The 143,438-nt window shown below is 49.0% G+C and overlaps 3 protein-coding genes and 2 pseudogenes across 6 annotated transcripts; 4 read left to right on the top strand and 1 right to left on the bottom strand.

Annotated features, from left to right (window-relative positions):
- The first annotated feature begins 43,773 nt into the window (after nucleotides 1-43,773).
- Nucleotides 43,774-51,512, top strand: LOC140897070 (mast cell protease 1A-like). 3 transcript variants are annotated; one of them, XM_073309350.1, is made up of 6 exons: nucleotides 43,774-43,857; nucleotides 45,312-45,456; nucleotides 46,789-46,924; nucleotides 47,323-47,577; nucleotides 50,170-50,318; nucleotides 51,373-51,512. In XM_073309350.1, exons 1-5 carry the CDS (start codon nucleotides 43,785-43,787, stop codon nucleotides 50,314-50,316), a joined length of 756 nt encoding a protein of 251 aa, XP_073165451.1. In that variant the 5' UTR covers nucleotides 43,774-43,784; the 3' UTR covers nucleotides 50,317-50,318; nucleotides 51,373-51,512. The 3 variants fall into 3 exon arrangements, with proteins under 3 accessions (XP_073165451.1, XP_073165449.1, XP_073165450.1); XM_073309348.1 differs by having other exon boundaries at nucleotides 51,326-51,512; XM_073309349.1 differs by having other exon boundaries at nucleotides 50,170-51,512.
- An 8,909-nt stretch (nucleotides 51,513-60,421) lies between these two features.
- LOC140897069 (granzyme B-like) lies at nucleotides 60,422-64,909 on the bottom strand. 2 transcript variants are annotated; one of them, XM_073309346.1, is made up of 5 exons: nucleotides 64,840-64,909; nucleotides 62,952-63,099; nucleotides 62,007-62,193; nucleotides 61,553-61,828; nucleotides 60,422-61,199 (listed from the first exon to the last, which is right to left on the bottom strand). In XM_073309346.1, the coding sequence occupies exons 1-5, from the start codon at nucleotides 64,901-64,903 to the stop codon at nucleotides 60,996-60,998; spliced, it is 879 nt and encodes a 292-aa protein (XP_073165447.1). In that variant the 5' UTR covers nucleotides 64,904-64,909; the 3' UTR covers nucleotides 60,422-60,995. The 2 variants fall into 2 exon arrangements, with proteins under 2 accessions (XP_073165447.1, XP_073165448.1); XM_073309347.1 differs by having other exon boundaries at nucleotides 62,058-62,193.
- A 24,160-nt stretch (nucleotides 64,910-89,069) lies between these two features.
- LOC140896769 (duodenase-1-like) lies at nucleotides 89,070-107,802 on the top strand (annotated as a pseudogene).
- Nucleotides 107,803-111,763: 3,961 nt separating this feature from the next.
- Nucleotides 111,764-124,083, top strand: LOC140896768 (cathepsin G-like; annotated as a pseudogene).
- An 8,359-nt stretch (nucleotides 124,084-132,442) lies between these two features.
- Nucleotides 132,443-142,093, top strand: LOC140896634 (duodenase-1-like). The gene is made up of 5 exons (XM_073308557.1): nucleotides 132,443-132,645; nucleotides 133,611-133,755; nucleotides 135,898-136,033; nucleotides 136,318-136,572; nucleotides 140,729-142,093. Exons 1-5 carry the CDS (start codon nucleotides 132,453-132,455, stop codon nucleotides 140,873-140,875), a joined length of 876 nt encoding a protein of 291 aa, XP_073164658.1. The 5' UTR covers nucleotides 132,443-132,452; the 3' UTR covers nucleotides 140,876-142,093.
- Nucleotides 142,094-143,438: the final 1,345 nt, after the last annotated feature.

The raw sequence follows: 143,438 nt of genomic DNA, 5'->3' as shown, positions 1-143,438 counted from the left end.
TACCTTATAGCAAGCATGGGAACAGAATAAACCACTGGAAACAGCTGAAAAGAATCTGCAAAAAAGAGATGTGCCATCCTCTGCTATACATATTGGTAGTCGATGGCAGGCTTCAGGTAACTACCCTGTGCCTGAAGAATGGGGACAGAAATGGAAGAAGGTGGCCCTAGCAAAATTAAGAAATGAAACGGCGGCCGGTAGTGCAACCAGCACTATATGGCAAAAGGCAGGTTCAGGTAAAACAGAAACCTAGACTGGTCCCTGTCAGAGCAGGAGAAGTAAGTGCACAGGAGGGAGAAGTAGCAAACGATACTTTCATGGGATTGGTAATCCAATGAAGGGAAAACATGAAAGTTCACAGCTCACACTGGTACAGAGGAGCTGCAACGCGATTGCAGGGGAGTGGATAAAGAATTTCAAAGTGAAAAACTGGAAGTGAGCACACCTCGAAGTGATGCATTAACAGAAGGAGTTGCCCCCAAACAGTTAACTGCAGCAAAAAAAAGGGCACTCCTGCAATCCCTTTGGGCATGCACACAAAAGCAACATGCACTGGGGAAACTAATTCAGGTTTTACAAGAGCAGGTAATGTCTCCTCTCAGAGCCAGGGTAAAAACCAGGGGTGAGGGTTCCCAACTGCTTCAACCCACAGAGCCACACTCTTCACTCAGAGCTAAAAATATAACCTTCTTTCTCAAATATTTTTACATTCCAGTTAAGTTTTCCTTTATATCCTTTGTCAGTTTGCTAAACTTGCTGCTCCTGCCTGTACTTTAAGATATCCTGATACAGTTAAACTCTCTTGGCTCAGATCTCCCTATATTCCTCGGTTGTTCTTCTCCCGTGTTTTCCTTTGCCTCTCCTCACTTCTGCTCTTTCTCTTTGTTTTAAAAGTTAAAAGTTAATTGTTTTTTTACAGAAACCTCCAAAAGATAAAGCAACTGAAAACCAAACAAACAGAGAAAACAAGGCAAAAACTTTAATAAATCCAGTAAATTAATTATTTTAACTCTTCAGGAATGCAACAGCTGGAATTACTCCCAGGGGTCTGGAAGATATGGTTGCCGAGCAACAGAAACGCAGACTCTGCTTCTAATCCTAACCACTGGATTATTTGGAACATGGGTTTTCCTTTTTCCATATAGCAGAGTTTTAAAATAAAGTTAATATAAAGTAATGGAAACTGCCTTACTTTATTAAATTAATACAACAAAGTTGGCAAATCATTTAATATGATTTTTGTATCAATTTTTATTATCTTTTTAAAATAAAAAGAAGTAATAGTTTGCTTATTTAAATGTTTAACCCCTTTGTTTACCCGTAAGTTTTTTTTAAAATGCATTGATGTAATGCCTTCTTTTGTGTAGTTATAAATAGAATTCTGGCACTGTTTGTTTTTAATTGTTTGTCCTGTATGTCATGTATTCGCAAAAAGAAAAGGAGGACTTGTGGCACCTTAGAGACTAACCAATTTATTTGAGCATAAGCTTTCTGATGCTCAAATAAATTGGTTAGTCTCTAAGGTGCCACAAGTCCTCCTTTTCTTTTTGCGAATACAGACGAACACGGCTGCTACTCTGAAATATGTCCTGTATGTTGTCCTGCTTTGATTTTTATTTTGTTGCAACAGACACAGGTAACTAACCGCTTTCATGTTCTCTCCACAGGTATCGTTGCGGAGAGTGGACCAGATGATATGTCTGGGGCGAGAAAGCAGAAGGAGACTCCGCTGGTTGGAAGGCATGAGATGCTATGTCCTGAGGTTGGGAGTTCCACGACCACCACTCCCAAGAGGAGAAGGCGGGTGGTGGTGGTCGGGGACTCTCTCCTCCGGGGGACTGAGTCATCTATCTGCCGCCCTGACCGGGAAAACCGAGAAGTCTGCTGCTTGCCAGGGGCTAAGATTCGCGATGTGACGGAGAGACTGCCGAGACTCATCAAGCCCTCGGATCGCTACCCCTTCCTGCTTCTCCACGTGGGCACCAATGATACTGCCAAGAATGACCTTGAGCGGATCACTGCGGACTATGTGGCTCTAGGAAGAAGGATAAAGGAGTTGGAGGCGCAAGTGGTGTTCTCGTCCATCCTCCCTGTGGAAGGAAAAGGCCTAGGTAGGGAGCGTCGAATCGTGGAAGTCAACGAATGGCTACGCAGGTGGTGTCGGAGAGAAGGCTTTGGTTTCTTTGACCATGGGATGGTGTTCCATGAAGGAGGAGTGCTGGGCAGAGATGGGCTCCATCTTACGAAGAGAGGGAAGAGCATCTTTGCCAGCAGGCTGGCTAACCTAGTGAGGAGGGCTTTAAACTAGGTTCACCGGGGGAAGGAGACCAAAGCCCTGAGGTAAGTGGGAAAGCGGGATACCGGGAGGAAGCACAGGCAGGAATGTCTGTGAGGGGAGGGCTCCTGCCTCATACTGGGAATGAGGGGCGATCAACAGGTTATCTCAAGTGCTTATATACAAATGCACAAAGCCTTGGAAACAAGCAGGGAGAACTGGAGGTCCTGGTGATGTCAAGGAACTATGACGTGATCGGAATAACAGAGACTTGGTGGGATAACTCACATGACTGGAGTACTGTCATGGATGGTTATAAACTGTTCAGGAAGGACAGGCAGGGCAGAAAAGGTGGGGGAGTAGCACTGTATGTAAGGGAGCAGTATGACTGCTCAGAGCTCCAGTACGAAACTGCAGAAAAACCTGAGTGTCTCTGGATTAAGTTTAGAAGTGTGTGCAACAAGAGTGATGTAGTGGTGGGAGTCTGCTATAGATCACCGGACCAGGGGGATGAGGTAGATGAGGCTTTCTTCCGGCAGCTCACGGAAGCTACTAGATCGCATGCCCTGATTCTCATGGGTGACTTTAATTTTCCTGATATCTGCTGGGACAGCAATACAGCGGCGCATAGACAATCCAGGAAGTTTCTGGAAAGCGTAGGGGACAATTTCCTGGCGCAAGTGCTAGAGGAGCCAACTAGGGGGGGTGCTTTTCTTGACCTGCTGCTCACAAACCGGGTAGAATTAGTGGGGGAAGCAAAAGTGGATGGGAATATGGGAGGCAGTGACCATGAGTTGGTTGAGTTCAGGATCCTGACGCAGGGAAGAAAGGTAAGCAGCAGGATACGGACCCTGGACTTCAGGAAAGCAGACTTCGACTCCCTCAGGGAACGGATGGCCAGGATCCCCTGGGGGACTAACTTGAAGGGGAAAGGAGTCCAGGAGAGCTGGCTGTATTTCAAGGAATCCCTGTTGAGGTTACAGGGACAAACCATCCCGATGAGTCGAAAGAATAGTAAATATGGCAGGCGACCAGCTTGCCTTAATGGTGAAATCCTAGCGGATCTTAAACATAAAAAAGAAGCTTACAAGAAGTGGAAGGTTGGACATATGACCAGGGAAGAGTATAAAAATATTGCTCGGGCATGTAGGAATGTTATCAGGAGGGCCAAATCGCACCTGGAGCTGCAGCTAGCCAGAGATGTCAAGAGTAACAAGAAGGGTTTCTTCAGGTATGTTGGCAACAAGAAGAAAGCCAAGGAATGTGTGGGCCCCTTACTGAATGAGGGAGGCAACCTAGTGACAGAGGATGTGGAAAAAGCTAATGTACTCAATGCTTTTTTGCCTCTGTCTTCACTAACAAGGTCAGCTCCCAGACTGCTGCGCTGGGCATCACAACATGGGGAATAGATGGCCAGCCCTCTGTGGAGAAAGAGGTGGTTAGGGACTATTTAGAAAAGCTGGACGTGCACAAGTCCATGGGGCCGGACGAGTTGCATCCGAGAGTGCTGAAGGAATTGGCGGCTGTGATTGCAGAGCCATTGGCCATTATCTTTGAAAACTCGTGGCGAACCGGGGAAGTCCCGGATGACTGGAAAAAGGCTAATGTAGTGCCAATCTTTAAAAAAGGGAAGAAGGAGGATCCTGGGAACTACAGGCCAGTCAGCCTCACTTCAGTCCCTGGAAAAATCATGGAGCAGGTCCTCAAAGAATCAATCCTGAAGCACTTGCATGAGAGGAAAGTGATCAGGAACAGCCAGCATGGATTCACCAAGGGAAGGTCATGCCTGACTAATCTAATTGCCTTTTATGATGAGATTACTGGTTCTGTGGATGAAGGGAAAGCAGTGGATGTACTGTTTCTTGACTTTAGCAAAGCTTTTGACACGGTCTCCCACAGTATTCTTGTCAGCAAGTTAAGGAAGTATGGGCTGGATGAATGTACTACAAGGTGGGTAGAAAGCTGGCTAGATTGTCGGGCTCAACGGGTAGTGATCAATGGCTCCATATCTAGTTGGCAGCTGGTATCAAGTGGAGTACCCCAAGGGTCGGTCCTGGGGCCGGTTTTGTTCAATATCTTCATAAATGATCTGGAGGATGGTGTGGATTGCACTCTCAGCAAATTTGCAGATGATACTAAACTGAGAGGAGTGGTAGATACGCTGGAGGGGAGGGATAGGATACAGAAAGACCTAGACAAATTGGAGGATTGGGCCAAAAGAAATCTGATGAGGTTTAATAAGGATAAGTGCAGGGTCCTGCACTTAGGACGGAAGAACCCAATGCACAGCTACAGACTAGGGACCGAATGGCTAGGCAGCAGTTCTGCGGAAAAGGACCTAGGGGTGACAGTGGACGAGAAGCTGGATATGAGTCAGCAGTGTGCCCTTGTTGCCAAGAAGGCCAATGGCATTTTGGGATGTATAAGTAGGGGCATAGCGAGCAGATCGAGGGACGTGATCATTCCCCTCTATTCGACATTGGTGAGGCCTCATCTGGAGTACTGTGTCCAGTTTTGGGCCCCACACTTCAAGAAGGATGTGGATAAATTGGAGAGAGTCCAGTGAAGGGCAACAAAAATGATTAGGGGACTGGAACACATGAGTTATGAGGAGAGGCTGAGGGAGCTGGGCTTGTTTAGCCTGCAGAAGAGAAGAATGAGGGGGGATTTGATAGCTGCTTTCAACTACCTGAAAGGGGGTTCCAAAGAGGATGGCTCTAGACTGTTCTCAATGGTAGCAGATGACAGAACGAGGAGTAATGGTCTCAAGTTGCAGTGGGGGAGGTTTAGATTGGATATTAGGAAAAACTTTTTCACTAAGAGGGTGGTGAAACACTGGAATGCGTTACCTAGGGAGGTGGTAGAATCTCCTTCCTTAGAGGTTTTTAAGGTCAGGCTTGACAAAGCCCTGGCTGGGATGATTTAACTGGGAATTGGTCCTGCTTCGAGCAGGGGGTTGGACTAGATGACCTTCTGGGGTCCCTTCCAACCCTGATATTCTATGATTCTATGATTCTATGAAAAGTCAATTTTATGCCTTTTTAATATACGTAGTACTGCACTATTTTAATATTATGGTTGGTGTAACCATCATAATATTAATACCAATTTTGGGGGGAAGTTCAAACAAGTCTTAGTAAAAATATGTGAACATATGTTTCTGCCTCAATAAATAATGCAATTGCAAACAAAAAGAATTCTCTTTTACTAATTACCATTTTGGGTTTTTTAATTTTTTATTCAAAGAAAAAAATGTAAGGGGAAACCAACATTAAGGTAAAGGTAATATTAACAAAATGTCAGTGACTTGTTTGGATTTTTATTAACTTGTTTATACCTTTATTAAGTATTAGATATATAATTATAAGAATGTCATAGCAAAAATGTTTAAAGATCATTTAAGCATAAAGCGAACAAAACAATTTCAACAGGTTTCCACACCTTTCCAACAGGTTTCCACTTTTGCCTCCCAAACGCAACAAAGTGTCACAAAAATGTAGTCCCTCAAAGTGTTTGCACAGACTTGCATTTAAAGTTTACTTTGGTTTGAATTTACACACTTTTCTTTTATGTTATGTTAAAGGGAAGCAGTGGAATTGGTATCACAAGCAAATGGACTCTAAAAAGCTTGGTAAACCTTACATTACGAATGCCTTTTCTAAAACAGAGTGCTCAGCAGGGGAAAGCAATACACCTCCTTATAGGCAATGCTGCGAGTTCTTCACAGCGGTCACAGAAGTCACAGATTCTGTGACACTCCAGGACCTCCGTGGCTGCTGCAGTGGCCGGTGCAGTTGGACGGGGGCTGCCTGAGCAGCTCGGGCAGCCTATGGGCCAGCCGCACCAGCTGGCTGGGGCAGTCTCGGACCCGCCACCCCCGCACAGCAGCAGCACTTTGGGTGTGGGATGAGGTCAGGGCTGGGGGTTGGGGCATGGGAGGGGGTGAGGGTTCTGGGTGGCGCTTACCTTGGGGGGCTCCCTGGAAGCGATGACATGTCCCTCCCTCAGCTCCTAGCTCCGCCCGCCACCTCCGCCCACAGGCATCGCCCCTGCAGCTCCCATTTCCGCAGTTCCCTGCCAATCGGAGTTGTGGAGCTGGCGCTTGGGGGTGGAGGCAGCATGTAAACCTAGGACCTGAGGGAGGGACATGATTCTGGGGAGCCGGGTAGAGAGCCTGCCAGATCCACCAATCTCCTACCCAGCACCAGCGGGGGTCCCAGGCCATGTGCTGTCACCCACCCCAGCACCAGTGGGGGTCCCAGGTTGCTTCCCCTAAGCATCTACAGCACCCTTGGGCCACCCCCTTGAGCACCCATGGCCTCCCTCACCCCTCTCAGCACCCATGGCACCCCTGGGCCGCCCCCCTGAGCACTCATGGCGCCCCCCAGGCCGCCCTCCACGAGCACCCCGGGCTGCCTCCCGCCCCCGAGATAAAGTCGGGGTATATAGTTCAAGTCACAGACAGATCACGGGCCATGAATTTTTGTTTACTGCCCGTGACCTGTCCATGACTTTTACTAAAAATATCCATGATTAAAACATAGCCTTATTTATACGACATAGTCAGCATCTATTTTACCAATTAAGCACTATATTTAGTATAAAATATTAGTAATGCAGCTCAGGTAAAAGTGAACGTCTACACAACAATTGCTGAAGGAGAACTGGAGTTATGAAAGACTTGGTCCCCACTACATTGTAAACCCACTACGTTAGTCTGTGTATTAAATTTGGGTTACTGAACACAAGAAGAAATGTAAAACAAACAAACAACTTTATTATATTAACTAACTTAAGCTATTTCAGATTGCATCCCACAGACCACAGGCATCAGAAGATAGCCGTACACTGTGAAGAAACTCCCAAGAATCAAGAACAAAAAATGAAGTGCTTTATGAATAACAGACTGGTCAACCACACCTCAGTCTCCCATATATGGACAATTAAGCGGGCAGTCAGCTAGAAACCACTGTCAGTTCATTTGAATTTGGCTACTGTGTGAAAGCAACCATATCATTGCTGTATTCCTGGGTCACTGCTGTATTGTTTCTGTACAACGTATACAAAGTGCATAAGAAAAGTGTTTCACCAACTCACAGGTGAAAATCAACAAATGAATGGCAGCAAACAACATGAAGGCAAGGGAAAAAAAAAACAAATCAGTAAGGAAATTAAATTACACAGTAACTACCAATCAGGTAGACAAAATCCTTGTTAGTACCAGTCCCGATTTGGGATCAGTGACTCTGCATCCGAACTGAGGCACATGTTATTCAATAAACATCTTGTTCAGTGTCTGGGTACCCATATTAAATCCTGACACAGCAAGATTTGTTAAATTGGTTACTGTCCATTCCGTAGGTTATCTGGAAGACAGCAGCCATCAGAAACAACTGGATTTATGTCAACTACTGGTGTATCAGAGAGCAATGCAACCAATGGGACAGAGAAGCTCGCCGTTCCTGTTTCCTGCCCAGCAAATCCTACCACAGGGTAACAACCAGCAATAAGGGTAACCTATAATATGGATGGACAATACTGTGTAGTAACTAATTACAAAATATTTATATATAAAGGCCTCATTTATAATGTCACTACTCCTAATTTCTTCTACTTCTACACATAGCACTGTAATAATGCCTATCCTAGTATTGCAAAACACTCAGCTTACAAGGAATAATAATAATACGGGTGGTAACTGTAATTGTCCTAATAGGAATGTGTTGCTTTTCATGGCACCAAAGTAAAAGGGCCAGACCACACAACACTGGAAAAGGATTCCTATGCTTGGATATAAGGTGCTGTCATGTGTACATATACAGACTACACATATATACCCATATACACTGCAAATATGAATACCATATCCATATTACCCATATATATTAATTATCTGGGAGTGCCCCCAAGGCTCAGTCACAAAACTACATTCCTCAAAGTCCCAGGCCTAACATTCCCACCATAAGGGACTAGACGCAATTGGAAAATAAAATCTGGCTATCAGTCATAAGAGGAAATGTGCAGACCAAGGGACAGATGGGCATGAGTGTATGAATGGTAAAGTAAGGTAACCACATAACAGTGTTGTCAAGGTTCCTTCCCCACTCTGAACTCTAGGGTACAGATGTGGGGACCTGCATGAAAACCTCCTAAGCTTACTTTCACCAGCTTAGGTTAAAACTTCCCCAAGGTACAAATTAATTTTATCCTTTGTCCCTGGATCTCCACTGCCACCACCAAACTCTAACTGGGTTTACTGGGAAACGTAGTTTGGACACGTCTTTCCCCCCAAAATCCTCCCAACCCTTGCACCCCACTTCCTGGGGAAGGTTTGGTAAAAATCCTCACCAATTTGCATAGGTGACCACAGACCCAAACCCTTGGATCTGAGAACAATGAAAAAGCATTCAGTTTTCTTACAAGAAGACTTTTAATAGAAGTAAAGAAATCCCCTCTGTAAAATCAGGATGGTAGATACCTTACAGGGTAATTAGATTCAAAACATAGAGAATCCCTCTAGGCAAAACCTTAAGTTACAAAAAAGACACACAGACAGGAATAGTCATTCTATTCAGCACAGTTCCTTTCTCAGCCATTTAAAGAAATCATAATCTAACACATACCTAGCTAGATTACTTACTAAAAGTTCTAAGACTCCATTCCTGTTCTATCCCCGGCAAAAGTAGCATACAGACAGACACAGACCCTTTGTTTCTCTCCCTCCTCCCAGCTTTTGAAAGTATCTTGTCTCCTCATTGGTCATTTTGGTCAGGTGCCAGCGAGGTTATCCTAGCTTCTTAACCCTTTACAGGTGAGAGGATTTTTCCTCTGGCCAGGAGGGATTTTAAAGGGGTTTACCCTTCCCTTTATATTTATGACAAGTGTTTAGCCCAATTGGTCATCTTCAGTCCATGCATTATGCTATTCTGGGAAAATGGGTAAATATCTTCGCCATGAAAAGGTCAAGAAATTGGGGGGAATGTCGTGGGAAGAGAGCCTGAGACATAAGCCCTTTTATCAGAGGCCTGGTGTGAGGCCTGAGGCCTGAATTAAAGTAGTGGTCAAGCCTGGCTGACATAAATATACCTGTTATTATAGGTATAACAGAGACCTGGTGGAATAGTAGTCATGACTGGGCTACAGGTATTGAAGGGTCTGTGCTGTTTAGGAAAGACCGAAATAAAGGTAAAGGTGGTGGAGTAGCACTGTATATCAATGATGAGATAGAATGTAAAGAAATAAGAAGCGATGAAATGGATATGACTGAGTCTGTCTGGGCAACAATTAAATTGGGGAAGAAAACTATTAGAGCCTCCCCTGGGATAGTGCTTGGGGTGTGCTATAGACCGCCGGGATCTAATTTGGATATGGATAGAGCCCTTTTTAATGTTTTTAATAAAGTAAATACTAATGGAAACTGTGTGATCATGGGAGACTTTAACTTCCCAGATATAGACTGGAGGACGAGTGCTAGTAATAATAATAGGGCTCAGATTTTCCTAGATGCGATAGCTGATGGATTCCTTCAGCAAGTAGTTGCTGAACCGACTAGAGGGGATGCCATTTTAGATTTGGTCTTGGTGAGTAATGAGGACCTCATAGAGGAAATGGTTGTAGGGGATAATCTTGGCTCAAGTGATCATGAGCTAATTCAGTTCAAACTGAATGGAAGGATTAACAAAAATAAATCTGCAACTAGGGTTTTTGATTTCAAAAGGGCTGACTTTCAAAAATTAAGGAAATTAGTTAGGGAAGTGGATTGGACTGAAGAATTTATGGGTTTAAAGGTAGAGGAGGCCTGGGATTATTTTAAATTAAAGCTGCAGAAGCTATCGGAAGCCTGCATCCCAAGAAAGGGGAAAAAATTCATAGGCAGGAGTTGTAGACCAAGCTGGATGAGCAAGCATCTTAGAGAGGTAATTAAGAAAAAGCAGAAAGCATATAGGGAGTGGAGGAAGGGAGGGATCAGTAAGGAAAGCTACCTTATTGAGGTCAGAATATGTAGGGATAAAGTGAGACAGGCTAAAAGTCAAGTAGAGTTGGACCTTGCAAAGGGAATTAAAACCAATAGTAAAAGGTTCTATAGTCATATAAATAGGAAGAAAACAAAGAAAGAAGAAGTGGGACCGCTAAAAACTGAGGATGGAGTGGAGGTCAAGGATAATCTAGGCATGGCCCAATATCTAAACAAATACTTTGCCTCAGTCTTTAATAAGACTAAAGAGGATCTTAGGGATAATGGTAGCATGATAAATGGGAATGAGGATATGGAGGTAGACATCACCATATCTGAGGTAGAAGCGAAACTCAAACAGCTTAATGGGACTAAATCGGGGGGCCCAGATAATCTTCATCCAAGAATATTAAAAGAATTGGCACAAGAAATTGCAAGCCCATTAGCAAGAATTTTTAATGAATCTGTAAACTCAGGGGTTGTACCGTATGATTGGAGAATTGCTAACATAGTTCGTATTTTTAAGAAAGGGAAAAAAAGTGATCCAAGTAATTATAGGCCTGTTAGTTTGACATCTGTAGTATGCAAGGTCTTGGAAAAAATTTTGAAGGAGAAGGTAGTTAAGGACATTGAAGTCAATGGTAAATGGGACAAAATACAACATGGTTTTACAAAAGGTAGATCGTGCCAAACCAACCTGATCTCCTTCTTTGAGAGAGTAACAGATTTTTTAGATAAAGGAAACGCAGTGGATCTAATTTACTTAGATTTTAGTAAGGCGTTTGATACTGTGCCACATGGGGAATTATTAGTTAAATTGGATAAGATGGGCATCAATAGGAAAATTGAAAGGTGGATAGGGAATTGGTTAAAGGGGAGACTACAACGGGTCCTACTGAAAGGTGAACTGTCAAGTTGGAGGGAGATTACCAGTGGAGTTCCTCAAGGATCAGTTTTGGGACCAATCTTATTTAATCTTTTTATTACTGACCTGGGCACAAAAAGTGGGAGTGTGCTAATAAAGTTTGCAGATGATACAAAGCTGGGAGGTATTGCTAATTTAGAGAAGGACAGGGATACCCTACAGGAGGATCTGGATGACCTTGTAAACTGGAGTAATAGTAATAGGATGAAATTTAATAGTGAGAAGTGTAAGGTCATGCATTTAGGGATTAATAACAAGAATTTTAGTTATAAGCTAGGGACGCATCAACTAGAAGTAACGGAGGAGGAAAAGGACCTTGGAGTATTGGTTGATCATAGGATGACTATGAGCTGCCAATGTGATATGGCTGTGAAAAAAGCTAATGTCGTCTTGGGATGCATCAGGAGAGGTATTTCCAGTAGGGATAAGGAGGTTTTAGTACCGTTATATAAGGCACTGGTGAGACCTCACCTGGAATACTGTGTGCAGTTCTGGTCTCCCATGTTTAAGAAGGATGAATTCAAACTGGAACAGGTACAGAGAAGGGCTACTAGGATGATCCGAGGAATGGAAAACTTGTCTTATGAAAGGAGACTCAGGGAGCTTGGCTTGTTTAGCCTAACTAAAAGAAGGTTGAGGGGAGATATGATTGCTCTCTATAAATATATCAGAGGGATAAATACCAGAGAGGGAGAGGAATTATTTAAACTCAGTACCAATGTGGACACAAGAACAAATGGATATAAACTGGCCACTAGGAAATTTAGATTAGAAATTAGACGAAGGTTTCTAACCATCAGAGGAGTGAAGTTTTGGAATAGCCTTCCGAGGGAAGTAGTGGGGGCAAAAGATCTATCTTGCTTTAAGATTAAACTCGATAAGTTTATGGAGGAGATGGTATGATGGGATAACATGGTTTTGGTAATTAAATATTCATGGTAAATAGGCCCAATGGCCTGTGATGGGTTTTTAGATGGGGTAAGATCCAAGTTACTCGGGAAAGAATTTTCTGTAGTATCTGGCTGATGAATCTTGCCCATATGCTCAGGGTTTAGCTGATCGCCATATTTGGGGTCGGAAAGGAATTTTCCTCCAGGGCAGATTGGAAGGCCCTGGAGGTTTTTCGCCTTCCTCTGTAGCATGGGGCACGGGTCACTTGCTGGAGGATTCTCTGCTCCTTGAGGTCTTCAAACTACAATTTGAGGACTTCAATAGCACAGATATAGGTGTGAGGTCTTTTTTAGGAGTGGTGGGTGAAATTCTGTGGCCTGCATTGTGCAGGAGGTCAGACTAGATGATCATAATGGTCCCTTCTGGCCTAAATATCTATGAATCTATGAATAAAGCAAAGTTTGCAAAGTTAGCAGAAGTCAGGCTCTGCCTGTATGCAAGGTCATGGAATCTGGCGAGAACAGGGCTGACATTGCAGAAACGCACATTCCTGAGAAGTGCAGGGCACAGAGCACTCCCACAAACCCGTTCCAGAGAGCACCCTGATACCAAGTATGGTACAAACACACCCCGAAGATAATGAGAGCAAACTGACACTTCCAAGAGACAAGGTCAGGATGAGAGTGTGATGGATAGAGATGTTTTGATCAAACCAATAAGTACAAGGTAATGAATGGGCTGTAACAGACCACATCAGAGGGCAGTCACTAACCATGCCAGTCAGGCAATATGTAGCTTGTTTGTACTGATGTATAAAATGAAGTCCCAAAGGGAGCATGTCTGTTTGGCCTAGGGGTGAATGGAAAGTCCCATCGTTCACTAAGCTGGTCCATTGTAACAGGCATACATGTGTCAGTGTAGCTGTAACCTCCGAGCCAGGGCATTAGGACCTTGCTTCGTTGACAATGAACCTAACCAAGTTCCTTAGCTACTTACAAGTCTGTGGTTACTGGGCAGTTCGATTGAGGTCTGATATGTCAGCTGTCTGTGCAGAGCTGGGACAGCACACAGAACAGACACACACAGCCAAACATCTGACCACACATGCCACACATATTTCACCAGAACCGTATGATCAGCATATTATGAGCTTTCACGGCGTACTTTGTATGAAATTTATCATAGACCTGTAAAAGGGGTGAACATAGGGGTACAGACTGTCAAAGGCCCTTAGTTACCACCCACTGAGTCCCCATCCCTGAGACTCCTCCATTCACCCCAAAGACCCAGGGGATCCCGATCCCAGTCTTACTCACCAGCCGAAGACACGGGAGCAAGAGAAAGGCTATGGGGAGCAGGAGCAAGATCTGGGTCTGCATGTTTAATGTCAGGGCAGGGATGGTGTATCTGCTTGCGGGGGCGGGGGAAGAGAGGAAACTTCAGGGTCACCCACACAGTCATCCAAATGCAGGATGAGTACCTAGCAGCTGGTTGTCCTGAAAAGCTGGCTGGGTACTGCATGGCTGGGTCTGTGCACAGCTGGCTGGATGGTGCATCACTGGGTGGAGAAGATCTTGGTGGGGACGTGTCTAGCGGGATCCAGGGCTGCTGTAGGTGCTAGCACATGTTTGGGCAGCTGGGCATATCTGGAGGTCTTACTTGTTAGGGGGCTTATTCCTTCACCCCTTTACTTCCCTGGTCCTTCTCGCACGAACAGAGAGCAACAATACCCAAAGTCCGAAGGTGCAAACAATTCGATGTTTATTGGGGTGAACTTCCAGCGAACATGAATCCAGTTTCCTTCCTTAGTGTCCTCCTTCCCAGCTCTGACACCACAGAGCCTCACACCTGTGTCCCTGTTCCCATTCCTGCCCTTAGCCAAACATGATTCCAACTTCCTTACTCCCATTCCCTGTTCCCATTTCCCCCTTTAGCAAAACATGATTCCAATTTCCTTACCCCCATTCCCTGTTCCCATTCCCCCACACACACACACACCCACTCAGTTCCTGATTGACTGCAGACTATATAGTAAAACTTGAGTTCTGCTTAGCTATACCTTAACCAATCATTTTCCTGAAATTGAACTAACCAATCCTAACATATTGTAACATGATTATGTCACCAATTATATCCCACCACCTTAATTAGTTTACACCCAGCAAAATTAATTATACAGCAGACAGGAACAGACAGAGATTATACAGACAAACAATAGGGAATTGGGAACTATAATGACAAAACAATACAGAAGTGAGGATTTCACATCCCAGCTATTGCTAAGTGAGTTCTTGCCAGACAGGATGCTATCAAACTAAGTTTCCTTTTACATCTTCTAGGCACTTCCCTTTCTCTGGAGGTGACAGGCATTATCAGGACAGGTCCTGGGGCCGGTTTTGTTAAATATCTTCATAAATGATCTGAAGGATGCTGTGGATTGCACCCTCAGCAAGTTTGCAGATGACACTAAACTGGGAGGAGAGGTAGATACACTGGAGGGTAGGGATAGGATACAGAGGGACCTAGACAAATTGGAGGATTGGGCCAAAAGAAATCTGATGAGGTTCAACAAGGACAAGTGCAGAGTCCTGTACTTAGGATGGAAGAATCCCATGTCCCGCTACAGACTAGGGACCGAATGGCTCGGCAGCAGTTCTGCAGAAAAGGACCTAGGGGTTACAGTGGATGAGAAGCTGGATATGAGTCAACAGTGTGCCCTTGTTGCCAAGAAGGCCAACGGCATTTTGGGATGTATAAGTAGGGGCATTGCCAGCAGATCGAGGGACATGATCGTTCCCCTCTATTCGACACTGGTGAAGCCTCATCTGGAGTAGTGTGTCCAGTTTTGGGCCCCACACTACAAGAAGGATGTGGAAAAATTGGAAAGAGTCCAGCGGAGGGCAACAAAAATGATTAGGGGACTGGAACACATGACTTATGAGGAGCGGCTGAGGGAACTGGGGATGTTTAGTCTGCAGAAGAGAAGAATGAGGGGGGATTTGATAGCTGCTTTCAACTACCTGAAAGGGGGTTCCAAAGAGGATGGCTCTAGACTGTTCTCAGTGGTAGCAGATGACAGAACAAGGAGGAATGGTCTCAAGTTGCAGTGGGGGAGATTTAGGTTGGATATTAGGAAAATCTTTTTCAGTATGAGGGTGGTGAAACACTGGAATTCATTACCTAGGGAGGTGGTGGAATCTCCTTCCTTAGAAGTTTTTAAGGTCAGGCTTGACAAAGCCCTGGCGGGGATGATTTAATTGGGGATTGATCCTGCTTTGAGCAGGGGGTTGGACTAGATGACCTCCTGAGGTCCCTTCCAACCCTGATATTCTATGGTTCTATGATTCTATGATTCTATGACAGGATTGTATCCTAACAGCCCAATAGCACCTTCTTTCAATGTGACTAGTTTGGAATGTGAGGATGTGACCGTTCGCTTCCCAGCTTATGGCTGCCTTTGTTGCTTAGCCAAAGGCCTTAGCCTAAGAACAGGGCCTCAGACTGTCACAGTAAGAGAAGGACCTTACACTGGCAGACAGTGATTTTGATTCTTTCTTTTATATCTCTAACTAGCCAAGTGATAAGAATACACCTAAATTCTTAAAGTACAGGCCTTTGCAGACAGGCCTGAATATCTATATCCTAACATTACTCACCTCGCCACATCCTTACCCAGCAACCTACCAATGTCTCTGTGGTGGGGGCAATAGTTGACACTGACTGATCTCGGTGGTGGGGAACGTGGCCCTTTCATCTTTCTCACGGTGGCCCAGCCATGAGCAGGGTTTGGCTGGATAGACCAGCTGTTGGCCCCGATCACAGCGACAGTGGCGGGAGAGTTTCTTGATGACATGTCTACGTTACAATCTTACGTCAAACTAAGTTAGGTTGATTTACAGCCGCTGCAGTAATTACTGCACAGCTGAGGCCTAAACTACCTTCTTTCTGTCTGTGGTCTGTGTCCTCACCAGGAGTGTTCCCACTGATTGAAGAGGGGCAGTGTGAGGAACTGAAAGCTAGGAATGTCAGCTCCACACAGCTTCCCTCTGGGACCCTAGCTGCTCCCTCATCTTCTCGCATTCATTCCTGCTCCCAGCTGGCAGCAGGATGAAAGCCTTCTCATCTCTGGTGGGGAGATCCACTCCCGTAGTCTGGTCGGCTACCGTGCTCCCAGCGGGAAATGAAAGCAGCGGAGCCGGGAACCTCGGTGCAGCCAGGCTCCCTGCCGTAGCCAGAAGACCGGACCTTGTGGGGGAAGGGCAGCAGGGCTTCCAGTGGGGAGCAGGGAGCCCAGATAGCACAGCAAGCTGGGAGCCTAGGTGAAAGCCTGGCTTGGAGCGGAAACCTGGAAGCAACCCTGCTGGGATGAAGAGAGCTGGGAGCCAGGCTTTCTTGTCAATTTCATGGTTCTAGTGGGGCCATGAAATTGACAAGACAGGCAACAATCAATATAAGAAACCGGTATCTACACAGACACTCTGTCACCCTAACTACACTGAAATAAGTCCCGTGCCTCTGGTTGAGGTGGAGTTATGATGTTGGTGGGACAAGGCTGCAGTGTGTGCACTGACATAAGCAGCCCATCCGCAGCTTCCTTTCATTGACCTAACTGTAGTGCAGACCACGCAGACTCCCAGTGAGCCTGTGATCACCTGAAGAGGACGTGGCAGCCTCTGCAATACCCTACTGCTGGGAGCTATGTCTGTGCAGCACCAAAGGAAATGACATAGCAGAGCCAGGGATAGAACCCAGGAGTCCTGACCCCCAACCCCCTGTGACCCAGATTCTCCCTATTGATGGTTCATGAGTGGCTGGGGGATCATTCATGAGTCTCAGTTGGGTGTGTCCCTGCCTGTGGATGGCTGTGTAAGTGCAGGGCCTGCCAGAGGCTTGTAGCCTGACATCAGCATCACAGGTTGAGAGGCAGCCCAGGCTGGTGGGTTTGGAGGGCTCAGTGGTCCCACAGTCCAGGTTGCACGCCAGGGACCCCATCACATCCACCCAAATACAGGCAGGACTATGTGTCATCATCTAGAACCATTCCAGAGCCACTCTAAATCCACTGGAGATCATGCAGATATGGGAATACCCAATTACCTCTATTTAAATTCATTCTAGATTCAATACAGTTGATGCTAGTCTTTTCTAGACCTATACACATCCATATAAGTACATGTGCATCAATTCTAGATCCAACCAGATCCATAGACGTCTATTCTAGTTTCCTTTAGAGCCCATACATCCATTCTAGACCCATTTCCCCAACCCTGCCAGTTCTCAGCCCACATAACCTGGCTCCAAGTCCTTTTGAGATGTTGGCTGAGAGCACCCAGGAATGGCCCCTGGGGGAGGCAGGCTGCAGGAATGGCTGGACCAGTGATGCTCCTGGCTCTGTGTTTGTGAATCTCTGTAGGCAGACGGCACCTCCCCAACATATCAGGGACCCCTTGGACAGGGGATATGGCTGAGCCCCCTTTGTGGGGTGATAGACCCAATGAGGCAGCAGAAACAGAGGAGGCAACTGGCTCTAACAATGTACCTGGTGGTCAGAGGCACTCTGGGCATAATGTACGCTATCCATGAGGGCTGGTATCGGAGTGATCAGACCCACCCCTTGTCTATTTCCCATATGGGGAGGATCTGGGTGTGTTGTTTCACCTGGAGTCTGATACTGATCAAATGCTGTCTGTGCTGTGGTCCCCAGGGTGCAACCTGGACTGTGGGTCCGCTGAACTGCCTCTCACACTGTGATGCTGATGTTTAGCGGCAAACCTCTGGCAGGCACTGCACTTACACAGCCATCCACAGGCAGAGACACACCCAATGGAGTTAATGAATGATCCCCCAGCCACTCATGAACCATCAATAGGGAGGCTCCAGCCAATTCCACCCAGCTGCCAAGCCTGGCACCCCAGAATTGTACCATCTTACACTGGTCAGAAGCCTGACCAATGTAAGTTCATTGCCTAGTTCACCACTTCTTCATAGGAAAGTGGACATGCACCAGCTATTTTAACACGAGCTGAGATTTCCCAAGCACTTTAGAAAAACTCACTGGTAAGATTAAAACATTAAAATAAGTTTATTAACTACAGAAAGATAGTTTTTAAGTGATAATAAGTAGCAAGCATAGAGATCAAAGTTGGTTCCTTAAGAAATAAAAATAAATGTGCAGTCTAAGTTCTACTAATTAAACAGGATTTGACTCAAGCAATGTCTCACCCTGACAGACGGTACCAGAAGGTTACAGATCCTCAATACACAGACTGGGACTCTTTTCCAGCCTAGGACCACCCTTTCCCATTTCAAAGTCTTTGTTTTCCAGACATCTTTCCCAGTTTTGAGATAGGGTAGGGAGGGGAGAGAAGCCAAGTGATGATGTTACTTCCCCTCTTTTACACTTTCTTTCCAGCTTGCTGGATAGGTCTATGCTGCGATGTGGGTTGGTCAGCCCCCATGGCATATGTGCCTTCTCAGAGAGGCCTCTGTGATAGTGGATTGTGTGTTGATGAGCCATTAACGCCATCTGGCGAGGGATGGCTACCCCTTTGTTGTAACCAAAAGGTTGATCGTTCCCAACATCACAACATATTTCAGTAACTCATACAGCAGTACTTCATAACTTCACATACAATGATAGCACATACAATCCAACAGGATATTAATGTTCAACAGATCTAGACTTTCAAAATGATACCTCACCAGGAATGCTTTGTACAAAACATATCATAATTATACATTAGTGATGAATAGGTGAGTTCCAGGGTGCTACTTTGAGATAGAGAGTGTCACACCTCCCCCCTTAGTTTACTGCAAGAGTGTTAGTCACTGACTAATGCAGAGTCACTGGGCCCAAGGTCCTCTTTAGGTTTTGACCATACAAGTCCCAAGTGTTGTTAAACATTGTTGTGTTACCCACATGAGCTCTTGCAAAGTTCTGTGTACCTTTTAACACTTTTAACACAGGTCTAGTAAGCTAAAAGTTAACTAAAGTTAAATGCCGACAAGACCAGGGCCGGCACAGGCTGCGAGCTAAGGCCCTTGGTGAGCTGGGCCCAGTCACATCCCACAGGTGTGAATCCAGCCAATGCAGCATTCTCCATCCCAGCCCAAAGGACGTGGCCACCTCCTAAGAGCGGGGACTGAGTCCTGGAGAACTGGAGCTCCACAAAGGATCTAGGAGGGATTATAGTGAACAAGCAATGCCATGAGCTCCCCATGCAATGCCAGGGCAAAACCGGCCAGAGCTTGGACTGTAAAAAACAGGGACAAAGGAGCAGAGAGGGGATTTTGCCTCTCCATGCAGCATTGGTGAGACTGATACTGCCCCACAGCAGGGGACAGACAGGCTCAGGGGGGAGGGGGTGTGGAATGGACATGGGGGAAGCTCCGATCCAGCCCCACGGAAGGGGTCTGGATGGCTCAGGGGGTGCAGAATGGGATGTGGGGTATTTTCCTTTTGGGGCATCTCTGTGCTGCTGTCACTGTTCCAAGCACCAAGTTCTGACCTTCCCCAGCTCGCCTGTTTCCATGGGCTGTGGGTAACACTGATCGGTATCGGTGCTGGGTGAGAAAACACACCCCTGTCCCCCTGTGTGTGAGATAGAGGCCAGTGGCTCAGATCAACCTGATACTAGTGTCCCATCCCAGACATTGTGTACGTGACACCCAAATCATCTCTGACCCCCCCACCCAAACAGATTGTCAGATTGCCTCCCCTGCTCCTGCTGCCCACACTGAGTTTATCAACCCCCAAAGGGGCTCAGCCCCATCCCCTATCCATAGGGTCACTGTATATGTGACAGCCAAAGTCTCTCTGACCCCTCCACAAACAGATTGTCAGAGACAGATGACTCCCCTGCTCTTGCTGCCCCAATGAGTTTATCAACTTCCAAAGGAGCTCAGCCCCATCCCCTATTGGACCGTTAGATCGTTGCCCACCCCCGCCCCCCGGGACTCCTGCCCCCCGCATTCCTTGACGCCCCCCCCCCAGGACCCCTTCCGCATCCACCCCCCTCCCCTGTCCCCTAACTTTCCCCAGAACTGGGCAGGAGGGTCTTGTGGGCCACCGTAGTGGGTGCCCCCCCACCCCTAAGAGCCAGAGGGACCTGCCGGGGGGGGGAGGTGGGGAGTCCCGGAGGTGCTTACCTGGGGCAGCTCCCAGGAAGCATCCAGCAGGTCCCTCTGGCTCCTAGGGGTGGGGGAGTGTAGCTAGGGTGGGAGCAGGGGGAGCGGCCGCTCCCCCCACCGATCACATCGAAAGTGGCCCCTTAGGCACCAATTCCACGGGTGCTCTGGGGCTGGAGCCCCCACGGGGGAAATTTGGTGGGTGCAGAGCCCCCACCGGCAGCTCCCCGCCCTGCGCCCGGCCCCAGCCCCAGCTCACCTCCGCTCCGCTTCCTCCCCTGAACGCTCCGCCCCGCTCTGCTTCTCCGCGCCCCCGACCCCCCCGCCGGCTTCCCGCGAATCAGCTGTTTGGCAGGAAGCCGGGGAGGGCTGAGAAGCAGGGGGTGCTCAGGCCGAGGGTGACGGAGGTGAGCTGGGGCGGGGAGCGGTTCCCCTGCGCGCCCCCCCCCGGGTTACCTGCTGCGGCGCGGACGGCCCTCCTCGCACCCCCCTGCCCCAGCTCACCTCCTCTCTGCCTCCCTGGGCCTGAGCGGGAAGCCGCCGCCTGCTTCTCAGCCTGCCCCGGCTTCCCGCACGAACAGCTGATTCACGGGAAGCCTGGAGGCGTGGCGGGCGGAGAAGCAGGGGGGCGGCGTGTTCAGGGGAGGAGGCGGAGGCGGAGTGGAGGTGAGCTGGGGCCGGGGGGGCACGGAGAAGCGGGGGACAGTGCGTTCAGGGGAGGAGGTGGAGCGGAGGTGAGCTGGGGCCAGGGGTGGGGTGGGAAGCTGCCGGTGGGTGCTCTGCACCCACCAAATTTTCTCCTGGGGTACTCCAGTGCTGGAGCACCCATGGAGTTGGCGCCTAAGGCATCACTTTTGGCCAGTTAAATTTCGAAGCCCTTTTAGAACCGGTTCTCCCTCGCTGAACAACTGGTTCTAAAAGGGCTTCTAAATTGTACAACCGGTTCTAGCGAACCGGCGCGAACCAGCTCCAGCCCCCACTGCCTGTTTCCTATCTCCTAAAGATACTGACTCCGCGGGAATTCCCCTGTTGTGACAAGAGGTCAGCTATGGAGAGATCATTTTGTGAAAAATGTTCGCCCCTGTCCAGGTGATAAGGTGTTTTTGTCTTTCATCATTTTTCTGTGTGAATTCATTCAAGGACAGTTGTCTCATTTCACATACCTAATTATTATTGCGGCATTTAGTGCACTGGCTGAGGGAAGCCACATGCTGTGATGGGCATGTGTAGGACCCATGGGTCTTGAAATGTAAATTGTGGGAGGGGGTGTTGATCATTGTTAAGGAAAAGTTAGCACATGTGACTCCATTTTGGTTTGGGGCCCACCATTGTTTAAATGCCAGCACATCATACACCAGGAGGAGTGATCCTTAGATACTGAATCCCTGTGGAAATCCTCCTCCTTGTCTCCAGCCTGCCTTGACTCCCAGTATCTGGTTTTTGTCAGTCTCTAACTCCCTGTCTCTTGGCCTTGATGTGAGGCCTCCCATCCTGATAATAAAAGTTACTGATGCATGGCTTTAGGACCATGCTGTGTAATTAACATACTGGTATAGCACGAGGAATGCACCAAGCAGGGATAGGTGGTAGATAAGACAAGGGTTTGTTTATTGGCTAAGGTTTCCAATGCACAAGGGCAACATGCTTTGCTAAAAAGTATATAACCTTTGTATAATCTGTATTCGTGGTCCCCTCCTGGCTAGCAGGGGGGCACCACGCTCGAGCGTAATAAACTTAGTGTTTTTTGGGAACTCTGCAGTTGTGGACTTTGTTTCTGTGCCTCAGCCTAGATTTGAACTGTGCATGTCCTACCAGGTGTAATTTGCAGCACTGGTGTGCATGTCCTACCAGGTGTAATTCATAGCATTGGTGTGCGTGTCCTACCAGGTGTACTTCACAGCATTTGTGTGCGTGTCCTCTCAGGTGTAATTCGCAGCACTGGTGTGCATGTCCTATCAGGTATAATTCGCAACATTTGTGCGCGTGTCCTACCAGGTGTAATTCGTAACATCATCATAGTAGTGGCAATATATCTGCAAGTTTTGTATCTTTTGTTCTGGCAGGGGCTGATGCTACTTTGAGTTGGGGGGTCCTGGTCAGTGCGGATCTTGCTTCTTATGTTGAGCTTGGAGAGAAATATGTGCTCACTACTTAGGCTACAAAAACGTGTTCCATCTTGTCCTTAGCTGTCACACCCCGAGAATCTTTCCCAGATCTGATGAAGAGCTCTGTGTAGGCTCAAAAACTTGTCTCTCTCACCAACACAACCTAGTCCAATAAAAGATACCACCTCACAGACCTTATCTGCTTTTGATCAGATTATAATTTGGTTGATAAAGGTAACAGTGTTGATGTTATACACTTATAATTCTGGAAGGCATTTGGCTTGGTACTGCAGATGTTGATTAAAACATTAGAATGATATAAGATTGCCATGGCACACATGACATGGATTAAAAGCTGGCTAAATGATAGGTGTCAAAATGTATCTGTAAATGGGCAATCAACATCAGATAGGTGTGTTTCTTGTGAGCTCAGGGATCTGTTCTTGTCCTATGCAATTTACCATTTTTTATCAATAGCCTGGAAGAAAACATAAAATCATCACTGATAATGTTTGCAGATGACTCAAAAATGAGGGGAGTGATAAATAATGCAGAGGACAGGGCACCAACACAGAGTGATCTGGATTGTTTGATAACTGGGCGCAAGCAAACAATACACATTTTAACATACCCAAATGTCAATGTACACATCTAGGAACAAAGGCTGGGGCAATCAGACTGATACCGGCCCCACAGAAGGGGACAGACTGGCTCGGGGGGGAAGGGGTGTGGAATGGACATGGGGGAAGCTCCGATCCAGCCCCACGGAAGGGGTCTGGATGGCTCAGGGGGTGCAAAATGGGACGTGGGGCATTTTCCTTTTGGGGCATCTCTGTGCTGCTGTCACTGTTCCAAGCACCAAGTTCTGCCCTTCCCCAGCTCGCCTGTTTCCGTGGGCTGTGGGTAACACTGATCGGTATCGGTGCTGGGTGAAAAAACACACCCCTGTCCCCCTGTGTGTGAGATAGAGGCCAGTGGCTCAGATCAACCTGATACTAGCGCCCCACCCCAGACATTGTGTACGTGACACCCAAATCATCTCTGACCCCCCCTCCCAAACAGATTGTCAGATTGCCTCCCCTGCTCCTGCTGCCCACACTGAGTTTATCAACCCCCAAAGGGGCTCAGCCCCATCCCCTATCCATAGGGTCACTGTATATGTGACAGCCAAAGTCTCTCTGACCCCTCCACAAACAGATTGTCAGAGACAGATGACTCCCCTGCTCTCGCTGCCGCAATGAGTTTATCAACTTCCAAAGGAGCTCAGCCCCATCCCCCCCAGGGGGTCCCTGACATGTTGGGGAGGTGCCGACTGCTTACAGGGATTCACAAACACAGAGCCAGGAGCAACACTGGTCCAGCCATTCCTACATCCCACCTCCCCAGGGACCAGACATGGATGCTCCCACCCAACCCCCCTGCTGGCCCTGAGTCAGGTCGGAGACCCCTATTGGAGCCACCAGCAGGGTCCAGACAGTGGGTGGTAGGGTGGGAAGATGGGTGTAGAATGGATGTGCAAGGATGAGCACCGATCTAAAAGGAATCTATAAGTGACTACTTGAGTAAGGACAGAACTAAAATGAACAGAATCAACTGAAATGAATCTAGCAAGAACGTAAATGGTGTTAGTTGGGTATTCATGCATCTGTATTGAACTTGAATGGATATAGAGCAGTTCTGGAATGGTTCTAGATGGTGTCACATAGATCTACTCATAACAGGATGGATAGATCCCATCCCACATTCATCAAAAATGCCAGTTCCAAGAGGGGGATCCAGATCAAAATAATGAAATGGCTGAGATCGAATCTATCAAGAGATAGATACTAAAGGAGTGCTCTTCACTATTTTTGAAGTGAGGGCCACTTTGGTAAAAAACCTTCAATGTGAGTGCCACATCCTGAGGCCCCACCCCTTCCCAAAGGCCTGCCCCTTCCCCAAAACCCCACCCTGCTCACTCCATCCTCCCTCTCCCCCACACTCACTCACTTTCACTGGACTGGGGCAGGGGGTTGGGATGCAGGAGGGGGCATAGGGTGCTGTCTCTGGGGGGGTTCAGGGCTGGTGCAGGGGCTACAGGGTGTAGGACAGGGGACAGGGGGGGCTCCCTCTGGTAGGGTGCTTAGGGCTGGGGCAGGGGCTTTGGGTGCAGGAGGTGGTATGGGGTTCAGGAGGGAGTATGGGTATGGGGTGCTGGCTCAGGGCTGGGCCAGGGCTTGTGATGCAGGATGGGGTATGAGGGGCTGGCTCTGGGAGGGGGTACAGGGTGCAGGAGAACATAAGACTGGCCCTATTGGGTCAGACCAAAGGTCCATCAAGCCCAGTATCCTGTCCTCTGACTGTGGCCAATGGCAGGTGCCCCAAAGGGAATGAACAGACAGCTTATCATCAAGTGATCCATGCCCTGTCACCCAATCCAAGCTTCTGGCAAACAGAGGCTAGGGACACCATCCCTACCCATCCTGGCTAATAGCCCCTGATGGACCTATCCTCCATGAATTCATCTAGTTATTTTTTGAACCCTATTATAGTCTTGGCCTTCAAAACATCCTCTGGCAAAGAATTCCACATGGTGACTGTGCGTTGTGTGAAGACATACTTCCTTATATTGGTTTAAAACCAGCTGCCTATTAATTTCATTTGGTGACTACTAGTTCTTGTGTTATGAGAAGTAGTAAACAACACTTCCGTATGTACTTTCTCAACACCAGTCATGATTTTATAGACCTCTATCATATTTCCCCTTAGCCGTCTGTTTTCCAAGCTAAAAAGTTCCAGTTTTATTAATCTCTCCTCATATGAAAGCTGTTCCATACCCCTAATAATTTTTCTTGCCTTTTCTGAACCTTTTCCAATTCCAATATATCTTTTTTGAGATGGGGAGACCACATCTGCATGCAGTATTCAAGATGTGGGCGTACCATGGATTTATATAGAGGCAATATGATATTTTCTGTCTTATTATCTATCCTTTTCTTGATGAGTTCCAACATTCTGTTCGCTTTTTTGACTGCTGCTGCACATTGAGTGGATGATTTCAGAGGACTGTCCACAATGACTCCAAGATCTCTTTCTTGATTGGTAACAGCTAATTTAGACCCCATCATTTTATATGTATAGTTGGGATTATGCTTTCCAATGTGCTTTACTTTGCATTTATCAACATTAAATTTCATCTGCCATTTTGTTGCCCAGTCACCCAGTTTTGAGAGATCCTTTTGTAGCTCTTCTTAGTCTGCCTGGGACTTAACTATCTTGAGTAGTTTTGTGTCATCAGCAAATTTTGCCACCTCACTGGTTACCCCCTTTTTCAGATTGTTTATAAATATGTTGAATAGGACTGGACCCAGTACAGACGCCTGGGGGACACCACTATTTACCTCTCTCCATTCTGAAAACTGACCATTTATTCCTACCCTTTGTTTCCTATCTTTTAACCTGTTACCAATCCACGAGAGAACCTTCCCTCTTATCCCATGACTGCTTATTTTGCTTAAGAGCCTTTGGTGAGGGACCTTGTCAAAGGCTTTCTGAAAATCTAAATACATTGTATCCAATGGCTCTCCTTTGTCCGTATGCTTGTTGACCTCCTCAAAGAATTCTAGTAGATTGGTGAGGCGTGATTTCCCTTTTCAAAAACCATGTTGACTATTTCCCAACAAATTATGTTCATCTATCTGTCTGACAATTATGTTCTTTACAAGAGTTTCAATCAATTTGTCCGGTACTGAAGTGAGGCTTACTGGCCTGTAATTGCCAGGGTCACCTCTGGAACCCTTTTAAAAAATTGGCATCACATCAGCTATCCTCCAGTCATTTGCCACAGAAGCTGATTTAAATGATAGGTTACAGACTACAGTGAGTAGTCCTGCAATTTCACATTTGAGTTCCTTCAGAACTCTTGGGTGAATACCATCAGGTCCTGGAGACTTATTACTGTTTAGTTTATCAATTTGTTCCAAAACCTCCTCTAATGACACCTCCATTTGGGACAGTTCCTCAGATCTATCACCCCAAAAGAATGGCTCAATTCTGGGAATCTCCCTCACATCCTCAACAGTGAAAACCGATGCAAATAATTCATTTAGTTCCTCCACAGTGGCCTTATCGTCTTTGAGATACGTTGGGACAAAAGAAAGAATTGTGTATTTTCAACTCTTTTTGAAAATATCTAAAAGAGATGCATGTTTGAAAAGGAAATGTCACTTGAGAGGGGGAAAAGCTTTTTTTCTTTTCTTTTTTTTTAGCAATAAAAACAGTCTTGTTGGAACAATTCGCTCTATCTTTTCTAATACTGGCCTGCAGATTGGACGTTGCGTGTGTGAATGATCCAGGGCTGGGGGAGGATAATGGGTGGTGGGCAACATGCAAGTATGCTGGCTTGAGCCATGAACAAATAAATGAGACCATCTAAGCCTGGGTCCTCAGTGATGTTTGGGTGCCTAACTCCCATTGAAGTCAGTAGGAGCCTGAATACCTGTGAGGATCGGGGCCCCTAGCTCTTCCCATCAGGGGATCTCAAAATGCTTTACAAAGGCAGTTGGGTTCATTAGCCCCAGATGGGGAAATAGAGGCATGGAGAGGGGCCATGACTTCTCCAAGGTCACCCAGCAGCACAGCTGGGAACAGAACCCAGCCATCCTGAGGTGCAGGTCTGTGGTCACACCACTAGGCCACACTGCTTCTCCCCAACTCATTAGCACCTTAGTCAGGCAGTCCCAGGTGCCGCAGCCCCTCCACCGCACTGCTTGTTAATTTCACTTCCTGTCTCCTATGCTCTGCCGTCAGTGCAGACCTGATACAAACGTCTCCAGCACTGAGTTCCCTCCTGCCCCTTGTCATGTGGGGCAGGCACTGGGTCTGCCAGGGCAGGGAAGGTCTCTGGTTGCAGGGGATGGGGCTGTAGCCAGTGATGAGCTGCCAAAATCTTAACAACCGGTTCCCTCCTCACCCCACGAGGGGGTCGTTGCCCACCCTTGCCTCCTGGGACTCCTGCCCCATCCAATCCCCCGCATTCCTTGACGCCCCCCCCAGAACCCCTGCCACATCCACCCACTCCCCTGTCCCCTAACGTCCCCCAGAACTGGGCAGAAGGGTCTTGTGGGCCACCGTAGTGGGTGCCCCCCCACCCCTAAGAGCCAGAGGGACCTGCTGGGGGGTGAGATGGGGAGTCCCAGCAGTGCTTACCTGGGGAAGCTCCCAGGAAGCATCCAGCAGGTCCCTCTGGCTCCTAGGGGTGGGGGAGCGTAGCTAGGGTGGGAGCAGGGGGAGCAGTCGCTCCCCCCACCGATCACATCAAAAGAGGCGCCTTAGTCACCAACTCCCTGGGAACAAAGGCTGGGGCACTCTAGCCTGGGAAGCAGGGACTCTATGAAAGATTTGGGGGTCAAGGTGAATAGTAAGCTCCAGGTGCACAACTGTGGCCAAAAGGGCTAGTTTGATCCTGGGAATGCATAAACAGGGGAATCACAAGTAGGAGAAGAGAGATTATTTTAGCCTGGATTTGGTCTTGGTGCAACCGCTGCTGGAATCCCATGTCTAGATCTGTGGCCCACAAGTAAAGAAGCATTTTGATAAATTGGGGAGGGGTCAGAGAAGAGCCATGAGAATGATCAAAGAATTAGAAAACCTACGTTACAGTGATAGACTCAAAGAGTTCAATCTGTTAAGCTTAACAAAGTGAAGGCTACTGGGTGATAAGATCACAGTCTAAGTAACTACACGGAGAACAAATATTTAATAACGGGCTCTTCACCCTAGCAGAGGAAGGCCTAACATGATCAAAAGGCAGGAAGCTGAAGCTACACAAATTCAGACTGGAAATCATAGGTGCTGACTGCGTGGGTGTTCCGGGGCTGGAAAAATTAATGGGTACTCTGCACCCACCAGCAGCCAAGCTCTCCCCTCCTCACCTCCTCTCCCCCTAAGTGTGCTGAGCCCCTGCTCCTCCCACTCCCTCCCAGCGCTTCCCTCTGCCCTGCCACCTAACAGCTGTTTGGCAGCACTTAGGACTCTCCAGGAGGGAGCAGGAGGAGTGAGTATGTGGCGCACTCAGGGTAAGAGGTGGAGAAGAGGCAGAGCAGATGTGGGGACTTGGGGAAAGGGAGGGAATGGGGGCGTGAAGGGGTAGGGCTCGGGTGGGAAAAGGCGAGGTGGGTTGGGGACTTTGGGGAAGGAGTGGAATGGGGATGGGGCAAGGGTGGGGCAGGTGCAGGGCCAGGGGTGGGGGAGGGTTGAGCGCCCACCGGGCTGAGGGGAAGTCAGTGCCTATGCTGGAAATAAGGTATACATTTTTAACAGTGGGGGTCATTAACCATTGGAACAACTAGCCAAGGGTCAAGGTGCATTCTTCATCACTGACAATTTTTCTAACAAGACTGGATGATATTTTTCTAAATAATCTGCTCTAGGAATTATTTTGGGGACGTTCTCTGGTTTGTGTGATACATGAGGTAGGACTAGATGATCACTGGTGGTCCGTTCTTGCCTTAGAATCAATGAATTTAGATGGATGGAAGTATGTGTTCAGCAAAAGATTCTTTTCCCCAAGAATCAGGCAAGCACAGACAGTACTGAAGGGGATTTGTTCACGGTACCAGGAAGACTGACAAGCAGCTTCCGAGATATGGTGCCCTAGTGGCCAGTTTTATACATTCTCTTATCAATTCATTTGCATTTATCTGTACATACAGAGACAGACATTGTTACAAGTCAAGAGAGAACCCTGAACAAAGATAAAAATAAGAACAGTACGTACATATAGAGGTCATCCTAATTGCATCAAATGACTATGGCTACCTTGCGGGGGAAGGAGGCGGGGTGGCGGGGGGTAGGGATGGGTGCTTACAGATATCTGGTGGGCTGTGAAGGGAGGGTTTGTCCTGTTCTAAGAACTGAATTACTGGGCGGGCATTGACCATATAAGCTTATGAGTTGTTTACAGCTGTCAGTGTCCTTGTTACTGAATGCTACTGAAGCATTCCTGCTTGTTCTACAGTTTTTGTCTTAGCTGTTCGCTAAATTTTCACTCTTTCCTGACAGTTCCCTCCTTTTGACAAATCGAACTTTTAAGTCAGATAAAGTCAATACTTTAAATACTTTGATATACATGATCTGTTTTAAGGTTGCCCGAGGAAGGTGGGAGGGGGGAGGGAGCAGGGAATTGGGGGAAGGGGGTAAAGGTAGGAAATATAGTAAGATTTTTAAGCATGTATCTAAAGTGCCCACACATGACAAGAGAGACTAGTAACACAAATATAGAAGTGGCAGCTGTTATTTGGACAATTGTCCACCAGGAGATGGGGCTGTAAGATGCATTACGAACAGGATCTTTCAGTCAGGTCACAGTTTGATTAGAGAGCTGGACTTGAATGTGATCTTTGGTGACGTGGTTATGAACGGTGGTAAACGCAGATGCAGCAGCCAGGACCACTTTGAGAAGTAGCTCCTTGGCCAGTTGAACCGGTGTATTGTCCAGATACATGCATCCGACGAAGTGGGTATTCACCCACGAAAGCTTCTACTCCAATACATCTGTTAGTCTATAAAGTGACACAGGACTCTTTGCCGCTTTTACAGATCCAGACTAACATGGCTACCCCTCTGATACTTGTCCAGATATAGGTTATTATACCACCGAGGAGCTGCTGTCATTCCAGAGAACACACGGCCGGGGAGGTGCACATCACCTAGGGTAAAGGAGTCAGTAATCTGCAGGCACATGGAAGCGTTTGCCTGGCACTGTAATGATCCGTACATGTAGTAAGATGCAGTGGTGATGAAACACCACTGGGTAGTGGATACTTGTACAGCAACTTCACCATGCGCAAGAGGAAGGCCACCCAGAGCAACACAAGAGGATGAGGTCAAAGGGTGAAGAGTAGAACAGGAACACACAATGTACACACGTTTCTGTTCAACAGTCCGAAGTTGTCATCAGTGTAACATTGCCAGGGGGTGGTGTCAGGTATCCAGACAGCCCTACTTTCTATGCCATATTATTAACCATATATTCAATAGACTTGAAATGGGAAGAAGAAGGAAACACATGAGTAGGAATAACAGAGGGATACACCAGAAGGAAATTGAAGGAGGAGGGTGAGCCTGGAGGAAGTAGAGAGGCTACTATTAGTTGTGTAGAGATGCCCGCAAGGTGGGCAAGGGTGGGGCAGGAAAGGGTATGGGATGGGGGAAAACCCAGGCATACATCTAGCATGTCTTCTTTTGAAATATTAAACAGATTACGAGCCAGGATATCATAAGCACGACCTTTAGCTTGTGACTTGGCCAGGTTGACTATAGCATTTGAGGTTTTCTCAATGATTTTGTAAAAATCCTCTATGGCTACGTCAATTGAGGGGAGATATGATTGCTCTCTATAAATATATCAGAGGGATAAATACCGGTGAGGGAGAGGAATTATTTAAGCTCAGTACCAATGTGGACACAAGAACAAATGGATATAAACTGGCCACCAGGAAATTTAGACTAGAAATTAGACGAAGGTTTCTAACCATCAGAGGAGTGAAGTTCTGGAACAGCCTTCCAAGGGAAGCAGTGGGGACAAAAGATCTATCTGGCTTTGAGATTAAACTCGATAAATTTATGGAGGAGATGGTATGATGGGATAACATGGTTTTGGTAATTAAATATTCATGGTAAATAGGCCCAATGGCCTGTGATGGGATATTAGATGGGGTGGGATCTGAGTTACCCAGGAAAGAATTTTCTGTAGTATCTGGCTGATGAATCTTGCCCATATGCTCAGGGTTTAGCTGATTGCCATATTTGGGGTCGGGAAGGAATTTTCCTCCCGGGCAGATTGGAAGAGGCCCTGGTGGTTTTTCCCCTTCCTCTGTAGCATGGGGCACAGGTCACTTGCTGGAGGATTCTCTGCTGCTTGAAGTCTTTAAACCACGATTTGAGGACTTCAATAGCACAGACATAGGTGAGAGGTTTTTTTGCAGGAGTGGGTGGGTGAAATTCTGTGGCCTGCGCTGTGCAGGAGGTCAGACTAGATGATCTTAATGGTCCCTTCTGACCTAAATATCTATGAATCTATGAATTGCAGTCAGAGCATAAGATAACCGGGTGTTGATATGTCTAAGGGCTTGAGTGGGGGTCCTATATGTGTGTGCCCACATCCCCTGAAGCTAAATACACAGTTACAGTCCAGATCTGGTGAAATGCAGGGAGGGAGCCGAAGACTGCTCCCGGGCTGTGGTAGTCAGATTGAGACCTTGGAGCCTAGATGTTTTGGGAAGCGAGCTGTTACCACAATAGGTCCCAGATGGTTCAGGTTGGGGGCAAGCCAAGTGTCTGGTTTCTTTACCCATTCGCCACTGTCTCCTGCAGGCAGTTGCACATACTGGCCATCTTTGAAGCAGGTATCTTGTGTAGCATGTACCAAGGGCGGGTCCTAGGAGGCTGCATCAGGTATGTTTGCCAGGAGGATTAACATGGGGAGTCACAGTTGTTACCTAAAAGGATACAATATAAACAGAATGAACGTATTTATACATTTTAATTCTGGTTTTATGGACCCATGTTGGAATTCCTTTCATTTTCACAGGGGTATTTGTGTGGGCCAATACCATGTGCAGGTTGGAGTATTTTGACTGAAGTACCCCGGGGTTGTGTGTGTCACCATGACCTGTTCTCCCTCCTGTACGTCTGCCCAAGAGGCGGTTTCTGGAGGGTCCTGGGCTTAAGAAGGTGCATTAAGAAGGTGATTCCTTGTGGAGGAACCAGTATGCCTTGCTGATGTAAAGAGTGAATAATGCTACCTACTGCGTTCATGGCCTCAGGTTTGCGAGGGTATTGCTTGGTAGGTGGAGGGAGTTGGCTGGTAACCTGGATGGGTGGGCAGAGATGAGCAGGCACCAATGCAAGACAGCTTATTTTTGCCCAAACAGAGGGGAACCTGGAACATAATTCTTGAAAAGCGTTAGAGGTGTCCCAAGTGAGAGTCACAGATTTGGTAGTTGCAACCGAAGAGAGGTATCATTGCGGAGGGGGATGCAGAAGTTTATTAGTAACTGTTCTCTGAGCGAGGTTAAGAGTTGCTGCAAGGTTACAGAGGGCATCCATGCCCAAAATAGTCCCCTCTGCATTTGGAGCTACATTTAAAAAAAGACTGAGTCCAGAAGACTAGATTAGATTTTACAAGAACAGGGTAGCTTTTGTAAGCCGTGAGTTGTGCACCTCCCACCCCTGAAATAGTAAAATACTGTTTAGTAGTGGGGAGGGGGAGGTCAGTAATGGAAACAGATGCTCCTGAGTCCATGAGAATTGTGCATGGTCGGCCCCTTATCCAGGCTTGTGAGTGTGGACTTGAGGGATTTATACCTGCATCAGCAGTACTGACAGGCAAAGGATGGGGGTGGGGTCTGCTGGATCCTAGCGGGCCATGGAATTTAAAAGCCTGGCTATTTCCTCTTTGCTTAGGTGTGAGTAAGGGTTGGCAGCTGGTTGAAATACCAGTTGAGGCCAGTTGCCCAGGGCTACTCAGCTTGGGCATCCAGCTGCCCAATGTCCGTTTTCCCCACATACAAAACACTGTGAGGTGGGGATGGGACCAGGACCAGATTGAAAGGGCAGTGAGGTGCTGCCAGGATTCGACTGGCCATGATTCTGTCCCTGACTCTGCTTTTTATCTCTTTGGCCTGTCTGGCTTCGCATTCAGAGGCCCACGTACAGATGGATTCATAATCAGAGCCTGGGTTCACTCCCAAATTAAGGGCTGTTTGCAGGTGGGAGTTAAAATCTTCCTTTAACATTTTTTAAAATGACTGATTAGTTTTTTGGGGGGTCTGCAGTACCTGCATTGCTGGAATACATCTCCCACTTTCTCTCACAATATTGAGAGGCAGACTCATTCATGCCTTGTACACAGCCCACGATCAGTCCCCAGTTACCAGCTCTGTTCCCCAAGGCTTCTTGGACAGCTTCCTTAAACTCAGTGCAGGCACGGGTCATATCATTTTCAGATTCAAATTTAACAGAGGCCCAAATGCTGTTTCGGTGTCCTTCTGTAGGGATCATAGAATCATAGAATATCAGGGTTGGAAGGGACTCAGGAGATCATCTAGTCCAAACCCCTGCTCAAAGCAGGACCAACTCCAACTAAATCGTCCCAGCCAGAGCTCTGTCAAGCCTGACCTTAAAAACTTCTAAGGGAGGCGATTCCACCACCTCCCTAGGTAACGCATTCCAGTGTTTCACCACCCTCCTAATGAAAAAGTTTTTCCTAATATCCAACGTAAACCTCCCCCACTGCAACTTGAGACCATTCCTCCTTGTTCTGTCATCTGCTACCACTGAGAACAGTCTAGAGCCATCCTCTTTGGAACCCCCTTTCAGGTAGTTGAAAGCAGATATCAAATCCCCCCTCATTCTTCTCTTCTGCAGACTAAACATCCCCAGTTCCCTCAGCCTCTCCTCATAAGTCATGTGTTCCAGTCCCCTAATCATTTTTGTTGCCCTCCGCTGGATGTTTTCCAATTTTTCCACATCCTTCTTGTATTGTGGGGCCCAAAACTGGACACAGTACTCCAGATGAGGCCTCACCAGTGTCGAATAGAGGGGAACGATCATGTCCCTCGATCTGCTGGTAATGCCCCCACTTATATATCCCAAAATGCCATTGGCCTTCTTGGCAACAAGGGCACACTGTTGACTCATATCCAGCTTCTCGCCCACTGTAACCCCTAGGTCCTTTTCTGCAGAACTGCTGCCGAGCCATTCGGTCCCTAGTCTGTAGCGGTGCATTGGATTCTTTCGTCCTAAGTGCAGGACTCTGCACTTGTCCTTGTTGAACCTCATCAGATTTCTTTTGGCCCAATCCTCTAATTTGTCTAGGACCGTCTGGATCCTATCCCTACCCTCCAGGGTATCTACCTCTCCTCCCAGTTTAGTGTCATCTGCAAACTTGCTCAGGGTGCAATCCACACCATCCTCCAGATCATTTATGAAGATATTGAACAAAACAGACCCCAGGACCAACTCTTGGGGCACTCCACTTGATACCGGCTGCCAACTAGACATGGAGACATTGATCACTACCTGTTGAGCCCAACAATCTAGCCAACTTTCTATCCACCTTATAGTCCATTCGTCCAACCCATATTTCTTTAACTTGCTGGCAAGAATACTGTGGGAGACCGTGTCAAAGGCTTTGCTAAAGTCAAGGAACAACACGTCCACTACTTTCCCTTCATCCACAGAGCCAGTTATCTCGTCATAGAAGGCAATTAGATTAGTCAAGCATGACTTGCCCTTGGTGAATCCATGCCAACTATTCCTGATCACTTTCCTCCCCTCTAAGTGCTTCAGAATTGATTCCTTGAGGACCTGCTCCATGATTTTTCCAGGGACTGAGGTGAGGCTGTCTGGTCTGTAGTTCCCCGGATCCTCCTTCTTCCCTTTTTTAAAGATGGGCACTACATTAGCTTTTTTCAAGTCATCTGGGACTTCCCCCAATCGCCATGAGTTTTCAAAGATAATAGCCAATGGCCCTGCAATCACATCTGACAACTCCTTTAGCACTCTCGGATGCAACGCATCCGGCCCCATGGACTTGTGCACATCCAGCTTTTCTAAATAGTCCCGAAACACTTCTTTCTCCACAGAGGGCTGGTCACCTCCTCCCCATGCTGTGCTGCCCAGTGCAGCAGTCTGGGAGCTGACGTTGTTTGTGAAGACAGAGGCAAAAAAAGCATTGAGTACATTAGCTTTTTCCACATCCTCTGTCACGAGGTTGCCTCCCTCATTCAGTAAGGGGCCCAAACTTTCCTTGACTTTCTTCTTGTTGCTAACATCCCTGAAGAAACCCTTCTTGTTACTCTTAACATCTCTTGCTAACTGCAACTCCAGGTGTGATTTGGCCTTCCTGATTTCACTCCTGCATGCCCGAGCAATATTTTTATACTCATCCCTGGCCCCGGTCCTGGGGCCGGTTTTATTCAATATCTTCATAAATGATCTGGAGGATGGTGTGGATTGCACTCTCAGCAAATTTGCGGATGATACTAAACTGGGAGGAGTGGTAGATATGCTGGAGGGGAGGGATAGGATACAGAAGGACCTAGACCAATTGGAAGATTGGGCCAAAAGGAATCTGATGAGGTTCAATAAGGATAAGTGCAGGGTCCTGCACTTAGGACGGAAGAACCCAATGCACAGCTACAGACTAGGGACCGAATGGCTAGGCAGCAGTTCTGCAGAAAAGGACCTAGGGGTGACAGTGGACGAGAAGCTGGATATGAGTCAGCAGTGTGCCCTTGTTGCCAAGAAGGCCAATGGCATTTTGGGATGTATAAGTAGGGGCATAGCGAGCAGATCGAGGGACGTGATCGTTCCCCTCTATTCGACATTGGTGAGGCCTCATCTGGAGTACTGTGTGCAGTTTTGGGCCCCACACTTCAAGAAGGATGTGGATAAATTGGAGAGAGTCCAGCGAAGGGCAACAAAAATGATTAGGGGTCTGGAACACATGAGTTATGAGGAGAGGCTGAGGGAGCTGGGATTGTTTAGCCTGCAGAAGAGAAGAATGAGGGGGGATTTGATAGCTGCTTTCAACTACCTGAAAGGGGGTTCCAAAGAGGATGGCTCTAGACTGTTCTCAATGGTAGCAGATGACAGAATGAGGAGTAATGGTCTCAAGTTGCAGTGGGGGAGGTTTAGATTGGATATTAGGAAAAACTTTTTCACTAAGAGGGTGGTGAAACACTGGAATGCGTTACCTAGGGAGGTGGTAGAATCTCCTTCCTTAGAGGTTTTTAAGGTCAGGCTTGACAAAGCCCTGGCTGGGATGATTTAACTGGGAATTGGTCCTGCTTCGAGCAGGGGGTTGGACTAGATGACCTTCTGGGGTCCCTTCCAACCCTGATATTCTATGATTCTATGATTTGTCCAATCTTCCACTTCTTGTAAGCTTCTTTTTTGTATTTAAGATCAGCAAGGATTTCACTGTTAAGCCAAGCTGGTCGCTTGCCATATTTATTATTCTTTCTACACATCGGGATGATTTGTCCCTGTAACCTCAATAAGGATTCTTTAAAATACAGCCAGCTCTCCTGGACTCCTTTCCCCCTCATGTTATTCTCCCAGGGGATCTTGCCCATCAGTTCCCTGAGGGAGTCAAAGTCTGCTTTTCTGAAGTCCAGGGTCCGTATTCTGCTGCTCTCCTTTCTTCCCTGTGTCAGGATCCTGAACTCGACCATCTTGTGGTCACTGCCTCCCAGGTTCCTGTCCACTTTTGCTTCCCCTATTAATTCTTCCCGCTTTGTGAGCAGCAGGTCAAGAAGAGCTCTGCCCCTAGTTGGTTCCTCCAGCACTTGCACCAGGAAATTGTCCCCTACATTTTCCAAAAACTTCCTGGATTGTCTGTGCACCGCTGTATTGCTCTCCCAGCAGATATCAGGGTGATTGAAGTCTCCCATGAGAACCAGGGATTGCGATCTAGTAACTTCTGCGAGTTGCCGGAAGAAAGCCTCATCCACCTCATCCCCCTGGTCTGGTGGTCTATCACAGACTCCCACCATGACATCACCCTTGTTGCTCACACTTCTAAACTTAATCCAGAGACTCTCAGGTTTTTCTGCAGTTTCATACTTCAGCTCTGAGCAGTCATACTGCTCTCTTACATACAATGCAACTTCCCCACCTTTTCTGCCCTGCCTGTCCTTCCTGAACAGCTTATATCCATCCATGACAGTACTCCAGTCATGGGAGTTATCCCACCAAGTCTCTGTTATTCCAATCACATCATAATTCCTTGACTTTGCCAGGACTTCCAGTTCTCCCTGCTTGTTTCCCAGGCTTCGTGCATTTGTGTATAGGCACTTGAGATAACCTGCTGATTGCCCCTCTTTCTCAGTATGAGGCAGGAGCCCTCCCCTCTTGCGCTCTCCTGCTTGTGCTTCCTCCTGGTATCCCACTTCCCCGCTTACCTCAGGGCTTTGGTCTCCTTCCCCCGGTGAACCTAGTTTAAAGCCCTCCTCACTAGGTTAGCCAGCCTGCTTGCGAAGATGCTCTTCCCTCTCTTCGTTAGGTGGAGCCCGTCTCTGCCCAGCAGTCCTCCTTCTTGGAACACCATTCCATGGTCAAAGAATCCAAAGCCTTCTCTCCGACACCACCTGCGTAGCCATTCATTGACTTCCACGATTCGACGGTCTCTACCCAGGCCTTTTCCTTCCACAGGGAGGATGGACGAGAACACCACTTGCGCCTCAAACTCCTTTATCCTTCTTCCCAGAGCCACGTGTCATGACCCATGATAGATTGGGGCATTTAGCTTTTGTTAAGATATGAAGATCCCTGGGATGTAAGGTAACCATCTGGTTTATTCTTTTCCAGAATATCAAATTTGGGTCTTTGGGCTTTAGATCAGGGAGATCTTTCAGTAAGCCCCTCATTTCCTCTGTGATGAGAGGAGTGTGCTTATAAGTATTATGAGCCACTCTGTTTTCACCTGTCCCTGACCACCGAGTGGTCACTTGGAGAGGGGCCAAGGGAGCACTGGCACTTAATTTTGGGTTGGGGGGAGGAGGAGGAGGGGGCCAATTATCTTGATCTTCCCCCGTGTGTGCCAGGTTCCAATTCTGAATTTGTTTCTCAAGGTGTTTCCAATTAATTTCATTTTGGTCCTTATCCGTATGGCTGCTTGAGTCAGGGTCAGTAAAATCACCCTTCTGTTGTGTGCTAGCAACAATACGACATGCAGAGGAGTTGGGTTTTCTGAGTTTTGTTTTTCGAGCCTTGTTTTCTGCTTCAAGCTCACTCAGCTTGTAGCTGAAATCTGCCTTTGGATTCAGCTCTGATGTAAGAGCTATTTGGAGTGTTTCCAACTCTTGCAATTTCCTTTCATATTCGCAATACATTATTACGATCCCTTTCTCGAATCTTCCTTTCCTCTGAGCAGCGCACCACAACACGCTATTCATCGGACTCATACCCTCATTCCGTCCAGCTTTTGCCATTGTCTTTTGAACCGTCTCATGTTTCCCTTTTATAAAATCAATGAGTCTCTCTCCCTTGGGGGGCATCTCTGATGTTCCCCAGGGCCAGTCAGTGAGTCTCCCTCCCGTAGAGGGCACCACTGGTGCGCCCTGGGGCACGCCAGCGAGTCCTCCCCCACCCCCCACCCCATGAGGGAATCGTTGATGAATTCGGGGTCAATTCATAAGACATTGTATCCCAGCTTGCTGAAACCCACTTCAGCGGCGCTTCAGGGGAGCCTGACTGAGCACACCCTTGTCCACATGGTGCTGAGTACCTGGCAGTGCAGCCTTCGCCTCCAGTGACCCCCGCACCCCGACGATCCCCGCAGCCTTCACCTCCTCCCGCACCCCGACGATCCCCGCAGTCTTCGCCTCCCCCCGCAGCCCGACGATCCCCGCAGCCTTCGCCTCCGGCGACCCCCGCACCCCGACGATCCCCGCAGCCTTCGCCTCCAGCCACCCCCACACCCCGACGATCCCCGCAGCCTTCGCCTCCAGCCACCCCCGCACCCCGACGATCCCCGCAGCCTTCGCCTCCTGCGACCCCCGCGCCCCAACGATCCCCGCAGCCTTCGCCTCCCCCCACACTCCAACGATCCCCGCAGCCTTCGCCTCCTGTGACCCCCACACCCCGACGATCCCCGCAGCCTTCGCCTCCGGTGACCCCCCGCACCCCGACGATCCCCGCAGCCTTCGCCTCCGGTGACCCCCCGCACCCCAACGATCCCCGCAGCCTTCGCCTCCCCCCGCGCCCCGACGATCCCCGCAGCCTTCGCCTCCGGCGACCCCCGCGCCCCGACGATCCCCGCAGCCTTCGCCTCCGGCGACCCCCCGCACCCCGACGATCCCCGCAGCCTTCGCCTCCCCCCGCACCCCGACGATCCCCGCAGCCTTCGCCTCCAGCCACCCCCACACCCCGACGATCCCCGCAGCCTTCGCCTCCAGCCACCCCCGCACCCCGACGATCCCCGCAGCCTTCGCCTCCTGCGACCCCCGCGCCCCAACGATCCCCGCAGCCTTCGCCTCCCCCCACACTCCAACGATCCCCGCAGCCTTCGCCTCCTGTGACCCCCACACCCCGACGATCCCCGCAGCCTTCGCCTCCGGTGACCCCCCGCACCCCGACGATCCCCGCAGCCTTCGCCTCCGGTGACCCCCCGCACCCCAACGATCCCCGCAGCCTTCGCCTCCCCCCGCGCCCCGACGATCCCCGCAGCCTTCGCCTCCGGCGACCCCCGCGCCCCGACGATCCCCGCAGCCTTCGCCTCCGGCGACCCCCCGCGCCCCGACGATCCCTGCAGCCTTCGCCTCCGGCGACCCCCGCGCCCCGATGATCCCCGCAGCCTTCGCCTCCGGCGACCCCCGCGCCCCGACGATCCCCGCAGCCTTCGCCTCCCCCCGCACCCCGACGATCCGCGCAGGACACGCCCTGGTGCTCAGTGCCTGGCAGTGCTGCCTTCCCCTCCAGCGATCCCTGCACCTCAACAATCTTGGCCACAAACACAGTCCCATTCAGTCCTCTTGCCTGTGTGTCCTATATGTGGTTCCTATTAAAAAGGGGTGCAGAGGGGAGTCCCAAACCAAGGTGTGTGCTAGAGGTGGTAAGTAAAACGGTCCTCAGCTCTATCCCTGGTTGTGAGAAACTCTCTGAGGATTCCCGATCACACCCTGCTCGCTGCGCCAAAACTGTTCGGCAAAAGATTCTTTTCCCCAAGAATCAGGCAAGCACAGACAGTACTGAAGGGGGTTTGATCACGGTACCGGGAAGACTGACAAGCAGCTTCCGAGATATGGTGCCCTAGTGGCCAGTTTTATACATTCTCTTATCAATTCATTTGCATTTATCTGTACATACAGAGACAGACATTGTTAAAGTCAAGAGAGAACCCTGAACAAAGATAAAAATAAGAACAGTACGTACATATAGAGGTCATTCTAATTCCATCAAATGACTATGGCTACCTTGTGGGGGAAGGAGGCGGGATGGCGGGTGGTAGGGATGGGTGCTTACAGATATCCGGTGGGCTGTGAAGGGAGAGTTTGTCCTGTTCTAAGAACTGAATTACTGGGCGGGCATTGACCATATAATCTTATCAGCTGTTTACGGTTGTCAGTGTCCTTGCTACTGAATGTTATTGAAGCATTCCTGCTTGTTCTGCAGTTTTTGTCTTAGATGTTAGCTAAATTTTCACTCTTTCCTGCCAGATGGATGGATGGAAGTTTATGGGGATGGATGGATGTACAAATGAATGGGATGGATGGATGAAGAGATGGATGCACGGATGAATGGATGGATAGGAGGGGATCAGTGCATGTATGGATATGCATGGGCATGGAAGGATGTAAAGGTGGCTCGGATGGATGCATAGGCAGGGATGGATGGTGGATGGAGGGGTGGTCTTTTCCACCATAAGAATTACGCTCGCAACATTGACGCACCCTTCTTATTAAGCCCAACATAACCTGAAATAATTACCCAGAATGAAATCAACAACAACAAACAAATTTTACTAAATAAGATCTGAACAACTCAAAATTCGGAAGCAAGCAAGCAAGAAAGAAAGAAATGTAGGACTGGATGGGACCTCGATACGTCATCTGGTACAGTCCCCTGCAATGAGGCAGGTCTAAGTATTATCTAGACTATCCCTGACAGGTGTTTGTGGAACCTGCTCTTAAAAATTTCCAAAGAAGGCAATTCCACAACCTCCCTGGGCAATTTGTTCTAGTGCTTAACCACCCTGATAGTCAGGAATTTTTTCCTAATGTCCGACGTAAAACTCCCTTGCTGAAATTTATGCCCATTGCTTCCTGTCCTGTCCTCAGCGGTTAAGGAGAACAATTTATCACCCTCCTATTCATAACAATCTTTTAGGTATTTGAAGACTATTATCATGTCCCCATCAGTCTTCTCATCTCCAGACTAAACAAACCCAATTTTCTCAATCTTTCCTCATAGATCATGTGTTCTAGTCCTTTAATCACTTTTGTTGCTCTCCTCTGGACTTTCCCCAGTTTCTCCGTATTGTTCCTGAAGTGGTGTGCCCTCAGATGGACACAATATTCCAGTTAAGGCCTAATCAGTGCTGAGTACAACCGAAGAATTACTTCTCATGTCTTGCTTATGACACTCCTGCTAATACATCCCAGAATGACATCCGCTTGTTTTGCAACAGAATTACACTGTTGACTCTTATTTAGTTTTTGAACCACTGTGACCCCAGATACTTTTCTGCAGTTCTCCTTCCCAGGCAGTCATTTCCCATTTCATATGTGTGCAACTGATTGGTCCTTCCTAAATACAGAGATTTGCATTTGTCCTTATTGAATTGTGTCCTGTTTATTTCAGACCATCTCTCCAGTTTGTCAAGATCAGTTTGAATTCTAATCCTGTCCTCCAAAGTGCTCGCAACCCCTCCCAGTTTGGCATCATCCACATACTATATAAGGGTACTCTCTACACCATTATCTAATCATTTATTAAGTTATTGACTAGAACCTGATCCAGGCCAGATCCCTGCAGGACCTGTCTCATTATGCCCTTCCTGCTTGGCTGTGAACCACTGATAATGACTTTCTGGGAATGGTTTTCCAACCAGTTGAGCACCCACCTTATAGTAGGTTCATCTAGGCTACATTTCCCTAGTTTGTTTATGAGAAGATCATGCGAGACAGTATCAAAAGCTTTACTAAAGTCCAAATAAATCACATCTACTGCTTCCCCACATCCACTAGGCTTGTTACCCTGTCAAAGGATTCTAGGTTGGTTAGACATGATTTGTTCTTGACAAATCCATGTTAACTCTTACTTATCACCTTCTTTTCTTTTAGGTGCTTACAATCTGAGTGTTGGATTATTTGCTCCATTCTCTTTCCAGGTACCAAAATATAGATGACTGGTCTATAATTCCCTGGGTTACCCTTATTCCCCTTTTTATAGACAGGCACTGTCTTTGCCCTTTTCCAGTCCTTTGGGATCCCTCCTATTGTCCATGAGTTCTGAAAGATAATCACTAATGGCTCAGAGATATAGATAGATACATAGAGAGAGAGAGGGAGAGAGAGAGAGGGACAGACGCTGGCCTTGCACTGCTGCTGAGATCCCTATTGGCCTTTGGGGGCTGAGCATAATTTAAGACCTGGGCCCACAGTTTCTATCAGATGCAGAGGTTGCTGAAGGATTTTAATCCTGCCTTCGGCATTCTCAGGGTGCCCCACAAACAAACCGAAGAGAACCAAGCTCTTTCCTGAAGCAGCTCCTCTCCCATCCCAGCTGGTGCGGAATTCTCCAGCAAAATGTTATTTTGACCCAACAAGACCCATGACCTCCCCGTGCGAGGCAGCGGCACAAGGGGTAGTGCTCTCCTTGGCCGTGTAAACAGGGCTATGGTGAGCATGAGCAGGAAGCAGTGTTTCCCTGGGGATCCTGGGATCATGCACCAATTCTGGGGACAGATTTCAGAGTAACAGCCATGTTTGTCTGTATTCGCAAAAAGAAAAGGAGTACTTGTGGCACCTTAGAGACTAACCAATTTATTTGAGCATAAGCTGCATCCGATGAAGTGAGCTGTAGCTCACGAAAGCTTATGCTCAAATAAATTGGTTAGTCTCTAAGGTGCCACAGGTACTCCTTTTCTTTTTGCAATTCTGGAGAGTGCATTTTAAAAGGGATGGTGGCAAACTGAAGATGGGGCAGGACGGGGCCAGGACAATGATTGGAGAGCTGGAGAAACTGTCTGGCAGTGAGAGACTGAAAGAGCTCAGCTTACTTTGTTTGGCTTCTCCATAAGTTCCTGGGGAGGTGCCTGTGCTCGGGGCACAAGGACCTTCACAGAGAGATGAAGCCAAGTATCCGGAATCTCTTCAATCCAGCAGGGAAAGGCAGCGCAAGATCCTATAAGGATAGCTGAAGCCCAACAAAATCAAACAGGAAAGGAAACCCCAATGTGGGACAGGGAGGGGGATTGACCAGGAAACCAGCTCCCTCAGGCAAGGGGGTTTCTCTGTCTTTTGCTGGCATCAGACCCAGCCCGGCTGCCTTGCTGGAAGAGGCATGCAGAGAGCACCAACGATGGGCCTCAGACCAGGGGAGCTGGGTGAGGTTCTCTAGCCTGGTCACTCAGGAGGGCAGACAGGAGGGTGGAATGGACCCTGCTGGCCTGAACATATGTGGATCTAAACATCCAGGGGCCGAACAGACAAGGGGGGAGTTTGCCATCTGCAGTTGGGAGGCGTCAGTGCTGGCCACGGCCCCAGCCGGGGGCAGGGAGGAAACAAGAGCAGGAAGGAAACCCGCCCAATGCAGAAGGGGATGTGGCTCAAAATTTCCTTTCAGGGAATCTCCACCCCAGACACATCACTGCTGGGGAATTACTTGGTAACCAGGTACGTGACCCTGCACTTCCCAGCTCTCCTCTACCCAGGGGCCCCTCCCCACCACCCACTCTATATAAACCCCGGGGCTGAGACAGACCCACCAGTCCCAGCCCCTGGATTTGAACCAAGGATGCTGCTTCTGCTCTTCACAGCCTTTCTCCCATTCACCGCGGCCTTGCTCCTGCCCCCGAGGCCTCATATGGGTGAGTGAAGCTGAGAAACTGGTTGATGCCCCGGCCCTGGGGGGTTCACAGTCAGAGTGGGGCTGATCGAGTCGCTGAGTTTTTGGTTCAGGGTCCAAAAATTCGGACAAAAGTGGGGTTCCTCCCAAAATAATATTTTTCTTCCCGAATGAAAACCCTAAAAAGATATGATTTCAAAGCAAATATTTTTCATTTTTTTCCATTTTCTTCGGGGCATTTCCTTCGACCTGAAATAAATTTTTCTTTTTTTGTTTTTGGTTTCATTTTGGGGTCTGTTTCAGGTGTTTTTCACCCTTATTTTCTTTAATTAGCTGAGTTTTGAACCAAAATGCAATTGTGAAAGAAAACGTTGATCCAGAACCAATTTTTCCACTGAATGCATCCGATGAAGTGAGCTGTAGCTCACGAAAGCTTATGCTCAAATAAATTGGTTAGTCTCTAAGGTGCCACAAGTCCTCCTTTTCTTTTTGTGAATACAGACTAACACAGCTGCTACTCTGAAAACAGAACCAATTTTGTTTTCTTTTTTATTTGCTTTCAGGTGCTTCCTTCAATCCCCCCCAAAATTTGGGGGGGGTGTTTTTCATTTGATTTCAGCTCTCTTTAGAGGGGTTTTCCCCACTGTTTTAATCATTTATTTTTTAAAAAAATACTTCACTCCATTTCTAAACAAAACATTTCAAAACAAAAAAGTGAGATACCTAGAATGAAAATTGCCTACTTTTTCCAGAAAAAAAAATCCTTTTTTTGAAGCCAAAATAATCCTCAGAATTTGGTTCTTCTGATGCCCCAAAGTTGCATTTTTTGGCAAATTAACCAATTGCTTAAAAACTTTTACCTGGCTCTAGTGGTGAGATCTGGGAAATCAGGGCCCAGGGGCAGCACAGCCCACACCAGGGGCAGGGGGATAGAATTAACTGTCAGGCTCAGATGGGTATCAGGAGATGGGACATGGGCAGGGCCGGCTCTAGGTTTTTTGCTGCCCCAAGCTCCAAGAGCAAAAAAAAAAGCCAGAATGCCGCCCCTGGAATTGTGCAGCTCCAAGCACGTGCTTGCTTTGCTGGCGCCTAGAGCCAGTCCTGGGCATGGGGCCCGGTGGTGAGGGGGAATGATGATGGCCAGCGGGTGGCCCCACAGACAGAAGATAGATGGGCGTGTATGGGATAAGGAATGGATGGATGGATGGATGGATGGATGGATGGATGGATGGATGGATGGATGGATGGATGGACAGGTCCATGTGGGAATAGGTAGATATATAGTGAGTACATGTATGGATGGGAACCAGACTGGCTGGGGTGAGGGGATGATCCAGGGGCAGGCTGGGCTGGGGGGCCCAAGGGGCTGCCCCAGGCCAGCTATGGGCTGGGCTGAGGGATTAGGGTCTGGGTTGCACTGGGCTCTTGGTCTCACTCTCCAGATTCCCTTTTGAACCCCACGCTGTCTCTCTCCAGACTGGGTCATCGGGGGTGAGGAAGCCCTGCTCAGCTCCAGACCCTACATGGCCTATGTGCAAATCGGGTCAACGGGAAACTGTGGAGGGTTCCTGATCCAGGAAGACGTGGTGGTGACGGCGGCTCATTGTAACTGCAACCTGGGGTAAGAAACAAGCCAACCCCCACCCCTGAGCCAGCTGATCTCTGCCCAGAGTCTGGATTGGGGCTGGTGCCCCTGGAGGGGAAAGACCCAGGGGGAAAGGCTCCCTGAGCCAGCCAGTCCCCCACCCTGGGGCTGGATCAGAGCTGGAAATACATTGGCCCAAAGACTAGAAGCGTTTACGGGATGTGAAAATTACAAATTTCCCTGTGGTGCCTGTTAGATTTTAAAGCCTAACCCCCACAAACTAGATACGATCTTTACCATGAACTCTCACCACTTTTTCTCATGTCCTGCTAATCTTGGAGGAGGGAAGGGGCTGTCCAGAGGTGCTGAGCCAAACATCAGGGAACCATTCTGGACTTCAACATCTTTTGTGATGCACTCAGCAACCTCTCATATCCCACATACTGACCTCTGTCTCCAGGGTCATTTCCACAGACAGATCTGGGCTTTCTGCTACTTTTGTCCATACCCAGTAGATGGCAACGGTGCATAAAAAATTATTTGATCCTTTTCTTATTTGTATGTTTCATTCCTTCCATCGATCTTATTTCTGTGCCGGCCCAGCCTAGGCATCTGGATTCCCCCTTTTTCTTTTATTATTTCAGAGTTACAACCAGGTTAGGGCCTTACACATTTCCAGGTGTGTTTTCCTTCTTCTGCCATGTAGTTCAAAGATTCATAGATTGCAACATCATTGTGATCATCTCGCATTACTTCCTATATAACACAGACGACAGAACATCTCCCAAATAATTTTGATCTACAGCAAATCTTTAAAAAAAATCCAGTCTTGGTTAAATGTGGCCAGTGATGAAGAATCCACCATGACCTTTGGTAAATTGTTCCACTGGCTAGTTACAGTCCCTGTTAAAAAATCAAACCATAAAACAATCATTGAAAAAGAAAAACAAACAGAATCCTTTGTAGTGCCTCTGAATTTGAAATCAAATGATCTTGAGTTTCTTAGTATAGGACAGGTTTTCCAATTGTTTGATCATTTTCATGGCTGTTCTATGACCTCTCCCCAATTTATCAATGTCTTTCTTGAACCATGGACACCAGAACTGGACAGTGGGTCACTCTGAATAGCAGAGTAGTGTGTTGGTCAGTCTTTTGAGGTCTCTTTGGCCAACCAGAGGGAAGAAGGAGGAAGTCCATCCTTATGTAGGTGCATAAGATGGTCTTTGTGTTACACAGTTGCACAACTTTAGGTAGAAATCTGCACAGGCCAGCAGCAGGTCTGGTGTCCCTTCCAGAGGGCCCATGATAGACCCATCCTGCCATCCAATGGGCACTAAATCCCCTATATTCTCCCCTTGGCTTTTCCAGCAACATCTTTGTCTACCTGGGAGTCCAAGACTTCATGGAGCCAGGACAGAACTGGCAACGGATCCAGGCCCGTCATTGGGTCCAGCACCCTGACTTCAACAATGAGAACTTTGACAATGACATCATGCTGCTGCAGGTGCCGCCCCCATCCCATCACCCCACCCCCAGTGACCTCACACTGCTGCAGGTGCCGCCCCCATCCCATCACCCCGCCCCCAGTGACCTCACACTGCTGCAGGTACCGCCCCCAGCCCATCACCCCGCCCCCAATGACCTCACACTGCTGCAGGTACCGTCCCCATCCCATCACCCCACCCCAGTGACCTCACACTGCTGCCAATACTGGCCCCATCCCATCACCCCGCCCCCAGTGACCTCACACTGCTGCAGGCACCGCCCCATCCTAACACCCCAATGACCTCACAATCTCTCTCTGGACTCACATCCATGCTCTGGCCAGGTGGTGCTGCCCCTTCCCAGCCCCAGTCCCGGTGCTGATCCGGGTCCATTCTCTCTCTCTCCTCCCCATGGCAGCTGTGGCACAGCGCAGAGCTGACTGAGTGGGTGATGCCCATCCCCCTGCCGGAGGCCGATCACCACGTCAGCCCAGGCTCCGAGTGCAGCGTGGCCGGGTGGGGTCGGACCGGAGTGAACACCACCACCGACAGGCTGCAGGAGGCGGAGCAGGAGGTCGTGTCGGACGGGCTGTGCAGAGAGCGGTACCGGCATTACGACCCCACCACCATGCTGTGTGCCGGCAGCCCCCATGTCAATAAATCACCGTTCCATGTAAATATCCCCGGCCCAGAGCCACTGGGGGTGCAGCAAGCTGCTCCAGGGAAAGGAGCTGGTGGAAACCAGTATGGCCGTGCCCCTCCCATGCTCCAGTGCCCCAAGAGGGGAGCCCATGGTGCAACATGGGAAATGCAGCCCAGCCAGGGAGATCAGCACCTAGTATGTCTCCAGAGAGGAATTGCCACTGTTAGTGCCCTTGTGCAAGGTGCTGGTGGAAACAAGATGAAATTTAACATGGGCTCATGCATATAAGGACAAGTAACAAGAAAATTGCTGCTCTGAGCTGGGGGCTCATGATCTTGAAGCAACAGAGGGGGACGGGGAGGGCGTGTCAGTTGCTTGCAGGATGACTATGGGCAGCCAGTGGGCCATGGCCAGGAGAAAGGCCCATGTGATCCTAGGATGGAGAAGTTCAGGTGTCTCCAGTAGAGAGGGAGGGTTTAATGCCAGCAGAGAAGGCTCTGGGCAGAGCTCAGCTGGAATCTGGTGCACAATTCTGGGCATCCCTGTCCCAGAAAGAGGGATTCCAGCTGGACCAGGTGCTGAGAAGAGCTGGTGGGATGATCAGGGGAATGGAGAGCCGGTCTGACGAAAGGGGAGAAAAATACCTGGGCTAGCTTAACCTAAAACACAGGCTGAGAGGAGTCTGATTGCTCTATAAATACATCGGGATGGGGGGAACACAAAGGAGCAAGATGACCATTGAAGCTAAAGGACTAATCAGGGGTGGGAATCAATGGGGGCTGGAGATGAGGAGAAGGTTTCTAACCATCAGAGGAACAACCTCCAACAGGAGCAGTTTGGGGGAACAGCCTAACCAGGATGCCCATGGAACTTGATAAGTTTATGGATGGATGATACAATGGAGCTGTCTGGGATAGCGAGGACTTGACTCCATGACCCAGTAGGGCCCGTCCAGTCCTGTGTTCCCATAAGGGCATGAGGCACCTGAAAAACACCTCCCATGATGCACCATAACTAGAAATTGCTGGGCTTTGATTTTTTAGCAAAATGTTCCAGGAACAATGTTGATGAAAAAGGGGAACCCCCCCCATCATCACCACATATTCTGACCCTTTCTACTCTTCACCATCAATGGAGGATCTACTGGTGAACTCAACCCTGGAGGCCACCCAACAGACAGGATCCTGAGTAAAATCCTGGCCCCATAGATGTGGATGGGAGCTTTACTTTTGACATCTATGGGGCCAGGAAGGCACTGGAGCTGAGGGAGAGTCAGTGTTCCCATCTCACGGGAATTGGCAACATTTCAATCTTTGTTTTCGAAGAAAAGTTGAGATGTCAACATTTTTGGCAGAATGTAAATTCCAAAAACAGGTTTGACTCAGAAATGTTGAAATGTTTCATTGCAACATTTTTAATCAAAATGAATCATGTGAGATATGAACAGATTGAAACATTTCCTTCTCTGTGAACAAACTGGAGAGAGTCCAGAGGAGAGAAATAAGAACAAATAAATGATCAGAGGTTTAGAACAGCTGACCTAGGAGGAAAAGCTGAAAGAATTGAGCATATTTAGGCTAGAGAAGATGAGGCTGGAGAGGGGACATGATAACCATTTCCAAATATTTTAAGGGCTGCTATCAAGAGGACAGTTAGAAAATGTTCTCCAAGTCCACTGAAGGTGGGATAAGAAGTAATGGGCTTAATATGCAGCAAGGGAGATTCATGTTGGATATTAGGAAAAACTTTCTAACTCTGAGGGTCCTTAAGCTCTGGAACAGGTTAACTAAGGAGGCTGAGGAATCCCTGTCATTGGAGGTTTTTAAGACCAGGTTGGACAAACACCTATCAGGAATGATCTAGGTTTATTTGATCCGGCCCCCATGCAGAGGGTTAGACTAGATGACCTCTCAAGGTTCCTTTCAGGCTGACATTTCTATGAATCTAGGATTTTGGTTGTTGAGTTCACTCAAAATGCTTCATTTCAAGCCAGTTCAACATTAAGCTGCAGTTCCTTATCAGCGCATTGCCTTCTGGGAGCTGTAATTCAGGCCTCTATTTTCCCTTAAGTAGCTCCTGTCTGGACTACATTTCCCACAATGCACTGAGCCAGGTGATTCCCATGATGCCCCAAAGAGCTCCATCAGAAGCAAATCTGAATTGCATTATGGGAGATGAAGTCCTCCACGGAGCCAAGCCCTTAGGAGAGAATGAAGACCTGAACTACAACACCCATAAGCCACAGCACAGATAGGAAAAAGCAGTTTAACATTTTGTCGAACTGATTACTAACTATGGAATATTCTGATTTGGGTGGAACTGGCTCAAAATGAAATATTTAATTTCAATTTTCCTGATGCAAAAATGGAAAATTCTCAGGAATATCAAAAACATTTTATGGAAAATTTCAGTGTTGTGGAAACTGCCTTTTCCACAGGTACATCATCCTGCCCAGCTCTAGATTTCTCTCTCTGCCCACCCATTTCTAGGCTGGTTCTGTTTGGCGATGAGCCCTGGGCCTTCAACTGCAGAGATCACCTGTCCTACATGCAATCTGAGATCTCCAGAGGACAGACCGGGCTGGGTAATGTCAGTCACTGATGTTATTTTTCTTATTGGCAGGGTGATTCTGGTGGGCCCCTCGTGTGCAATGGTGTGGTCCAGGGCATCATCTCCAATGGAAATCCGGATGGGCGCCCCCCCAGCATATACACAAGAATCTCCAAATTCATCCCCTGGATCAGTGAAACTCTGCAGAAACTGAGTTAAAGGTGACGCTCCCCTTTAAAAGGTTAATTTAGCCATACTGGTCTCCGTGCCTGTGTGCAACTCCTGAGATGCTTTATATTGGAGGGATTTTTTTTTCACTGTTGAAGAAATGCTACAAATGGCTCAGTCCTGAAATTCTTTTGTGGCTACAAATGCTCCTTCGATGTTTGAAATTTTGTTCTTTTTTTGTCACCCCAAACGGCTAGTCAATCTTTGGGGCTCTGCGGGTGCTCTGGTTCGGAGCAGAAATTCACAATAGTGCCTGGTATTTACTTGATGAAATCTGGTTTATTTACAAGGAATATCAAAGTCCTGTTTCCCTGAACACAATCAGCATCAAATAGCAACAGACAGCTCTTCTGTTCACTGTCCAAAGCCTGCCTCTCCAGAAAAGACTCTGTGCGCAAAAAATTACTTCGCTTAGCTGTTTCTCAGGGCCACATTTCTGTGCTTCAAGGTTATGTCTGCCTGGCTATTTACTCTCCGTCTGTCTCTCTTCTGTCTCCAGGTCTCTCTGTGTTATATCTGTCTGATTCACATACCCCATTACCCAGAACAATATTCAGTGACAACCTTTCTTCCTGATTCATTAGAATTCCCAAGTGTGCAGAGTGTTTTACATCAGCATAGGGGATTCTGGAGTAAGGGTACAATTTTCATTGTTGAATTCTATACGCCTTCTACAAATGCTGATCATTTTTATATCTATTGCAGTCTTCAAGGGTTTTCTACCATCAAAATTCCTAGCTGCAGTGTGTCATTGGTGTCTTAAAAACTTTCTTTCACCCAGCCAGAGAGCAGGAATGGGGCCTTTTGGTTTTGGTGGCCAACATCTCACCACAAAGCATGGTTAGCCGAATTAAATAGCACACAAAAATAGGACACCGAAATGGTTGTGTGAAAATATTTAAATTTTGAATGTTTTGTTTTGTGCATTTTGAGCCGGACCCAACTTTTATTTATTTTCAGTATTTTCTTTTCTTTTCTTTTTCCCTTTGCCACCCCACAGATATTTATTTATTTAATTAATTATTATTATTGTGATACTGAATGAAGGTTGGAAAAACCAAAGGAAGGGAACCTGGGAAGCATTGCTGACATACATTGGGACAAAAGAAGAATTGTGTATTTCCAACTATTTGGAAGATATTGAAAATGGACACTTGTTTGAATAACCAACGGCACTTCAGGGGAAAAAAATCCATTTTAAAAAAATTAAAAAATAGTCTTGTTTGAACAATTCACTCTACCTTTTCCAGTACTGGCCTCTAAATTGGAGGTTGCATGTGTGAATGATCCAGGGTTGGGGAGGATAATTGGGCGGTGGGCAGGATGCAGGGAAGCTGGGTTGAGCCATAAACAAAATTAAAACTAAATAAGACCATTTATGCCTGGAACCTCAGAGGTGTTTGGATGCCTAACACCCATTGAAATCACTGGGAGCCTAAATGCCTTTATGGATCTGGGCCCCTAGCTCTTCTCATAAGCAGATGTCAAAGTGCTTTACAAGGGCGGTTGGGATCATTAGCCCCAGATGGGGAAACTGAGGCACAGAGAGGGACCATGACTTCCAAGGTCACCCAGCAGCAGAGCTGGGAACAGAACCCATGCATCCTGAAGCAGAGGTCTGTGGTCTGACTACTAGACCACACTGTTTCGCGACAACTCTCAACAGCTCAGTCAGGCACGCCCAGGGCCTGCGGCCCTGCAGCCCCTCCATCGCAGAGCTTGTTAATTTCACTTCCTGTCTTGTATCCTCTGCAGTCAGTACAGACCTGATACAAACGTCTCCAGCACTGAGTTCCCTCCTGCCCCTTGTCATGTGGGGCAGGCACTGGGTACGCCAGGGCAGGGAATGTCTCTGGTTGCAGGGGATGGGGCTGTAGCAACTATAGGGCTGGAATTACTCCCAGATCCACCCTGACACCCAAATCCAATAGCTGTGGGGCAGATACAGACAGAATCGATCTGTGTATCTCCACACTCCCCTCCGTCTGGCTCTCTCTGTTTGGTTAGAGGTACTGCACTGGCCAGAGCTCCCCAGTACCGGGCGAAGCCATGTTGCTGATCCCTGTCTGGCTAAAGGCCAGATTTGTCTGAGCCAGAGACATGAGACAGATTCCCAGAGCTGCCTTCAGATGTCCTGGGTCCCTCCACCCCGACCTGCTGCAATAACATGCCTTCAATAGACTCGTCCATTCCAAGTCCAAAAGGGATCACGGTGCTCCTCCCGTCTGACCCCTGTGTAGCCCCGACCCTGGGATGTCCCCGAGTTAATCCTGGCTCAAACTAAAGCAGAGCTGTTAGAGAAACGTCTCAGCTTGAGTCACATGTCATCCGGGATGGAGAATCCAGCCCAACCCTTGGCAGCAGCATCTCCGAGCCTGATCCAGACCCAGCCCACAAAGAGATTTGAATGGCCAATTCCCAGGCAAACTCATTCCAATCCTCTGGGCTGGGTGCTCCGGCCCCTGTGGTACGGGAGGGCAGAGGAGATGATCTAATGCTTCCCTCTGATGTCATCTCTCCGGCTCTAGGAACAGCTCAGGATTGACATGATAGAAACCTTTTCACCCTCACAGTGTTTCCTTCTCCGTGTTCAGGGCAATTCCTGTTAAACAGAGTCTGTCTCCAGTCGTGTAACAAACACCTCGGGGTTCTCCCACCGCTTGGGAGGGGAGACCCCTAACCACTGACAGTTACACTGTGGGTTATTGCACGGCTACACCCACTGACCCCAGCTGGGATCTGGCCCCATTGACCCCAATGGAGCTATATCCCTTTGACACCAGCTGAGGTCTGGCCCCACTGAATCCAGCTCAGGATCTGGCCCACTGACTCCTAGGGCAGTGCACATCTGGGGTGCTGGACCCCGTGGTGGCCGTGCACATCTGCAGCCCAGCACTTGCTTTGGTTGCCATGCTTCCCTTTCCTGGGGGCTCTGTGTCCCTCTTTGAGGCCATCACCATCAGCAGGGCCAGCCCAGCCTGTGCGTCTCCCCACTGACACATTATTTCCCTTCCACCCCACAGGATCTCTGCTGCACCCTGGCTTTTCAGATCCCCATCATTGTGCCAGCCCCCCAGGGTCCACCTCTGCCTAAGGGGGGCGTGGCATGTGGCATCACCACCTCTAAGACTGAGCTCCTGGGCTCCAGCCTCCCTGCTGCACCCCGTGAGCTCTTCCCGGTGAAGCCAACTGAGACAGACTCCTTCTCAGAGACGTTTACACTCTCCTGGGACGCGTGCACCTCAGCCGGAATTGGCAGTGACACCCGGTTGCCTTTTCCAAAGAGTGGGGATAGATGGATGGCTGGGGGGGTTGATAGACAGAGAGGGAAGGAAACGGAGAGCTGGATGGGGATTAGATAGATAGATAGATTAGACAGAGATTGGCTAGAGAGACAGATAGGGATAGAATATATCGATGGATGGGGACAGGTGGCTGGAGTTGGGGATAAATGGATGGAGGGGGATGGGAAGAGGTAGATCGATTATTTTGTCACCAGAACAGTTTTAAACCTGTGGAACTTGAACCTCTGGGTCATGACAGCTGATTGTTCAGGCTGCTTTTCTCCTTGGAGCTCCCCTTGCATCTCTGCTCCGGCCCGCGAGGACCCCTCCCGCTCGGCGGGGATTAATTCGCCCAACGCACCAGGAGTGGGTCAGTAATTGCCCTGCCCTGAGTTCACAGCTTTGGGGGCCAACATCACCCCAGATTAGGCCAGAGAGCCCCCAGAGGGGGACTGGGCGAGGAGGGGGACACAGGGTCTGTTGCTTGGTGCTGAGCTTCTCGGTGCTGTTGTCGCTGTTTTCGCCCTTCCCAAGCTCTTCCTTACGCGGGCGATGGGTGACACTGATAGATATCAGTGCTGGGTGAGACAACATGCCCTGATCCCCCCTGACATTCTGTACCCCTGTGTTAAACCCATTACAGGATGGCGATGCATTCTGTACAAAAAGCATGCCTTGTGAGGTCTCGCTCACCACATTTCTCGGTCTTACGGGCTGAGTTGAAAAAAAAAGTGCCAAAAAATTAAAATTTCGGTACACAATATTTTAAAATTCTGCAAAGTTTTGTATATTTTATTTGTCAAAATAAGACAGTGTAGTCACACCAGTTTCAATTATTTTGGTAATTTATTTGAAAATCTCTGTCAGCCAGGAGGTCTGTAAAAATACAGACCAAAAAAAAAAAGATTCTGGTCTTTTTATTTTTTTTTAACAAGTGAATTCCTTACTAGACATATCAACATGGAAAGTTCCCCCCCACACACACACACAGAAAATACATAGGGCAACAGAAGCGCTGCAGTTCGGCCGTTTGCGCACAAAAGGCCACTGTGGCAACAGACCAGCCAGCTGCATTCCTGCTGCTGGGTTTCTGAAGCCACAGAGGCCCTGGTGGATCTGAAGCACTTCTTCAGTGGAAATGTGTTTTCTGCTGGGAGGGGTGGGGGGAGTATGTGGGACACGTCCACAGATGTGAAGAATTCCCACAGGAATAAATTCCCAATTAACTGTGACATTTTTCTGGTTAAATTCCTATGGCCGATTTGGCTCATAATTATTTTCAGCTTCAGGAAATTGGCCCTTTAAAAGCACCACGCATTCCTATCATTGGGCTGGACTTTGCTCTGATTGCACGTTATAAATGTGATCAAGCCATGATCATCCGTACCTAAGGTATCATTAATTTCTAGTTCTGCGATCAATTCCTCTGTATTTGGCATGACAAGGGCCAGGACAGAATTCCCCCACGGGCAACAATTTTTGAGTTAGGAAATCATCATCTATAATACTTATTAATTGTGAGGATGTTTTAGTGCTGGCAATACGTACTGTAGAAGAAAACTCAGTCTTCACTCTTATGTTGTCAGTAACAAGTCAGAGACAGTTTATTTTCAAGGAATTGCAAGGGGAGTCTGCACATGAGCAAAGAATATCCCTCCCTTAGGCAGGTCTCTGAAAGATAAACAGTTAGGGCAAGCATTTATACTTTTTGTTACATACAGTAATGGTCAATAGCTGTGTCTTGTTTGTAAATATTCCTTCCTGATATCTTATTTTTCTCAGCAATTCCTGTTACAATCAGCATTCCATTCTTATCTAAAGCAAGGTCAAAAAACAGCATCTCTTACAGTTTTCCCACTTGCCCAGCCCTGCCTTAAAGTCTGGCATTATTAGAGTTAGGGTTAGCCTGAGTCTTGCTCTGTCTCTGAACCAAACTAAATGGTTGCACACAAATCCGTTTTTTTTCCCCTTTCACACTTCCACAGCACTCTCCAGAAAATGCACTCTGATTAAAGTCTCCTACGATGAAGCAGTTTTTTTAATACATGTTATAGACAAGTGCAGGAGGAACCATTCATCCTCGCCCATCTTCTCTGTATCACACACCAACTAATATGCCCTCTTGTGCTTTATCAGCTAGGACATTGAGCCATAAGCATTCAGGATCATTTTCCTCCAAGGTATCAGTGACTTAGAAACAGGTGGTATCAGATTCGATATAGAGTGCCTCTCCCCCTCTCCTTTTGTCCACTTCATCCTTCCGGAATAGGTTATAAGCATTGATTTTGACTGTCCAGTCGTGGGAATCATCTCACCAGGTTCCAGTCATATGAACTAGACCAAACTGATGCTCATAGATGAGCAGTTCCAATTTCTCATGTTTGTTCTAAAGGGTCCTAGTATTGAGGTACAGGCAAGTCAAGAATTTTTTGTCGTTGCATCCTTGGGTTCCTTGATTAATTTTGTTCTCAAGTTTGTGCTGGGAGCTCATTTCTTTCCTCTTTTTACCCACCCCTTTGACTATTACTTTAACCCCCTCTTAACTCCTTTAGCCAGATTGTGCCCAGGGAGATTGGTCCCCCTTCTCCGGAGGTGGGGGTCATTAAAACTCTGCAGCCCCATAGACCTGGGAGACCAGGTCAATGACTTGGAATACAACATAAAATCCTCATTGATAAAGTTTGCAGATGACACAAAAATTGGGGGAGTGGTAAATAATGAAGAGGACAGATCCCTGGTACAAAGACATCTTGATCCTGTGATAAACTGGGCACAAGCAAATAATGTGTTTAAATACGGGTAAACGGAAATGTATACAGTGACACGACACCCCTCATTCTTCATAGAGATATTATTATGATATGATTATAACATAGTTATGATGTATTTTATGCAAGATAAGGCATGTTATTATTCCAATATAGGCTTGGAGAAGAGGAGACTGGGGGGCATGTGATAGAGGTCTATAAAATCATGAGTGGTGTAGAGAAAGTGAATAAGGAAAAGTTATTTACTTGTTCCCATAATATAAGAAGTAGGGGCCACCAAATAAAATTAATGGGCAGCAGGTTTAAAACAAATAAAAGGAAGTTTTTCTTCACACAGCGCACAGTTAACCTGTGGAACTCCTTGCCTGAGGAGGTTGTGAAGTCTAGGACTATAACAGGGTTTAAAAGAAAACTGGATAAATTCATGGAGATTAAGTCCATTAATGGCTATTAGCCAGGATTGGGAAGGAATGGTGTCCCTAGCCTCTGTTTGTCAGAGGGTGGAGATGGATGGCAGGAGAGAGATCACTTGATCTTTATCTGTTAGGTTCACTCCCTCTGGGGCACCTGGCATTGGCCACTGTTGGTAGACAGGATACTGGGCTATGATGGACCTTTGGTCAGACTCAGTATGACTGTTCTGATGTTCTTATGTTGTTATGTGAGGTGTCAATGGAAAAGTTATGATTTGCTGAATACAATTATCCTATTTGTATGCATGTATCGTTTTTGTATCTGAAGTTATGAATATTGACTATGGATCTATATCTCACAAGTTTCAGAGTAGCAGCCGTGTTAGTCCATATACATAAAAAGAAAAGGAAGACTTGTGGCACCTTAGAGACTAACAAATTTATTAGAGCATAAGCGTTTGTGAGCTACAGCTCACTTCATCAGATGCATACAGTGGAAAATATAGTGGGCCGATTTTATATGCACAGAGAACATGAAACAATGGGTGTTACCATACAGACTGTAACAAGAGTGATCAGGAAAGATGTACATCTCACATGTAGTTACACCTGGGTAATGCCCACAAGACAAAAGGCTCTCAGTCTAGATGGCTGGCTGGGAAGGGTCCCTTCAGGTTGATGAGGTATTAGAAAGAAACAATAGGCCTAAGATGAAACCTATCTCCCACCTGAGGAGCTTTCCAGAAGATTCAACAGAGAGTCTGTGAGCAATTCTCTGCTGTGACACTACAGGGACATGTGACCAGGTCACCTAGTGCAGGACTCCACGTTGGGATTTTTCCACTGACTGGTGTGGGAACCAAACTTTGAGACAAAGGGTTCCTGCCATATGCAAAATAAGGCAGTATATAAGTATATAAGGCAGAGGACTGACATCATTGTGGTTCTTCACTGACTCCTCACCCAAAAAAACACCTGGAAACACCTGAGGAACAAAGACTGAACTGGAGGAAGTGCTGGACCCAGGCTAAAAGGATTTTTAGCCTGTGAATGGAACACCTGGAGATTCCAAGCTGTAAGCAAGTGCAGCTGGCCCCTTAAGAATCTGCAGCCTGTGTGGATCATCACTTAGGGTGAGAATTTGCTATTCATAGCCAATCTATGCAGTATATTAAGCTTAGTTTGCTTTTTTTTTTTTTTTTTTTTTTGGCTAGGTAATCTGCCTTTCTCTATTTGATATCCCTTATAATCACTTAAAGTCTATCTTTGTACTTAATAAACTTGTTTTTGCTTTGTCTAAAACGAGTGTGTGGCAGTCATAACTCAGGGGCAGAAAGCTGTTGTATATTCCTCTCCACACTGAGGGAGGGGGCGAATTTAATGAGCTTACACTGTACAGTTCCCTGTGCAGCGCAAGATGGTATAATTTTGGGTTTACACTCCAGGGTGGAGGAGAACTGGGGTGGTCCCTGAGTAGCTGGGATGTTCCCTAGCTGGAGCCTTCCCATGCAGTAACTGGTCAAAGCAACTGCATGTAACTGCAGCTGTGCGTGTCCCTACCTGTACATGTGCTGGTGAAAGTGGAGGCTGGAGCCTGGAGAGAGCTTTGCAGGTTGGTCACTGCAGTGCAGTGTATGAGAGAGCCCAGGGTGGTGGGTCAGAGGGGCTCAGTGATACCCCAGTTCCAGGTGGCACCCCCAGGGAGAACCCATCACATATACATGTAGGAATAAAGTTTTGCACTCTGTACGCACAGGATGGGGGATTCTATCGTGGAAAGCAGGGATCTGGAAAAAAAATCTTTGGAATCTTGGTGAATACTCAGCTGAATGTGAGCTCCCAGTGGGACGCTGTGGCCAAAAGGGCTAATGTGATCCTGGGATGTACAAATAGAGGAATCTCGAGTAGGAGCTGAGAGGTTATTTTACCTTTCTATGTGGCACTGGTGCAACCCCTTGATCTGCCTCTTCCCATCCCGATCCATCCATCCCCATCCATCGATCAATCCTATCCCGATCTATCTCTCTAGGCAATCCCCATCCATCCATCTGTCCCCATCACCACCCCCACCCCCACCTCCACCCACCCATTCCTGCGCACATGTCCCTGTAGTGTCACACCAGCCATTGCTCGCAGACTCTCTATAGCATCTTCAGGAAGGATCCCCAGCTGGGAGAGAAATTTCTCCTTAGGCCTATTGTTTCGTCCTACTGGTGTTCACAGTGCAAGTAGGATCAGAGGAGAGTCACAAGAATGAGTCAAGGTTCAGAAAACTTGTTTTAGAGTGAGAGACTCAGGGAGCTCATTCTGAAGCTTAACAAAAAGAAGGTTACCTGGTTCCTTGATGACAGGCTCTAAATATCTAGAGGCAATAGTTAACAATGGGCTCTTCAGTTTAGCAGAGGAAGGTCTAACGTGATCCAATGGCTGGAGGTTGACACTAGAAAAATTCAGACTGGAAATAATGTGTAAATGTTTAAGAGTGAGAGTAATTAACCATTGGAACAATTTGCCAAGAGTCCAGCACAGCTGATTTTTGAATTAAGATTGGATGCTTTTCTACAGGACCTGCTCTGGGAATTCTTGTGGGGCAGGCCTGTGACCTGTGTAAGTCAGGAGCTTAGACTAGATGATCACAATGGTCACTTCTGGCCTTGGAATCTAGGAAGCCATGAATTCTTCTCAACTGCCTCCCGCCCTGAGTGTGGGTATGAGCTGGGAGGAGGGATGTGGGTCAGAGAGACCAGATCCCCCAATCTGTGATAGCACAGTTTCCTGCAGACCCCTTGATAAGGTGTGTGTGGGGGGGGAATAATGTGTCTGATTCTCCACTCGCCTGAGCCAGCCAGTCCCCCTGCCCAGGCCAGACAGGAGCCAGCATCTCCAAAGGGGAAAGGCCCCATGTCCCATTCCCTGCCACACTGAGCCAGGCAGTCCCCACACCTCCTAGAGATGAAAGAGATGAAAACTGGTTCTGACATAGCATGGGGAGAGACACTATAGATAGATAGATATAGGATAGTTTGATGGAGGAATAGATGGAGGGGGATATATAGATGGATGGATGGGGATGGATGGATGGAGGGCTGGGGGTGGGATGGGGATAGATGGAGGGGTTGGTGGGTGTGGGTGTGGGTGAGGGTGGGATGGGGATAGATGGACGGATGGGGATTGCCTAGAGAGATAGATCAGGATAGGATAGATCGATGGATGGGGATGGGAAGAGGCAGATCAATTTCTTGTCACTAGAACTATTTCAAACCTGTCCCACTTTTGTCCCAGAAGTTGAACCTCTGGAACCTGGACAGCTGATTGCTCAGGCTGCTTTCTTCCTTGTAGTTCCCTTTCTGTCCCAGCAGGCAGGGATTCCTCCAGCCCTGAGGGGGTTAATTCCCCACTGGCACCCACCAGATCCTCATTCTGCATGAAATCACTGAACCCAGGTGTCCTGGGTCCCAGCCTAGCTCATTAACCACAAGCCCACCTTTCCCTGTAGGGGTCAATTCCCTCCTGGCCTTGGCAGATGCAGCGGCTGCTCTGGATTTCACGGCTCAGGTTAATGTGGCAGTACACAAATTACTCTTTTTTGTAACTTCATTTTATTCACTGCTGGCTACGAAGCAGGGAGCGAAATGCAGCAGGCAGCGCGGCAGGGCAGAGGAAGTGAGAAGGGGAGGATCAGCACTAATGTTTGATCTGCGGTCAGTTCAGCGTCGCCGTTGCTGAGTTCCTTTCCCACTGGCATTGCTGGCGCCGGGAACAGGTGTGTTTGGAACAGCAGGTGGCCACCCAGGGGGAACAAACCCCTGGGAAAGGCCCATTGAGGAAAGGGCAGGCTGCAGTTCCAACAGGAGTTAATAGGTCAAGGTAACGACGAGGATCTCCCATAAACCGTCACTTGACCAGCTGACACGGATGAGAGCTACCAACCACTGGGTCCTCCCCAGGGTTCAGCTCAAGTCTGTTACCTGGGAGGAAATAACCCACCTGTTTCCCCAGCAAAGAGGTAGTCTAAGGGTTGGGATTTCCAAGGAAGCTGATGGGAGCTGGCCTCAAACCTGGCTCCTAACTCCCCTAAGCTCCCTACCTTGACACTCATGACGCGGGGGGGGGGGGAGCTGCCTGATGGTAACAAAAGCTGGGGGAGGGGGCTCAGCCTAGGGGGGCTCTGCCCCTCTGCAAAGCAGGCCCTACATCTGGGCCTCTCAAAAGGACAGAAGTGGTGCAGCTCTGGCCCGTGCAGCGATTCCCGGCTCGGCTCGGGGCTCCAGCGTCCTCATCGTCTCCTTTATCCAGGAGATGAAGGTGGAGACTCTTGTGTATACTCCAGGGGAGGCGCTGTTTTGGGATCCCCATGAAACGATGCCCTGGGCTCTTTTCCCACACACCAGGGGGCCCCCAGAGTCACCCTGCAAAATTAAACAAGCCATAGATGGAGAACAGCTCAGTGAGTCATTTCCTACTGATGTGCAGCTCAGTGACACCCCCTGGTTCAGCTGGTCCCAGTGTCACCCCACAATGTCCACCCAGCTCTTCTGGCACCCCACGACCCAGCTGGTCTAAACACCACATCCACTCCCCTGTCCAGCAGGTCTCTGCCTTCCCCTGAGACAAGACCAGTTCTTTGCCCATTAATTTGTACAGCACCAAGCACAGTGGAGCCTGATCTCCTATTGGTCTCTCATAGGCCCAACTGCAACATCAAAAGCCTCATTCATAATAACGATTTATCAAGGGAGCTTGAAGCCAGAAGGAGATTTACCCTAAAAGAGGCTTTGCCCTTCTTCGGATCTCCCACACACATCATGGTGGAAGCGTCATAGTCATAGTAGGTCACATCGGGATTTTTCAGACACACGTCATCCTCCAGCACCTTCAAATTTGCCTCCTGGAGTGTGGTGGCTGGGGCTGATTCACTCTGTTTGCTGGTGCAGCCCCAGCCGGCGACACTGCATTTGGTCCCTGGCTTCTCTCTCTTGTTGGTGCGTGGCAGGGGGATGGTTTTCACCCATTTATTCAGCTTCACTGTCTCTGCCAGCTGAGCGACAAGAATGATGAACATCAATGTGAGGGTCACACTCATGGACACCCAGACACACCCTGTTCCCAGCAAAACCCGTTGACCATGTGGTCAAAGGGGACAGGGTGATGGGCTGGGGGCGGTGTCTGCAGCAGTGTGATGTCACTAGGCAGGGGTGATGGGATGGGGGCGGTACCTGCAGCAGTGTGAGGTCACTAGGTGCAAGGTGATGGAATGGGGGTGGTACCTGCAACAGCATGATGTCATTGTTAGTGGTCTCACTGTCGTATTGTGGGTGGAGGATCTGGCGACACACAGGGATCTCTTGCTGGCTCCGTTCCTGTTTACTAATATTATGCGCTCCCAGCTTGACAGTGATCTTGCTGAAAAAGCCAAGCACAACCCATGGGACATCCGTTGCAGGAGTGTACATGAGGTGGGGGGTGGGCACATGTGGGTCTGATTCATGAATAATGATATGGATGGGGCAGGGCACCCTGGGGCTCTCAGGCTGTGATCATGGACTCGGTTTCTGGTCTGCAAAAATGTATACACCATTGTACACCTTGCCAATGCAGATCCCACCCCAGGGCTGGGGACTGGCTAGCTCGGAGAGGTGTGAGGGGCCGGGGGGGCTGGGGGTGGGAAATGGCACAAGTGGCCTTTCCCCTCAAGGGCAGCAGCACAAAGTGTCTCCCCCAGCCCCTTGTGCTGTCCCCCTGAGCTGCTTCATTCCCCATTGTTCTCCAGGGCTCATCTCCCCTGCACCCCAAAGAACAATCCCTGACTAGATCCAGACAGGGGCCTAAGCCCTGCTCCCCCGAGCGCAGAGCCCTGCAGAGCTGTCCTGGGGCAATGAACCCCTCCCTGCCCCGATCTGGGCAATAGGCCAGACCCCAGCTGGTGTCACTGGCAGTAGCCCCATTGACTTACCCAGTGTTGGATCTCGACCATGGTTTGCAGAGGCCCCTAGAGACACGCTGCCTCCCCCTGAGCAGATCAGACCCCTCGGCTTTGCTCTCCTAGACTGTCCTATTAACTGCTCCTTCCCTGCAACGTAGGACAGCGCCAGAGCTCCCAGCTCCCCCATCACCCACTAACGCCCGACCTGCCCCGACATCCCCAGCACAGAGGTGCTTACTCTCCCTGGCAGTGAGCGGCCGTCAGCACGAAGTTCTCCGCCACCAGGAACCCTCCGCAGTTGATAAGCTTGTTTCTGCGTTGTATATCCAGATAGGCCATGTAGGGTCTGGAGTGGGGCTTGGCATTTTTTCCTCCAATGATCTCACCTGCAGGGGGAGACCAGGTTCATCTAAAGAACCCCATCATCTCCCTGGGCTGGTCTGGGACCGAGCTCCCCATCCCGAAGGGGAGCCCCCACAGCCTCAACCCAACCCCTGTGATGCTCTCCCTGGGGGATCCCTGGGCCTGGAACCCTGCCCCCTGCTCAGCTTTCCCCCACACTGGACACCCCCTGGGGTTGACAGGAGAATCTAAATCTCTGATGTCGCTGGATGGACAATGGGTGACAAACGCACCAAGAATGCGGCAGTAATTGCCCTGCCTTGAGTTCACAGCTTTGGGGGCCAACATCACCCCAGATTAGGCCAGAGAGCCCCCAGAAGGGGACTGGGCGAGGAATGGGACATAGGGTCTGTTGCTCGGTGCTGAACTGCTTGGTGCTGTTGTCGCTGTTTTTGCCCTTCCCAAGCTCTTCCTTATGCAGGTGATGGGTGACACTGATCGATAACAGTGCTGGGTGAGACAACATGCCCTGATCCCCTGACATTCTGTACCCCTGTGTTAAACCCATTACAGGATGTCGATACATTCTGTACAAAGCATGCCTTGTGAGGTCTGGCTCATCACATGTTTCTGCAATCTTACTGACTGAGTCGCTTTCAGTCAGTTTCTGTCCCCTATGCTGCTTCCTTTGTACTTCTGGTGTTGTGAGTGCAGTGGTTAGAGAGAAAGGGAGAGGTCACTGGGGGGAGGAGTCTGCTCTCCTTCTTATAGGTCTTTCTCTTTTTCAAAAACCATCTCCCGCTGGGATTGAGAAGACAGAAAGTCTGAGCAGACAGTAACACTGAGCTGTTTCTGTGTCGAGATGTAAATTTTTCACCCACATCTTTCCTGCCCAAGACTAGCCGCTTAAGCAGGTGATGATCCATTTGATTACACTGACACCTGGCTGAGGCATCAGCTAGCTGTTTGTCTCCAGGGAAGTGGTTTGTGGCTGCTCCCCAGACTTGAAACATGTCTGAGTAATACCATGCAATAAAATCTTATAATGTCAAGGTTCCTTCCCCACTCTGAACTCTAGGGTACAGATGTGGGGACCTGCATGAAAGACCCCCTAAGCTTATTCTTACTAGCTTAGGTTAAAAACTTCCCCAAGGTACAAACTTTGCCTTGTCCTTGAACAGTATGCTGCCACCACAAAGCTTTTTAAACAAAGAACAGGGAAAGAGACCACTTGGAGACGTCTTCCCCCAAAATATCCCCCCAAGCCCTACACCCCCTTTCTTGGGGAAGGCTTGATAATAATCCTCACCAATTGGTACAGGTGAACACAGACCCAAACCCTTGGATCTTAAGAACAATGAAAAATCAATCAGGTTCTTAAAAGAAGAATTTTAATTAAAGAAAAAGTAAAAGAATCACCTCTGTAAAATCAGGATGGTAAATACTTTACAGGGTAATCAGATTCAAAACATAGAGAATCCCTCTAGGCAAAACCTTAAGTTACAAAAAGACACAAAAACATGATATTACCCTTCCCTTAATATTTATGACAACTTTACATGCCACAAATATTTTACCAGAACAATAATGATCAGCAAATTATGAGTTTTCAGATGATAATTCACAAGGCACTCTTTGCATAAAATATATCATAGTCCTGTAAAAGTAGTGACCATATGGGTACAGATTGTCACAGACCCCCTAGATACCACCACTGACCCCAATCCCTGAGACCCCCCCATTCACCCGAATGACCCAGGGGCCCTAATCCCAGCTGTACTTACCAGCCCAGGCCCTGGGGGGCAGGAGAAAGGCCATGGGGAGCAGGAGCAAGATCTGGGCCTGCATGTTTGGAGTCAGTGCAGGGATGGTGAATCTGCCTCAGGCCTGCAGGCTTTATAGACTCAGCTTGGGGGTATCGGGGGGGCAGGAAACCTCAGTGTCACCCACACACTCATCTAAATGCAGAGCTCAGGCATCTCAATTTCCAACCACAGCCAACTACACGGGCTGGGAGGAAGGACACGCTGTGCGTGAGCCGGTGATCCTGTACAGCTGGCTGGATCCTGCATGGCTGGGTCCCTGCTCAGCTGGATGGATGATGCACCACTGGATGGAGAAGACAGCGCTGGGTAGATCTGGGGCTCAAACTCACTTGGCTCCATCCTTGCTCAGCTCCTTGCCCGTGTCTCTGCTATGGGGGCTACGAGTGACAGCGACTGATCTCAGTGTCTGGTAGGAATGTGGATCTTTCTCATATTGGCCCAGCTGTGAGCTGGGTGGGTCTGGGCAGACCAGCCATTTCTGGCAACCCCCCACCACCCTTTTGGGAGTCTGTGACCTCGTGAAGAGGATGTGGCAGCATCTGTGATGTTGTACAGCTGGAAGCGACGACTGCAGCACCAGAGGGGAAGTGACACAGCAGAGCCAGCGATATAACCCAGGTGTCCTGGCTCCCAGCCATCTACCCTTCCCCCACTCTAACTGCTAGACTCCACAACCCTCCCAGAGCCAGGGATGGGGCACGGGAGACTTTGCTCCCAACCCCCTCCTCTTCCCCTTCTCTAAATATTAGACCCCACTCCCCTCACAGAGCCAGGGCTAGAACCCAGGTGTTCTGGGGCCGGCACCAGTGTTCCCTCTCATTTTTCCCACTCCTCTGAGGAATAAATTTTCTTATGTGGACCAGTGTGGAGGTGAGGTGTGACACGACCCTGTGTGACACATCACCTTCAGACTGGTGCACATAACAACATTCATGTGGCGGGGTGGGGGGGTTCTGAGTGTGGGAGGGGGCTCAGGCCTGAGGCAGAGGGTTGGGGTGCATGGGTGTGAGGGCTCTGACTGGGGGTGCCGGCTCTGGGGTGGGGCTGGGGATGAGCGGTTTGGGGTGAAGGACGGTGCTCTGTGGCTAACGCAAGGAGAGAGGACTCCCCCCAGCTCTCTCTTTACAGAAGCACCTGGGGGGGAGAGGCACCTCCCTCCACCATGGCAGGTCCAGGGCGGGGGCTGCAGGAAAGGCGCCCCTCTCCCGGACCTGGCAGGTTCCAGCTGGGGCTGGGTTGGAACAAGGGGAGGGTCGCAGATCCTGGTGCCCCGGCCGCAGTAGCTCCGGGCTGCCCTGGCCGCGGCTGAGTTCAGGCCAGGGTAAGGGCGCCCTGGCCTCGGCTGGGTTCGGGTCGCGGCAGTGTTGCAGCCAGGGGAGGGCCACCCCATCAGTGGCAGGTCCAGGGCGGGGCTGGGTTACAGCCACCCCTCCCCCACCCATGGCATGTTGGAGGACCAGCTAGGTTGGCGCCCGGGGAGAGGCGGCTCTCCCCTGGCTGCGGCATGTCCCCAGGCAGGTTCCTTGAGCACCTGCGCAGCGCTAAATAGATGGCTGCATGGCTGCGCAGCTTACAGGGAACTTAGGGACTCCTGGCTCCCAGCCCTCTGTGACCCCATTGGTGCCAACAAGCAAAGTGTTTACTGTCCTTCACAAGCCACTCCGGTCTCAGACCAGACAAACTCACTACACCTAAGACACCACTTCCCTGGGCTTTAGTGGATGTGAGGGCTTTACTGATAGCTGGAAACTTGTCAAGTCTCATGCTCACTGTAAGCTGTGTGTATAGATGGCTAACATCCTTACCCTGACACCTACGGTTAATGGTCTTGGGGTGACCATCCAGGGAATCTCATGGCTTGGGGATGGCCCATTCATGCAGGAGTGAGCTGTCATCCCCCTCCCTCTCCCCACACAGCTAGCCAGTGGTGGACCACACCATGTGACACAGACGGACCCAGGCAGCTGGCATTAACTGAGAACTAACAAACCCATAGCTGGAGACCAGACTTTTCACCTGTGTGTTTGTTTCATCCAAAATAGAGATGAGTCTTACAAGAAAGCATTTACTGTTCAGACTCTATGAAATGCTCAGAAGTACCTCCCTGCATCTATCTCACATTCAATGTCTGTGTTCCAACACATTCCATAAGGAAATATGCACACTTTGATTTATAACACCAAAATGTTTGCTCTGAACATGAGAACCCAAGCATTGGAATTTTCCCTCCACCCCACACCCCACACATCCGGAAGGACTATCAGAATCAGGTGGGCTATCACGGGCCTTCACATTAAAAAGGATTTTTGAATGGACTTCTTGTTGATGGGAAATGCTGCCTGCAAAAAAGTACTGTGGGCTTGGATGCTGAAGGAAGTAAATAAAAGGAAGCCACTGGACAATTTTTTAACCAACACAGACTCTTTCCTTGATTGTGTCTTTCTAGGCATCGAGTGAAGTCTTCTGCAACAATTCCTATTCATAGGGAAATTCTGTGCCAGAAAAAAAAGTGCCAAAAATTAAAATTTCGGCACACCATATTTTAAAATTCTGCAAAATTTTGTATATTTTATTTGTCAAAATAAAGCAATATAATCATGCCAATTTCAATTATTTTGGTAATTTATTTCAAAATATCTGTCAGCCAGGAGGTCTTTAAAAATACAGACCAAAAAAAAAAAAAAGATTCTGGTCTTTTTATTTTTTCAGCAAGTGAATTCCTTGCTAGACATATTAACATGGAACGTTCCCCCCACACAGAAAATACATAGAGCAACAGAAGCGCTGCAGTTCTGTCGTTTGCCCACAAAAGGCCACTGTGGCAACAGACCAGCCAGCTGCATTCCTGCTGCTGGGTTTCTGAAGCCACAGAGGCCCTGGTAGGCAGAAGGTGGATCTGAAGCACTTCTTCGGTGGAAATATGTTTTCTGCTGGGGTGAGGTGTGGGAAATTACGTGGGACACATCACAGATATGAAGAATTCCCTCAGGAATAAATTCCCAATTAACCATGACATCTTTCTGGTTAAATTCCTATGGCCGATTTGGCTCATAATTATTTTCAGCTTTAGGAAATTGGCCCTTTAAAAGCACCACGCATTCCTGTCATTGGGCTGGACTTTGCTCTGATTGCACATTATAAATGTGATCAAGCCGTGATCATCCGTACCTAAGGTATCATTAATTTCTAGTTCTGCGATCATAGAATCACAGAATCATAGAATCTCAGGGTTGGAAGGGACCTCAGGAGGTCATCTAGTCCAACCCCCTGCTCAAAGCAGAACCAATCCCCAATTAAATCATCCCAGCCAGGGCTTTGTCAAGCCTGACCTTAAAAACTTCTAAGGAAGGAGATTCTACCACCTCCCTAGGTAACGCATTCCAGTGTTTCACCACCCTCCTAGTGAAAAAGTTTTTCCTAATATCCAACCTAAACCTCCCCTACTGCAACTTGAGACCATTACTCCTTGTCCTGTACTCTTCTACCACTGAGAATAGTCTAGAACCATCTTCTCTGGAACCACCTCTCAGGTAGTTGAAAGCAGCTATCAAATCCCCCCTCATTCTTCTCTTCTGCAGACTAAACAATCCCAGTTCCCTCAGCCTCTCCTCATAAGTCATGTGTTCCAGACCCCTAAACATTTTTGTTGCCCTTCGCTGGACTCTCTCCAATTTATCCACATCCTTCTTGTAGTGTGGGGCCCAAAACTGGACACAGTACTCCAGATGAGGCCTCACCAATGTCGAATAGAGGGGGACGATCAAGTCCCTCGATCTGCTCGCTATGCCCCTACTTATACATCCCAAAATGCCATTGGCCTTCTTGGCAACAAGGGCACACTGCTGACTCATATCCAGCTTCTCGTCCACTGTCACCCCAGGTCCTTTTCCGCAGAACTGCTCTCAATTCCTCTTTATTTGGCATGACAAGGGCCAGGACAAAATTCCCTCATGGGCAACAATTTTTGAGTTAGGAAATCACCATCTATAATACTTATTAATTCTGAGGACGTTTTAGTGCTGGCAGTACATACTCTCCAGAAAATGCACTCCAATTAAAGTCTCCTACGAAGAAGTAGTTTTTTTAATACATGTTATAGATAAGTGCAGGAGGAACCATTCATCCTCGCCCATCTTCTCTGTATCACACACCAACTAATATGCCCTCTTGTGCTTTATCAGCTAGGACATTGAGCCATAAGCATTCAGGATCATTTTCTTCCAAGGTATCAGTGACTTAGAAACAGGTGGTATCAGTTTCAACATAGAGTGCCTCTCCCCTTTTGTCCACTTCATCCTTCCGGAATAGGTTATAAGCATTGATTTTGACCGTCCAGTCATGGGAATCATCTCACCAGGTTCTAGTCATATGAACTAGACCAAATCATGGTCATAGATGAGCAGTTCCAATTCCTCATGTTTGTTCAAAAGGATCCTTATATTGAGGTACAGGAAAGTCAAGAATTTTTTCTCATTGCGTCCTTGGGTTCCTTGATTAATTTTGTTCTCAATTTTGTGCTGGGAGCTCATTACTTTCCTCTTTTTACCTACCCCTTTGACTATTAGTTTAACCCCCTCTTAACTCCTTTAGCCAGATTGTGCCCAGGGAGATTGGTCCCCCTTCTCTGGAAGTGGGGGCCATTAAAGCTCTGCAGCCCCATAGACCTGGGAGACCAGGTCAATGGCTTGGAGTACAACATAAAATCCTCATTGATAAAGTTTGCAGATGACACAAAAATTGGGGGAGTGGTAAATAATAAAGAGGACAGATCCCTGATACAGAGACATCTTGATCCTGTGATAAACTGGGCACAAGCAAATAATGTGTTTAAATACGGGTAAACGGAAATGTATACAGTGACACGACACCCCTCATTCTTCATAGAGATATTATTATGATATGATTATAACATAGTTATGATGTATTTTATGCAAGATAAGGCATGTGAGGTGTCAATGGAAAAGTTATGATTTGCTGAATATGATTATCCTATTTGTATGCGTGTATCATTTCTGTATCTGAAGTTATGAATACTGACTATGAATCTGTATCTCACATGTAGTTACACCTGAGTAATGCCCACAAGGCAAAAGGCTCTCAGTCTAGATGGCTGGTTGGGAAGGCCCCTTCAGGTTAATAAGCATTAGGAAGAAACAATAAGCTTAAAACGAAACCTACTTCCCACCTGGGGAGCCTTCCAGAAGATGCAACAGAGAGTCTGCGAGCAATTCTCTGCTGTGACATTACAGGGACATGTGACCAGGTCACCTGATGCCGGACTTCATCTTGTGATGTCAGGATTTTTCCACTGACTGGTGTGGGAACCAAGCTTTGAGACAAAGGGTTCCCGCCATATGCAAAATAAGGCAATATATAAGTATATAAGGCAGAGGATTGACATCATTGTGGTTCTTCACTGACTCCCCACCCAAAAAGACTCCTGGAAACACCTGAGGAACAAAGACTGAACTGGGGGAAGTGCTGGACCCAAGCTAAAAGGATTTTTAGCCTATTAATGGAACACCTGGGGATTCCAAGCTGTAAGTAAGTGCAGCTGGCCCCTTAAGGATTTGCAGCCTGCTTGTATAATCACTTAGGGTGAGAATTTGATATTCATAGATGATCTATGCAGTATATTAAGCTTAGTTTTTTGTTTCTTTACTAGATAATCTGCTTTGATCTGCTTGCTAGCCCTTATATTCATTTAAAGTCTATCTTTTGTAGTTAATAAACTTGTTTTTGCTTTGTCTAAAACCAGTGTGTGGGAACCATACAACAGGGGCAGAAAGCTGTTCTATATTCCTCTCCACATTGAGGGAGGGGGCAAATTTCATGAGCTTACACTGTACAGTTCCCTGTGCAGTGCAAGATGGCATAATTTTGGCTTTACATTCCAGAGGGGGTGTGTGCTTGTTTAGCTGGGATGTTCCCTAGCTGGAGCCTTCCCGTGCAATAGCTGGTCAGAGCAACTGCATATAACTGCAGATGTGCATGTCCCTACCTGTACATGTGCTGGTGAAAGTGCAGGATGGAGCCTGGAGAGAGCTTGGCAGGCTGGTCACTTCAGTACGGTATATGAGAGAGCCCAGGCTGGAGGGTCAGAGGGGCTCAGTGGTACCCCAATTCCAGGTGTCACCCCAGGCGGGAAGGAAACCCGTCAAATATACATGTAGGAGTAAAGTTTGCCATCTATACTTAGAAGTTGGTGGACTCTATCTTGGGAAGCCAGGACTTGGAAAAAGGATTTGAGTTCTTGGTAACTAATCAGCTGAATGTGAGCTCCCTGTGGGATACTGGGCCAAAAGAGCTAATGTGATCTTGGGATGTACAAAGAGGGGAATCTCGAGTAGGAGCTGAGAGGTTATTTTATCTCTCTATGTGGCACTGATGCAACTGCTGCTGGGATGCCATGTCCAGTTGTGGTATCCACAGTTCAAGTAGGATGCTGAAAAAATGGAGAGGGATCAGAGAAGAGCCACAAGAATGATTCAAGTTTAGAAAACCTGCCTTAGAGTAAGCCAGACAAATCCAGACTGGCAATATTGTGTAACATTTTTAACAGTGGGAGTAATTAACCATTGGAACAATTTACCAAGAGTCATGGGCCATCGCTGGCTATTTTTGAATCAAAGTTGGATGTTGATTGAACAGATCTTCTCTAGAAATAACTGTGGAGCAATTCTCTGGCCTTTGCTTAGGGTTGCCAATTTTCCCAACTGGATGCCATTTGCAGCAATCAGTCCAGTTGGGAAAGTTGGCAAATAGTGTCCAGACCTAGGCAGAATCATGCTTCACATTGTACTGATGGGGAAACTGAGGCCCAGGGAGATTGTTTGTAAACCTGCCTAAGGGATTTGGATGCTCATCAGCAGTTCCATGGAAATCTCTGTCCACAAAAATCCTGGGCAGATCTGGGAACTGGTCCCAGATTTCTTGTGTCCCAGCCCTGTGCCTTAGCTCTGCAGCTGGCCTCCCTGTCTGGGGCATAGACTGGCAGAAGGGACCCAAAGGCGCCTCTGGGGGCTGCGTCACACAATACCTTGGGCTGGTCTGAGAGCCCCAGCTGTATTCAGGGTTGGATTTGCCACCCCTAGAAGCAGGGGTTTGGAACTCCCCACACACACCGCTGCAGGCAGTGGAGGTTCACCCACCACTTTTATCTTTTAAGCACCCCACCATCTAGAGCCCCTCCACCCACAGACCCTCCACTGCCCAGCATCCATCGCACAGGCCCACCACAACTTCCCAGTGCCCCACACAGACTCCCCAGTGCCCAGCACCCCTCACTGCTCAGAGACCCCCCACAATCTGCCCCAGAGACCCTCTCTCAAGCACTCAGCGGCTTCACTGGGAAATGACTCTGTCTGCCGGGCTGAGCGAAGTCTGCATGTAGCCGTCTTCCCCTCAGCCCCACCTCTGCCCCCAGCCAGACCTGGGAGCAGCAAAATTTGAATTTTTAGGTGCCCCTAGAATGCTGGCACCCCAGGCACCTGTCAGGGTTCCCTCCCCACTCTGAACTCTGGGGTACAGATGTGGGAACCCACATGCATGACACCCCCTAAGCTTATTCCTACCACCTTAGGTTAAAAACTTCCCCAAGGCACAAATCCTTCCTTTTCCTTGGATGGGTACTGCTGCCACCACCAAGCGAGTTAGACAAAGATTCAGGCAAAGGACCATTTGGAGTTCCCGTTTCCCTAAAATATCCCCCCAAACCCCTTCACCCCCTTTCCCGGGGAGGCTTGAGAATAATCTACCAACCAAATAGGTAAACCAGGTGAGCACAGACCAGACCCTTGGGTTTTTTAGGACACTAAAAACCAATCAGATTCTTAAAAACAGAACTTTATTATAAAGAAAAGAAAAGTAAAGAAGCACCTCCGTAAAATGAGAATGGAAGATAATTTTACAGGGTAATCAGGTTGAAAACACATAGGATTCCCCTCTAGGCAAAACTTTAAAGTTACAAAAAACAGTGATAAACTTCCCTCTTAGCACAGGGAAAATTCACAAGCTAAAACAAAAGATACTCTAACACATTTCCTTGCTATTACTTACTATTTCTGTAAGTTTACATGTATCATTCAATAGGAGCTAGATTACTTGCTCGATCTCTCTCTTTCTCTATGAGAGAACACACACAAAGAGACAAAGCAAAAACCTTCTCCCCACAGATTTGAAAGTATCTTCTCCCCTTATTGGGCCTTTTGGTCAAATGCCAACCAGGTTATCTGAGCTTCTTAACCCTTTACAGGTAAAGGAGGGATTTTATGCTACCCTTAGCTGTATGTTTATGACACATGCCTACTGTGCTTAATGGGAAATCCAGCCCTGGTCACACTCAGGAGAGGCTGCAGGGTTTGCTACAGGTGCTTGGCCCCAGCAGGATCAGCAGGAAGACCCTCATTGCAGCCCACAACTCCGCTACCGGGTGAAGGCCCTGCTTCCCACAGACCCCATTCCCCCTCACCCCTTGGACACTGGGCCCCTTGGAGCAGGAGAAAGGTTTCTTCCTTGCTCTGGTGTCCACCAGGCCTGGCTGCAGATGTGATTAACCCTATCTCCTCCGTACTACAGGTGTAAGAAACACCCCTGGGCTTTTCTGCACTGAGATACTCAGACCCATCAATTGCAAGACTAGGAGGGACTATGGTGACAGTCAAACCTGGCCCCCAGGACATCCCAGAGCCAGAACCCACCCAGCGACTCCTGCCTCCACCACGGCCCCAGGTCAGTTGTTCCCATGGCTCCATGTTTAATGTTTGCACATTTTAGTCCCAGCCAGACCCTTTTCTGACTCCAGCTCCTGGCTGTTGGGTCTTGTCCTGCCTTGGCCAGTGAGTGTGAGGATATAGATATTCAGGACTGTCTGTAAAGGCCTAGACTCTAAGAATTTAGGTGTATTCTTATCACTTAGCTAGTTACAGAGGTATAAAAGAAAGAATCAAAATCACTGTCTGCCAGTGTAAGGGCCTTCTCTTACTGTGACAGTCTGAGGCCCTGTGCTTAGGCTAAGGCCTTTGGCTAAGTAACAGAGGCAACCATAAACTGGGAAGCGACCGGTCACCTCCTCACATTCCAAACTAGTCACATTGAAAGAAGGTGCTATTGGGCTGTTAGGATACAATCCTGTCCTGATAGTGCCTGTCACCTCCAGAGAAAGGGACGTGCCTCGAAGATGTAAAAGGAAACTTAGTTTGATAGCATCCTGTCTGGCAAGAACTCACTTAGCAATAGCTAGGATGTGAAATCCTCATTTCTGTGTTTGTTGTATCACTGTAGTCCCCATTTTCCTATTGTTTGTCTGTATAATCTCTGTCTGGTTCTGTGATTGTTCCTGTCTGCTGTATAATTAATTTTGCTGGGTGTAAACTAATTAAGGTGGTGGGATATAATTGGTTACATAATCATGTTACAATATGTTAGGATTGGTTAGTTAAATTTCAGGAAAATGATTGGTTAAGGTATAGCTAAGCAGAACTCAAGTTTTACTATATAGTCTGCAGTCAATCAGGAAGTGTGTGTGTGGTGGGGGAATGGGAATCATGTTTAGCTAAAGAGGGAAATGGGAACAGGGAATGGGGGCGGGGGGGAAATTGGAATCATGTTTGGCTAAGGGTAGGAATGGGAACAGGGCCACAGATAAGATTCTGTGGTGTCAGAGCTGGGAAGGGGGAAACTAAGGAAGGAAACTGGAATCATGCTTGCTGGAAGTTCACCCCAATAAACATTGAATTGTTTGCACCTTTGGACTTCGGGTATTGTTGCTCTCTGTTCATGCGAGAAGGACCAGGGAAGTAAGTGGGTGAAGGAATAAGCCCCCTAACAGTGAGGTTGAAGAACCCTCTGCTCTCAGAAACCCCCACCCCATGGAGGTGCCTATAGATGGGGGCTGAGTCCCCTCTTTGCCTCCAGTACCCTCAGGAGATTGCTCTTCTTGGAGCTCTCCCCACCAGGAAGGGTCTCCAGATGTCAGCTCTCTAGAGATCTGCCCTAGCTCTGCCTGCAGTGCCGGGCTGGAGGGCAGAGACACTGGGTGGGTTCTGGCTCTGGGGTGTCCAGGTGGGTAAGTCTGGAAGGTCAGCATTGTCCCTCCTTGCTTTGAAGTCTATGTGTCTGGGAATCTAGGTGCAGAATAGTCCAGAGGTTTCCTTACACTGGTAGCTGGAGGGGGAGCAATGTTAACCACATCCTCAGCCAGGGGTATTGGGAAGCAGTGTCAGCTACATTGCGGGGGCATCATTAGCCACTGTCCCCAGCCAGTTTGTTTAGGCAACAGAGCAGAAAGGAAACCTTTCCCCCATTGTGGGTGCGGCTGTGACCTGACAATTTCCCACTGGGTGTCTCTGCACCTGGCCCAACCAGGATGGGGGTTTCCAAGCAGCAGGGTACATGCCCCTGTAGTTGGCAGGTTCTGCCCTCCCCTCCCCTCACCTGGTCCATATAACCCCCAGGGCTGAGGTAGAGTCTCCGTTCATGTCCCTGGATGGTTCCAACGATGCAGCTCTTGACCCTGGTCCTGCTTCCCCCGGCCTTTCCCCTGTCCCCCGACTGAGAACTGTTCAGGGAGGGGAGCCTTGGGAGCAAATCATGCCTCTCGGATGGACCAATCAGAAGCTGTTCTACAGCTATGTCATAACACAAATTCTTCCTGAACCAATCATATCATACCAAGATTTTAAAACAAGAGCCCTCCACCTCCCTCCATCCCTCTCCCCTCCCCCAGCTGTTAAGCTTTATAAAGGGAGGATGTCACATCCAAGAACATTTCAAAAGAAATGTGTAACTGCGTGAAGGAGTACGCTAAATACCCCCACGTTCTCCCTTGTTATTTGAAGCTGTTATCTACTGCGATAAAATGTTCATTAGCATGCTTTTATAAGACAAAAACTATCGCTTTGTGAAACTCAGAGATAGCCTGTCTGAAGAAACCCCCCTTCCTCCATTTAACACTTTTGCAAAGCCCAGGAATTCTTTTCTTATCATGAAATAACATAACTGCATGTCAGGAATATTAGCTGGTTTTATACTGGATGACACTAAGAAAACAGCTTAAACAAAAATTAGCTACGTTTTTCAAATTTAAAAGGAAAACCTTGTATTTTCTCCTCCCCCCCCCTCCCCCTTCTAACTGTTTTGAAGATAAGTATTTTCTTTGGCTAACAGTGAAAATATAGATACTCCTTTTAACAAAAGATGTTTTATTTCCCTCAAAAAATACACCAACTTGCTTTAGATTTATACGAAACAGTGAATGTCCTATTCCCAGCACTGACAGTAAAAGTTTAAAGGAGAAAAATTATGTAGCAACAGGTCCCCCTTCCTTTTTGTGCCTAGAAGACAACAGTGAGAAGGAAGTAGATAAAACTCCCTTCTAATTGTTTTGAAGATAAGCTCCTTTCTTAATTCTTTGGCTAAGAGTGAATACAAAGATACATCTTTTAAGAAAAGATGTTCTACTTCTCTCAAAAAACACTGGCTTGCTTTTTAAACTTTTGCCCAAAGGAAAAATTCTGTAAAGAAATTATACAACTTTTTACAACCAGAGGCCCCGCTTCTAAAATAAAGATAATGACCGACAACTCCAGGGTTAAAAACCCCAACCCTCAGAAAGACCCCAAGCCATAAAATGACTTTAGCTAAAAACTTTGTAAAGCGTGAAAGTCCCATTCCCAGCATTGACAATAAAAGTTCAAAAGAACCTATATTAGCAGGTTCGTACAGTGGATGGTGCTAAGAAAGCAGCTTATACAAAAAGTCGCTCCTTTTTTCAAATAAAAAAGGAAACCCTTGTATTTTACAACAAAGAGATGCATCTCCTAAGATAAACGCCCACCCTGGTTATCTGAGGAAACACAAGCCTTCAGTAAACCATAAAAACCAGTGTTGTATGAGCTGTAAGGTAACCAGGTGTCTTTTTTAGCAGTATTTTGTAGAAGTTCAGTGACATAAAAATGTTCACGATACACTTGCCTAGCCTTTGAAAAATAGTGTTTTTCAAGCACCAAACCAGGAGCCGAGTAGAAGCTGAAACCTGTCGCAAGTGAGGGGCGTTTACATAACGTTTTTCAATACAAAACGAAGAGTTAGCATGCAGTCAGGGCAATTTGAAGCAGCATGCTTTTTAAAAAAGCTCCAAACTTTTGCAGCAAAAACACAGGCTTAAATTGAAATAACCGAAGCCTAAAAAGATGCTAAGTTAACTCAGTTTCCATAACTAAATAATGATCGTCTCTGTGACACAAAGATCTCAGTCTAACTGCCTTACCTGATAAGATCAACCCAGCTGGATAGAAAGCTGGCTCGATTGTTGGGCTCAACGGGTAGTGATCAACGGCTCAATGTCTAGTTGGCAGCCAGTATCAAGTGGAGTGCCCCAGGAGTCGGTCCCACCACCTTAATTAGGCTCAAGCATTGTCACTTTCCCCAGACGGTGACGATGCTGATCCTGATCCTGCTGCCCACGGCCTTTCTCCTGCCCCCTGGGGCTGGGGCTGGTGAGTGCGGGAGCATCAGGGATCATGGGGAGTGGAGCCGGGAGCTTTCTGGGCTGTTTGCAAATCCCAGATCCTCCGCAGAGTCAGATACATCTGCCAGGGTGATCGCTGGCTCCCAGGACCCGGCTAGGGAAGGGTTTGGAGGTGGGAGTGAAGGCTGGGTGGTGGAGCTGGTACTGAGATAATGGCCCCGAGAGACACACAGAGAGACAGAGAGCAGGAGAGAGACACTGGGGTATCTCAAGTGGGGGCTGGGAGCCAAGACGCCTGGGTTCTATCCCCTGCTTCGGAGTAGGGTCAGGGCCGTCCCTAACCATACACAAAGTACGCAGCTGCGTGCTGTCCAGCCCCTGCTCCGCCTCTTCCCCATGGCCCCCGCCCCTCCTCCGCCCCAGCCCCGCCCCCACTCCCCTGAGGACTGCAGCAGGGTCAGGCCTGCACTCACCGGTGGCACTCACCCTTCTCCCCTGCCCACCCCACGGAGGCCTGGGGCTGCGTAGGGCCCCAGAATGGCTAGTGAGTAGGGTCTGAGTAGGGTCTAGTCATTAGACCAGGGCTGGGGCTGGGAGTCAGGACTCCTGGGTTCTAGCTCATTCTTCCTTTGTCTGTGCTGTCATTTTAAATCGAAGTTCTTTAGGGAAGGGACTGACTTTCCCTGAGGGTCTGCGCAGCACCCGGCAGAACGGGGCCCTCCTCTGGGTTGGTGGCACCATATGCAAATAACAGCACCAGACTGTCAAAACAGCCTCCTTCATATGGACGTCAAACTAACATCCATGAGTCGTCTGTTAAAACGTTCAGATGTGAGCTGCACACAAACTTGTATGGCTTTAATTAACCTGATTTTAAACCACATCTGTAGTTCAACTGGGTCAGCTCTGCCTGTGGCTGCCCTGATATTGATTTAAACCTGGCCAAAGCATCGGAAACTTCCCAGGGGCCAGTTAACCTCAGAGAACCAGCCTTCAACCCATACAAGTGTCTCAGGACGTGCATTTGCACAAGGTTAAAACAAACCATGCAGTCTGGCAATTCCTAAGTCCTACATCCCTCTGATGGTTAGAGACCCTCTCACTTCCACCTCCATCTATCCCTGCCCAGTTTATCCCCATTTGTTCTTCTGCCTACGTTGTCCTTCAGCTTCACCAGCTCTTCCCTGCCCCTCCTGTCACCTCCACCCTGATGTCTTTACACCAATTGTCTAGCTTTGACTTCATCCACGTGGGCTGAGACGTGTTCAGAGTTGGTCAGAAAAGTTTTTCCCTGGGAAATTTCAACTTTTCATTGAAAACCCCCAAAGTAATTTGTTTTTCGAGTATTTTTTTTTATTTTTTCAAAAGATATATAGAGACAGTGAGAAAACAAAAACAAACAGCAAAATATACATAAATTTCTCATAATGCATAAACACCTCATAAGGTATTAAGTATTTGCTACCTCACCTTAGCTAGGCTTCAAATATTTAGTTATCTATAATATGAATGGTTAGAATATCAATCCCTTATTGTATTCCACAATTTACAAACAAAATATGCGTTATAAAAATCCCGCTAGTTAAAGAAAAGTTATTAAAGTAAGATAAAGGCTAGAAGCAAAATTCAAATGAGAGGGATAGATACAGGGAGTGGAAGGAAGTGGGTAGGGAAGTGGGGTGGTGAAGTGGACCCATGCATTTGACAGGATGATCAGATACTTCCAGGAAAGCATCTCATATCTCTAACAACTTCTCTTGGGAATCTCTGTAACAGTCAATAGCTCTTTCCCTTGGCAGCCAAGCTGAGGATGTCTACGCTCTAATCTTTGATTGTTGGTTGTTTTTTGGATTTCCGTTTTGGCGGTACTTGCTTTTCACTGCTGTTAGTGCTCTGCTTAGCCAAAGTCTTTCTGTTTTATTCTGCTTCCAGTTAACACCCACTAGGTTGAAAATTACAGGTTTAATTTTATTTGATGGGGGGAAAAAAACACCGTCCCCTTCAGTTCTGCCCAAAGCCTACTGGTCTATGACTTCTATATGGGTGAAGTCAGCACCTTCTGTGTCACAGCTGATTTAGCAGCATGTGCATTGAACAGTTGAAGAGGGGTCCAATGCATCCTCCATAGGATTTCCTGTGGAATTCATCTTAAATGAGGCTCCAAGGAACAGTTTGGAGCACTGGCTAAAGTTTGTTTCCATTTGGTTAGCAGAAAATAATTGGTCTTGTTCCTCCTCCCAATGCTTTTTTAGAGGATCAGTGTTTCGTTCAAATTTGCTGGCTAGCTGTGCATATAATGTTGCCATAGGTCTCGGCAATCTAGGTAACATTTGGAGAAATGACAGCAGTAAAGGGTCAGGGATGGTGATGGCATCAGAGCTAAACGGATGAGGAACAGCATGTTTCCATTGCATACCTTGCCACTCCTTCTTAATCTTTAGCGTGACCATAGAGAAAATTATTTTGGTGACCGAAAACTTACAAATTGTCAGCTGAAAAGTGCCGAAAGCTGGGGGAAATGATCAGTTTGCCAAGAAAAATGCTGAAATGTTTGAGGCAAGGAGATGCTTTCTGGGAGATTTTTCATTATCTAGAAAACCCTATTTTCTGTACAAAACCAGTTTGGAGGTCCAGCTTGGGAGCAGCCCTGGCTTGTCACTGTGGTTTGATGGAGAAGGTAAAACATCAGCAGGGGACATGTCAGTGGCGTTCTGGGTGATACTGGTCCCCAAAGCTGTTAACTCAGGGCAGTGCGATTACTGACCCACTCCTGGTGTATTTGGTACTGATTCTCCACCCAGCAAGGTGAGAGCTTTAGATTTACCCTCCAGCACCGTGGGGAGTTCAGTGTGGGGGAAAGCTCAGCACAGGGCAATGTTCCTGCTACAGGAATCCCCCAGGAATAGCATCACAGTGGTTGGGTTGAGGCTGTGGGGACTCCCCTTTGGGATGGGGAGAGTGATCCCAGCTCAGCCCAAGGACACAAAGGGGTTCTTTATATGAATCTGTTCCCCCACCCCACACACCGGGTGAGATCATCGGAGGACAGGAAGCCCAGCCTCACTCCAGGCCCTACATGGCCTATTTGGATATATGACGCGGAGACAAGAGGTAACGCTATGGAGGGTTCCTGGTGGCAGGGATCTTTGTGCTGATGGCTGCTCACTGCAATGGAGAGTAAGCGCCTCTGTGCTGGGGATGTCGAGGCAGGTCGGGGTTAGAGGGTGATGGGGGAGCCGGGAGCTCTGGAGCCGTCGTGGGTTCCAGGGAAGGAACAGTTAGTAGGACTGGATGCAGGGGAGACTGGGATGTGCTGTGCTGAGGGAGGCCAGGTCTGAGGGGCTTGAGAGTTTCCTATGCTGTGTTTAAATGCTCAATAAACTCTCCTGTTTTACGCTGGCTGAGAGTCACTCTGGTCTAGAGAACAGGGTTACATTATTCTCTCTGAGAGTGGAGGCCCTGGGGGTCCAGAGCGAGTGGACTCCCTGAGGGGGCCCACGGTGAGAGACAGGCTTGCTAAGGCTCAGAGAGGTGCGGTTGCAGGAGGTGGAGGGGCTTAACTCCTGAGAGAGAGTGGACCCCCAAGAAGGGCTGTCTCACTGAAGGAGGTTCCCCTCACGGACCACACGGGGCCAAGAGTGGGCACAACCTGTGAGTCTGTGACAGGTGATAAGGTGTTTTTGTCTTTCATCATTTTTCTGTGTGAGTTCATATGAGAGTGGTTGTCTCATTTCACCCACCTGGTTGTTATTGGGGCATTTAGTGAGAAACCACATGTTGTGATGGGCATGTGTAGGACCCATGGATCTTGAAAGGTGCATTATGGGAGGGGGTGTTGATCATTGTAGCAGTGGAGATATTTCTGCAAGTTTTGCATCTTTTCTTCTGGCAAGGTCTCATGCTACTTCGGGTTGGTGGGTCCTGGACTGTGCAGAGCTTGCTTCTTATGATGAGTTTGGAGAGAAATATGTACTAAGTACTTATGCTAAACAACCTGTTCCACGTACTTACCTGTGACACCCCAATATCCTTTCCCAGATCTGAAGAAGAGCTCTGTGTAGACTCGAAAGCTTGTATCTCTCAGCAACAAAAGTTGGTCCAATAAAAGATATCCCCTCACAGCTTTGGTCAATAAAGGTAACAGTGTTAATGTTGTATACTTATAATTCTGGAAGGCATTTGACTGGGTACTGCACATGCTGATTAAAAAGTAGAATGATATAAGATTACCATTGCACGCGTGACATAGGTTAAAAGATGGCTACATGAGAGGTCTCAAAATGTAATTGTAAATGGGGAATCATCATCAAATAGGTGTGTTTCCTGTGGGGTCAGGTATCAGTTCTTGTCCTATGCAATTTAACATTTTTATCAATGCCCTGGAAGAAGACATGAAGTCATCACAGATAATGTTTGCAGATGACTCAAAAATTGGAGGAGTGATAAATAATGAAGAGGAAAGGGCACCGACACAGAGTGATCTGGATTTTTTGGTAAACTGGATGCAAGCAAACATTACGCATTTTAACATGGCTAAATGTCAGTGTATACATCCAAGACAAAAGAATGTCAGCCATACTTACAGGATGGGGGACTCTGTCCTGGGAAGCAGAGATTCTGCAGAAGATTTGGAAGTCACGGTGGATAAGTAGCTGAACATGATCTCCCAGTGTGACGCTGTGGCCAAAATGGCTAATGGGATCCTGGGATGCATAAACAAGGGAATCTTGAGTAGGAGTATAGAGGTTATTTTACCTCTGGATTTGACACTGGTGCAACTGCTGCTGGAATCCCATGTCCAGATCTGGGGCCCACAATTAAAGAAGTATTTTGATAAAGTGGGGAGGGGTCAGAGAAGAGCCATGAGAATGATCAAAGGATTAGAAAACATGCCTTATAGTGATAGACTCAAAGAGCTCAATCTGTTTAGTTTAACAAAGAGAAACCTATTGGGTGACATGATCACAGTCTAGAAGTAACTACACAGGGAACAAAAATTTAATAATGAGGACTTCAATCTTCCAGAGAAAGGTCTCACACAATCCAAAGGCTTGAAGCTGAAGCTAGACAAATTCAGACTAGAAATAAGGTGTAAATTTTTAACAGTGAGGGTAATTAACTAGCCAAGAATCATGGTCAATTCTTAATCATCGACAATTTTAAAATGAAGACTGGATGTTTTTTTCTAAATTATTCGCTCTAGGAATAATTGTGGGGCAGTTCTCTGGGCAGTGTTACACAGGAGGTCAGACTAGATGATCACCATGGTCCCTCCAGGTCTTGGAATCTATGAATTTAGGTGTGGGGATGGATGTACAGATGGCTGACATGGACAGACAGATTGATGGATGGATGGACAGGCAGGGACGGATAGATGGATGAAGGTACAGATGGATGGAGGGACAGATGGATGGACAGATGAACAGATGGATGGGCTTTTTCATCATAATGATGACACTCACAACATTGATGCACCCTCCTGCCTTAGTAAGCACAACCTAACCTCAAAGAATTACCCAGAATTAAATCAACATGAACAAACAAACAAATAAGATCTGAACAACTCAAAAATGAGAAGAAAGAAAGAAAGAAAGAAAGAAAGAAAGAAAGAAAGAAAGAAAGAAAGAAAGAAAGAAAGAAAGAAAGAAAGAAAGAAAGAAAGAAAGAAAGAAAGAAAGAAAGAAAGAAAGAAAGAAAGAAAGAAAGAAAGAAAGAAAGAAAGAATTAGAAGGGACCTTGATATGTCACCTTGTCCAGTCCCCTGCACTGAGGTAGGTCTAAGTATTATCTAGACCATCCCTGACAGATGTTTGTCTGACCTGCTCTCAGAAATCTCCAATGATGGAGATTCCACAAACTCCCTAGACAATTTATTCCAGTGCTTAACTACTCTGACAGTCAGGATTTTTTTTTCTAATGTCCATCCTAAATCTCTCTTGTTGCAATTTAAGCCATTGCTTCATGTCCTTTCCTCAGCAGTAAAGGAGAACAATTTATCATTCTCCTATTCATAACAATCTTGTAGGTATTCGAAGACTGTTATCATGTCCTCCTCAGTCTCCTCTTCTCCAGACTAAACAAACCCAGTTTCTTCAATCTTTCCTCATAGGTCATGTGTTCTAGTCCTTTAATCATTTTTGTTGCTCTCCTCTGGACTTTCTCCAATTTCTCCACATCTTTCCTGAAATGCTGGACCCTCAGCAGGACATAAAATCCCAGTTGAGGACTAATCAGTGCTGAATAGCGCAGAAGAATTACTTCTTGTGTCTTGCTTACAACACTCCAGCTAATAGATCTCAGAATGATGTTCACTTGTTTTGAAACAGGATTACACTGTTGGCTCATATTTAATTTGTGATCTACTCCTTCCCAGGCAGTCATTTCCCATTTCATATGTGTGCAATGGGTTGTTCCTTCCTAAGTACAGTGATTTGCATTTGTCGTTATTGAGTTGTGTCCTATTTATTTCACACCATCTCGGCAGTTTATCAAGATCATTTTGAATTCTAATCCCGTCCTCCGAACTGCGCACAACCCCTCCCATCTTGGTATCATCTGCATACTTTATAAGTGTACTCTCTATGCCATTTATGCAGTTATTGAATAGAACCTGACCCAGGATAGATCCCTGCAGGACTCCACTCAATATGCTGCTCCTGCTTGGCTGTGAACCACTGATAACAACTCTCTGGGAACAGTTTTCCAACCAGTTATGTGCCCACCTTATAGTAGGTTCTTCTAGGCTATATTTCCCTAATTTGTTTACGAGAAGGTCATGTGAGACATAACAAAAGCTTTACTAAACTTGAGATAAATCACATGTACTGCTGCCCACCTATCAACTAGGCTTGCTACCCTGTCAAAGGATACTAGGTTGGTTAGACGTGATTTGTTCTTGACAAATACATGTTAACTCTTACTTATTACCTTCTTTTCTTTTTGGTGCTTAAAATTATAGAAACATAGATCCATAGAAGATTAGGGTTGGAAGAGACCTCAGGAGGTCAGCTAGTCCAACCCCCTGCTCAAAGCAGGACCAAACCCTAGTAAATCATACCAGCCAGGGCTTGGTTAAGCTGGGCCTTAAAACCTCTAAGGATGGAGATCTGAGTGTTGGATTATTTGCTCCATTCTCTTTCCAGGTACCAAAATATAGATGACTGGTCTATAATTCCCTGGGTTGCCCTTATTCCCCTTTTTTATAGACAGGTACTATCTTTGCCCTTTTCCAGTCCTCTGAGATCTCTCCCGTCGTCCATGATTCTCTAAGATAACCAATAATGCCTCAGAGATCTCTTTAGCTAGATAGATAGATAGATAGATAGATAGATAGATAGATAGATAGATAGATAGATAGATAGATTCTGGACTTGCACTGCTGCTGAGACCCCAGTCGGACTTGGGGGTCTTAGCATAATTTATGATCTGGCCCTACAATTTCTCTTGGAGGCAGAGGTTGCTAAGGGATTTTGATGCTGCCTTCAGCATCTCCGGAACCCGCAGACCCAAACCTAAGAGAATCAAGATCCATTTTTGTAGCCAAAATAATCCACCAGAATTGGCAGGTTCTTATGATGCCCCTGTGACGGGCTGGGTCACAGAAACCCACTTGGGAACTACCACCTGATGTGCCTCCTCTGAGCCCGTTTTCCCTGGCAGCTTGGGACTTCAGTACCTTGCCTTGTCTGAGCCAGACACGCTTGCCTGCTACAAACACAGACCCAGGTCTCAACCACATCCCACACAAGCTGCAGGCTTAACTGAAAACAGCTTAAGAAGCGTTCCTGTCTCCAGCACTCAGATACCCAGCTCCCAATGGGGTCCAAACCCCAAATAAATCCATTTTACTCTGTATAAAGCTTATACAGGGTAAACCGGGAAGAATTAGTGGGGGAAGCAAAAGTGGATGGGAATCTGGGAGGCAGTGACCATGAGTTGGTCAAGTTCAGGATCCTGACACAGAGAAGAAAGGTAAGCAGTAGGATATGGGCCCTGGACTTCAGGAAAGCAGACTTCGACTCCCTCAGGGAACGGATGGGTAGGATCCCCTGGGGGACTAACATGAAGGGGAAAGGAGTCCAGGAAAGCTGGCTGTATTTCAAGGAATCCCTGTTGAGGTTACAGGGACAAACCATCCCGATGTGTCGAAAGAATAGTAAATATGGCAGGTGACCAGCTTGGCTTAATGGTGAAATCCTAGCGGATCTTAAACATAAAAAAGAAGCTTACAATAAGTGGAAGGTTGGACATATGATAAGGGAAGAGTATAAAAATATTGCTCGGGCATGTAGGAATGAAATCAGGAGGGCCAAATCGCACCTGGAGCTGCAGCTAGCAAGAGATGTCAAAAGTAACAAGAAGGGTTTCTTCAGGTATGTTGGCAACAAGAAGAAAGCCAAGGAAAGTGTGGGCCCCTTAATGAATGAGGGAGGCAACCTAGTGACAGAGGATGTGGAAAAAGCTAATGTACTCAATGCTTTTTTTGCCTCTGTCTTCACGAACAAGGTCAGCTCCCAGACTACTGCGCTGGGCATCACAATATGGGGAATAGAGGGCAGCCCTCTGTAGAGAAAGAGGTGGTTAGGGACTATTTAGAAAAGCTGGATGTGCACAAGTCCATGGGGCCGGACGAGTTGCATCCGAGAGTGCTAAAGGAATTGGTGGCTGTCATTGCAGAGCCATTGGCCATTATCTTTGAAAACTCGTGGCGAACGGGGGAAGTCCCGGATGACTGGAAAAAGGCTAATATAGTGCCAATCTTTAAAAAAGGGAAGAAGGAGGATCCTGGGAACTACAGACCAGTCAGCCTCACCTCAGTCCCCGGAAAAATCATGGAGCAGGTCCTCAAAGAATCAATCCTGAAGCACTTACATGAGAGGAAAGTGATCAGGAACAGTCAGCATGGATTCACCAAGGGAAGGTCATGCCTGACTAATCTAATCGCCTTCTATGATGAGATTACTGGTTCTGTGGATGAAGGGAAAGCAGTGGATGTATTGTTTCTTGACTTTAGCAAAGCTTTTGACACGGTCTCCCACAGGTTTCAGAGGAACAGCCGTGTTAGTCTGTATTCGCAAAAAGAAAAGGAGTACTTGTGGCACCTTAGAGACTAACCAATTTATTTGAGCATGAGCTTTCGTGAGCTACAGCTCACTCCACAGTATTCTTGTCAGCAAGTTAAAGAAGTATGGGCTGGATGAATGCACTATAAGGTGGGTAGAAAGTTCGCTAGATTGTCAGGCTCAACGGGTAGTGATCAATGGCTCCATGTCTAGTTGGCAGCCGGTGTCAAGTGGAGTGCCCCAGGGGTCGGTCCTGGGGCCAGTTTTGTTCAATATCTTCATAAATGATCTGGAGGATGGTGTGGATTGCACTCTCAGCAAATTTGCGGATGATACTAAACTGGGAGGAGAGGTAGATACGCTGGAGGGCAGGGATAGGATATAGAGGGACCTAGACAAATTGGAGGATTGGGCCAAAAGAAATCTGATGAGGTTCAATAAGGATAAGTGCAGGGTCCTGCACTTCGGACGGAAGAACCCAATGCACAGCTACAGACTAGGGACCGAATGGCTAGGCAGCAGTTCTGCGGAAAAGGACCTAGGGGTGACAGTGGACGAGAAGCTGGATATGAGTCAGCAGTGTGCCCTTGTTGCCAAGAAGGCCAATGGCATTTTGGGATGTATAAGTAGGGGCATAGTGAGCAGATCGATGGACGTGATCGTCCCCCTCTATTCGACATTGGTGAGGCCTCATTTGGAGTACTGTGTCCAGTTTTGGGCCCCATACTACAAGAAGGATGTGGATAAATTGTAGAGAGTCCAGCGAAGGGCAACAAAAATGATTAGGGGTCTGGAACACATGACTTATGAGGAGAGGCTGAGGGAACTGGGATTGTTTAGTCTGCAGAAGAGAAGAATGAGGGGGGATTTGATAGCTGCTTTCAACTACCTGAGAGGTGGTTCCAGAGAAGATGGTTCTAGACTATTCTCAGTGGTAAAAGAGGACAGGACAAGGAGTAATGGTCTGAAGTTGCAGTGGGGGAGGTTTAGGTTGGATATTAGGAAAACCTTTTTCACTAGGAGGGTGGTGAAACACTGGAATGTGTTACCTAGGGAGGTGGTAGAATCTCCTTCCTTTTTTTTAAGGTCAGGCTTGACAAAGCCCTGGCTGGGATGATTTAATTGGGGATTGGTCCTGCTTTGAACAGGGGGTTGGACTAGATGACCTCCTGAGGTCCCTTCCAACCCTGATATTCTAACTCATAAATTTTTCGTCCTCTGTAACACTGATAGAGAGATATGCACAGCTGTTTGTCCCCTTCCCTCCCCCTGGTTATTAATACTTACTCTGGGTTAATTAATAAGTACAAAGTGATTTTATTAAATACAAAAAGTAGGATTTAAGTGGTTCTAAGTAATAACAGACAGAACAAAGTAAATTACCAAACAAAATAAAATAAAACATACCCAAGTCTAAGCCTAGTACAGTAGGAAACTAAATGCAGGTAAATCTCACCCTCAGAGATGTTCCAATAAGCTTCTTTGACAGACTAGACTTCCTCCTAGTCTGGGTCCAGCAATCACTCACACACCCCGTAGTTACTGTCCTTTGTTCCAGTTTCTTTCAGGCATCCTTTGGGGTGGAGAGGCTATCTCTTGAGCCAGCTGAAGACAAAATGGAGGTGTTTCCAGGGGCTTATATAGTCCCTCTCTTGTGGATGGAAACCCCTCTCTCCCCCGTGTAGAATCACAGCTACAAGATGGAGTTTTGGAGTCACATGGGCAAGTCACATGTCCATGCATGACTCAGTTCTTTACAGGCAACGCCATGGTTCACATGTTAGCCCGAATGTTCCCAGAAAAGCTCAGATGTGGATTGGCATCTATCAAAGTCCATTGTCAACTTAAGTGTTTTTTTGATTGGGCACTTACTGAGAATAGACTTTTCTCAAGAAGCTGACCAAATGCTTCACTGAGGCTACTTAAAATCAAACAGGTACACAGCCAATATTCACAACTGCGATTACAAAAATGATGCATGCATACAAATAGGATGAATATATTCAGTAGATCATAACCTTTGCAAAGATATGTCACATGGCCTATCAAGCATAAAACATATTCCAGTTATGTCATATTTACACTCATAAGCATATTCCTATAAAGCATTGCGGGGTGCAACGTCACAGCCCAAAGTTGCATTTTTTGGAAAATTTACCAATTGTGTAAAATCTTTTGCCCTGCTCTACTGGTGCGAGAGGGGAGATCTGGGCCCATGGGCAGTGCAGCCCACACCAGGGGCAGGGGAATAGAACTAACCCTCAGCCTCAGGCAGGTGTCAGGAGATGGGAAAATAGGTCCAGGGAGGGGGAGCAATAAGGAATCCCTTGCCTAGTTCTCTGAGTGGGGAGATGGCCAGGGGGTGGCCCCACAGACAGACGAATGGATGGGCGAGTGTGCAATAAGGGATGGATGGATGGATGGATGGATGGATGGACAGGTCAATGTGGGAATATGTAGGTGTACAGCGGGTAAGTTTATGGGTAGAGACCAGGCTGGTTGGGGTGAGGGGATGATCCAGGGGGAGGCCAGGCTGGGGGGGGGGCAAAGGAGCTGATCCAGGCCAGCAGGGGATGGGGCTGATGGATTAGGGGTTGCACTGGGCTCTTGGTCTTACTCTCCAGACTCCCTTTTGAACCCCTCCCTGTCTCACTGCATATCGGGTCATCGGGGGCCAGGAAGCCGCTCTCAGCTCCAGAACCTGGATGGCCTACGTGCAAATTGGGACAACAGGAAGTTGCAGAGGGTTCCTGATCAGGGAGGACGTGGTGGTGACAGCAGCTCATTGTAACTGCAACCTGGGGCAGGACTGGAGCTGGCAATATGTTGCCCCAAAGACTAGATGTTTATGGGATGTGAAAATTACAAATTTCCCTGGGTGCCTGTTAGATATTAAAGCCCAACCCCCCAAACTACCATGGTGAATATCCCAGCTGACCTTTGTATTCAAATCCCTGTGATTGAGTCACTTCACTCAGTTGAAATGTGGCTTCTTCTCAGGTCTTTTCCCTTGGCCATCGCTTCACAGACCCAGAGACTTGGCTGTTCTTAATCAATCAAGAAGCCCCCTACTTGCCTTTGGGGACCTGAGCCCTACTGAACAGAACAACCCTGTAGGCAATTGACATAGATAAGCTCTGGGGCTCAGCTGTTGCACCAGAGACTGATCCAATCCCTAGGATTTCCTACTACATTCACTTACAATCATCAGCCATCAATGGCTCCGTGTCCTTAGCACATTTCTCACTCTGCACATCATTAATTCTCTGAGCACTAAAGATGCCCTTTGCCTTATGGCGCTCTATGAATGTGGTCCCTGCTAGTTCTAGTTTTGTTGGGGGGGTGTTAGATTAAAGAATCCAATACACTCACCTCAAGTTATTGTTGGAGGTTCTCGTAGGCCATTGATGTGACTTATGAAGGAGAAACGGGCAGAGAGCCTGGCTTAGTTAAAATCCAAGTTATGGTTCCTTGAGGACTCACTAGGCCAAGAGCAGAGTCAACCGGGGGACACCCAGATACTGAGATTAAAGAAAGATGAAGAGATTCAGTCTCTGTCATGAAGTCTCACCACTACTTCTCCTGTCCTGCTAACCCTGGAGGAGGGAAGGAGCTGTCCAGAGGGGCTAGGCCAAGCATCTGGGAACCCTTCTGGACTTCCACATCTTCTCTGATGCACTCAGCAAGCTCTTTCATCCCACATAATGACCTCTCTCTCCAGGGTTATTTGAACAGGCAGATCTGGGCTTCTTGCTACTTCCATCTGTATCCAGGATATGGTGACGGTGCATAAAAAACTCTTTGATCCTTTTCTTATTTGTATGTTTTATTCACTCCAGTGACCTTATTTCAAAGTTACAACTAGGTTAGGGCCTTAGACCTTCCCATGGGTATTTTCCTTCTTCTTCCATATGCAGTTCAATGATTCAGCGTGTCCAAGATCATTGTGATCATCTCATATGACCTCCTGTACAACACAGGTCAGAGAATGTCTCCCAAATAATTCCTTTTGATCTACAGCAGATCTTTAAAAAATCCAGTCTTGTTTAAAAATTGTCAGTGATGGAGAATCCTCTATGACCTTCGGTAAATTGTTCCAATGGTTAGTTATAGTCCTTGTTAAAAATTCATATCATGAAACAATCATTGAGAAAGAAAAACAAACAGAATCCTGTATAGTCCCTCTGCATTTCAAACCAATTTATCTTGAGTTTCTCAGTATAAGGCAGGCTTTCCAACCTTTCCATCATTTGTGTGGCTCTTCTCTGACCCCTCTCCAATTTATCAATGTCTTTCTTGAACTGTGGATGCAAGAACTGGACGATGGGTCACCCCGAATAGCAGAGCAGTCCATTGGTCAGTCTTTTGGGGTCTCTTTGGCCAACCAGAGAGGAGAAGGAGGAAGTCCATCCATATGTAGGTGCATAAAATGGTCTCTGTGTTACTCAGTCACACAAATGTAGGTAGAAATCTGCACAGGTCCAGGAGCAGGGCAGGTGTCCCTTCCAGAGGGGCTGTGATGGCCCCACCCCGCTGTCCAATGGGCACTAAAGCCCCCATATTCTCCGCTTGGCTTTTCCAGCAACATCTTTGTTTTCCTGGGAGTCACAGACTTTATGGACCTGGGATAGAACTGGCAATGGATCCGGCCCTGTCACATAACCCGGACTACAACAAGGAGAACATTCACAATGACATCATGCTGCTGAAGGTACTGCCCCCATCCCATCAGCCCACCCTCAGTGACCTCACATTGTTCCAGGTACCACCCCTATCCAATCAGCCCACCCCCACTGAGTTCACACTGCTGCAGGTGCCGCTCCCATCCCATCAGCCTGCCCCCAGTGAGCTCACACTCACTCCTTGGACTCACATTCATACTTTGCCTGGGTGTTGCTGCTCCTTGCCAGCTGCTAACCATGCACTGATCCGGGTCATAGAATCATAGAGAATCATAGAATATCAGGGTTGGAAGGGACCCCAGAAGGTCATCTAGTCCAACCCCCTGCTCAAAGCAGGACCAATTCCCAGTTAAATCATCCCAGCCAGGGCTTTGTCAAGCCTGACCTTAAAAACCTCTAAGGAAGGAGATTCTACCACCTCCCTAGGTAACGCATTCCAGTGTTTCACCACCCTCTTAGTGAAAAAGTTTTTCCTAATATCCAATCTAAACCTCCCCCACTGCAACTTGAGACCATTACTCCTCATTCTGTCATCTGCTACCATTGAGAACAGTCTAGAGCCATCCTCTTTGGAACCCCCTTTCAGGTAGTTGAAAGCAGCTATCAAATCCCCCCTCATTCTTCTCTTCTGCAGGCTAAACAAGCCCAGCTCCCTCAGCCTCTCCTCATAACTCATGTGTTCCAGTCCCCTAATCATTTTTGTTGCCCTTCGCTGGACTCTCTCCAATTTATCCACATCCTTCTTGAAGTGTGGGGCCCAAAACTGGACACAGTACTCCAGATGAGGCCTCACCAATGTCGAATAGAGGGGAACGATCACGTCCCTCGATCTGCTCGCTATGCCCCTACTTATACATCCCAAAATGCCATTGGCCTTCTTGGCAACAAGGGCACACTGCTGACTCATTCTCTCTCTCTCCTGCCCATGGCGGCTGTGGCACGGCACGGAGCTGACCGAGTCAGTGGTGCTCGTCCACCTGCTGTAGGCCGATCACCACGTCAGCCCAGGCTCCGAGTGCAGCGTGGCCGGGTGGGGTCAGACCGGCGTGAACACCACCACCGACAGGCTGCAGGAGGTGGAGCAGGAGGTGGTGTCAGACCGCCTGTGCAGAGACTGGTACCACCATGACAACCCCATCACCATGCTCCCCCCCACCAAGAAACCAGCATTCTAGGTAAAGATCCCCCCGACCCAGAGACACTTGGGGTACACTAAGCTGCTCCAGTGCAAGGAGCTGGTTGAAACCAATATGACCGTGCCTCTCCCATGCTCCAGTGCTCCAAGAAGGAAGCCCATAGTGCATCATGGGAGATACAGCCCACCCAGGGAAACCAGTATCTAGGATGTCTCCAGAGAGGTATCTCCAGTGTTAGTGGCCTTGTGCAAGGTGCTGGTGGAAACAGGAGGAAATGTAACATGGGTTGATGCACACATAGACAAATAACAAGAATTACTTCTCTGAGTCAGGGGCTCATCAGCTGGAAGCAACAGAGCAGGGCGGAGACCTGGATGTGTCAATAGATTGCTGGATGACCATGGGCCATGGCCGAGAGAAAGGACCATGCTATCCTGGGATGGACCAGGTCAGGTGTCTCAGGTAGAGAGAGAGGGTTTAATGCCAGTAGAGAAGGCACCGGGCAGAGCTCAGCTGGAATCTGGTGCAGAGTTCTGGGCAGCCCTGTCCCAGAAAGAGGGATCCCGGCTGAAGCAGGTGCCAAGAATGGCTGGTGGGATGATCAGTTGAATGGAGACACAGTCTGATGAAAGGGGAATAAAACACATAGGCTAGGTTAGCCTAAAACATAGGCAGAGCGGGGTCTGATTGCTCTATAAATACATGAGGAGGGGGAGGGAATACCAGGGAGGGAGACAAGCTGTTGAAGCTAAAGGACAAATCAAATGGAGATAAATGTGGCAGGGATCAATGGAGGCTGGAGATGAGAAGAAGGTTTGTAACCATCAGAGGGAGAAGGTTCTGGAACAACCTCCAATGGGAGCAGTTGGAGTGGAGTAGGGTGGGGGGGGGAACAACCTAACAAGGATGCAGACAGAGCTTGATAAGTTTATTGATGGGATGATAAAACAGGGCTGCCTGAGACAGCAGGAACTGGACTCGGTAGGGCCCTTCCAGTCCTGTGTTTCCATAAGGGCATGAGGCACCTGAAATACACCTCCCATGATGCACCATGACGAGACATTGTTGGGCTTTGATTTTTTAGCAAACTGTTCCAGGGAAAAGGTTGATGAAAAAGGGGAATCCCCCGCACCACCACGTATTCTGACCATCTCTACTCTTCACCTTCACTGGAGGCTCTACTGGTGAACTCAACCCTGAGGCCACCCAACAGATAGGACCCTGGGTGAAATCCTGGCCTCATACATGTGGATGGGAGCTTTGCTGTTGATGTCCCTTGGGCCAGGATGGCACTGGAGCTGAGGGAGAATCAGTGTTCCCATCTCACAGGAAATAGCAACATTTCAATCTTTGTTTTCAAAGAACATTTTTGGCAGAACGGAAATTCCAAAAGCAGACTTGACTCACAAATGTTGAAATGTTTCATTGCAACATTTTTTAATCAAAATGAAACATGCTGAGATATGAACAGATTGAAACATTTCCTTCCGTGTGAATAAACTGGAGAGAGTCCAGAGGAGAGAAACAAGAACAAAAAAAAGTTCAGAGATTTAGAAAGCCTTATCTAGGAGGAAAGGCTGAAAGAATTCTGCATATTCAGGCTAGAGAAGATGAGGCTGAAGGGGGAATGTGATAACCATTGTCAAATACATTAAGGGCTGTTATAAAGAAGACAGTGATCAAATGTTCTCCATAAAAAAACTCTCTAACCCTAAGGATAGTTAAGCTCCTGAACAGGTTGACTAGAGAGGTTGTGGAACCCCTTTCATGGGAGGTGTTCAAGACCAGGTTGGGCAAACATCTGTCAGGGATGGTCTAGGTTTATTTGGTCCAGCCTCGGTGCAGGAGACTGGACTAGATGACTTCTCTAGGTCCCTGCCAGCCCAACATTTCTATGATTGTAGGATTTTGGTTTGTTGACCTCACCTGAAATGCTTCATTTCAAATGAGATCAACATTAAGAAGCAGAGCCTTATCAGCACATTACCTTCTGGGAGTTGTAGTTCAGGCCTCTATTTTCCCTTATGTACTCCCTGTAGTCCCTGTGGGGACTACATCTCCCACAATGCACTGAGTCATGTGATTCCCATGATGCCCCAAAGAGCTCAGTCAGAAGCAAATCCGAGTTGCATTATGGGAGATATACTGCTCCAGGGAGCCATGTCCTTAGGACAGAATGAAGACCTGAACAACAACTCCCATAAGCCAATGCATGGTAAGGAGAAAGCAGTTTAACACCTTGTTGAACTGATTCCAAACTAAATGTTTCAGGACATTTTTTTAAAAGCAAAATATTCTGATTCAGGTTGAACAGACCCAAAATGAAATATTTCCTTTCAATTTTCCTAAAGCAAAAATTGAAAATTCATTTTTTTCTGTGGAATATTTAAATTTTGTAGAAACTGCCATTTCCATGGTTACATCATGCTGTGCAGCTCTAGATTTCTCTCTCTGCTGACCCATTTCCAGGACGGTTCTTTTTGGCAAAAAGGGCTGAGCCTTCAGCAGCAGAGAGCAACTGTCCCACATGCCATCTGAGATTTCTGGAGGACAGGCTGGGCTGGGAAATGCCAGTCATCGATGTTATTCTACTTATTGGCAGGGCGATTCCAGTGGGCCCCTGGTGTGTGAAGGGGTGTTCTAGGGCATCATCTCCAATGAAGATGAGTTAAAGAAGACATTCTCCTTTAAATGGCCAACTTAGCCATACTGGGATCCTTGCCTGGGTGGAACCCCTGAGGTGCTTTAGATCAGAATATTATTTCCTAGGGTTAGAGAAATGCTCTGAATGGCTCAGTCCTGAAATTGCCTTGTGGCTAGAAATACCCCATCAATGTTTTATTCTATTCTATTGTCCACCCAAGCGGCTAGTCAATGTTCGGGGTGCTGCGGTTGTTCCAGCTGGGAACAGAAATTGACAATGGAGTCTGGTATTTCCTTTGATGCAATCTGGAATATATACAAGGAATACAAGGAATATCTGAAGTCCTGTTTCTTTGAGTACAGTCGGAATCAAACAGCAGCAGACAGCTCCTTTGTTCACTGTCCTGAGCCTGCCTTTCCAGACAAGACTCTTATGTCCAAAAAGCTTCTTCTCTAGGCTATGTCTCTCAAGGCCATATTCCTGTGCCTCCACGTTCATAGAATCATAGAATAATAGAATATCAGGGTTGGAAGGAACCTCAGGAGGTCATCTAGTCCAACCCCCTGCTCAGAGCAGGACCAATCCCCAACTAAATCATCCCAGCCAGGGCTTTGTCAAGCCTGACCTTAAAAACCTCTAAGGAAGGAGATTCCACCACCTCCCTAGGTAACCCATTCCAGTGCTTCACCACCCTCCTAGTGAAATGTTTTTCCTAATATCCAACCTAAACCTCCCCCACTGCAACTTGAGACCATTACTCCTTGTTCTGTCATCTGCCACCATTGAGAACAGTCTAGATCCATCCTCTTTGGAACCCCCTTTTAGGTAGTTGAAAGCAGCTATCAAATCCCCCCTCATTTCTTCTCTTCTGCAGACTAAACAATCCCAGTTCCCTCAGCCTCTCCTCATAAGTCATGTGCTCCAGCCCCCTAACACGTTGTGTCTGCCTGGCTTTTTACTTTGTGTCTGACTTGCTTCTGTCCCAGGGTCTCTCTGTTTCTGTTGTGTCTGTCCGATCCACACGCACCATTACCCCTGAACAATATTCGGTGACGACCTTTCCTCCTGAGTTGTTAGAATTCCCACTTTTGTATAGGGTTTTACATCAGCCTAGGGGATTCTGGAGCAAAGTTAGAATTTTCTCTGTTGAATTCCATAAGCCCTCTACAAATACTGAACTGGTTTTCTACCAGTACCCAGTATTACCAGGATACAAAATATATCGGAAGGACAGAACAGGTCGTGCTGGTGGGGGAGTGGCACTATTTGCGAAAGAAAGCACAGAAACAAATGAAGTAAAAATCTTAAATAAACTAAATTGTACTATATAATCTCTATGGATAGTAATTTCATGCTTGAAAAATAAAAATATAGCAGTAGGGCTACATTACAGACCACCTAACCAGGATGGTGTTAGTGACTCTGAAATGCCATGGGAGATTAGAGAGGCTATTAAAATAAAAAACTCAATAATAATAATGGGGGATTTCAACTCTCCCCGTATTGACTGGGTACATGTCACCTCAGGAAGGGATGCTGAGATAAAGTTTCTTGACACCTTAAATGACTGCTTCTTGGAGCAGCTAGTCCTGGAATCCACAAGAGTAGAGGCAATTCTTGATTTAGTCCTAAGCAGAGCTTAGGATCAGGTCCAAGAGGTGATTATAGCTAGACCCCTTGGTAATAGTGACCATAATATAATTAAAATTGACATCCCTGTGGCGAGGAAAACTCCACAGCTGCCCAACACTGTAGCATTTAATTTCAGAAAGGGGAACTACACAAAAATGAGGAGGTTAGTGAAACAGAAATGAAAAGGTCCAGCGCCGAAAGTAAAATCCCTGCAAGCTGTGTGGAAACTTTTTAAAGACACCATAATAAAGGTTCAACTTAAATGTGTACTCCAATTTAAAAAACATATTAAGAGAACCAAAAAAGAGCCTCCGTGGTTAAACAACAAAGTAAAAGAAGCAGTGAGAGGAAAAAAGGCATCCTTTAAAGAGTGGAAGATCAATCCTAATGAGGAAAATATAAAAGAGGATAAACTCTGGCAAATGAAGTGTAAAAATATAATTAGAAAGACCAAAAAAGAATTTGAAGAACAGCTAGCCAAAGACTCCAAAAGTAAGAGCAATTTTTTTTAAAATACATCAGAAGCAGAAAGCCTGCTAAACAACCGGTGGGACCACTGGACAATCAAGGTGCAAAAGGAGCACTCAAAGATGATAAAGCCATTGCAGAGAAACTAAATGAATTCTTTGCATCAGTCTTTACTGTTGAGGATGTGAGGGAGATTCCCAAACCTGAGCCATTCTTTTTGGGTGACAGATCTGAGAAACTGTCCCAAATTGAGGTGTCATTAGACGAGGTTTTGGAACAAATTGATAAACTAAACAGTAATATGTCTCCAGGACCTGATGGTATTCACCCAAGAGTTCTGAAGGAATTCAAATGTGAAATTGCAGGACTACTCACTGTAGTCTCAGAGTAACAGCCGTGTTAGTCTGTATTCGCAAAAAGAAAAGGAGTACTTGTGGCACCTTAGAGACTAACCAATTTATTTGAGCATGAGCTTTCGTGAGCTACAGCTCACTTCCTATCATTTAAATCAGCTTCTGTACCAAATGACTGGGGGATAGCTAATGTGATGCCAATTTTTAAAAAGGGCTCCAGAGGTGATCCCGGCAATAACAAGCCGGTACATCTGACTTCAGTACTGGGCAAACTGGTTGAAACTATAGTAAAGAACAAAATTGTCAGATACATAGATGAACACAATTTGTTGGGGAAGAATCAACATGATTTTTGTAAAGGGAAATCATGCCTCGCCAATTTACTAGAATTCTTTGAGGGGCCAACAAGCATGCGGACAAAGGAGATCCAGTGGATATAGTGTATTTAGATTTTCAGAAAGTCTTCGACAAGGTCCCTCACCAAAGGCTCTTGAGCAAAATAAGCAGTAATGGGATAAGAGGGAAAGTTCTCTCATGGATTGGTAACTGGTTAAAAGATAGGAAACCAAGGGTAGGAATAAATGCTCAGTTTTCAGAATGGAGAGAGGTAAATAGTGGTGTCCCCCAGGGATCTGTACTGGGCCCAGACCTATTTAACATATTCATAAATGATTTGGAAAAAGGGGTAAACAGTGAAGTAGCAAAATTTGCAGATGATACAAAACTTCTCAAGATAGTTAAGTCCCAGGCAGACTGCGAAGAGCTACAAAAGGATCTCGCAAAACTGGGTGACTGGGCAACAAAACGGCTGATGAAATTTAATGTTGATAAATGCAAAGTAATGCACATTGGAAAACATAATCCTTATTATATATAGACAATGATGGGGTCTAAATTAGCTGTTACCACTCAAGAAAGAGAGCTTGGAGTCATTGTGGATAGTTCTCTGAAATCATCCATTCAATGTGCAGCCACAGTCAAAAAAGTGAACAGAATGTTGGGAATCATCAAGAAGGGGATAGATAATAAGACAGAAAATATCATATTGCCTCTATCTAAATCCATGATACGCCCACACCTTGAATACTGCTTGCCAATGTGGTCGCCCCATCTCAAAAAAGATCTATTAGAATTGGAAAAGGTTCAGAAAAGGGCAAAAAAAATTATTAGGGCTATAGAATGAGGAGAGATTAATAAGACTGGGACTTTTCATCTTGGAAAAGAGGTGACTAAGGGGGGATATGATAGAGGTCTATAAAATCATGAGTGGAATAGAGAAAGTAAATAAGGAAGTGTTATTTACTCCTTCTCATAATACAAGAACAAGTTGCCACCAAATGAAATTAATAGGTAGCAGGTTTAAAACAAACACAAGAAAGTATGTTTTCACATAACGCACTGTCAGCCTCTGGAACTCCTTGCCAGAGGGTGTTGTGAAGGCCAATACTATAACGGGGTTCAAAAGGGAGCTAGATAGATTCATGGAGGTTAGGTCCATCAATGGCTATTAGCCAGGATGGGCAGGAATGGTGTTCCTAGCCTCTGTTTGCTAGAAGCTGGGATTGGGTGACAGGGCATGGATCACTTGATGATAACCTGTCTGTTCATTCCCTTCGGGGCACCTGCCATTGGCCACTGTCAGAGAACAAGATACTCATCTTGATGGACCTTTGGTCTGACCCAGTATGGCCGTTCTTATGTTCTTATCAAAATTCCTAGCTGCAGCGTGTCATTGACTGGCTTTAAAACTTTCACCGAATCAGGGAATAGGAACAAGGCCATGTGTTTTAGATGGCCAATATAATACCACAAAGCGTGGCTAGCCGAATTAAACAGACCATGACAATAGCACATTGAAACAATTTATTATTGTGATACTGACTGGAGGTAGGAAAAACCCAGATCATGGGAACCTGGAAAGCATTGCTGAGCTATATTGGGACAAAATAAAGAATATTCCAAATGTTTGGAAAATATTGAAAACGAACCTTTATTTGAAAAACAAATGGCACTTGAGGGAAAAAAGCTGTTTTTGAATAAAAAAACATTTTCTTTGAACAATTCACACTTCCTTTTCTACCACTGGCCTGTAGATTGGGCTCTCTGTGTGTGAATGATCCAGGATTGGGGGAGGATAAAGGCAGTGGGGGGGATGAAAGGAAGCTGGGATGAGCCATAAACAAATTAGTGCTAAATAAGAACATCTAGGCCCACATCCTCAGAGGTGTTGAGTATTCTAACTTTCATTGAAATCACCAGGTCCCTAAGTATGTTTAAGGATCTGAGCCATACCTTTCTTTCAGCAGATCTCAAAGCACTTTTCAAAGGTGGTTGGGATCATTATTCCCAGATGGGGAAACTGAGGCACAGACAGGGGCCATGACTTGTCCAAAGTCACCCAGCCTCAGAACTGGGAACTGTGGCTGCTAGGCCACACTGCTGCCCCCCAACTCACAGCACCTCAGTCAGGCAGTTCCAGGCCCTGCAGCACCCCCCCTCCCCAGCCCCTCCACCACACTTCTTGTTAATTTCACTTCCCATTTTTAGTGCTCTGCAATCAGTACATATCTGATACAAATGTCTCCAGCAATCAATTCCCTCCTGACCCAAGACATCTGGGGCAGGCGCTGGGTCCACCAGGGCAGGGCAGGTCTCTGGTTAGAGGGTGTGGGGCTGTAACACCTATAATCTGGAATTACATTCACCCCATCCCCACCTCCAAACCCAGGGGCTGTAGAGCAGATGCAGACAAAACTGATCTGTGTGTCTCCACACTCCCCTTTGTCTGGCTCTCTCCGTCTGGCAACAAGTGCAGTGCTCGGCAGCACTCCCCGGTACCGGGCGATGCCGTAATGCTGATCCGTGTCTGGCTAAAGGCCAGATTTGTCTGAGCCAGAGGCATGAGAGAGATTCCCAGAGCTGACCTCAGTTGCCCTGCACCCCTCCACCCCAACCTGCTGCAATAGGAAAGCCACATTCCTTTGATAGATTAGTCCATTAAAAGGCCAGAAGAGGAGACCACGGTGCTCCTCCCATCTGACCCCTGCATAGCCGTGGCCCTGGGACGGCCCTGAGCTAATCCCGGCTTGAACTAGAGCAGAGCTGTTAGAGAAACATCCTGTCTTGAGTTACACGTCACCAGGGATGGAGAATCCAGCGCAGGCCTTGGCAGCAGCGTCTCTGAGCCTGACACTGGCCCAGCCACTGAAGGGATTTGAATGAGAAATTCCCAGAAAACGTCATTCAGATCCCCTGGGCTGGGCGCTCTGGCCCGCACTGTATGGGGGTGGGGGCAGAGGAGATGGTCTGATGGTCCCCGCTGGCTGTCACCTCTCCGGCTCTACGAAGAGCTCAGCATCGATGTGACAGAAACCTTCCCACCTTCATGGTGTTTCCTTCTCTGTATTTAGGGCAATTCCTGTTAAACAGAGTCTGTCTCCGGCCGTGTAACAAACACCGCGGGGTTCTCCCACGCTTGGGAGGGGAGACCCCGAACTGCTGAGAGTTACCCTGCGGGTTATTGCACTGCTACGCCTAGTGATGAGCTGCCAAAATCTTAACAACGGGTTCCCTCCTCATCCCACGAGGAGGTCGTTGCCCACCCCCGCCCCCCGGGGACTCCTGCCCCATCCAACCCCCCAAGTTCCTTGACGCCCCCCCCAGGACCTCTGCCCCATCTACCCCCCTCCCCTGTCCCCTGACTTCCCCAAGAACTGGGCAGGAGGGTCTCATGGGCCACTGTAGTGGGTGTCCACCCCGCCCCTAAGAGCCAGAGGGACCTGCCGGGGGGCGAGGTGGGGAGTCCCGGGGGTGCTTACCTGGGGCAGCTCCCAGGAAGCATCCGGCAGGTCCCTCTGGTTCCTAGGGGTGGGGGAGTGTAGCTGGGGGGGAGTAGGGGGAGAGACCGCTCCCCCCACTGATCACATCAAAAGTGGCTCCTTAGGCGCTGACTCCCTGGGTGCTCCGGGCCTGGAGCCCCCATGGGGGAAATTTGGTGGGTGCAGAGCCCCCACCGGCAGCTCCCCGCCCTGCCCCGCACCCGGCCCCAGCTCACCTCCGCTCCGCCTCTGCCTCCTCCCCTGAACGCACCGCCCCGCTCTGCTTCTCCGCGCCCCCCAACCCCCCGCCGGCTTCCCGCGAATCAGCTGTTCGGCGGGAAGCCGGGGAGGGCTGAGAAGCAGGGGGCGGGTTCCCGCTCAGGCCGAGGGTGGCGGAGGTGAGCTGGGGCAGGGAGTGATTCCCCTGCGTGCCTCCCCTGGGTTACCTGCTGCGGTGCGGGTGGCCCTCCTCGCGCCCCCCAGCTCACCTCCACCTCCCTGGGTCTGAGCGGGAAGCCACCGCCTGCTTCTCAGCTCGCCCCGGCTTCCCCCGCGAACAGCTGATTCACGGGCAGCCTGGAGGGGCGGGGGGCAGAGAAGCGGGGGGCGGCACATTCAGGGGAGGAGGCGGAGCGGAGGTGAGCTGGGGCCAGGGGTGGGACGGGGAGCTGCCGGTGGGTGCACCCACCAAATTTTCCCCTTGGGTGCTCCAGGGCTGGAGCACCCGTGGAGTCGGCGCCTAAGGCACCACTTTTGGCCGGTTAAATTTCGAAGCCCTTTTAGAACCGGTTCTCCCTCGCGGAACAAACAGTTCTAAAAGGGCTTCTAAATTAAACAACCTGTTCCAGTGAACTGGTGCGAACCGGCTCCAGCTCACCACTGGCTATGCCCCACTGACCCCAGCTGGGAACTGGCCCATTGACCCCAATGGAGCTATGCCCCATTGACACCAACTGGGGATGTGAGCCACTACCTTGGTGAGGGGGCAGGGAATGGGACATGGGGCTTTTCCTGTCCAGGCAGCGCTATCTCTGATCTGGCCACATAGCGGGGGACTGGCTGGCTCAGGGGTGGTGGCAAATTGAACCTGGGGCCTTTTCCCTCTAGGAGCCGCCGCTCCCATATGGTCCCAGGGAAGAGAACTGGCTGGCTCAATGGGTTGTATTTTCCCGGCCTCAGCACGGTACGCGTGAGAGGCCCTGCTATCACCAACACCTTGACATGCAGTGTTTGGTCTCTCTGACCTCAGCACTTCCCCCTGTCTCTCTCATGGTGTGGGGAGATGTGAGAAGGATCAAAAGGCCAGGTTCCCATCCAGAGCTGAGATGAGTTCAGGTTAACCACAGCCCCCACTACAATAGGCGGGGAGAGACTCTAGTGTCTCTAATGTTAGCAGCAAACTCACGTCCCCCAGCTCAGCACCAAATGTGCATGGAGACAGAGGCTGCAGGGCTCCAGCTGTGCACAATGGGGCATGGGCCAGCCCCAGCTGTGCCAGGCTCCAGTTGCTGAGCATCCCCAGAAGATGCCCAGCTGTGCAGACTCAGCAGCGCCTGACTCTCCTCCCCGCCCACGCGAGAAGGTGTTCAGAGAGCCACACAGCAGAGAGTTTGATGCTGAGGTTTCGTGTTCCGCCCCAGCCATGTCTATAAAACCCCTGAGGCTGTGTTTGAAGCACCTTCTCCTTCCCTGCTCTGGTGAAGAGGATGCTGCTGCTACTCCTGCTCCCCATGGCCATTCCTCTGCCCCCCAAGGCTCGAGCTGCTGAGTATTGGTGGGGGGGGGGTCGCACAGGGAGCATAGCCTGCACATGGCTTGGTGAAAGGACTTGTGGCTGCTCCCCCAATACAGCAATCCTGGGGAGCTCTGAAAGGAGGCAGGTTCTCCTCACACACATCTTGGGGTGGGGTGGGCATCTGTGGGCTGGTGGAATGGGGAGCAGAGGGGGGGAAGCTGTTTCTATAGATCCATGGGGTTCCTGTCTGCACTAGCGAAGCTTTTCACCAAAGAACATCAGCCACAGACCGTGGGCATGTGACATCCCGTGGGGGCCACATGCAAAGTAATAACCTCCTACTGCTGCCAGCTAACAGCCTTGCCCCTTTAGCTCAAGGACTGTGCCCCAGGGCTGGGGTCAACCACAGAGGTGGGAGGCTATTGCATCAGCACGATTGGGAACCCACCCCAATTTCCAACCCTGGTTGGAGACAGACTCTTCCTGCACCAGTAGCCAGCACAGCAGTGCTCCAAACGCAGCTGACTCCTCTGGCCATCTGTGCAGGGCACAGTGACCTCGGGGCTGCCCTAACCTGTCTGTGCCCCAAGGGGCCATTCTGGTAGCTGGTCAGAGCCAGGCACCTCCATGGCCTGGCATAGATCTGCTCCTCCAAGTCCTAGGCTGCTGGGGGGCCTGCCAGAGTCATTGTGCTTACAGCTGATTTATGGGGCGGGTGTTGCAAGGGCAGGGTGGGTCTGGAAAGACCAAAACCCCAATGATGGAGGGGAGGGGCACAGCTGATCTGAGACATGTGGGGCAGAGTTTCAAGAGAGCTCCACAACCACTGGCCTCAATGGGATTCTCCAGTGAACTCAGTGGGGTGGGAGGGGATTGTCAGTGATTTCCACATTAGCTGGGTCAAGGGGTTGATCCAGGAGAAGGAGGCAGGGAAACTGGGCTGGCTGGTTGAGGGGCCAATCTGGGGCAGCAGAGGTTGAGGATGATGGTGGGGGTGGAACTGGGGTCCTTGGTTAAACTGTCCAGCCTCATGTTGTCCCAAAGCAGGGGAGTTTTACCCCTCCCCTCTCTCTGCCAGGGGAGATCATCAGGGGATGGGAGGCTGGGCGTCACTCCAGACCCTACATGGCCTTTGTGAATATAGAGACAAGAGGAGATGGAGAAGGAGGCGGTGGAAGATTCCTGTGTTATGCTTATAAGAAGCACATGGGATCTTTTTCAGGGGAAAAGGCAATACACCACGTTTATTGAAGATACAACAATTACTATATGCATTCACACACACACACACAAACACACACACAGTGCCCACCAGTCGATGTTATAGTTACCAGTCCAGAGTCTGGATCAATCTAGTGGCCAGCTAGGTTGATCACAGATAGGTAGGAGCCAGGTTCTGTCGGTCACGACACGATGGTCCGGGGAAGTCTTGACAGGATGAACCCAAAGTTTCATGGCAAGGCCCCCTGTTTATACAGTGATTTTCCTTCATTGGGACCAATGAGTTTTGCACCGTTATGCTGTAATCAATTGTGGTTTGATTAATGCTTGTTTTCTTAAATTGTTTTCTCATCCTTTATCTTGTTCTTTCATCAAGTCTCTCAAGGAGTTACCCCATGCTAGTGTGATCACCGCTATCTTGTCCCCATTGATAGGTGCCTGTCTCATCTTTAGAGTCACCAATCTGCCCTCCTCTGACATTTCAATAGGGGCGTGTTCAGCCTCCTGGCACCCTTGCATCTGTCTTCAGTTCCTCCCTAGAACATCTGGTTCGGTGATGACCTTCGCTCTTATCTCTTAACACATCACACACAAACCAGAACTGATTTACACAGAACATTTTGAATGGGAACTTCAAGTTGCAAAGCAAAAGAAAAACAATCATTGCATTCTTTTACTTATTTTAAAATGCTAAACCTACAACAAAGTGGTGACCCTAAAAGGTCTGTTACTGCCTTGAAATCAGTCCAAACACAGATTCTGGCTGATGCATCTCTATCAATGGTTCATTAGGCCATTCCTTTCTGCTATTCAAAAAGGGTGGCTGCCAGGATATGGCCAAATCATACATCAATACATTTAATACACACTACATTATTATTCTTTATCCTTCATTCTAAATTATACAAAATACAAACATAAAATCCTACTACTACACTGGATCCAGGAGAATGTGGTGGTGACAGCGGCTCATTGTAACTGCAACCTGGGGTAAGAAATGCACCAACTGCCATCCCTGAGCAAGCCGATTCCTGTCCTGGGGCATATCTGAACAAGTTCCCCTAGAGGGGAAAGGTGCCATGTGCCATTCCCTGCCCCATGAGCCAGCCAGCCCCTGTCCTGGGGCTTGCCTCTTGTCATTTTGGGCCACTAATATTGGGCTGGGTACAGAAGGTGTCGGCAACAGATAGCCTGATCTGCTGCTCGAGGAATGGTTACCCCCCCTTGGCCTGAGCAGCAAGTGGTGTGTTGCAGGATGTTTCCTTAGGAGGAAAAATCGATTGTAGCATTAGGTCTATTATTTCCTGTTTATTTGCAAAGCATGTCCAAAGTCCTGTTTCTCTGAACGCAGTTGGAATGAAACAACAAGTGACTGTTTCTTTACTCCCAGACCCAAGCTTCCTTCAGCCAGCAATCTGCCCAAAATCTCTCTCCCCAGGCTCAGAGCAGGGTCACGCTACCCATGCTTCTTTGGATGTGACTGGTGCCTTCTCTGGCAGATTCTCTGGTCTTTCTGCTGCTTCTCGCAGACACACACAGCTCCACCGATCAATGCCCCAGCCCCTGTGTTTGCTAGATTGATCCCCAGGGAAACCCCTTCGGTCAAACACTTCAGCTTCTACTCCTCTGACATGCTTGTGGCTATGTCTACATGAAACAGCCTGTATCAGTCCAGCGCTCTAGAGCTGATGCAGTATACTCAGACAAAACAGGTTTTTTCTGCTGGTGTAGGAACACCACCTCCCCAAATAATGTTAGCTACATTGACAGAGGCCCTCTTCCATCAACAGAGCTACCTTGACACTGGGGGGTTACCAGCCTAGCTACTTTGGGCAGGGATGTGGGGTTTTCCCAGCCCTAACCTACATAGCTAAGTTTTAAGTGTAGGCCAGGCCTGTGTGATGGGTGATGATTCTAGTGATTCAGCTTCCTTGTTACCTAAATAAGCTTATAATGGCTTCTGTACATTGATCCTGAGACCAAGACGACTGTGGGACCCACCCACTTTAAGGAGGTTAACGGCCCATGACTGAATCCATTGTATTGGCCGGTCTGCAGCACCTGCATCCCCTTGTATTTCACAGCACCATCACTGTGCTGCTGGGGGCCCACAATGCTGAAATAGATGAAGCAGGGAGGCAGGAGATTGGGGTACGTCACTGAATCCCCCACAAAGAATACAATGATGAAATGCATGAAAATGACATCATGCTGCTCCATGTATCACCCTATTTGTATAACTCTGCCCCAAGAAGTTCACACTACTGCAGGTACCCCCCCCCATCCCATCAACCCATCCCCAGTGATCTCCCACTGTGGCAGGTACCCACCCCCATCCCATCAACCCATCCCCAGTGATCTCCCACTGCTGCAGGTACCGCCCCCATCCCACCGCCCCACACCTGTAACCTCATGCTGCTGCAGGTACTGCCCCAATCCCATCTCCTCACTGCCAGTGACTCTCTGGCTTTGCATTGGCTCTAATTTCTCTCTTCTTGGATCGGGATGTCTCTGCCCATCATCGTCTTTGACCATTGTATTGACCCTGGTCCCTGTGTCCCCTCTTGTTTGTAGCTGGGGCACAAAGCACGGCTCAGTGAACATGTCGGGCTCATTCTTCTGCCCCTGGCCCATCATCCACATGAGTTATGAGGAGAGGCTGAGGGAACTGGGGATGTTAAGTCTGCGGAAGAGAAGAATGAGGGGGGATTTGATAGCTGCTTTCAACTACCTGAAAGGGGGTTCCAAAGAGGATGGATCTAGACTGTTCTCAGTGGTAGCAGATGACAGAACAAGGAGTAATGGTCTCAAGTTGTGGTGGGGGAGATTTAGGTTGGATATTAGGAAAAACTTTTTCACTAGGAGGGTGGTGAAACACTGGAATGCGTTACCTAGGGAGGTGGTGGAATCTCCTTCCTTAGAAGCTTTTAAGGTCAGGCTTGACAAAGCCCTGGCTGGGATGATTTAATTGGGGATCGGTCCTGCTTTGAGCAGGGGGTTGGACTAGATGACCTCCTGAGGTCCCTTCTAACCCTGATATTCTATTATATGATTCTATGATCATCGATTGTGTCCAGGGACTGTGTGCAGTGTCGCCGGCTGGGGCTGGACTAGTGCACAGAATGAGCTGACCTCAGCCACGCTATGGGAGGTGGACATGGTGGTGATGCAGGATGCTGCGTGTCTGAGGAATCCTGATGGGCTCTACCGTGACTATCACGCCTCCACCATTATGTGAGGGGGGACCCAGAGAAGGGCAAAAGTTCTTTCCAAGTAAATCTCCTCCTGCCTTCAAGCTCCCTTGACAAATTGTTATTATTTAAGAGTCTGGTGATGTTGCAGTCGGGCTGCAGAGAGAAGATCAGAGGTCAGTCCCCGCTGCACTTGGTGTTGTACAAATGAATGGGAAAATAGCTGGTCTTCTTCCAGAGGAGGTGGAGACCAGGTGGCTGCCAGGGATGGGAGGATGTGATGCTGAGACTGGCTGGGCTTGCAGGGGATGCTGCTGAGACCTGTTAATTAACTGTCTCTTGTTTCATTTCACAGGGTGACTCTGGGGGCCCCCTGGTGTACCAGGGAACAACCCAGGGCATTGTCTCTTGGGGATCCGAGGATGGGACCCCCCGGCCCCAGCAGTGTGTACTAGAGTCTCCACCTTTATCCCCTGGATCTGGGCGATGAGGAGGAGGCTGAAGCCTTGAGCCACGCTGGGAATCGCTACAGGGGCTGGAGCAATGCCACGTCTTTCCTTTGGAGAGGCCCAGATCTAGGGGCTGCTTCACAGAGGGGCTGAGCTCCCCCAAGGCTGAGTCCCACAGCTATCGCTCTGCTCAGGCAGTGCCCAATCCGTGAGCATCAAGGCAGGGAGCCTAGGGGAGTTAGAAGCCAGGTTCAAGGCCAGATCTCGTTGGCTCCCTTGGAAATCCCATCTCATAGGCTGCCTCTTCGCTTCGGAAACAGCTGGTTTATTTGCCCCTGGAGTAACGGACATGAGGACTCGGAAGTTTGTAGGTCTTCCCCATTTCAACTGATCGAGTGACAATTTAGGGAAGGCCCACATTGTTACCTAATTTACTAAGTTGTGTTAAAACTGCAGCCTGCCCTGTCCTCACTGGGCCTTTCCCGTGTGTTAGTTACCCTGCACTGGCCACTTCCCATTCCAAACCACATGTTCCCAGGACGGGCAAGGCCAGAGGGAGTTTGTTCATGGGAAAGGAAATTAGCAAATGTCCTGAACTGATTTCAGATGAAATGACAGCTCTGAGAGCCTCCTTCTAACCTCCCCTTCCCTGCCCTTCCATGTGGCCTGCTCATTTTGCTCGCTGCCTCTTCACCAGCAATGAATAAAAATGAAGTTGCAAAACAATGAAGTGTTACCTTTCTGGGAATTGAACGAATGCCCCCAGCCTCGGACCCACAGCCAATTGTTGTACCTTGCAGGTGTAACCATGGTCTGGTTTCAGCCCCGTGGGGAATGAATCCCCTAGGTTAGGAATAGTTCATGCTGGGTCTCCTAGAAAGACAAGGAAAATCATGAGTGAAAAAGTGAATCACTGCATTTATTGTTAGTTCTCCTGACTCTGATATCCCACTGCTGACACCTGGACCAGCTCACTGCCAACAGGAGTGCACTTTAGGCCCACTGAAGGAGAAATTAGTACCAGGGTATTCTTCGTTTCCCTTGTACATCATTCCTCTTCCACTCTGTGCACGTATTCTGGGACAGAGGGGTCACAAACAGCAGGCAGGCTAGCCCCCTCCATCAGACATCTCAGCCCAGATGTCAAGATCTGATCCCAGAAAGCCCCTATGACTCTCTCCCCATCTAACTCTAGCCAGGGGCTATTCAGGCAGGGGGCAAACTTCTTTGCCGTTTGCAACAGCTCCCCTGTAACAAAGGTGCATCACAAACCTAGTCCAGGGGCCATCACTGTGATCTATGTTTGTTCAGCACCTGGCATGGTGGGGTCCTGTGCCATGGTTGGGGCACTTAGGTGCTACTGTAATACACCTAATAATTAATGTACAGCACCCAGCACAACAGGGGGCTGGTACTCTGGCCACACCTGAAACTGAACACACCCAGTGTCCCAGCTCAAGCTGCCATCAAATCTGCCGCTGTCACAACACTGGGCAGTGCGGTAAATGCTGACAAGGCGGGGGAAGGTACAGGGGTCGAGCTGGGGCACTTGATGAGTTGGGCCCAGTCACACACCAGGGGTGTGAATCCAGCCAATGAAACATTCTCCCAAAGGACTTGGTCACCTCCCCAGAGCTGGGACTCTCTCCTGGAGAACTGGGGCTCTGCAAAGGATCTAGGAGGGCATACAGTGAACAAGCAGTGCCATGAGCTCCCCATGCACCGCTGGGGCAAAACTGCCCAGAGCCTGGGCTGTAAAAACAGGGGCATAGGAGCAGGAAAACGATTTTGCCTCTCTATGCAGCATTGGTGAGACTGATACTGGGCCCGGGGCAGGGGATAGGCTGCCTCTGGGGGGTGGGGAATGGACATGGGGCCTTTCCCCTATGAGGGGGCAGCTCTGATCCAGCCCCATGGCAGGGGACTGGCTGGTTCAGGGGGTGCAGAATGAGGTGTGGGGCCTTTCCCCTCTAGGGCATCTCTGTGCTGCTGTCACTGTTCCAAGCACCAAGTTCTGCCCTTCCCCAGCTCACCTGTTTCCATGGGCTGTGGGTAACACTGATCGGTGTCGGTGCTGAGTGAGAAAACACACCCCGTCCCCCTGTGTGTGAGATAGAGGTGGGTGGCTGTGATCACCCAGATACCAGTGCCCCACCCCAGACATTGTGTACGTAACACCCAAAGTGTCTCTGACCCCCCCACCACCACATTGTCAGAGACAGACAACTCCCCTGCTTCTGCTGCCTCACTGAGTTTTTCAACCCCCAAGGGGGCTCAGCCCCATCCCCACCCAAGGGGTCCTTGGCCTGTCAGGGGAGGTGCTGTCCCCTTACGGGGATTCACACACAAAGAGCCAGGAGCATCACTGATCCAGTCATTCCTGCATCCCACCTCCCCAGGGACCAGACATGGATGCTCCCAGCCAATCCCCCTGCTGGCCCCGAGTCAGGTCAGTGACCCCTCCTGTAGCTAGCAGCAGGGTCCAGATAGCGGGTGGGTCCATCAATGGTAGGGTGGGGAGATGGGTCTAGAATGGATGTATGGAAATCTAGATGGCTCTAGAATGGATGTACGGGGGTGTGCATTGATCTAGAAGGTATCGAGAGGTAGCTATATGGGTATGGATAGATTTAGAACAGCATCAACTGAAATGAATCTAGCTTGAATTTAAATGGAGTTGGTTGGGAATTCATGCATCTGTATTGATCTTGAATGGATACAGAGCAGATCTGGAATGGTTCTACATGGTAACACACAGATCTGCTGATATCTGGATGGACAGGTCCCACCCCTCATTAATCAGACATGCCAATTCCAACAGGGGAATCCAGAGCCAAATAATGGAATGGCTGAGATTGGATCTACCAATAGGCAGATACTAAAGGATGGAAACAAAGTTAATGCCAGCCAACATGGGTTCATGTAGAGCAGACGATGTTCAATGATCACGTTATCATTTCTGAGCTGGAGTCAGAAAAGGTCTGGCTGAGACTAATATACAGACATTGAACACGGAGCCATTGGAACAATGTTCGACTCTATTCGACATTGGTGAGGCCTCATCTGGAGTACTGTGTCCAGTTTTGGGCCCCACACTACAAGAAGGATGTGGATAAATTGGAGAGAGTCCAGCGAAGGGCAACAAAATGATTAGGGGACTGGAACACATGAGTTATGAGGAGAGGCTGAGGGAGCTGGGATTGTTTAGCCTGCAGAAGAGAAGAATGAGGGGGGATTTGATAGCTGCTTTCAACTACCTGAAAGGGGGTTCCAAAGAGGATGGATCTAGACTGTTCTCAATGGTAGCAGATGATAGAACGAGGAGTAATGGTCTCAAGTTGCAGTGGGGGAGGTTTAGATTGGATATTAGGAAAAACTTTTTCACTAAGAGGGTGGTGAAACACTGGAATGCGTTACCTAGGGAGGTGGTAGAATCTCCTTCCTTAGAGGTTTTTAAGGTCAGGCTTGACAAAGCCCTGGCTGGGATGATTTAACTGGGAATTGGTCCTGCTTTGAGCAGGGGGTTGGACTAGATGACCCTCTGGGGTCCCTTCCAACCCTGATATTCTATGATTCTATGATTCTAACAGTCCTGGACCCATGGTGGAGGCAGGAGTAGCTGGGTGGATTCTGGCTATGGGTGCCCAGGGGGTCAGGTTGGAAGGTCACAATGGTCCCTTCTGGCCTTGAAATCTATGGGTCTGGGTATCTCGGTGCAGAGAAGCCCAGGAGTGTTTCTTCACCCGTAGCAGGGAGGGGGCAGGATTAACCACATCCGCAGCCAGGCCGGGCTGGCACCAGATCAGGGAGGAAGCCCCCCCACCCTGATGTGGGCACAGCTGTGGCTGCAGGCTTCTCCTATCAGCATCTCCACCCCTGGACCATCCGGGGTGGGGGTTTCTGGGCAGCAGGGTACACGTCTCTGTGGTTGCCAGTCGCTGCCCTTCCCTCCCTTTCCCTGGTCCATATAACCCCCGGGGCTGAGGCAAAGGCTCCGTGCCCATCCCTGGATGGCTCTGATGATGCAGCTCTTGATCCTGGTCCTGCTCCCCATGGCCTTTCTCCTGCCCCCTGGGGCTGAGGCTGGTAAGTTGGGGTGGGATCAGAGCCCATGGGGAGTGGGGCCCTCACCCAGCAGGGGGAGCTGTGTGGAGCTGTGAGGGTCTCCCCCTGATCCTGCTGGGGCCAAGGGGCTGTAGCAAACCCTGCAGCCTCTCTTGAGTGCAGCTGGGGCTCTCAGAGCAGCCCAAGGGTTGCGTGACCCAGTGCTCACAGGCTCCTTTGCGACACCACTGCCATTCTGTGCCCCACACTGGGAAGCCAGTCGTGGGGCTAAGGCACAGGGCTGGGACCCAAGAAATCTGGGACCAGTTCCCAACTCTGCCCAGCATTTCTGTGGACAGGAGTTTGCATGGATTGCTGATGGGCACCCAAATCCCTTAGGCAGGTCCAGGGACGAGCTCCCTGGGCCTCAGTTTCCCCATCAGTATAATGTGAAGAATGATTCTGTCTGTGTCTGTTTGAACTGGATGCTCTCTGGGGCTGTGTTGTCGGTCAGTGAAAGGCCTGAAACAATGGGGTCCCTGATCTCGGTTAGCTTCTGCGCAGCACCTGGGACAATGGCATCCTGGATCTCAGTCTAGGTGCAACCCTCATGCAAATAACAGCCATTTGTTAAATACATCTACGCACCTGGGATGGGGAGATTGACCCCAGCCTGGGCCAGGGAAACAATGGGGCTCTTTATATGAATCTGTTCCCCCACCCCCTCAGGTGAGATCATCGGAGGCTGGGAAGCCCAGCCCCACTCCAGGCCATACATGGCCTGTCTGGATATACGTCGCGGAGACAAGAGGTCTCACTGTGGAGGGTTCCTGGTGGTGGAGAACTTCGTGCTGACGGCCGCTCACTGCAATGGAGAGTAAGCGCCTCTGTGCTGGGGATGTCGGGGCCGGTCGGGGTTAGAGGGTGATCGGGGAGCTGGGAGCTCTGGCACCGTCGTAGGTTGCAGGGAAGGAGCAGTTAGTGTGACAGGCTGGGAGAGCAGAGCCCAGGGGTCTGAGCTGCTCAGAGGGCGTCAGCCTGTCTCTAGGGGCCTCTGCAAACCATGGTCCAGCTCCAACACTGGGTAAGTCAATGGAGCCACAGCCATTGGCACTAGCTGGGGTCTGGCCCCATTGACACCAATGGAGCTATGTCCTGTTGACACCAGCTGGGCGCTGGCCCACTGTCCTGATCGGGGCAGGGAGGGTCTCACAACCCAAGGACAGCTCTGCAGGGCTCCGGGGTGGGGGCAACTGGGCATAGACCCCTGTCTGGATCTAGCTGGGCAGGGTCCCCTGGCTGGAGGGGAGCTGAGACCCAGGGGTCAAGGGGAATGAAGGCATCTGAGATCACTGTCTGAGTGTCCCATGCTGCCCTGTCCCCACAAGATCAGTACTTATGTCAGACCAACATGTGCCCAGCCCTCACCTCAGTACACTCCTGCCCCAAGTGCCCATGTCTTGCTCTTGGCTTTTACAGCAAGATCAGTGTGTGCCTGGGAGCCCATGACATTAACCAAGGGGAACCGAGCCAACAGAAACTCTCCGTGCGCCGCCGGATCCCCCATCCGCAATACAACAGAGAGACCCGTAATAATGACCTCATGCTGCTGCCGGTGTACTATTATGTGTAGTATTATGTCCCACCTACTGGCACCGTATTGTACCCACCCCATCCCCCCGCCCCGGTGACCTCACACTGCTGCCGGTACCCGCCCCATCCCATCCCCCCGCCCCGGTGACCTCACACTGCTGCCGGTACCGCCCCATCCCATCCCCCCGCCCCGGTGACCTCACACTGCTGCTGGTACCGCCCCCATCCCATCCCCCCGCCCCGGTGACCTCACACTGCTGCTGGTACCGCCCCCATCCCATCCCCCCGCCCCGGTGACCTCACACTGCTGCCGGTACCGCCCCATCCCATCCCCCCGCCCCGGTGACCTCACACTGCTGCCGGTACCGCCCCATCCCATCCCCCCGCCCCGGTGACCTCACACTGCTGCCGGTACCGCCCCATCCCATCACCCGCCCCGGTGACCTCACACTGCTGCCGGTACCGCCCCATCCCATCCCCCCGCCCCGGTGACCTCACACTGCTGCCGGTACCGCCCCCATCCCATCCCCCTGCCCCGGTGACCTCACACTGCTGCCGGTACCGCCCCATCCCATCCCCCCGCCCCGGTGACCTCACACTGCTGCCGGTACCGCCCCCACCCCATCCCCCCGCCCCGGTGACCTCACACTGCTGCCGGTACCGCCCCATCCCATCCCCCCGCCCCGGTGACCTCACACTGCTGCCGGTACCCGCCCCATCCCATCCCCCCGCCCCGGTGACCTCACACTGCTGCCGGTACCGCCCCATCCCATCCCCCCGCCCCGGTGACCTCACACTGCTGCCGGTACCGCCCCATCCCATCCCCCCGCCCCGGTGACCTCACACTGCTGCCGGTACCGCCCCATCCCATCCCCCTGCCCCCAGTGACCTCACACAGCTGCAGGTACCTCCCCCATCCCATCCCCCTGCCCCGGTGACCTCACACTGCTGCCGGTACCGCCCCCATCCCATTGCCCGCCCCGGTGACCTCACACTGCTGCCGGTACCGCCCCCATCCCATCACCCGCCCCGGTGACCTCACACTGCTGCCGGTACCGCCCCATCCCATCCCCCCACCCCGGTGACCTCACACTGCTGCCGGTACCGCCCCATCCCATCCCCCCACCCCGGTGACCTCACACTGCTGCCGGTACCGCCCCATCCCATCCCCCCACCCCGGTGACCTCACACTGCTGCCGATACTGGCCCCATCCCATCCCCCCGCCCCGGTGACCTCACACTGCTGCCGGTACCGCCCCCATCCCATCCCCCCGCCCCGGTGACCTCACACTGCTGCCGGTACCGCCCCATCCCATCCCCCCGCCCCGGTGACCTCACACTGCTGCCGGTACCGCCCCATCCCATCCCCCCGCCCCGGTGACCTCACACTGCTGCCGGTACCGCCCCATCCCATCCCCCTGCCCCCAGTGACCTCACACAGCTGCAGGTACCTCCCCCATCCCATCCCCCTGCCCCGGTGACCTCACACTGCTGCCGGTACCGCCCCATCCCATCCCCCCGCCCCGGTGACCTCACACTGCTGCCGGTACCGCCCCCATCCCATCACCCGCCCCGGTGACCTCACACTGCTGCCGGTACCGCCCCATCCCATCCCCCCACCCCGGTGACCTCACACTGCTGCCGGTACCGCCCCATCCCATCCCCCCACCCCGGTGACCTCACACTGCTGCCGGTACCGCCCCATCCCATCCCCCCACCCCGGTGACCTCACACTGCTGCCGATACTGGCCCCATCCCATCCCCCCGCCCCGGTGACCTCACACTGCTGCCGGTACCGCCCCATCCCATCCCCCCGCCCCGGTGACCTCACACTGCTGCCGGTACCGCCCCATCCCATCCCCCCGCCCCGGTGACCTCACACTGCTGCCGGTACCGCCCCATCCCATCCCCCCGCCCCGGTGACCTCACACTGCTGCCGGTACCGCCCCATCCCATCCCCCCGCCCCGGTGACCTCACACTGCTGCCGATACCGTCCCCATCCCATCCCCCCGCCCCGGTGACCTCACACTGCTGCCGGTACCGCCCCATCCCATCCCCCCGCCCCGGTGACCTCACACTGCTGCCGGTACCGCCCCATCCCATCCCCCCGCCCCGGTGACCTCACACTGCTGCAGGTACCGCCCCATCCCATCCCCCCGCCCCGGTGACCTCACACTGCTGCCGGTACCGCCCCATCCCATCCCCCCACCCCGGTGACCTCACACTGCTGCCGATACTGGCCCCATCCCATCCCCCCGCCCCGGTGACCTCACACTGCTGCCGGTACCGCCCCATCCCATCCCCCCGCCCCGGTGACCTCACACTGCTGCCGGTACCGCCCCCATCCCATCCCCCCGCCCCGGTGACCTCACACTGCTGCCGGTACCGCCCCATCCCATCCCCCCGCCCCGGTGACCTCACACTGCTGCCGGTACCGCCCCATCCCATCCCCCCGCCCCGGTGACCTCACACTGCTGCCGATACCGTCCCCATCCCATCCCCCCGCCCCGGTGACCTCACACTGCTGCCGATACTGGCCCCATCCCATCCCCCCGCCCCGGTGACCTCACACTGCTGCAGGTACCGCCCCATCCCATCCCCCCGCCCCGGTGACCTCACACTGCTGCCGGTACCGTCCCCATCCCATCCCCCCGCCCCCGGTGACCTCACACTGCTGCCGGTACCCGCCCCATCCCATCCCCCCGCCCACGGTGACCTCACACTGCTGCAGGTACCGCCCCATCCCATCCCCCCACCCCGGTGACCTCACACTGCTGCCGGTACCGCCCCATCCCATCCCCCCGCCCCGGTGACCTCACACTGCTGCAGGTACCGCCCCATCCCATCCCCCCACCCCTGGTGACCTCACACTGCTGCAGGTACCGCCCCATCCCATCCCCCCACCCCTGGTGACCTCACACTGTTGCAGGTACCGTCCCCATCCCATCCCCCCGCCCCCGGTGACCTCACACTGCTGCAGGTACCGTCCCCATCCCATCCCCCTGCCCCGGTGACCTCACACTGCTGCAGGTACCGCCCCCATCCCATCACCCCGCCTCAGTGACCTCACACTGTTGCAGGTACCGCCCCATCCCATCCCCCGCCCCTGGTGACCTCACACTGCTGCCGGTACCGCCCCATCCCATCCCCCCGCCCCGGTGACCTCACACTGCTGCCGGTACCGCCCCATCCCATCCCCCCGCCCCGGTGACCTCACACTGCTGCCAGTACCGCCCCATCCCATCCCCCCGCCCCGGTGACCTCACACTGCTGCCGGTACCCGCCCCATCCCATCCCCCCGCCCCGGTGACCTCACACTGCTGCCAGTACCGCCCCATCCCATCCCCCCGCCCCGGTGACCTCACACTGCTGCCGGTACCCGCCCCATCCCATCCCCCCGCCCCGGTGACCTCACACTGCTGCCGGTACCGTCCCCATCCCATCCCCCCGCCCCCGGTGACCTCACACTGCTGCAAGTTCCACTCCCATCCCATCCCCCTGTCCCCCTGTCTCCTGAGGAGGAGACCATCCAAACTCTACAGCCCCCTCTCCCCATACAAGGTTGACTGACGTTCCAAAAACTCTCCACCCTCCTCACCACTAATATCGAGATTAATCAGACCCCATCTCAGCCTGCATTTTAGGCTAATCCAGCCCAGCTTTTTCACACTTCTCTTCTAAGGGTATGTCTACACTACGAAATTAGGTCGAATTTATAGAAGTCGGTTTTTTAGAAATCGCTTTTATATATTCGAGTGTGTGTGTCCCCACAGAAAATGCTCTAAGTGCATTAAGTGCATTAACTCGGCGGAGCGCTTCCACAGTACCGAGGCAAGCGTCGACTTCCGGAGCGTTGCACTGTGGGTAGCTATCCCACAGTTCCCGCAGTCTCCGCTGCCCATTGGAATTCTGGGTTGATATCCCAATGCCTGATGGGGCTAAAACATTGTCGTGGGTGGTTCTGGGTACATATCGTCAGGCCCCCGTTCCCTCCCTCCCCCCGTGAAAGCAAGAGCAGACAATCATTTCGCGCCTTTTTTCCTGAGTTACCTGTGCAGACGCCATACCACGGCAAGCATGGAGCCCGCTCAGGTAACCGTCACCCTATGTCTCCTGGGTGCTGGCAGACGCGGTACGGCATTGCTACACAGGAGCAGCAACCCCTTGCCTTGTGGCAGCAGACGGTACAGTACGACTGGTAGCCGTCATCGTCATGTCTGAGGTGCTCCTGGTCGCCTCTGTGAGGTCGATCAGGAGCGCCTGGGCAGACATGGGCGCAGGGACTAAATTTGGAGTGACTTGAGCAGGTCATTCTCTTTAGTCCTGCAGTCAGTCCTATTGAACCGTCTTATGGTGAGCGGGCAGGCGATACGGACTGCTAGCAGTCGTACTGTACCATCTTCTGCCGAGCAGCCATGAGATGTGGATGGCATGCAGTCCTTCTGCACCGTCTGCTGCCAGCCAAAGATGTAAAAGATAGATGGAGTGGATCAAAACAAGAAATAGACCAGATTTGCTTCCCCCCCTCCCCTGTCTAGGGGACTCATTCTTCTAGATCACACTGCAGTCACTTACAGAGAAGGTGCAGCGAGGTAAATCTAGCCATGTATCAATCAGAGGCCAGGCTAACCTTCTTGTTCCAATAACGACAATAACTTAGGTGCACCATTTCTTATTGGAACCCTCCGTGAAGTCCTGCCTGAAATACTCCTTGATGTAAAGCCACCCCCTTTGTTGATTTTAGCTCCCTGAAGCCAACCCTGTAAGCGCCCCTCCCAGCATCAGAGCAATGGCAAACAATCGGGCATCTGAGAGTGCTGTCCAGAGCACTCACAATGGAGCACTCTGATGGGGCTAAAACATTGTCGCGGGTGGTTCTGGGTACGTGTCGTCAGGCCCCCGTTCCCTCCCTCCCTCCGTGAAAGCAAGGGCAGACAATCATTTCGCGCCTTTTTTCATGAGTTACCTGTGCAGACACCATACCACGGCAAGCATGGAGCCAGCTCAGGTAACCGTCACCCTATGTCTCCTGGGTGCTGGCAGACGCGGTACGGCTTTGCAGCACAGTAGCAGCAACCCATTGCCTTCTGGCAGCAGACGGTGCAATACGATTGGTAGTCGTCCTCGTCGTGTCCGAGGTGCTCCTGGCCACGTCGGCTGGGAGCGCCTGGGCAGACATGGGTGCAGGGACTAAATTTAGAGTGACTTGACCAGGTCATTCTCTTTAGTCCTGCAGTCCTATTGAACCGTCTTATGGTGAGCGGGCAGGCGATACGGACTGCTAGCAGTCGTACTGTACCATCTTCTGCCAGGCAGGCAAGAGATGAAGATGGCTAGCAGTCGTACTGTACCATCTTCTGCCAAGCAGCCATGAGATGTGGATGGCATGCAGTCCTTCTGCACCGTCTGCTGCCAGCCAAAGATGTAAAAGATAGATGGAGTGGGTCAGAACAAGAAATAGACCAGATTTGTTTTGTACTCATTTTCCTCCTCCCCTGTCTAGATCACACTGCAGTCACTCACAGAGAAGGTGCAGCGAGGTAAATCTAGCCATGTATCAATCAGAGGCCAGGCTAACCTCCTTGTTCCAATAACAACGATAACTTAGGTGCACCATTTCTTATTGGAACCCTCCGTGCAGTCCTGCCTGAAATACTCCTTGATGTACAGGCACACCCTTTGTTGATTTTAGCTCCCTGAAGCCAACCCTGTAAGCCGTGTCGTCAGTCGCCCCTCCCTCCGTCAGAGCAACGGCAGACAATCGTTCCGCGCCTTTTTTCTGTGCGGACGCCATACCAAGGCAAGCATGGAGGCCGCTGAGCTCATTTTGGCAATTAGGAGCACATCAACCACCACACGCATTATCCAGCAGTATATGCAGCACCAGAACATGGCAACGCGATACCGGGCGAGGAGGCGACGTCAGCGCGGTCCCGTGAGTGATCAGGACATGGACACAGATTTCTCTGAAAGCATGGGCCCTGACAATGCATGCATCATGGTGCTAATGGGGCAGGTTCATGCTGTGGAACGCCGATTCTGGGCTCGGGAAACAAGCACAGACTGGTGGGACCGCATAGTGTTGCAGGTCTGGGACGATTCCCAGTGGCTGCGAAACTTTCGCATGCGTAAGGGCACTTTCATGGAACTTTGTGACTTGCTTTCCCCTGCCCTGAAGCGCATGAATACCAGGATGAGAGCAGCCCTCACAGTTGAGAAGCGAGTGGCGATAGCCCTGTGGAAGCTTGCAGTGCCAGACAGCTACCGGTCAGTTGGGAATCAATTTGGAGTGGGCAAATCTACTGTGGGGGCTGCTGTGATGCAAGTAGCTCACGCAATCAAAGATCTGCTGATATCAAGGGTAGTGACCCTGGGAAATGTGCAGGTCATAGTGGATGGCTTTGCTGCAATGGGATTCCCTAACTGTGGTGGGGCTATAGACGGAACCCATATCCCTATCTTGGCACCGGAGCACCAAGCCGCCGAGTACATAAACCGCAAGGGGTACTTTTCGATAGTGCTGCAAGCTCTGGTGGATCACAAGGGACGTTTCACCAACATCAACGTGGGATGGCCGGGAAAGGTGCATGATGCTCGCATCTTCAGGAACTCTGGTCTGTTTCAAAAGCTGCAGGAAGGGACTTTATTCCCAGACCAGAAAATAACTGTTGGGGATGTTGAAATGCCTATATGTATCCTTGGGGACCCAGCCTACCCCTTAATGCCATGGCTCATGAAGCCGTACACAGGCAGCCTGGACAGTAGTCAGGAGCTGTTCAACTACAGGCTGAGCAAGTGCAGAATGGTGGTAGAATGTGCATTTGGACGTTTAAAGGCGCGCTGGCGCAGTTTACTGACTCGCTTAGACCTCAGCGAAACCAATATTCCCACTGTTATTGCTGCTTGCTGTGTGCTCCACAATATCTGTGAGAGTAAGGGGGAGACGTTTATGGCGGGGTGGGAGGCTGAGGCAAATCGCCTAGCTGCTGGTTACGCGCAGCCAGACACCAGGGCGGTTAGAAGAGCACAGGAGGGTGTGGTACGCATCAGAGAAGCTTTGAAAACCAGTTTCATGACTGGCCAGGCTACGGTGTGAAAGTTCTGTTTGTTTCTCCTTGATGAAACCCCCCGCCCCTTGGTTCACTCTACTTCCCTGTAAGCTAACCACCCTCCCCTCCTCCCTTTAATCACCGCTTGCAGAGGCAATAAAGTCATTGCTGCTTCACAGTCATGCATTCGTTATTCATTCATCACACAAATAGGGAGATGACTACCAAGGTATCCCAGGAGGGGTGGTGGAGGAGGGAAGGAAAATGCCACACAGCACTTTAAGCACAGCACTTTAAAAGTTTACAACTTTAAAATTTATTGAATGACAGCCTTCTTTTTTTTGGGCAATCCTCTGTGGTGGAGTGGCTGGTTGGCCGGAGGCCCCCCCATCGCGTTCTTGGGCGTCTGGGTGTGGAGGCTATGGAACTTGGGGAGGAGGGCGGTTGGTTACAGAGGGGCAGCAGTGGCAGTCTGTGCTCCAGCTGCCTTTGCTGCAGCTCAACCATACACTGGAGCATTCTGGTTTGGTCCTGCAGCAGCCTCAGCATTGAATCTTGCCTCCTCTCATCACGCTGCCGCCACATTTGAGCTTCAGCCCTGTCTTCAGCCCGCCACTTACTCTCTTCAGCCCGCCACTTACTCTCTTCAGCCCTCCACCTCTCCTCCCGGTCATTTTGTGCTTTCCTGCACTCTGACATTATTTGCCTCCACGCATTCGTCTGTGTTCTGTCAGTGTGGGAGGACAGCATGAGCTCGGAGAACATTTCATCGCGAGTGCGTTTTTTTTTCTTTCTAAGCTTCACTAGCCTCTGGGAAGGAGAAGATCCTGTGATCATTGAAACACATGCAGCTGGTGGAGAAAAAAAAAGGGACAGCGGTATTTAAAAAGACACATTTTATAAAACAGTCGCTACACTCTTTCAGGGTAAACCTTGCTGTTAACATTACATACATAGCACGTGTGCTTTCGTTACAAGGTCGCATTTTGCCTCCTCCCACCGCGTGACTACCCCCTCAACCTTCCCCCCTCCCTGTGGCTAACAGCGGGGAACATTTCTGTTCAGCCACAGGCAAACAGCCCAGCAGGAACGGGCACCTCTGAGTGTCCCTGAAGAAAAGCACTCTATTTCAACCAGGTGACCATGAATTATATCTCACTCTCCTGAGGATAACACAGAGAGATAAAGAACGGATTTTGGTTGAATGCCAGCAAACATACACTGCAATGCTTTGTTCTACAGTGATTCCCGAGTACGTGTTACTGGCCTGGAGTGGTAAAGTGTCCTACCATGAAGGACGAAATAAGGCTGCCCTCCCCAGAAACCTTTTGCAAAGGCTTTAGGACTACATCTAGGAGAACCGCAAATGCCAGGGCAAAGTAATCCTTTCACATGCTTGCTTTTAAACCATGTATAGCATTTTAAAAGGTACACTCACCAGAGGTCCCTTCTCCACCTGCTGGGTCCAGGAGGCAGCCTTGGGTGGGTTCGGGGGGTACTGGCTCCAGGTCTAGGGTGAGAAACAGTTCCTGGCTGTCGGGAAAACCGGTTTCTCCGCTTGCTTGCTGTGAGCTATCTACAACCTCCTCCTCATCATCATCTTCTTCGTCCCCAAAACCTGCTTCCGTATTGCCTCCATCTCCATTGAAGGAGTCAAACAACACGGCTGGGGTAGTGGTGGCTGAACCCCCTAAAATGGCATGCAGCTCATCATAGAAGCGGCATGTTTGGGGCTCTGACCCAGAGCGGCTGTTTGCCTCTCTGGTTTTCTGGTAGGCTTGCCTCAGCTCCTTCAGTTTCACGCGGCACTGCTTCGGGTCCCTGTTATGGCCTCTGTCCTTCATGCCCTGGGAGATTTTCACAAAGGTTTTGGCATTTCGAAAACTGGAACGGAGTTCTGATAGCACGGATTCCTCTCCCCAAACAGCGATCAGATCCCGTACCTCCCGTTCGGTCCATGCTGGAGCTCTTTTGCGATTCTGGGACTCCATCATGGTCACCTGTGCTGATGAGCTCTGCATGGTCACCTGCAGCTTGCCACGCTGGCCAAACAGGAAATGAGATTCAAAAGTTTGCGGTTCTTTTCCTGTCTACCTGGCCAGTGCATCTGAGTTGAGAGTGCTGTCCAGAGCGGTCAGAATGGAGCACTCTGGGATAGCTCCCGGAGGCCAATACCATCGAATTGTGTCCACAGTACCCCAAATTCGAGCCGGGAACGTCGATTTAAGCGCTAATCCACTTGTCAGGGGTGGAGTAAGGAAATCGATTTTAAGAGCCCTTTAAGTCGAAATAAAGGGCTTCACTGTGTGGACGGGTGCAGGTTTAAATCGATTTAACGCTGCTAAATTCGACCTAAAATCCTAGTGTAGACCAGGACTCAGACTGGCTCTTCTGTCGGGGCAGGTCGGACGTTAGCGAGTGATGGGGGAGCTGGGAGATCTAGCGCCATCGTAGGTTACAGGGAAAGAGCAACTAGTACCACATGCTGGGAGAGCAGAGCCTAGGGGTCTCTGCAAACCATGGTCCAGATCCAGCGCTGGGAAAATCTATGGAGTTAGGCCATTGACAGCAACTGGGGGTCTGGCCCATTGGCCAGATCAGGGCAGGGAGGGGCTCAGAATCTCAGGACAGCTCGGCAAGGATCTGGGCTTGGGGGAGCTAGGAATAGACTCCTGTCTGGATCTAACTGGGGAGAGATTACTGGGGTGCAGGAGAGCTGAGACCCAGGGGCTGGGAGGACAATGGGGAGTGAAGCAGCTCAGGAGAACAGCACAAGGGGCTGGTGCAGACACAGGCTGGGACCCTGAAGCCACTGGGCAGGTGTTTTCTGCTGTAGCCAGCACTGCCTAGAGGGGAAAGGCAGCTCATGCCTTTTCCTGCCCTCCTCAGCCAGCCAGTCCCCAGCCCTGGTGCCAGATCAGAGTTGGCAAGGTTTACAGTGCTATATACAGTGCAGGTCAGAAGCTGAATCCGAGATCTCTGCATGAGAACCCCAGACTGCCCTGTCCCCTCCATGTCACTGTACATGAGTCAGACCCACATGTGCCCATCCCCCACCACACGTATGCTCCTGCCCCTAATGCCCCAGGTATTGCTCTTGGCTTTTACAGCGAGATCACTGTCAAGCTGGGAGCCCATAACATTAGCAAACAGGAACAGAGCCAACAAGAGATCCCATGCGTCGCCAGATTCCCCACCCGCAATACAACAGTGAGAACATTAACAATGACATCATGCTGCTGCAGGTAGCACCCCCATTCCATCACCTCACAGCCGGGACCCTCACACAGGTGCAGATACCAACCCATCCCATTATCTCACCTCCAGTGCCCTCACACTGGTGCAGGTACCACCCCTCTCTCACATCACCCCGCCCTGAGTGACCTTCCACTGCTGCAAGTACCATCCCCATTCCATCACCCCACCCCCAGCGACCTCACACTCAAGCATTGGACACATCTCCATTTTCCTCTGTTAGGACGTGTTGGCCCCTCCCATCTCCAAGCCCAGTGCTGATCTGGTTCCCTGTTTTCCTTCACATCCATGGCAGCTGGGTGCGGCTCATCGCTCTGCCAAAGACCAAGTCCAGGGTGAGACCAGGATCCATGTGAAGCGTGGCTGGATGCGGTCAGACTGGCTGGAACTAAAGAACTGATACTCTCCGTGAGGTGGACCTGGAGGTCATGAAGGACGACATGTGTCAGTTGAACCATAGGTACAATCTCTCATCAATGTTGTGTGTGGTGAAGCCCAGCCTGGGGAAATTACCTTATCGGGTAAGTATCCTGCTGACCTAGAGGCTCCTTGGTTCCAGGAGGCAGCTGCTGGGAGGGAAGTGGGAGGTGGTTTCCAGGGCTAAATATCTAATTGCACAGTGATCCTCTACCAACCTAGCCCAGCTCAGGAGACGGGGTGTTGATGGAGACAGCAGATTGGCCCAAAGAGTGAGGCGATCATGAGACCAGCACATCACAGCTCCCACTAGCTTGGCCAAGATACATTATTATACATGGCTATTGACGTTCCTTCATCTCAAAACCCTGGCCAACACAACACAACACAACTCTACCCCAAACTCAACCCTACCAACACAACCCTACCCCAAATGCAAACCCCACCCTACACAAACCTACCAACTCTACACTAAACTCACCCCCAACAACCCTATGCAACTCTATCAAACTTAACCCCTGTCCTGTAAAACTCTCCCCAACCCCAACTCTCCCTAAACTTTACCAACTCTCCCAAATCTCTACTAAATTAACTCCTGTCCTATCCAGCTCTACCCAACATACCCCCTGTCCTACTAAACTCTATCCAAACTCATCCGTACCAACATCCACTCAATTGAAATGCTATCCAACTGAAACACAACTCTACCAAACTCTGTCTAACCCTACCAAGTGCTTCACAAACAAAAAAAGGAAACACTTCCAAACAGAAAACATTTTAGTGAAGTTGCCAAAGTTGAAAAAAGTCTATTATTTACAGAAAACATATTTCTTTCCAAATATTTGAACTGTCTCTACTCTCATGCAATCACATCTGTAGATAAAAAGACATGCTAGAGAAATGCAAACATAATTAGGGTTTTTCCTAATCCCAGGTGATTCTAGTGGCTATTTGGTATGTGAGGGAGTGGCCCAGGGAATCGCTTCATATGTTGATGGGAATTTCTACCACCCAAGCGTGTTCACAAGACTCTCCACCTTCATCCCCTGTATCCAGAACATTCTGCAGAAACAGCACTAAAGTAGACATCCATTTTCCTGGCTCTTTGCCTGGCTAGACCAGCCATGGGCTAACTAGGCTTTGAGTGTGAAATGCAGATTATCTTCATTACTCTTAGAAAAATGCTATGAATTGATTGGTATCAAAATGGATTGGGGGTGGGGGAAGCAGTCCATAGATGTTGAGATAAAACCCTTTGTGTCTCTCAGAGTTTTTTGACTCTCCTGTGGGATTCTAGAGCAGGGATCAGATTCTCTCTATTAAACCCTTTTGGATGGTGCAAAAAAAAAAAGAAAAACAACTATAGAAAGGCTGGTATTGGAGCCAGCACCCCCTAGAGGGAAAAGTCCCTATGTCCCATTTCCCTCTCCCCCATTAGCCATCAAATCCCCACTTCCTGAGGTCCGAATAGAGCTGCTACCCTCTACAGGGGATAGGTCCCGTATCTGAACTTTTCAGTTCCTACTTCTCCTGGTGTGGACCATCATTCTGCCCTGTGCATGAACCCTTCACTCTGTTCACACTGGTTCCTTGACACAGCTGAGTAAGCCCTCATTAACCTCTTCCTTCCAGCCGGCACATGCCACTTGTGATGCAATGCTTGATGCAGCAGCCTCTGTGTGTGTGTGTCTGGATTCCTGTCTGCGTCTGACTGTAACTGCTCTGCCTGGCGTTTGCCCCACATCTGCACCTCATGGCCCCTGAATACTGGACAGAGGGTTTGTTGCCACTCTGTTCCCTGTCTCCAAGAGATACCGACCCAGCAGGAATTCACCTGTTGTGGCAACAGTGCCCACTACTGTCCCAATGGGTGTACAGCTCAGCGATTGTTGAACTTGATATCTTTTTTGGATTTACACAGCTTTGTTGTAGCCATGTGGATCCGAGGATATGTCAAAGACAAGGTGGGTAAGGTGATATCCTATTGCATTAATTTATCTGAGTGAGAGAGACAAGCTTTGGAGCTTACACAGAACTCATCTTCAGGTCTGGAAAAGGTCCTCTGTGTTTCACAGCTCAATGCAAGGTGGAAACAGATTGTTTAGCATAAGAAGTTAACACATATTTCAAGGGATCATAAAAGGTGAAGTAGCCTGTTAACATCTCTCCAGTCATAGGGGGAGAAAGAGGGTGGAAAAGGTGTGGGGAAAGGGGTTCAGTGGGTTACAGATTCTTGTAATAAGCCAAGAATCAGGTGTCTCTATTCACTTTATTTTTTTTTTATTTTTTTAAGTGTCTAGTTCTTTTGCAAGTGTTGTGCAGATTTCCTTTGAGGATGAGGACTGAGAGGTCAGACATGGAGTGATCATTTTGTGAAAAGTGTTTGTCCCTGGATGGTAACATGTTTTTGTCTTCCATCATTTTTCTGTGTGAGTTCATTTGAAGGTTGTTGTCTCATTTCACCCACTTTGTTCTTATTGGGGCATTTAGTGAACTGGATGAGGAAAACCACATGTTGTGATGGGCATGTGTAGGATCTTGAAAGGTGCATTGTAGGATGGGGTGTTGATCATTGTAGCAGTGGAGATATTTCTGCATGTTTTGCATCTTTTGTTCTGGCAGGGTCTGATGCTACTTTGAGTTGGTGGGTCCTGGTCCTGATCTTCGTGGAGCTTGCTTCTGATGAATTTGGAGAGAAATATGTACTAAGTACTTATGCTAAACAACCTGTTCCACTTCTACTTAGCTGTGACACCCCGATATCCTTTCCCAGACCTGAAAAAGAGCTTTGTGTAGGCTCAAAAGTGTGTTTTTCTCACCAATAAAAGTTGGTCCAATAAAAGATATCCCCTCACAGACCTTGTCTCCTTTTGATCAGATTACAACTTTGGTGATAAAGTTATATACTTATAATTCTGGAAGGCATTTGACTTGGTACTGCACATGCTGATTAAAAATGAGAATGATATAAGATTACCATGGCATACAAGAAATGGATTAAAAGATAGCTAAATTAGAGGTCTCAAAATGTAATTGTAAATGGGGAATCATCATCAAATGGGTGTGTTTCTTGTGGGGTCAGGTATCGGTTCTTGTCCTATGCCACTTACCATTTTTATCAATGCCCTGGAAGAAAACATGAAATCATCACTGATAACGTTTGTAGATGACTCAAAAATTGGGGGAGTGTTCAATAATGAAGATGACAGGGCACCGATACAGAGTGATCTAGATTGTTTGGTAAACTGAGTGCAAGCAAACATTATGCATTTTGACATCCAAGAAAAAAAATGTCAGCCATATTTACAGGATGGGGGATGCCATCCTGGGAAGCAGAGACTCTGCAAAATATTTGGGGGTCATGGTGGATAAGCAGCTGAACATGATCTCCCAGTGTGATGCTGTGGCCAAAATCGCTAATGCAATCCTGGGGTTCATAAACAGTGGAATGTCGAGTAGGAGTATAGAGGTTATTTTACCTCTGGATTTGACACTGGTGCAAGTTCTGCTGGAATCCTGTGTCCAAATCTGGGGCCCACAATTAAAGAAGTATTTTGATATATTGGGGAGGGGTCAGAGAAGAGCCATGAGAATGATCAAATGATTAGAAAACATACCTGACAATGATAGGCTCAAAGAGCTCAATCTGTTTAGTTTAACAAAGAGAAAGCTATTGGGTGACATGATCACAGTCTATAAGTATCTACACAGAGAACAAAGATTTAATAAAGAGTCATGGTCAATTCTTAATAACTGACCATTTTAAAATTAAGACTGGATGTTTTTTCTAAACAATTCACTCTAGGTATAATTGTGGGGCAGTTTTCTGGGCAGAGTTACACAGGAGTTCAGACCAGATGATCACCATGGTCCCTGCAGGCCTTGGAATCTATGAATTTAGGTGTGGGGATGGATGGACGGATGGATGTGTATGGATGGATAGGTGGATGGATGGATAGTGCAGGAATGGATAGAGGGATGGATGGATGGTCGGATGGACACATGGACAGGTAGAGAGATGGATGGTTGGATGGAGGGATGGTCTTTTCCACCATAAGGATGACACTTGCAACATTGACGAACCCTCCTGCCTTAGTAAGCCCAACCTAACCGCAAACAATTACCCAGAATTAAATCAACATCAACAAACAAATGTAACTAAACAAATAAGCTCTGAACAACTCAAAAATAGAAAGAAAGAAAGAAAGAAAGAAAGAAAGAAAGAAAGAAAGAAAGAAAGAAAGAAAGAAAGAAAGAAAGAAAGAAAGAAAGAAAGAAAGAAAGAAAGAAAGAAAGAACTAGAAGGGACCACGATATGTCATCTCATCCAGTCCCCTGCACTGAGGTAGGTCTAAGTATTATCTAGATCATCCCTAACAGATGTTTGTCTAACCTGCTCTTAGAAATCTCCAAAGAAGGCAATTCCACAACCTCCCTGGGCAATTTGTTCTAGTGCTTAACCACCCTGACAGTCAGGAAGTTTTTCCTAATGCCCAACCTAAATCTCCCTTGTTGCAGTTTAAGCCCATTGCTTCCTGTCCTGTCCTCAGTGATTAAGGAGAACAATTTATCACCCTCCTATTCATAACAATCTTTTAGGTATTTGAAGACTGTTATCATGTCCTCCTCAGCCTTCTCTTCTCCAGACTAAACAAACCCAATCTTTTCAATCTTTCCTCAGAGATCATGTTTTCTAGTCCTGTAATCATTTTTGTTGCTCTCCTCTGGAATTTCTTCAATTTCTCCACATCTTTCCTGAAATGCGGGACCCTCAGCTGGATGCAATATTCCAGTTGAGGACTAATCAGTGCTGAGTAGTGCAGAAGAATTGCTTCTTGTGTCTTGCTTATAAGACTCCTGCTAATAGATCTCAGAATGACATTCACTTGTTTTGCAACAGGATTACTGTTGGCTCATATTCAATTTTTGATCTGCTCCTTCCCAGGCAGTCATTTCCCATTTCATATGTGTGAAACAGATTGTTCCTTCCTAAGTACAGTGATTTGCATTTATCGTTATTGAATTGTGTCCTATTTATTTCACACCATCTCTGCAGTTTGTCAAGATCATTTTGAATTCTAATCCTGTCCTCCAAACCACGCGCAACTCCTCCCAGATTGGTATCATCTGCATACTTTATAAGTGTACTCTCTATGCCATTATCTAAATAATTTATGCAGTTATTGAATAGAACCTGACCCAGGATAGATCCCTGCAGGACTCCACTCGATATGCTGCTTCTGCTTGGCTGTGAACCGCTGATAACAACTCTCTGGGAACAGTTTTCCAACCAGTTATGTGCCTACCTTATAGTAGGTTCTTCTAGGCTATATTTCCCTAGTTTGTTTATGAGAAGGTCATGCAAGACATAACAAAAGCTTTACTAAACTTGAGATAAATCACATGTACTGCTCCCCACCTATCAACTAGGCTTGTTACCCTGTCAAAAGATACTACGTTGGTTAGACATGATTTGTTCTTGACAAACCCATGTTAACTCTTACTTATTACCTTCTTTTCTTTTAGATGTTTCAAATTATAGAATCATAGATCCATAGAAGATTAGGGTTGGAAGAGACCTCAGGAGGTCAGCTAGTCCAACACCCTGCTCAAAGCAGGACCAAACCCAAGTAAATCATACCAGCCAGGGCTTGGTCAAGCTGGACCTTAAAAGCCTCTAAGGATGGAGATCTGAGTGTTGGATTATTTGCTCCATTCTCTTTCCAGGTACCAAAATATAGATGACTGGTCTATAATTCCCTGGGTTACCCTTATTCCCCCTTTTTATAGACAGGTACTATCTTTGCTCTTTTCCAGTCCTCTGAGATCTCTCCCTTTGTTCATGAGTTCTCTAAGATAATCACTAACGGCTCAGAGATCTCTTTAGATAGATAGATAGATAGATAGATAGATAGATAGATAGATAGATAGATAGATAGATAGATAGATAGATAGATAGATGGGGTGGATGGCGATAGATAGATAGATAGATAGATAGATAGATAGATAGATAGATAGATAGATAGATAGATAGATAGATAGATAGATGGGGTGGATGGCGATAGATAGATAGATAGATAGATAGATAGATAGATAGATAGATAGATAGATAGATAGATAGATAGATAGATGGGGTGGATGGGGATAGATAGATAGATAGATAGATAGATTCTGGACTTGCACTGCTGCTGAGACCCCAACAGGGCCATGGTGAGCAGGAACAGGGAGGGTGTTTCCCGGGGGATCCAGGGATCCTGCGCCCAGTTCAGGGCTGCGCACTTTAAAAGGGCTGGCACCAAACTGGAGATGGGGCAGGATGGCGCCAGGCAAATGATTGGAGGGCTGGAGAAAACACCTGGCAGGAAGAGACTGAAAGCACTCACTCTGTTTGGCCTCTCCACAAGTCTGTGGCGAGATGCCAGCGCTCAGGGCACAAGGACCTTCGCGGGGAGACAAAGCCGGGTGCTGGGGGCTCTTCAATCCAGAAGGGAAAGGCAGAGCAAGATCTAACAGGGGAAGTTGGAGCCTGATCCAATCCAATGGGAAAGGAGGCCCCAGTATGTGACAGGGAGGGGGATTCACCAGGGGAACCAGCTCCACAGAGCAGGGGGGTTCCTCCATCTCCAGGTGGCAGCAGACCCAGCTTTGCTGCCTTGCTGGAAGAGGCGTTCGTCAAACACCAGTGACCGGGCTCAATCCAGGGGAGCTCGGTGAGCTTCTCTGGCTGGGGTCACTCAGGAGGGCACGAACATCTATGGATCCAGGTGTAAGCGGGGAAATAGTCCCGCTATTGTGGGGAACTTTCCTGGCTTCTGCACTACCCTGGTGAAGTGGGCTAGCGAAAGGATCTGAGTCCTCGCTCCCACTTCCTTTACCCAGTGGCCTCCCTGCCCTTGAGGACTCCCCTTCCACTCTCCTGTCTGGCAGAGTCCTCGTAACCCCAACAAGGCTGGGCCCAGGATTCCTGGGGGGCTCGACCCCCAACCCTGCTGTGATCACCTAGGACAGGGGCTAGGGTGTCCCCACTCCGGGGTACTCTCTCTGCACTGGGCACTTCTCTGACCCACTGACCATTACATACAAGTTAAAGCAAATGCAAGTTATTTAATCAACAATTAATTTTAAAAAGAATCAGGAAAAATGGGAAAGGTTAAAGGAAACACATCAACCCGCTCTGTGGCAGGGAACATCACAAACAGTGTCTCTGGATGTCAGGGCAGTTCACAGTCTGTTCCTTGTAAGCCCCAGGCCTCCTGCTCAGGCCCTGGTTGTGCTGCAGGGATGCTCTGGGTTGGACACTCGCTCTGGTGATGGCCACACGCTCTCAGGCTCTAAGTGGCAGGACCCTTCTGCCCTGTGTCGCCCCCGCCCTGTCGGGGTTACAATCCAAGCCTGGCCTGCAGAGCCTCTTGGCTGAGGCGTCTCCCTGTGCTGGGCCCGCTGCCCAGGGTCCCCCTTGGTCTCCCCAGCTGCTCACCGCACCCAGCTCCGGACTGCTCCAGCCCCAGCTGCACCACTCGATCTCTGCACTGCTGCTGCTGCTCTGCCTCCAGCTCCCTGGGCTGCTGCTCTGGTCCCTCCGGCTCTGGCTGCTGCAGCTCTGCTCCCAGGACAGGTCTGCTCTGCAGGCTGCTTCTGTGACTCTGCTCCCAGCACTGACCTGCTTCCTGGCCTGCTTTTCTGGCTCCTCTGGCTCTGGTTGCTGCAGCTCTGCTCCCAGGGCAAGTCTGTTCTCTCTGGGCTGTGCTGGCTTTGGGGCTGCAGCTCTGCTCCCAGGACAGCGTCTGCTCTCTCTGGATCTGGCCCAGCTCTGCTCCCCAGCTCAGCTCAGGCCCCTGCTTTCTCCTTAGCTCAGCCCCACTCTGTCTGACCCAGGCAAATCCAGCTCACACAGAGAACGGGACCTCCCTGGCCTCCTGACTCCCTGAATAGCCTGCTCGCCCTGTCATTCAGGCTGACCTGGAGCACTGGCCTCTCCCCATTATACCTGGGGACTGTCAGTCTCAGGGTCCTGATTCCCCATCGACCCTTCCCCCTTTTTAGTACTGAGAGCTAGCAACTAAAACACCCCCATGAATGTTAGTGAGGGGTCAACAGTTCCCTTACACAGGTATCCAGGGGAAGAACAGACCAGGGGGGATTCTGCCATCTGCAGCTGGGAGGCCTCAGCACTGGCTCTGTCCCAACCAGGGGCAGGAAGAAAGCAGCGTTATCCATGGCCCCAGCCAATGGCAGGGAGGGCACCAGTGCAGGAAGGAACACCCCCCCCCCCCCCCGCATGCAGGCATTTCCTCTTGGGGAATCTCCACCCCTGACACATCGCTGATGGGGCATTTCTTGGTAGCTGGGTCCATGACCCTGCACTTCCCGGATCACCTCTTCCCAGGGTCCCCTCTCTACCACCCGCTCTATATAAACCCTGGGGCTGAGACAGACCCACCAGACCCAGCCCCTGGATTTGTACCAAGGATGCTGCTGCTCCTGTTCCCCACGGCCTTTCTCCCAGTGGCTGCAGCCTTTCTCCTGCCCTGGAGGCTTCATGCTGGTGAGTTGAGCTGAGTGACTGGTTGATTTCCCAGCCCTGGGGGGCTAATGGTCAGAGTGGGGCTGAGCGAATCGCTGAGTTTTTGGTTCAGGGGCTGAAATATAAAATCTGGGGGAAATTGGGTTCAACCCAAAAATGATTTTATTTGGTTTTTCTCACTAAAAAAGTTGATCCAGAACCAATTGTTTTTTCTTTTTCATTTGCTTTCATGTGCTTACTTCAATCCCAACAACACTTGGGGGTGTTTTTTCATTTGATTTCAGGTTGTTTTAGAGGGGTTTTTTCCCGCTGTTTTCAAAAATAATTCACTCCATTTCTAAACAAATCAACATTTCAAAAGAAAAAGGTGAGCTGTTTTGTTTCCCAATGCCAAGAACTAAAGTTGCCTCCTTTTTCCAGAAAAAAATTTCCTTTTTTGGTAGTCAAAATAAATCCTCAGAATTCCACCGGAATTCGCAGGTTCTTCTGATGCCCCAAAGTTGCATTTTTTGGCAAATTTACCAATTGCTTAGAAAAATTTGCCCAGTTCTAGTGGTGAGATTAGGGAGACCAGGGCTCATGGGCAGCCCACATCAGGGGCAGGGTTTGGGATTAGCCCTCAGGCTCAGGTAGGTGTCAGGAGAGGGGGCAATGGGGCTGGAGAATGCTAGGGAATCCCTGGCCTACTTCTCTGCGTGGGGAGATGGCCTGGTGCAGCCCCACAGACAGATGAATGGATGGCTGGGTGTGGGATTAGGGATGGATGGATGGACATGTCCACGTGGGAATATGTGGATTACACTGGGTACATGTATGGGTAGACACCAGGCTGGGGGGATGATCCAGGGGGAGGCCGGGCTGGAGGTGGGCAAGGGGCTGATCCAGGCCAGCAGGAGGTGGCGCTGATGGATTAGGGTCTGCGTTGCACTGGGCTCTTGGTCCCACTCTCCAGACTCCCTTTTGAACCCCTCCCTGTCTTTCTCCAGATCGGGTCATCAGGGGCCAGGAAGCCCCGCTCGGCTCCAGACCCTACATGGCCTACGTGCAAATCGGGTCAATGGGAAGCTGCGGAGGGTTCCTGATCCAGGAGGACGTGGTGGTGACGGCGGCTCATTGTAACTGCAACCTGGGGTAAGAAACATGCCATCCCGCACCCCTGAGCCAGCTGGTCACCTGCCCTGGGGCTGGATTGGGGCTGGTGCCCCTAGAGGAGAAAGGCCCTCTGTCCCATTCCCCATCCACCGAGCCAGCCAGTCCCCCACCCTGGGGCAGGATCAGAGCTGGAAATATGTTGCCCCAAAGACTAGACGTTTATGGGATGTGAAAATTATGAATTTTCATGGGTGCCTGTTAGATTTTAAAGCCCAAACCCACCAAACTAGCATGGTGAATATCCCAGCTGACCTTTGTATTCAAATCCCTGTGATTGAGTCACTTCACTCAGTTGAAATGTGGCTTCTTCTCTGGTCTTTTCCCTTGTCCATCACCTCACAAACCCAGGCACTTGGTTTTTCTTAACCAATCAAGAAATCCCATAATTGCCTTTTGGGGATCTGAGCCCTGCCAAACCCAACAACCTTGTAAGCAATTGATGTAGATCAGCGCTGGGGCTCAGCTGTTGCACCAGAGACTGATCCAATCCCCAGGATTTCCTGCTACATTCACTTACGATCATCAGCCATCCATACTTTCATGTCTCTAGCACATTTCTCACACTGTCATTAATTCTCCATGCGCTAAAGTTGCACTTTGCCTTAAGGTGCTCTGTGAATGTGGTCCCTGATAGTTCTAGTTTGGAGGGGGGACACTAGTTTAAAGCATCAAAAGCAGTTGCCTCAAGTTGTTTGTTGGAGGTTGTCGTAGGCTGTTGACTTGGACTGACGAAGGAGAAACAGGCATAGAGCGTAGCTTAGTTAAAATCCAAGTTATGGTTCCTTGAGGTCTCTCTAGGCCGAGAGCAGAGACAACAGGGGAACACCCAGATACTGAGGTTAAAGAAAGATGAAGAGATTCAATCTCTGCCATCAAGTCTCACCACTACTTCTCATGTCCTGCTAACTCTGGAGGAGGGAAGGGGCTGTGCAGAGGTGCTGGGCCAAGTGTCCGGGAACCCTTCTGGACTTCAGCATCTTCTCTGAGGCACTCAGCAAGCTCTTTCATCTCACATAATGACCTCTCTCTCTCCAGGATCATTTGCAGATTTGGGCTTCTTCCTACTTCCATCCATACCCAGTAGATGGCGACGGTGCATAAAATATTATTTGATCCTTTTCTTATTTGTATGTTTCATTCACTCCAGCAACCTTATTTCTGTGTCGGCCCAGCCAAGGCGTCTGGGATTCTCCCCCTTTAAGAAATTTCTTTTAATATTTCAAAGTTACACCCAGGTAAGGTCCTTACACCTTCTGATGGGTATTTTCCTTCTTCTGCCGTATGCAGTTCAATGATTCAGAGATTACAAGATCATTGTGATCACCTTGTGCGACCTCCTGTATAACACAGACCAGAAAATGTCTCCCAAATAATTCCTTTTGATCTACAGCCGATCTTTAAAAAATCCAGTCTTGTTTAAAAATTGTCAGTGAATCAGAATCCATGATGACCTTTGGTAAATTCTCCCAATGGTTAGTTACAGTCCTTGTTAATAATTCATACCATGAAACAATAATTGAGAAAGAAAAACAAACAGAATCCTTTATAGTCCCTCTAAATTAGAAACCAATTGATCTTGAGTTTCTCAGTATAAGGCAAAAAGAAAAGGAGTACTTATGGCACCTTAGAGACTAACCAATTTATTTGAGCATGAGCTTTCGTGAGCTACAATAAATTGGTTAGTCTATAAGGTGCCACAAGTACTCCTTTTCTTTTTGTGAATACAGACTAACACAGCTGTTACTCTGAAACCTGTCAGTATAAGGCAGGTTTTCCAATCTTTTGATCATTCTCGTGGCTCTTCTCTGACCCTTTCCCAATTTATCAACATCCTTTTTGAATCATGGACACAAGAACTGGACAATGGGTCACTCTGAATAGGAGAACAGTCCATTGGTCAGTCTTTTGGGGTCTCTTTAGCCAACAAGAGGGGAGAAGGAGGAAGTCCATCCACATCTAGGTGCATAAGAGGGTCTCTGTGTTACTCAGTTGCACAACTATAGATAGAAATTTGCACAGGCCAGGTGCAGGGTTGGTGTCCCTATTCGAGGGGCTGTGATGGCCCGACCTCACTGTCCAAAGGGTACTAACGTCCCCATATTCTCTCCTTCTCATTTCCAGCAATATCTTTGTCTACCTGGGAGTCCAAGACTTCATGAAGCCAGGACAGAACTGGCAACGGATCCGGGCCCGTCGCTGGATCCAGCACCCTGACTTCAGCAATGAGAACTTTGATAATGACATCATGCTGCTGAAGGTACCACCACCAGTGACCTCATTCTGCTAGGGTACCACCCCCATCCCATCAGCCGGCCCCCAGTGACCTCGCACTGCTGCAGGTACCACCCCCATCCCATCATCCCTCCCCCAGTGACCTCACACTGCTGAAGGTAGCACTCCGTTCCCATCATCCCTCCCCCAGTGACCTCACACTCACTCCCTGGACTCACATCCATACTCTGGCCGGGTGGTGCTGCCCCTTCCCAGCCCCAGTCCCAGCGCTGATCTGGGTCCATTCTCTCTCTCTCCTCCCCATGGCAGCTGTGGCACAGCGCGGAGCTGACCGAGTGGGTGATGCCCATCCCCCTGCCGGAGGCCGATCACCACGTCAGCCCAGGCTCCGAGTGCAGCGTGGCCGGGTGGGGTCGGACCGGAGTGAACACCACCTCCGACAGGCTGCAGGAGGCGGAGCAGGAGGTGGTGTCGGACGGGCTGTGCGGAGAGCGGTACCGGCATTACGACCCCACCACCATGCTGTGTGCCGGCAGCCCCCACGCCAAGAAATCAGCCTTCCAGGTAAATACCCCCCGGCCCAGAGCCACTGGGGGTGCAGCAAGCTGCTCCAGGGGAAGGAGCTGGTGGAAACCAGTATGGCCGTGCCCCTCCCATGCTCCACTTCCCAAAGGGAGCCCATAGTGCGTCATGGGAGATGCAGCCCACCCAGGGAAACCAGTATCTAGGACGTCTCCAGAGAGGTATCTCCGGTGTTAGTGCCCTTGTGCAAGGTGCTGGTAGAAATGGGCTGAAATTTAACATGGGCTCATGCACATAGGGACAAGAAACAAGAAAATTGCTGCTCTGAGCTGAGGGCTCATGAGCTCAAAGCAACAGAGCGGAAGGGAGACCTGGGTGTGTCTGTCAATTGCAGGGTGACTACGGGCCTCCAGGAGAAAGGCCCATGCGATCCTGGGATGGAGCAGTTCAGGTGTCTCCAGTAGAGAGGGAGGGTTTAATGCCAGTGGAGAAGGCTCTGGGCAGAGCTCAGCTGGAATCCGGTGCAGAGTTCTGGGCAGCCCTGTCCCAGAAAGAGGGATTCCGGCTGGACCAGGTGCCGAGAAGGGCTGGTGGGACGGTCGGGGGAATGGAGAGCCAGTCTCATGAGAGGGGAGTAAAATACTGAGCTATGTTAGCCTAAAACACAGGCTGAGCAGGGTCTGATTGCTCTACAAATACATCAGGGTGGGCAGAGGAGTGGACAGCAGGGAGGGAGACGAGCTGTGGAAGCTACAGGAAAAATAAAATGGGGATAAATGGGGCAGGGATCAATGGAGCCTGGAGATGAGGAGAAGATTTCTAACCATCAGAGGTGGGAGGTTCTGGAACAACCTCCAACGGCAGCAGTTGTGGGCAAGGGGAACAACCTAACAAGGATGCAGACAGAGCTTGATAAGTTTATGGATGGGATGATATGACAGGGCTGCCTGGGATAGCAGGAACTGGACTGCATGACCCAGTACGCCCCTTCCAATCCTGTGTTCCCATAATGGCATGAGGCCCCTGAAATACAACTCCCATGATGCCTCATGAGTAGACATTTTTGGGCTTTGATTTTTTTAAACATGTTCTAGGGAAAATGTTAATAAAACATGGGGACCCCCCCACCACCACCACATGTTCTCATGTCTCTACTCTTCACCTTCCCTGGAGGCTCTACTGGTGAACTCAACCTTGAGGCCACGCAACAGACAGGACCCTGGTGAAATCCTGGCCCCATACATGTGGATGGGAGCTTTGCTATTGACATCCATAGGGCCAGGATGTCACTGGAGCTGAGGGAGAATCAGTGTTCCCATCTCACAGGAAATGGCAACATTTCAATCTTTGTTTTTGAGGAAGAGTTGAGATTTCAACATTTTTGGCAGAGCAGAAATTCCAAAATCTGGTTTGACTCAGAAAAGTCAAAATGTTTCATTGCAACATTTTAAAGGGAAATGAAACATGCTGAGATGTGAACAGATTGAAATGTTTCCTTCCATGCAGGGGTGAAAGTAATATGAAACACTTACCGGTGCAGGGGACCAGCTCCGGGCCCCTGGAAGGGGCTGGGCCTCAGGCTGAAGGGGAGGGGCTGGGGGTCAGCCTCCCCCAGCCAGCCCATCCGCACTGCCTGGCCTGCGCCGTCCGGGGCTCCGGCAGTGATTTAAAAGGGCCCGGGGTTCAGGCTGCTGCTGTGGTAGCAGCGGCAATGGCTGGGAGCCCCGGGCCCTTTTAAATCGCCAGCTCTGGGGCAGCTTCCCTTTTTGCCCCCCTCCCCCCCGCCCTGCCCCCTGGCAGCAGCCTGGAGTGGGGGCAAAAGGGGAAGTGACGTTAAAGCACTGCTGTGGCAGCGCTTTAACGTTGGCTCCATACAGGCCGGTACCGGCTTTTTGCCGCTACACCGTACTGGCCGGTACCGGCCCACTTCACCCCTGCTTCCATGTGAACAAACTGGAGAGCGTCCAGAGGAGAGAAACAACAACAAAATGGTCAGAGGTTTAGAACAGCTGACCTAGGAGGAAAGGCTAAAGAATTGGGCATGTTTAGGCTAGGGAAGATGAGGCTGGAGGGGGGATGTGATAACCATCTTCAAATATGATTTAGTTGGGGGTTGGTCCTGCTTTGAGCAGGGGTCGGACTAGATGACCTCCTGAGATCCCTTCCAACCCTGAGATTCTATGGTTCTATGATATGCTAAGGGCTGTTCTAAAGAGGACAGTGACCAAACATTCTCCATGTCCACTGAAGGTGGGACAAGGAGTATTGGGCTTAATCTGCAGCAAGGGAGATTAATGTTGGATACAGTAACTCCTCACTTAAAGTCGTCCCGGTTAACGTTGTTTCATTGCTGATCAGTTAGGGAACATGCTCGTTTAAAGCTGTGCAATGCTCCCTTATAACGTCGTTTGGCAGCCGCCTCCTTTGTCCACTGCTTGCAGGAAGAGCAGCCCGTTGCAGCGAGCTGGTGGGGGCTTGGAACCAGGGTGGGCCGGCAGCCCCCCATCAGCTCCCCGCTCCCCTAAGTTCCCTGTGGGGCAGCCGCCGAGCAGGCTATCAATTGCCGGCAGTTCAGCTGTCCCTCCTCCCACTGCCATGTGCTGCTCCTGCCCTCTGCCTTGTAGCTGCTCCCCAGAGCCTCCTGCTTGCTGTGCGGAGTGGGGGGGAAGAGGGGAGCTAATATTAGGGTGTCCCCCTCCCCCCTGCTCCTGCACCCCACTTATCCCATCTTCCATAGAGCAGGACACACAACAGGGCTCAGGACGGAAGGAGGTTCCTGGCAGCAGCTGCTGTCTCAGCTTGCTGATCTACTTAAAAAGGCAATGAGCTTAGAGTAGGGTCAGCGTACTTAAAGGGGCAATGTACATCTCTCTCTCACACACAGGGTGTGTGTCTCTGTCTGCCACGCTGTCTCCCCTCCCTCCATTCCTGCTGCCTTGTAGAGTGTGAGGCTACATTAACAACAGTGTGTTAACCCTTGAGGGCTCAGCCAAGTGCTAGTTCATCATTTAGCAGCAAGGCAACCCCTGGGCAATATCCCACCCTCTGACTTCACCACCTCAACCAAGCTTCACAATCGTCATCACTGTGTACCAGTATTAAATTGTTTGTTTAAAACTTATACTATGTGTGTATATATATAATATAGTCTTTTGTCTGGTGAAAAAAATTTCCCTGGATCCTAACCCCCCCCATTTACATTAATTCTTATGGGGAAATTTGATTTGCTTAACATCATTTCGCTTAAAATCGCATTTTTCAGGAACATAACTACAACGTTAAGCGAGGAGTTACTGTATTCGGAAAAAACTTTCTAACTCTCAGGGTCATTAAGGTCTGGAACAGGTTAACTAGGGAGGTTGCAGAATCCCCATCATTGGAAGTTTTTAAGCCCAGGTTGGCAAGATACCTGTCAGGGATGGTCTAGGTTTATTTGGTCCAGCCTCAGTGAAAAGGGGTAGACTAGGTGACCTCTCAAAGTCACTTCAGGCTGACATTTCTATAATTCTAGGATTTTGGTTTGCTGACCTGACCTGAAATGCTTCATTTCACGTGAGTTCAACATTAAACTCCAGTTCCTTATCAGCACATTGCCTTCTGGAAGCTGTAGTTCAGGCCTCTGTTTTCCCTTATGTAGGCCCTGTCTGGACTACAACTCCTACAATGCACTGAGTCAGGTGATTCCCTTGTTGCCCTGAACATTCAATCAGAGGCAACTCCAGGTTGGGAGCTGGGAGATGTAGTCCTCAAGGGAGCCAACCCCTTAGGAGAGTATACAGACCTGAACTACTACTCTGGAAAGGCAATGCACAGATAGGAAAAAGCAGTTTAATATTTTGTTGAACTGATTCCAAACTAAATGTTTGAGTTCATTTTAAAAAACTGAAATATTCCGATTCAGGTGGAACTGACCCAAAATGAAATATTTCCTTTCAATTTGCCTAAAGCAAAAATTGAAAATTGATTGTTTGCTGTGGAAAATTTCAGTATTGTAGGAACTACCTTTTCCACGGTTACATCATTCTGTCCAGCTCTAGATTTCTCTCTCTGACCACCCATTGAGAGGACTGTTCTGTGTGGTGGAAAGGGCTGGGCCTTCAGCTGCAGAGAACACCTGTACCACATGCAGTCTGAGATCTCCGCAGGACAGGCTGGGCTGGGTAATGTCAGTCACTGATGTTATTCTCCTTATTGGCAGGGTGATTCCGGCGGGCCCCTGGTGTGCAACGGGGTGGTCCAGGGCATTGTTTCCAATGGAGATCCGGACGGACGCCCCCCCAGCATATACACAAGAATCTCCAAATTCATCCCCTGGATCAACGAAACTCTGCAGAAGCTGCGTTAAAGGAGACGCTCCCCTTTAAAGGGCAAATATTGCCATACTGGGCAATGTGCCTGTGTGGAACCCCCGCGGTGCTTTAGATCAGAGTATTTTTTCCTAGTGTTAGAGAAATGCTACGAATGGCTCAGTCCTGAAATCCTTTTGTGGCTAGAAATACCCCATCGATGTTTGAAATTTCATTCTATGTTTTTTTCACCCCAAGTGGCTAGTCAATGTTTGGGACCCTGAGGGTGTTCCAGTTGGAAGCAGAAATTGATGATGCAGTCTGGTATTTCCTTTGCTGTGATCTATTTATTTACAAGGAATATCCCAAGTCCTCTTTCCCTGAACACAGTTGGAATCAAACAGCAGCAGACAGCAACTCTGTTCACTGTCCCAAGCCTGCATCTCCAGCCTGCATCTCCATCTCTGTGCCCCAAAAGCTTCTTCTCTTAGCTGTCTCTCAGGGCCATATTTCTTTGCTTCCAGGTTGTTTCTGCCTGGCTTTTTACTTTGTGTCTGACTTGCTTCTGTCCCCGTATCTCTCCATTTGTGTTGTGTCTGTCCGATCCAAATGCCCCATTACCCCCAGAACAATATTTGGTGAAAAACTTTCCTCCTGAGTCATTAGAATTCCCCCATGTGTACAGGGATTTACTTCAGCAGAGGGGATTCTGGAGCAAGGGTAACATTTTTTTCTATTGAATTTTATAGACCCTCTACAAATGCTGATCATTTTTATACCTAATCCATTCTTCAGGAGTTTTCCACCATCAAAATTCCTAGCGGCAGTGTGTCATTGGCTGGCTTAAAAACTTTCTTTCATCCAACCAGAGAGCAGGAATGGGGCCATGTGGCTTAGGTGGGCAACCTATCACCACGAAGCGTGGCGAGTCAAATTAAACAGCCCATGACAATAGAACATTGAAACAATTGCATGAAAACATATGAAATTTCGAATGTTTTGTTTCACACAGTTTGAGCCAGACCTGACTTTTATTTGTTTTCAGTATTTCCTTTTCTTTTTTCCTCTCCCCGCCCCACAAATATTTAATTATTTATTATATATTACCTGATACTAACTGGAGGTTGGTAAAACCAAAATCCTGGGAACCTGGAAAGCATAGACTGGGACAAAATGAAGAATTGTGTATTTCCAAATATTTGGAAAATATTGAAAACGGATGGTTGTTTGAGGGGGAAAAAAGCCATTTTTGAATAAAAACAGTCTTGTTTGAACAATTCGTGCTGCCTTTTCCATTACTGGCCTGTAGATTGGACTTTGTGTGTGTGAGTGAACCAGGGTTGGGTAAGGATAATGGGGCAGTGGGCAGGATGCAGGGAAGCTGGGTTGAGCAATTAGCAAAATTGGAACTAAATATGAACATCTAGGACCAGATCCACAGAAGTGTTTAGGTGCAAAACTCCCATTGAAATCACCAGGAGCCTAAATATCTTTGAGGATCTGGGCCCCTAGCTCTTCCCATCAGCAGATCTCCAAGCACTTTACAAAGGTGGTTGGGCTCATTAGCCCCAGATGGGAAAACTGAGGCATGGAGAGGGGCCATGACTTGCCCAAGGTCATCCAGCAGCAGAGCTGGGAACAGAACCCAGGTATCCTGAGGTCCGGGCCTGTGGTCTCGCGACTAGGCCACACTGCTTCGCCACAACTTGCAGCACCTCAGTCCGATGGTTCTAGGACCTGCGGCCGCCCCAAACTCCTCCGCCACACTGCTTGTAAATTTCACTTCCTGTCTTGTATACTCTGGAATCAGTACAGATCTGATACCAGTGTCTCCAGCACTGAGTTCCCTGCTGACCCGTGTCGTCTGGGGCAAGCGCTGACTCCACTCAGGCAGGGTAGGTCTCTGGTTACAGGTTGTGGGGCTGTAACACCTAAAGGGCTGGAATTATGCCCAACCCCCACCCTGACACCCAAATCCAGTAGCTGACAAGCAGATACAGATGGAATTGATCTGTGTGTCTCCACACTCCCCTCCGTCTGGCTCTCTCTCCACCTGTTAACAGGGGCAGTGCTGGCCAGTGCTCCCCAGTACCGAGCAATGCCGTGTTCCTGATCCCTGGCTGAATAAAGACCAGATTTGTCTGAGCCAGAGGGATGACAGAGATTCCCAGAGCTGCCTGCAGATATCCTGGGTCCCTCCACCCCGATCCACTGCAATAAGAGACCCACGTTCCTTCGATAGATTCGTCCATTCCAAGGCCGGAAGGGACCACGGTGCTGGTCCCGTCTGACCCCTGCATAGCCGTGGCCCTGGGACGGCCCTGAGCTAATCCTGGCTTGAACTAGAACAGAGCTGTTAGAGAAATGTCCCGGCTTGCGTTACACGTCACCAGGGATGGAGAATCCAGCCCAGGCCTTGGCAGAAGCATCTCCAAGCCTGATGCTGGCCCAGCCACTAAAGGGATTCGAATGTCCAACTCCCAGGCAATGTCATTCAGATCCCCTGGGCTGGGCGCTCTGGCCCACACTGTATGGGAGCGGGGGGCAGAGGAGATGGTCTGATGGTCTCCGCTGGCCGTCATCTCTCCACTCTACGAACAGCTCAGCATCCATGTGATAGAA

This window comes from Lepidochelys kempii, chromosome 13 (assembly GCF_965140265.1).
Source record: "Lepidochelys kempii isolate rLepKem1 chromosome 13, rLepKem1.hap2, whole genome shotgun sequence".
In the NCBI taxonomy this organism is placed as follows: Eukaryota; Metazoa; Chordata; order Testudines; family Cheloniidae; genus Lepidochelys; species Lepidochelys kempii.
This window is presented reverse-complemented; position numbering and strand designations above follow the sequence as displayed.

Coding starts and splice junctions, on each gene's coding strand:
- LOC140897069 (XM_073309346.1), bottom strand. CDS start 64,903: ATGCAGGCCCAGATCTTGCTCCTGCTCCCCATGGCCTTTCTCCTGCCC. Junction 63,100..64,839: donor GCCCCCCAGGGCCTGGGCTG/GTAAGTACAGCT, acceptor CTCCCCCTGCAG/GTGAGATCATTGGAGGAAAA. Junction 62,194..62,951: donor GCCGCTCACTGCCAGGGAGA/GTAAGCACCTCT, acceptor TGGCTTTTTCAG/CAAGATCACTGTCAAGCTGG.
- LOC140897070 (XM_073309350.1), top strand. CDS start 43,785: ATGCTGCTTCTGCTCTTCACAGCCTTTCTCCCATTCACCGCGGCCTTG. Junction 45,457..46,788: donor CATTGTAACTGCAACCTGGG/GTAAGAAACAAG, acceptor TGGCTTTTCCAG/CAACATCTTTGTCTACCTGG. Junction 47,578..50,169: donor TCAATAAATCACCGTTCCAT/GTAAATATCCCC, acceptor TCTTATTGGCAG/GGTGATTCTGGTGGGCCCCT.
- LOC140896634 (XM_073308557.1), top strand. CDS start 132,453: ATGACCCTGCACTTCCCGGATCACCTCTTCCCAGGGTCCCCTCTCTAC. Junction 132,646..133,610: donor GCCCTGGAGGCTTCATGCTG/GTGAGTTGAGCT, acceptor GTCTTTCTCCAG/ATCGGGTCATCAGGGGCCAG. Junction 136,034..136,317: donor ATGACATCATGCTGCTGAAG/GTACCACCACCA, acceptor TCCCCATGGCAG/CTGTGGCACAGCGCGGAGCT.